The sequence below is a fragment of the Dromiciops gliroides genome, chromosome 5, assembly GCF_019393635.1.
Source record: "Dromiciops gliroides isolate mDroGli1 chromosome 5, mDroGli1.pri, whole genome shotgun sequence".
In the NCBI taxonomy this organism is placed as follows: domain Eukaryota; kingdom Metazoa; phylum Chordata; class Mammalia; order Microbiotheria; family Microbiotheriidae; genus Dromiciops; species Dromiciops gliroides.
The window spans coordinates 283,460,624-283,603,886 of NC_057865.1; the positions used below are offsets into that span (position 1 = coordinate 283,460,624).

At 44.9% G+C, this 143,263-nt stretch overlaps 3 protein-coding genes and 2 non-coding genes across 9 annotated transcripts; 2 read left to right on the top strand and 3 right to left on the bottom strand.

Annotated features, from left to right (window-relative positions):
* The first annotated feature begins 2,320 nt into the window (after positions 1 to 2,320).
* On the top strand, positions 2,321 to 18,000 carry TMEM263 (transmembrane protein 263). 4 transcript variants are annotated; one of them, XM_043966559.1, is made up of 4 exons: positions 2,321 to 2,477; positions 6,566 to 6,736; positions 11,820 to 11,889; positions 15,555 to 18,000. In XM_043966559.1, the coding sequence occupies exons 3-4, from the start codon at positions 11,826 to 11,828 to the stop codon at positions 15,839 to 15,841; spliced, it is 351 nt and encodes a 116-aa protein (XP_043822494.1). In that variant the 5' UTR covers positions 2,321 to 2,477; positions 6,566 to 6,736; positions 11,820 to 11,825; the 3' UTR covers positions 15,842 to 18,000. The 4 variants fall into 4 exon arrangements, with proteins under 4 accessions (XP_043822494.1, XP_043822493.1, XP_043822495.1 ...); XM_043966558.1 differs by lacking the exon at positions 6,566 to 6,736; XM_043966560.1 differs by lacking the exons at positions 2,321 to 2,477; positions 6,566 to 6,736 and adding an exon at positions 7,274 to 7,361.
* Positions 18,001 to 20,859: 2,859 nt separating this feature from the next.
* On the bottom strand, positions 20,860 to 38,751 carry MTERF2 (mitochondrial transcription termination factor 2). The gene is made up of 2 exons (XM_043966557.1): positions 37,888 to 38,751; positions 20,860 to 22,358 (listed from the first exon to the last, which is right to left on the bottom strand). Exon 2 carries the CDS (start codon positions 22,330 to 22,332, stop codon positions 21,142 to 21,144), a length of 1,191 nt encoding a protein of 396 aa, XP_043822492.1. The 5' UTR covers positions 22,333 to 22,358; positions 37,888 to 38,751; the 3' UTR covers positions 20,860 to 21,141.
* LOC122730181 lies at positions 30,883 to 30,989 on the top strand. Its single transcript, XR_006353395.1, has one exon. It is a non-coding gene; the product is annotated as a U6 spliceosomal RNA (small nuclear RNA).
* Positions 38,752 to 43,304: 4,553 nt separating the features above from the next.
* Positions 43,305 to 91,950, bottom strand: CRY1 (cryptochrome circadian regulator 1). Of its 2 annotated transcripts, XM_043967971.1 has the most exons (13): positions 91,527 to 91,950; positions 60,683 to 60,791; positions 55,594 to 55,736; positions 53,847 to 54,031; positions 52,591 to 52,679; positions 51,633 to 51,773; positions 51,229 to 51,540; positions 48,238 to 48,389; positions 47,877 to 48,079; positions 47,674 to 47,772; positions 46,887 to 46,976; positions 44,998 to 45,069; positions 43,305 to 44,923 (listed from the first exon to the last, which is right to left on the bottom strand). In XM_043967971.1, the coding sequence occupies exons 1-13, from the start codon at positions 91,682 to 91,684 to the stop codon at positions 44,832 to 44,834; spliced, it is 1,845 nt and encodes a 614-aa protein (XP_043823906.1). In that variant the 5' UTR covers positions 91,685 to 91,950; the 3' UTR covers positions 43,305 to 44,831. The 2 variants fall into 2 exon arrangements, with proteins under 2 accessions (XP_043823906.1, XP_043823907.1); XM_043967972.1 differs by lacking the exon at positions 44,998 to 45,069.
* A 49,037-nt stretch (positions 91,951 to 140,987) lies between these two features.
* On the bottom strand, positions 140,988 to 141,094 carry LOC122730303. Its single transcript, XR_006353488.1, has one exon. It is a non-coding gene; the product is annotated as a U6 spliceosomal RNA (small nuclear RNA).
* Positions 141,095 to 143,263: the final 2,169 nt, after the last annotated feature.

Genomic DNA, 143,263 nt, shown 5'->3' on the forward strand with positions numbered 1-143,263 from the left:
TACATATAGAAAAACATGAGAACAGGAAATGAAAATGACGAATATGCATGATGAATCCCTCACACACACAATAAAACAAGGCCACTCCCCCCCCCCACCGTGAGGACTGTAAATGAGCCTGCATCTTTCCTTCATTCGTCCATAAACTATTTAGAAACTGCTCTTGGTTCTATTCTCCTTTCTAGCCATATTTCACATGGGGTTTGTGGTCCAAACAAATGTGATTGTTTTGATTCTCCCTTTTTGGTTCTTGTCTCTCTGAGCCGAGGTTTGGCATCTTGGATAGGGAGCCAGCAGGAGAGCAAGGAAGGCTCTTAATTCTAGTCTGCCCATTTATCTCATTTTTATCTTGTTTGTGCATAATTTTTTGCATGTTGTTTTCCCCTTTAGACTGAGAGATCTCTGAAAGCAGGGATCATCTTTCTACTAGGCACATAGTAGGTGCTTAATAAATGCTTGTTGACTTGACTTCAGACCTGGGTTTAAGTTTGTTGTTGTTGTTGATTTTTGTGGGACAATGAGGGTTAAGTGACTTGCCCAAGGTCACACAGCTAGTAAGTGTCAAATGTCTAAGGCCAGATTTGAACTCAGGTCCTTCTGAATTCAGGGTCGGTGCTTTATCCACTGCGCCACCTAGCTGCCCCTTGGGCTTAAGTTTAGCTTCTGATTCTGCAGGCTGTGTGACCCTGGTCAGGTCAGGCCCACCTCTCAGTGTTCTAGGTAACTCTCTGGGATTCTAACTTTGGAGAAAAGGCACAGACCTCTGCATCAGTAAAGGGACTTACCTCATTTGGGAGTTCTCTATCTCAGTGAAATACCACGTCCATCTGATTCCTATTCCCTCTGCCTGTTTCTTCAGCGTCTCAAGGACCTGTGGCTTTGTGGGGTATGGCTAATTCCCTCACCTGACGAGGATCACAGGTGGTTCCTAATTTAGTCATTGGTCCTTGCCTACTACAGAGGCTGAAAAATTCCTCACTTTAAAAATATGTTGCAGTAATTCGCTAGTTATCTCATGTGGATCTCTGGTTGTGTGACAACCAATGGTCCTGCAGCCCCTGGGTCCCTCACCAGCTCCTCAGTTTGGGCTCAGTGGTGATGCAAAGGACAAGAGTTTGTAATGGGACGCAGGAGGCGGAGGACCTGCATCTGCACCCTCTCCTACGATGAAGGAATCTTTGATTTAGGCACCAACCGGTCCAGACCCTTTGTTTTCTGTTTTGGTCTTTAAATACAGGTTACTGAGGCCTTCTGAAACCCCTTAGTTTATCAGATGAGGAAAGTGAGATCCAACAGCTTGGAAGTGACAGGGAGCTGATCCAGGAAAAGGGGGGACGGACCCCAGGGTGAGAGGAGGGGGCCTCCTGACATCTTAGGGAGCCATGGATTTAAAGCTGGCCTCAGTTTCCTCACAGGTTCCTTCTGCATCAGCCGATATTTGTTTGTTGCTTCATCTGTAAAACGGGCACCATCACGACACATCTTGCAGAGGTTTGGGTGCAATGATGTCTGTGGAGCAGTTTGCAAACATTAAGCGGCTATGGAAGGATGATTTGTGAAAGAAATGTTTACATATGCACACGTGCACATATGCAACATGCATATTCATTAATATATGCAAACAGTTTGAATAAAAGCTCTCTCTCTCTCTATATATATAGATAGATAGATAGATATATGTATATATGTGATTGTCGGTCTAGACCTCAGTTCAGAGGCGTCATCCCACCTGCTTTTCATCCACTCTGGCCAGAGACAGACTGCGGGTATCTGCCAATCTCTTCCATTTTACAAATGAGGAAACTGAGGCTCGCACCTGTTAATGGACTCGCCCGGGATTCGAACCCGAGGCTCTGATTCCTCGAGAGCTTTAAGTCCGCCCCGCCCCCTCGCCCACTCCGGGCAGCTGAACAGATCGACCTTTGGTTGATTCAGTGACGGTGACCGTTAGTCGAGCACCTCTGTTGCCTGGCAACGCCGCCCCGCCCCTCCCCGCGGAGCCCCGCCGCGCGCGCTCTAGGGCGGAGCCGGCAAACGGAGGCCGCGCCGCACCAATGGCGGCGCTCCGAGGGGAGGAGGGAAGGGGGAAGCCGAGAGAGGGAGCGCGCGAGAGCGCAGACGGCGGAGGTGGACAAGATGGAAGGAGGGGAAGAGGGGTGACCGCGCGTGCGCGCGCTCGTGTATGCGTGCGCGCAGGCGCGGGGAAAGCCGGCCGGCGCTAGAGAGCGCGCATGCGCCCGCGCGCCCGCCGCAGCTGCCGCGGGAGCGAGCGGCGGCGGCGCTGGGAGGAGTGAGAGGGCCGGGTGGGCGTGGGCCGGGGCGGGGGGGAGGCTGAGCGTGTGTCCGGGAGGAGGGCGGGCCGCGCGGGCGCCACGTCCGCAGCCCGAGCCCCAGAGCCCCCGACGCCGCCGCCGCCCCGGCCCCCAGGCCGACCAGCGAGCGCCAGGAGCGGACGGGCCAGGGCCGCCGGGCCGCCGGTGAGTGGGGACCGGGGCCAGCCACCCCCCCGGGGGTCGGCGTCCTCCCGGGGACCCCGGCTTCTCCCCATCCTCCCCGGGGATCCCCATCTATCCTCGGGGGACCCTGGCTTCTCCCCATCCTTCTCCTCATCCTGGGGGGGCCGTCCTCCTCTCCCCGGGGGTCCCCATCTATCCTGGGGGCCCCGGCTTCCCCCGGTTTCTCCCCATCCTCGGAGGGGCCCGTCCTCCTCTCCCGGGGGTCCCCATCTCTCCCAGGGTCCCCATTCTTCTCCCCATTCATCCCAGGGGACCCCTGTCCTCCCCTTAGGTCCCCGTGCCCTGCCCTGGGGGGTCCCTATTTCTCTCTCAGGGTCCCCATCCCTCCCGGGGGACCCGTATCTTCCCAGGGGGTCCCCATCCCGGCCCCGGGGTCCCCCTGCTTCCCTTCCCCGGGGTCCTCCCCTTCTCCATCTAACTCCCCTTTTCTCTCTGTCTCTCCCTCCTTCTCTCTGTGCGTACTTCATCTTTCTCCCCGGGCCCCCCTTTATCCGTCCATTTTCCCTTGGCAGGCCCCCCCATTTCCCCTCTCCTTGGGTCCCTTCTTTCTCTCCCTCGCCCGCTCTGGGCGCTCCTTTCCCCCTCTATTGGTCCCCCATTGCCCTCCTGCCTGGGTGCCTCCTCTCTTCCCCCTCCGTGGGTCCCTTGTTTCCTCCCCTTTGGGCCCCCTTTTTCCGGGCGCCCCTTTCTGTGTCCCCCTTTTCCTCCTCAAGCCCGGGGCCCCTTCCTCCCCTTATCTCCTCTACTTGCTTTGCAGACTGGGAGGGGGAGGGGGGGACTGGCGTGGTTCACACACCTGAGAACGATGGGGCTTGGGACGGGGCGCGGGGAGGGGGCTCCGGCAGGGCCCCTTCCCCCTCCAAAACGCCTCCCCCAGTGGCTTCTGGTCCCCCGGGCTGGTGGGAGAAAGCCGGCCCCCCCATCCCTCCTCCAGCTCCGAGGCCCCCATCCTTGTGCCTCCTGGAGGCACCCCCTGTGTGAGGGGAGGCAACGTGGAGCAGGAGGAGGTGCCGCGGGCGGCCTCCGGTCATTTTCTGCCCCTCCTGCCACGTCATTCCCTTTCCCCAAGAAGAAGAAAAAGCTTGTCCAGGTCTCAGGGAGAGGGGGAGGCCCGAGGATCCCCAGGATTCTAGAGTGAGCCACCCCGATTTCATTTGTTACCACGTAGAAACTGGTGGGTTAGTCACCAATGGAAATAATGTGAGCGTTGCTGTGGGTGAAATAGCTACTGATGTTGGACCTTGGCAATTTCCATGGAAAAGGAAGAAGGTGTGTGGGACACCACCTGACAAGCTGATGTGCCCAGGTACCGACCTTTAGAAAGAAGGAGAAGTGCCCTGCAAAGAACCCCCAGGCATCCTGTGAAATGGCTTTTGCATTTTCCTCTTCTTTAGTCCATGTTGTGACAGGTACACTTTCTTTTTTTTTTTTTTTAGTGTGGCAATTGGGGTTAAGTGACTTGCCCAGGGTCACACAGCTAGTAAGTGTTAAGTGTCTGAGGCCGGATTTGAACTCAGGTGCTCCTGACTCCAGGGCCGGTGCTCTATCCACTGCGCCACCTAGCTGCCCCAGGTACACTTTCAAAAGAAAAAAAAAAAAAACAAAACACAAAAACCCCCACACGCCCTCAAACCACAATCCAAATTGATTTAAAATACAGGTTGACACGTTTTTTTGTAAGAACCACCACAGGTGAGGTCCCAGGGATAGAGCCTCGGACTAGATAATCCCCTTTTCTGTTTTCATCTTGAGCTGCTGATTGTTAGAAATGAGGAAGTCCTTATCTTTCCTTGTCTCAGTTATCATTTGGATGCAACTTCATACTTAAGAAGATGCCTGGAGCATTTCAGAGCCTTGCATTTTGTTCAATAAATGATTAAATATATACTTAAAGAGGACATTTAAAAAAAATTTTATTGTCAGCCTGGTGATTGTCTATGCATTTAGTTCACTCTGGAGAAAATGATGTCCATTTGCCTTCTTACCCCTCACTCCCTTTTCTTATCTCCAGGCTTGGTACTTTTTAGGACCAGACTATTTTAAGACAGCCGGCTCACCCACTGTTTGCTGCTGTTGAATTAGTGGGCAGGGACACCTCTGAAAACAATCTATAGCCAACTAGAGATGCCTTAGGGAACAAACTGGGTGCTTTCAAATATGCTTTTGGAAGGTGTGGATTGCACAAGCTCTGTAGAAATGTTTTGGGAAAGAAAGCTCTTCAGTTATTTGGTGAAATAGGCGCAGACGCTTTGAGTGAAGGTGAGGCAGTGCCTATAAATGAAGTACTGACAATTCTGTTTATATTTTCTTAAACAGGAAAACTGGCAGTCCCTGTTTCATAGGCCCTTTGGGGTTGATACAAATTTTTAATCGTATCTGCTGTAAATAAGCTGTTGCATTTGCTAGCTAATACTTGTTTTTCTGAAGAGAAGTGATACCAGTAGGGAAATTCCTTTGATTCATTATGCTTTTATCATATATAAGTATTTTTCTAAAGTATAGTTTCTTTTTTTCTCATATATATATATATATATTCTTTTCTGATAAGAATTTGGTAGATGAAGTTTGTTACAGAAAATCAAAACAATATTGACTTAATTGTTATTTACCAACATCCTTTTCTCTATGAAAAAAAAATTCCTAACTAAAAGGACAGTCCCCAAGAAGCCCTTGTTTACCTCTTCCTATTAGTGGAATACATTGCCCCCCCAGGGCATGGTGGTGTTCTTTCTGGCTCACTAGATTTGCCAGATGCTTTTCTGTTCTGTCTGGCAAACATTCCCATCAAACATCCACAGCAATATTTCCAATGACATCTAGGTGGGTAGTCAGTCAGTCAGTGTCTCTCTCTCTCTCTCTCATGCTCTTCACCACCCGTTTGTGTCTTCTCTTTCTGCTGGGTTTTTATCCTTGGCCTTTCATAGATCCTGCTCATTTCTTCTTATGTTTAGAGGGTACTAGTGTTACAATTAGGTTGAGCCCACCTTTTCTGCTAAGTGTTTTGCGTATCTCTTAACCTCTGAGTGCCTGAGTTACCTCCTAAAAGACTAGACATCTCTACCACATGGGTAAGAGTTCTTGAGCTCACTTGTCCTTTTTTTTTTTTTTAAAGCAGATGAAGTTATAGTAGTTTGTCCATATTTCAAGACCTAAGGTTGGAACTGATCATACCACAGGGGGAAAAGTTTTACACATTAGTTATACTTATAATTGTATTCCCAAGACTGATTGTAAGTGAGACCTTCCATGAGCCCTGAGTAAGTTAAAGTGGTTTTGCATTTCCTACCAGAGGCCTGGCTCTGAGTCTCCGACAGAGGCAGCAGACTAGCTTAAGTAAGAGCCCTGAGCACTGAATGTGGCTCCTGGGAGGCAGAGTAGTGAGGGCTATTCCTCTTCCGTGCTGAAATGATATTCCAGGAAAGGGGGCAGGCGAAATCTCACCCAAAAGCCCATGTCTGTGTTGGAAAGAAGTTCAGGGGCACGGTTTAGGCCTAGGAGAAAATGGAAATTTTATAACCGATTCATATTTAGGTTCTTTGAAAGTATGATTCTGAGGCGAGGGCTGGCCTCTTTTGTAGTTCAGTTTGGAAAAGAAAAGTGTCCCAATGGTCTGTTGCCTATCTACCCAGGAGCAGTTTGTACAAAGTGAACTTGGATCAGGGGCTCTTAACAGTGGGTTTGAAATACTGTCCTCTCTAGTGGTGCTTATAATTGTGTGTAGGATATAAGAAAGAGGGAAAATGGACAGAAACCACTCTACTGTTGGGCTAGAGAAGAGAGTTTGGAGATGGTTACTATAAATTTCTCATGGCCCAAACTCAATGGTTTAGAAAAATGATATTGTCAAAAATTTTGAAGTCAATTGCTTGAGTATCATAAACTGAGTCATTTCTAGTTGCATCTTCAGTATGGGTGTGTGTGGCCTTGGGATGCAGCTCCACTTCTGCCCCTTAGGGCTGTAGGGCCTGTGAGTCGTGTTCTTTAGGTCTCAGTTTCCTCATGTATCAAATGGGGCGATACTTCTTGTTAACCTTTTTATTTCCTTCCAGTTTTTAAGGTCCTGTGTTCTTTGTAATGAGTGACCTGCTGCTAAAGACACAGAAGCCTTTATTTGGAAGAGGCCAAGCAGCAGAAAGAAGAAAGCAAAGTCAGAATCCACCTGGCTTCGTGTCCAGACTGTTGGGCTCAGTTTGTGACTTTGGACAAGTCACTTGACCTCTGTGAGCTCAGTTTCTTTCTACCTCCGTCGTTATTAGTCTGCATTGGTCACACTTCTGAGTATGATGGAGTAGAAAGAGCTAGACAGGGGCAGAGGGTGGACCGACCTATATTACAGCTCATACTGTTTAACTAACTAGCTGTGTGACCTTGGACAAGTCCCTTGTTAACTCACCTGTAGTGAAGGCTTGGTAGCAGATAGAGGATCCCCAGGTATACTCCTTACTCTCAGACTTGCATAGGATTTAACAGCACACACATTATAGATGGTGAATGGTGAAATGGGCTGAAGATGCCAACTGATTTCAGTCCCCTCGGCTGAAGAAATAGCTGTTGATAAATACTTTAAACATCAGACCCTTGCAGATGCCTCTCCCAGGCCCACTTCTTGCGCTGCCCTTTTCTCATGAGCTCGCAGTCAAATACCTTCTTTTTGAAATTGGATGAACTTGTGAATATTTTTTATTAGCCTGGTGTCTGTTTTCCTTTAAGGCCCAGACACACCCCTCAGGCCTTCATTGAGGCGCTAATTTATTGGTTTCCCTAACTTGGAACCTGCTGGACTTGGAGTGGCCAGAACAAAGGAGGCCCTTTCTTTGGTTCTGTCGCCCAAAGGAAACTTTCTGGATGAGGATTTGGGATGGAGGCAGTAGAGTTAGTGAGAAAATGGGTTGATTATGGAAAGCACATGTGATCAGGGGAGGGCTGATAAAGGGATGGCAGCTGGATTTGTCTGTGTTGCAGAGACCCAGGTGGTTTGGCACAGCCGAGCTTGGGGAGGGCATCACTGTGTAAACTACTCTTTCCTTAGGCCAGGGTGGCAGTATTTAGCATGGGCATAGTCATTTGTTCACTTTTATGGTCTCTGCTGGACCTTTTGCAGAGGTCACAGAGGTTAAGTGAGTCACCAAGGATTTCACTGAGCTGAGAGTGGAGTTCGGACTTGGTTTTTCTGTGGGTCATTCGTTCACTTTACTGTGGAGAAATATTCCGTCCCATAGCTACAGACCACACTCATCATCTGCCATTCCCCATCCTAAGTTTAACAAGGGCCCAGACAAGAGAGTTCAGATCAGAACCCAATGCTCAGGGTCCCTATCTCACTGGTGGCCTCCTCTTCCTTCGTGAATGAACCATCTCTTCCCTGTGGGTACCATTTCGATTGTCACAAGTTGTAATTTCTCTGTCCCTGGGCTCAGTGGCATCAAACTCAAATACAGACAGATGAAAGACCATAAATGAACATTATCTATATTGAATTTTTATTTATTCTGTTAAATATTTCCCAATTACATTTTTTTTAAGTGAGGCAATTGGGGTTAAGTGACTTGCCCAGGGTCACACAGCTAGTAAGTGTTAAGTGTCTGAGGCCGGATTTGAACTCAGGTACTCCTGACTCCAGGGCCGGTGCTCTATCCACTGTGCCACCTAGCTGCCCCCCCAATTACATTTTTTTTTTCGGCGGGGCAATGGGGGTTAAGTGACTTGCCCAGGGTCACACAGCTAGCAAGTGTCAAGTGTCTGAGGCCGGATTTGAACTCAGGTACTCCTGAATCCAGGGCTGGTGCTTTATCCACTTCGCCATCTAGCTGCCCCCCCAATTACATTTTGATATGGTTCTGCCACCTTTGGGAGTTTTGTGGCCAGTGGGTCCCACGTTCCACCCCTCTCCCTCTGACAATCTTCATGAGTTGTGGGGACTGAAAAAAAAAAATTCATTACCTGAGGAGCTTTTCTGAACTTAGCTAGACTTCTGTGTCAGTTAGAGCCAGCCATTGATAAAGCATTCACTGTGTCTCAGGCACTGTGCTGGTAAGTGCTAGAGACACAAAACAAGGCCAGGACATCGGTCCCTGCCCTCAGTGAGCCTCCATTCGGATGGGAGAGATGCGGGCAGGATCACTGGGGGAGTGTCAGAGGGAAGCTGCCGGGATTGGGGGGGACAGGGAGAGGCTTCTCACAGAAGGTGGGGTTTTAGCTGAGACTTGAAGGGGGCCAGGGAAGGAGGTGAAGAGGGAGAGCGGTCCAGGTGTGAAAGGTAGCTGGTGAAAATGCCCTGAGTGGGAGCTGGAACATCTGGTGTGAGCACAGCCAAGGAGGCTTGTTTGCTGGCTCTCAGACCGGTGGGCAGTGAGAGGGCTGGCAAGACTGGAAAGATGTAGGACACGGCCAGGGTATCAAGGGCTTTAAGAGCCCAGCAAAGGATTTTCTATTTGATGCTGGAGGTAATAGGATTTATTGGATGGGGGTGGGGAGGTGGCCCGGGCAGTCCAGTGCTTCAGTGCAGCTGCTCTGAAGGCTGGGAGGAGAGAGCCTGCAGCCTGAGGGGAGGGTGGGGGCTCTGTCAGAGGGGAGAAGGGGCAGATACTGAGAAAGGCTGCAGAGGTAGAGTCGCCGGACAGTTCAAACAGATGTAGATGGGGAGGTGAGGGAGAATGAGGAGTCAAGGATGGCAGCAGCCAGGCTGTGGGCTGGCTGCCTGGGAGGGTGGTGGGGCCCTCCACAGCAAGAGGAAGTGTAGAGGGCAGGGTTTGGAGGAAAGATGATGAGTCCGTCTTCAGACATAGTGAGTTTAAGGGCAGCTAGGTGGGCAGTGGATAAAGCACCAGCCCTGGGTTCAGGAGGGCCTGAGTTCAAATTTGAACTCAGACACTTGATACTTACTAGCTGTGTGACCTTGGGCAAGTTACCTCACCCTCAATGCCCTGGAAAAAAAAAAACCACCAAAAAACAAAACATAGCGACAACAACAACAACAACAAAGACATAGTGAGTTTAGAATGTCTCTGGGACTTTGGGTTTGAGATGTTCAGTAGGCAGTTGGAGATGTAAGACTGGTGGTCAGCAGATGGATTCAAGCTGGAAAATAGCCCTATGAATCTTTTGAATAGAGATAATTGAATCCAAGGATGTGGATGAGATCGCCGTGGGAAATGGTATTTCGGGAGAGGAGAAAATAGCTCGGGCAGAACCTTGGGGGTGACCCACAGTTAGTGCTTGTGTTTTGGGTGGAGATCCGGCAAAGGAGGCTGAGGAGTCCTGCAGGAGGATCTGGAGAGAAGATCATATAAGAAACCATGAGCCTTGAGGTGAAGAGCGTGATTGACAGTGTCAGGGGCTGCAGAGGATCAAGTTGGATGGGAAGTGAGAAAAGGGCATTCAATTTACTTTGTCAAATGAGATACTAGACTTCTTTTCTTTCTTTCTTTCTTTCTTTCTTTCTTTCTTTCTTTCTTTCTTTCTTTCTTTCTTTCTTTCTTTCTTTCTTTCTTTCTTTCTTTCTTTCTTCTTTCTTCCTTCCTTCCTTCCTTCCTTCCTTCCTTCCTTCCTTCCTTCCTTCCTTCCTTCCTTCCTTCCTTCCTTCCTTCCTTCCTTCCTTCCTTCCTTCCTTCCTTCCTTCCTTCCTTCCTTCCTTCTTTGGTAGGGCACTGAGGGTTAAGTGACTTGCCCAGGGTCACACAGCTAGTAAGTGTCAAATGTCTGAGGCTGGATTTGAACTCAGGTCCTCCTGAATCCAGGGCCGGTGCTCTATCCACTGTGCCACCTAGCTGCCCCCTTTAGACTTATTTTTATTGGAGTTGTGGCAGATGGTCTTTGGAGGCTGTTTTGAAAACGTGTTGGTCAAAGGGGAATGATCGGCCTCGTTAGATAAGGCACCACAGTTTTCACCAACCAGCTTGTCTTTTCACTCTGAGAAGTACTAATTTCCTATTTAAATTAAAATAGTGATTCGCTTGCCATTTATTTGTCCTGCTTTGTGTAAGACGCTCTTCTTGATGCCTTGGACAGAAAAGGATGAATGAAAAAGCATGACGTGGGGGCAGCTAGGTGGTACAGTGGATAAAGCACCCGCCCTGGATTCAGGAGGACCTGAGTTCAAGTCTGACCTCTGACACTTGACACTTTACTACCTGTGTGACCCTGGGCAAGTCACTTAACCCCTATTGCCCTGCCAAAAAAAGAAAAGAAAAGAAAAAAAAAGCATGACGTGCCATGGAAAGTGTCATGCCTAGCACTGGGCCTACCCATAGAAAATGGGCATGTCTGTGCCCTTCAGGAGCTCCCATTCTACATACACATGTTCAGAGCATCCCAGAAGTCTTAGTGGCAGTTTGAAGCTGTCAGACCTTAGAACACCCAGGAATCTGAGGAGGAAAAAGAGACCTAGCAACTGGAGGGATCAGAAAAGACCTCCCGGGGGAGGAGACAGTCACAGAAGGAGCCAAGGAAGTCGTGCCTGGCTGTTCTAGGCAAGGTGGATGGCTTGGGTCACTGCAGGGCGCTGGGAGCGGGGATGACAGCCCTGGGGAACAGTGGAGAGTCAGGAGTGATGGTGGAGAGAGGCTGCTATCCAGGCTGGGGCCACAGCCTTTCATTGTTCACCGAGTATAATCATTGGGAAAAAAATCAGTAAGACTGATGAGCCCATTGAAAAAACTTGATATCAGATAGCCACTTGCCCCTCTGTGGACTGGCTGCCTACCAGTGAGCTGGGGAGGGATGTTCTCATATCTCTTCTTTGGGGCTGCTGGCCTCGAGGTGCTGGTTAAAGTACAAGAGAAAGCTGTTGACAAATGTAAGGTTTCCCTAGCCCTGCTCATCTGTCTGTAATCAGCACGATCATCGTTTTCTCATGTGTCTCGGCTCATGCAACTGTTCCTTGGTCAGTGGGCTGCTACTTTGTCTGCAGTGATTTGCCTTTACAAAAAGTGCCTTTTTTACACCTTTAGTGTAGGAGGAGCCTTTGTGTTGTCAGTCACCTCCCACAGCATAGACACTGTAACCATTTTATTTGCATAATTTCACATTGCTTTCCACAATGATCATATGATTTCACAACTCCACCAATAATGCATTGGTATTCCTGTTTCTGCATGAGTCCTCCAGCACTGACTATTCCATTGGGTATAATAGAACACATTTCACAGTCACTAAAATTGAAGGCAGGAAAGAGAGGGGTGAATTTTAGTCTGGTCGGTGGCTTAAAGTGTTGTTTCATCAATAGATAGAGTTGATTGGTTCTGAAGTGTACTTCCCATACCAACTGTTTTCACAATGCAATAATGCCTGTTGTATCTCTTTTAGGAGACCATGAATCAGACGGACAAAAACCAACAAGAAATTCCTTCATACCTTATTGATGAGCCACCAGAAGGTAATTATTACTTCAGAACCTCCAGGAGAGAAGATCTCCATGGTTTTAGTGCTTTTTCAGGTCACTTGTACCTTAGTTGACTCGGTGGGTTTCCAGTAACTCGTCCCCAGCTGGCCAGCCTTTGAATGGAGCCGAGCTGGTTCTATGACAATAGACACAGTTGGTCACTGGACCTTGCTTACAGACTGACACCTTGACACCTTCCTTAAGCATGGAAACGCTTTCCTAGTTGGTGTTTGGTCTTTTGAATGTTAAAGTATCTTAACTAGCTGCTTCATCCCAGGGTAACCAAAGATGTGTCTGACCTTGTAATAAGAAGGAAAATGTGCTTCGTGACAGGCTTGTGCCTCTATAGTGTCTTGTTACGGTACATCCTCCAGGGTCTCTGATTTCTTTGGCACCAAAGTTCAGTAGGGAGGGTCATTGAAGAGTATTTTAGTTTTCAGTGTCCACCCAAAAGACAGCTGGCAAGCAGAATTACAGAGGTTTTATGGAAATGCCCCTTGGGTCTTCTTGAGTTCTTTCATTCACGGAGCCGCCACAGTTAGTTGCTGTGTCTATGGCATCGTTTGCTCCATTGGGCTCTGCTTATGCTCCATTTTCAACACCATCACTTTTGACTATGTAAAAATGCACATCATGGAGCATTTGCTTTTATTGTAACCAGAAAGTAGCTAATAGACTAATTCTTACCTTCAGTCCCTAGAATAAATAAACATATAAATTCTGTGCATGAGTTGCCTTTGCTATACCCAGAAAAGGTGTCAACTCTTGTACTTTTTTCCCTTAATGGAAGGAAGCAATAATAGGGATAATGCTAAATGTTGGATAATCTCTTAGCCCAAGAGTCTTCATTTCTGGAAAAGGAATCAGAGAGGGAAAGAGAAAAGAGAGAGTGTGTGGTCTCCTACGATTCATTTATAGGGCTTCTCCGTATCCACTCCTTAAACTTTTCAATTCTTCATCTTGCAGTAAGGAGCAAAAATGAGATTGTTGGGAAGACAAAGGTTTTTTAAAACAGGGTAGGGTGGGGATAAGGACAGGACCTGTGATTTCCTAGAGGAAACTCCCTGTATTAAAGTGAGTTGGCCCCTTCTAAGGGGCCTCAGTCGCCATTCCTCGGCACTATGAAATGGCCGGCTTGCCTTGGGTTGCACGTGTCCAAGGCAGGACCTGAAATCAGGCTTTCTGCTTCTGAGGCCAGCTTCGTATCCACCGTGACATGCTGCCTCTTTTAGGTTACCCACCTTGGTTGCTTTTGCTTACCATTAATAATGGCTGCCACCTAGATAGCACTTCAAGGTTTATAAAGTGCTTTCGGTATGTATCTCAAGCTTCTCAACAGTACTGTGAGGTAGGTCCTAGTACTTTCTAGGTTCAGAGAGCAACAGAGCCTTGTTATACTGCTAGTAGGCCTCAGAGGTAGGATTTGAATCCTGTGCCACCTCACCTTCCACTTGCTTGTGAGGGAAAAGATGGATAAATCATTGCCTCAGCTTCTGCCTTCCCTTCTTCGGCCTTTTAAACATTAGATTTGGACAAATGGTGGTCCGTGAACAGCCATGCAGGGAAGGATAGGGTTTGCAGAGGGATTTCCTCTGAAAAAAACTGGCAGACTTTGTGAATGAATGCAAAGGGAAGAAAGAAGTGATGATGAAAGCTTTGGCCAAGAGCCCGTGCTGGGCAAGAAAGGAAGCAGGGATCGTGTGCAGTGGTAATTCATGTATAAATGGGGGAGACTTGTTTATGATTCACTGCGTCGAGGTCATCGGTGTTGACCTGGTTTGATTAGGAAAAGATATTTCAGTCTCTTGCACCTCCTAATACTCCTCAGTCCGTGTTTGGAATTCTCAGTGGAGAGGAAATCCCAAGTGACAAGACCTGTTTCATCCAGAGAGCTCAGCTATGACTCTTCTCCTAACACCAGCTGCCCTTTTGAGTTATAAGATTCTCTCCCTCATTAACTTATTCCCGTGCTGAGTAATGGAGGGCAAACACCCTGGAGCTAGTAAAATAGGTGTTCTCTCTTCTTGCATAGGCTGGACTCCAAGCAAGTGTTTGAAAATATGTGCTGGTTTGGATTAAGATTTTCTGTCCATAACAATGAGGGAAGTTCTTTTATAAAAGATGGGGAGGGACTTCAGGATGAATTGGTTCTTACTGTACATCTCAAAAGAAGTATTTTCAGAACGTTTCTCTTTTTCTCTATTGAATGGTATCAATTTCCCAAGAAATTTTCCCACCTTTTTTTCTTTTCTATTAATTTCAACCTGTTAAGGTAGTAACTTGTACAGAATTCACCTTTCTTTGTGCTTTTGAGCATATACTCTTGTTTTAGATCAATCTATGTGAAAAATGTTGGCAGACCCTTTAAATATCCTCCTGTTGGCTCTGTGTGTGTGTGTGTGTGTGTGTGTGTGTGTGTGTGTGGTCTAACAGAAGTCAAGTATACATTTATATGAGCCTTTAAAAATATAAAGGAGATAGTGAAGAGAAGTAGTTAGTTAATTTCTTTAAGACTTAGATTTCAAAAAAAAATAGACTTAGATTCAGGCCCTTATTTATGGGTAGGGCACAGGCTAATTTTGACCATATTAGAGGAAGAGGAAGAGCAAGGATTGTGGTATGTCTGAGGCACAAAACCTTAAGAGTGACTCGGGCTTTCATCCAACCCGTTTTTTGTTTATTTGTTAAGAGTTTAGTTCAACCTGTTTATTTGTTTAAGTGAAGAAACATACTCAGGTCGGGGTAGTTGGGGGGCAGAGTCACAGTGAATGTTACTCAGGTATCATAGAGCTAATTAGTAGCCTTTTTATATCAATGTGGCACGGTTTTTGTTTTGTTTTGTTTTTTGGTCCTTTGGCTTCCTTTAACCTGGATGCCAAGAGCCTTAGAGCAAAGTTTGTCCTCTTATATGTTCATCAAACGAGTGCAGCAGAAACTAGAGCATTAACCCAAGAGAGTTTAGCTCTAGACCTGATTAAGATGGTTCTGGGAAACTCCTCTCACTTCAGTCATGTAAAATGCGATTGTTTCCTTCTGCATTGTTAACCCTTCCCCAGCTATTCACACTGGACAGTTGAAGCTTGAGTGCTCACATCTGTGTATAATGAAGCCAAATGGCAGCCCCCAGGATGGGGCTTTGCCATCAACACCACAAAAATATTTGTTGACTGGAATTGCTCAGGCGCAGGCTGCTTGTGACAAGTTTCTCTTTTATAAGTGTGGGGACTCAGGGAAAAGAAGATGCGGTCCCTCTATTACCTGATGCAGCCTAGATTTTAGAGACAATATATTACCAGAGTGCCAGAGCATTTTAGTTGTGGTACCCCAAGGGAAGCAATACCTCTCGGGCCTGGTCCTAATGACAGCAGGCCTTGTGGTTGACTGGTATTTGGTTTGTTTGGTTTTGGGGGTTTTTTTTGGTTTGGTTTTGTTTTTGCAGGGCAATTGGGGTTAAGTGACTTGCCCAGGGTCACACAGCTAGTAAGTGTTAAGTGTCTGAGGCCGGATTTGAACTCAGGTCCTCCTGAATCCAGGGCCGGTGCTCTATCCACTGCACCACCTAGCTGCCCCTTGACTGGTGTTTCAGACTGACCTATTGGTTGTGTACAGTTCCCTCTAAAGACACTGACTTGAGCGCTATGCACATTTTCTCTTGTTAGGTTCAATGAAAGACCATCCACAGCAGCAGCCTGGCATGTTGTCCCGGGTAACTGGTGGCATCTTCAATGTAACAAAGGGAGCCGTTGGCGCCACCATTGGTGGCGTGGCTTGGATTGGAGGGAAGAGTCTGGAGGTGACCAAAACGGCTGTTACCACAGTGCCTTCCATGGGCCTTGGGTTGGTCAAAGGAGGGGTGTCGGCCGTGGCTGGTGGTGTCACAGCTGTCGGGTCCGCTGTTGTAAACAAAGTGCCCTTAACCGGAAAAAAGAAAGATAAGTCTGACTGAGAGAGCGAGAAAGACGGAGATGACCCTTGCTCTCCGCAGCACCATGAGGCCAGTGGCTTTGAACCATCAACATGGGGACTAGCAGAGAGCCACCTCTTTGGGATGTTTCTCTTCTCCCGTGCTGTGTTGGAAGTCTTGAGGACTTACTTTCATCTGAAAAGAGAAGATGCCAAGACTGTGACAGTTTGTGAAGGAGTCATCAAACTTTGATTCCAGATTTTTAACTGGTGAAATGTTACACTCGTTCAGTAGTAACTGAAGGTATAGTATGTTTCAATATTTACTGTAGGTCTTTCAGTTCAGTTAAAAATGTGAACATTCTATTTAGTGGATAATCTGCCGTTCCATCCATCTGATAATGTGCCAGGGCACTCGGGGCCCTTGAGAGCTGTAAACTCTATAAACTCTACCTTTGATGTGCCTACTAGTTTGGGATGTCTCTTAGTTTTTAAAAAATGTATTTTATGTAAGCTAAGAGGCATATTTTGCTCATTTAAGCTGGTAAGATAGGAATTGGAAATGTTAAAAAGTAAACTTTTATGTGCTAATCTCTGAGCGCTAACTATCCTTTGTTAAATATGCATTATGTTCATTTAATCATTGATGCCTTACAAGAGGACATGTTTTCTGATGCCCTAGATATCATTGCAGTTCCTAGCTTTTGACTCTTTCAGCCCCTAGGTGAAATTAAGACTTTTTCATTTGAGAAAAGAATCTCAGGAGTATTTAAGAAAAGGCACTTCTTGTTGCCAGCGGATAAGAAGAATCCACTCTTTATTAACTGTCTGCCACTTACCAAAAAAATCAAAAGGGTAGGCAAATGAATATTGAAGCCCATGTTCCATAATCTCTGGAGTAAAGTATACCTTGTAGTGCCTCACAATACATTTCTTAGCTGTTCACTTAGAAAGTCATGTTGGATGAGTTTCTTATTAAGAGGTGTGATATGTGTGATGAATAACTTTTATAGTTCTTTAAGAATTAGCTGCAACAACCAAGATAGATAGAGAATTCTTCACTCCTATTAAAATAATCTGTAAGACTGGCTTAAATCACAGTAGTACTGCCACCGATTCTTAAGGACATTTTAAAAGCAACGGTTTTTGAGAACTGCTTTTCGACACTCCAGGTGAGCCTGAGGCATGAAATGGGTATAAATGCTTCTTTTTGGAAGATTTATACATACAGAAAACAAGAGAGATTCCAGGCCTTCTAGACAGAGAGAGGCTTTCCACCATTTTTCCTCCATTTTTTTTTCTTTTTTCTTTTCAGCCAGTGAATGATTTTCTTGCTCATGATATGTTGGTTTCACATATCATACGGTCTAGTCATTGTGCTTTTGTCTCCCAAGAATGAAGGACTTTTAACATTCACTGTTCTTACTAATAAATTCATGAAAATAATCAAACCGTGTAAACTATCTATTAGGTGTTTTCCAAGAAGGTGATCATCTAGATAGGTTTTAACAGTTATCTTTACACTTGAATCTGATGTTCTGTCTCTAATCTTTGTGCTTTGGTCATATGTGTCCAAATTATACTCCTCAGCCACGCTTTGGGCTTACTTGTGGAGGTCATGTAGTGTGTTAAAGTGACGTCCAAGAGGACTCGAGCCAAACCACTTCAAGATCTGGAGTTAAATGTTTGTTTACAGTGAAGTAGTTTACCTTAGTGTGTGTCTACACAGAGTCTTGTGTTCCTTAATACTTAAACCTTTTTTTTTCTTTTTAAGCTTTCATCAGCACCATTACAGTTTAAGGGAAATTTAGTATGTTCCATGAAAACTCTATATTAGACACTTAAGACTGAATAGAGAATTTAGCCCAGTCTTTCAGGAGTTAAATGATAACTTGCTTTGTGGTTACAACTTTTTTTGCAAGCACCGTACTTTGAAAAGCAATTAGATGAGACATGAACACTATTGGATTGGCTAAAGAAAACCGATATTGGAGAACTTGTTTACTGCTGTTTGGGAAATTCTTTTCTGCTTACCCAGTAGTTTATTTTATTCCTAATTTATCTTCTGTAATCATAATCTTCAATGCTTTGTACCTAAATTTCTTTTACATGTAGAATTTTAGGATTCGTTTGCATATTTATTTTCAATTGTGCTTGTCTCTAATATTTTCTTGCAGTAAAAAGTGTTGAAATTTCCTTTTATGGATGTCACCCACCTGTCTTCTGTACTCTATTGTAAAGCTTGGCTCATGTTCTGACCTTCAATGTGTTAAAGTCATTTCCATATATTTTGGGGAAGGACTTCCAGCAAACAGTGCAAGGGTGTGGTTAGGGTAGATGTGTCGGCATGAACTTGCCAGTTGATGATGTGTACAACTGCATACTTGATGTTTGATTCCAATTTATTTACATAGATGAGCAATTTGACCCTTTAAACAGGAGGAGCTCATTTCGAGAAACTAAGGACATTCTCCCTGGAGGCATCTGTCGTTTGTGATTGGATGGCTCGAATAACCCAGCCTAGCATGTGGGCATGGGAAGAATGAAGAATTGTGTGCCCATGTGAATGACTGAGACAATCATGTTCAGTGGTGTGCCCTCACTGTTGACATCATAGATCTGGTATTGAGGGACTTGGTAACTGCTAACCGAATGAAGATTTCCTACAAAAAGCGATGGGAAAGAGAACTCAAATGAATAGATGAGGAAAGCACTCTGACCTGCAAAAGATGAAATGTTTCATAAAGAAGACAAAAAAATAAAGAGAATTTCAAAAAAGCTTTTTAAGGAAGACTCTTTTCCTCCGCCTTGGGCTTTTGTCAGCGTGTAGTGTCCAATATTGTCTTGTTAAACCTCGAGTCATTAAGCAGTGCAGATTTGGGGATGATGTGCTTTACATTAGTGTAAATGAACATTTTAAGGAGATGGTGTCCTTATTCTCCTGATAACTCGTTTGAAGGTAAAGCTTTGTAAGAAAACAGTGATATTTTGGTCCCTTAGACTTCCGTTAAGGAAGAGTCGGCCCCTTCATACCAAGGAAGGCCTAGAGTAAACTCAAGGAGGGAAGGTCCTTCCCACACTCACCAGCTTCTCACTTAGTTTCTTTCGGAAGGTCTGGATTGTCGAATCAGATCATAGATTTGGAATGGAAAGGAGCCCAAGAGGGCATCTCTTCCAACTCCCTCCTTTAACAGATGAGGAAACTGATAAAGAGTGGGATGCTGTTCAATTAACCAATCATTCACCTGTTGGTGTTGACAGTGGGTTGCTCAGGGCGTTGAGCGACCTGAAAATTTTCCGCTTGCTTCCATTTATTGTGGCAGTTAATTACATTTGACTACAGAAATGAAGTCTAGTTACTTAAAGGAAGTGTATGGTGAAATGATTCCTTGTTTTTGTTTTTGAAGGAGCTATTTCTCTTTCAGTTGGTCATATCTGATACTTTATGAAATGGAAAATGAGTGGGAAAGTATTTATATTAAGGGCTTATTTCATGCCAAGCAACCACTGTGCACAGCACTGAACTATACACAGAAATTCAAGGTCATCCTTGTTCTCAAGGAGCTCCCATTCTCATTGGGTATGACCACATATAACAGTTTCCATGGGGTGACTGAATGGAAGGGCCAGGTGGCATTACTTTTCTTTCTGCTGTAAGAGTTTTTAAAAACAATTATCTGAGTTTCCAAACTTCTTTAATAATATGTAATAATCTAGAATGTGTCAGGAATAGTAGAAAGAAGAGTCAATGAAAGTTCCTTCCAAAGGACAGATGCCGTGCAGCACTGTTCCGTTATCTATGAATCTGCAGATGTCTTTCCTCACAATCTTTCAGTCAGAGACATTAACCGAGGGATCATTCTTCCTTTTTGGACCATAATAAGCTCCTTGAGATTGAGAAATATCATGCCTTTTCCAGTTTTTGTCACGTGTCAAGACACAAGACCCTTCTGGGTAAGCACATACCCAGCAGGGTCTCGTTTTCAAAGGAAGGAAACCTCCATTTACTAGATTTTGAGTTGGCAAGGCCGCACCATTTGCCCCCCCCCCATTATGTGATTATAATACCGGGTTTAAGGAAGAAAATTCAGACACACTTTGTGGGCTAAACATTCTCTGAAGGACTTTTTTTGGGGGGTGGGGCAATGAGGGCTAAGTGACTTGCCCAGGGTCACACAGCTAGAAAGCGTTAAGTGTCTGAGGCTGGATTTGAACTCAGGTCCTCCTGAATCCAGGGCCGGTGCTTTATCTACTGTGCTACCTAGCTGCCCCTAAATTTTTTTGGAAAGACTTTTGATATATTAATATTTACAGGTTCTCATAAGACTTTCTTTATAGGTGAATATCTGTAAATAACGTGTTTTCTGATTCTACTGTACAACTTAATATAAGCAGGACTAGAAATGGGGAGAAAAAAGGATTATATATAGATACAGGATCCACATCTCCTGGTACGCAAATCACAAAATATATAGGTAGCTTCTTGCTTTGCATAATAGGCTTATCAAATTTCAATTTTGCAAGTGGAGTGATTTAAATCCAAGGGTTTCTATTTTAGGGACCCATGTGACATGACCTCTTTTAAGAGGAAATGTTCTTCCTAAAAATAGTTGTATACAGTTGGATTTTTTTGGTATATTGGGTTTCTTTAAAGTGGGTCGTATTTACAATGTAATATAATTTACAAGTATTAGTTGGGATTCTCAAATTAAGTACAATCAAAACATCATTGAATTTAAAAGCAAGGCATCCAGGCTAAAAAAAGACTTGGAATTAGTTGGTTTCAGTTAATCCGGTATTTTAACCAAAGAAAATAGGGCATCTATTTGGCTGAGTAGCTTCAAATTACATGCAATTTTGAATAGTCATATCAGATTACTAACATTTTACATTAATTTCTTCCCTGATTGTAACAGCACCGAACCACACAAATACAGAGATATATTTAAACTTGAAATCACTGGGAGATTGTTGTCAAGTTTCTCTGAAAGGATTCCCTCATAACTTAATTAGATTAATTGCTATCCAAGGTAAACAACAAAAAACAAACATGCTACAGGATGAATATTATATTAACTTTTATTGAAATATGGCTTAAAAGGTTTTATCCATATATTTACATTTTATGATTATGCATTTCATCACAAAAGCATGATTTATCACAAAGTTGAGAACGTAGCAAATGAAGTGGCTGAGAGCCTAGTTACCACAGTAAGCACTCACGACTCAGATGATCATCCAGGACCACAAAGTGTGTGTTGAGAGGAAACAGCGTTCCCAGCTGTTCCCATTGCTGGCCATGTTTAATGTATACTGGTACAGTGGCACCCTAATTACCTCATGTTAATCTTCCACATTTAAGGGTGCTACAGGATTAAATAATGGCCTTTCTTTCTTTGCTTGTATTTTACCAAAGTTGGACTCAAACTCTTTTTTGGTACCATTTAAGTTTTCTAGATTTCCATTCCTTATGCTATATCCCAAAGAATTTAGTTTTCTAATTCTGTACTGTACAATTTGTGGTGTCAACTCAAGTACCATGGGTGTTTCTCTTATTTGAGATAAAGAAATACCTTCTTTGAACAGACCTTGCATTCGCTCTTCTAGAACGGGGACAGTATAGTACAGAAGGGCAGGGCATTTTAAAATCAGTTCCTTCAGGTCCTGATCTGTGCATTTAAAAGCATTCCTGGTGAAAAAGATGCTTTCTTGTACCCTAGGAGGGGAGAGCTGAAAAAGAAATCCTTTGAGTTTGGACAGAAGTTGGAGAATTTCCAAGTCCATGAAGCCTTGCTTCTGGAGAAATTCCAGCGTTTCCTTTACAGGAGTGGAAGAATTTAACAAAATATATGGGTCTTGACTCAATAGTTTAAGTAGCCAAACTTTCATATTGGCTTGGGAGCCCCCTAAATTCAAGTAACTTTCCTGTAGCATCTTGATCATTTGTTTATTCTTTTCTACAGAATTACAAAAAATACTGGGTGCGGTTGTCAAGACCCTACTAATAATCACATTCTTGAGCCCCAATTCTTGAAAAAATTCAACATTAAGCTTCTGATTCTCCTGGTCTTTAACAATAAAGAACGATTCTGGAAACTGTTCTATTAATGCCGCCAACTCCTCCTTGTTCCGGCAGACAGACCGCCACAGGTCTATCTGGGCATTAACTGCTGCTGGACTACAAAGGATAGCTTCTGGACAGCGTTCCAAGATGCTGGCTAGTGCTGTTTCCTTAGTGCCTATTTTCTGCAGAATACTGGCAATTTCTTCAACATAAGTTTCCTCCTTGGAAAGCACCCATCCCTTTACTCTTCGAATTTTCCTGATGTCAACTGATAACCTGCAGAGGTTTCCCACAGTCACGTTATTCTCATCCTTGGGCTGTTGTCTGTCATTTGTAGAAGTGAAGTACTTTAAGAAAGGCTCGTACTTCCGTGCTTCAGCCTTTTTATAAGACCACAGTGGGCACGGCTGGGATCTCATCAGTAACATCCTAAACATGCCTGTAATCCCTTGCCCAATGCCCCTCACCATCGTGGAGCTTGGAGTGTCTTTAGAAGCTGGAAGAAAGCAAAAGCATAAGGTTAGTGATGCCACATATTTTCCAATTTGAGGTGCCTCTAGGTGCCCACTGAATTCATGAGGAAATTTTTGGAAGACTCAGGTTAATCCAGTTTCCTACTAAAAGTTATTTAATAATTCACATTTCTGCCCTGCTTCCTGTATAAAATCTATTTCCTCAAAACAGCCCTGAGAGGTAGACACTGTTAACATTATCATCCTCTGGTTAGAGACAGAGTCCTCCAGGGAAGGCAAGCAACCTTGCCCAAGAGCACCTTGCTGCTAAGTGGAGGAACCAGTTGGGAACCCCTGGCAGCTATGACCTCTGAGACAGTACAGCTCTGTGAAGGCTGCTTCTTTTTCTTTTTTTTTTTTGCAGGACAATGAAGGTTAAGTGACTTGCCCAGGGTCACACAGCTAGTAAGTCAAGCGTTTGAGGCCGAATTTGAACTCAGGTCTTCTCCTGAATCCAGGGCTGGTCCTTTATCCACTACTCCCCCAAAGCTTCATTTTTAGAAAATGGGCACAATACTTATAAAGCAGCAGATTATTTGCATGGCTAATAAGGTTAACTCAAATGAAGTCATGCAAAAACATATACTTTTAAAGTCATTTAGGTACATGAATCCTGATTCAGCAGATCAGTGGGAGATTTTTTGGAACATTTTCACCATCCCTTAGTAAGGAAAACAGCTACTATTACCTGAGTATAAAATTTCAGTTCAATCATTTCTGGAAAATATCCAATAAGATGTATAATTAAAACATGCATTTCTAATTTAAAAAAAAATTTAAGACTGGTTAAAATGAGAATGTTGAATCAACAGAATTATACAGGAAGGGAATGTAGCCTTGCTAACAGATGCCAATTTCCCCTTTATTTCCTTAGGAATTAAGAAAATTTTCCTTTTACAAATAGAATTGTCCCTTTATAAACACGACCAGCAAGGGCCAACCTTCAAGAATCTGTACGTTTCCTCCCAGGCACTTGGCTTGAGATTAGGGAGCGTTGCCCCCAATTAATTAGTGGTGGTGCCCTGGTTTATGGTCTAGAATGCATGGTTTTCCTGCTGGTGTAGCCAACTGTGAAAGGAAGGCTGCTGTGTTTTTCACAGATTGTTGGATTTCAAAGGTATCAAGATAATTTTTTTTTTTTTTTTTGGTGAGGCAACTGGGGTTAAGTGACTTGCTCAGGGTCACACAGCTAGTGTCAAGTGTCTGAGGCTGAATTTGAACTCAGGTCCTCCTGAATCCAGGGCCGGTGCTCTATCCACTGTGCCACCTAGCTGCCCTGGCTGCTGTGTTGTTAAATGTAATCACTGATTAAAAGAGCCAACTACAGACATTAAAGGATAAAGTGAATTTAAAGATCTATTAAAAGCAGAGGCAGGCTTTTAATCGAAAGATCATTGGGGGGCAGCTAGGTGGCGCAGTGGATAGAGCACCGGCCCTGGATTCAGGAGGACCTGAGTTCAAATCCAGCCTCAGACACTTGACACTTACTAGCTGTGTGACCCTGGGCAAGTCACTTAACCCCAGTTGCCTCACCAAAAAAAAGAAAGAGAAAGAAAGAAAAAGAAAGATCATTGGACCAAGAGGCAGGAAGCTTGGATTTTAGTCCCACACTGTGTGTGATGGGTCCCTTCTCTGGGCCTCCCCACCAGTAAGGCTGAGCTAGGTAGGTGCCTCAGGAAACATAACTTAATGGTCAGCAATCGACGGTTTTCTGCTAGTTTAAAAGAATCAATTCCACAAGCCGCTATGGGACTTGTTGTAAGTCATGTCATCCCCCACTTTGTGCCTGTTTCCTCATCTGTGCAGTCTAATGCCCTTCCTGCTTCTGGCTGACATTGAGCAGGCTTCTTTCCTCACCCGTGGGGAAGGTAAGGATCAAACACCCGGCTCCAGCCCTTCCTTTCCCCACCTTCTCTTTTCCCCAATCTCTGACTCGTCCAGTGCCTTTTCATCTTAGACCATAGCAGACTGGGTGATTTTACCCTTCTTGTTCTTCCTTTGTACCCTGCTTTCTCGCCCTTCCCTTCACTGGCAGAAGCGGAGAGAGGCTGTGTCTAATAGAAGGTCTCTGTTAGATGGTTTTTCTTTGCTATTTCCAGTAACAACTTCCTCTTAACGACAGGATTTAGCCATTTGGTGTTGGTAGAATGTGCTGGCAATCTTGAATCTGGTTTTTAAAATTCAGTTTTATTTTCCATTTCAAGGTCTCTCCCTTCCATCACCCCTTCCTCCACCCCATGAGAAGGCGTGAAATACAATATCTATCATACAAATGAAGCCATGCAAAGCCCTTCCGCATCAGTCGTGTTCTGAAAAAAGATCTGCTTCCATCTGCACCAAGCCCATCAGTGTTCTATCTCTGGGGAGGTGGACAGCAGTTTTGAGTCCTTTGGTATGTCTTAGATCACTGTTTTGCTAAGAATAGCCAAATCTTTCACAGTTGATCATCCTTAAAATATTACTATCACAATGCTACTGTGTACAATGCTCTCCTGGTTCTGCTCACTTCACTTTGCATCAGTTCATCTAACTCTTCTAGGGTTTTCCTGAAACCATCCCTCTCATCCTTTGTTACAACACAATAATATTCTATCACATTCATAGGCCATATCTTATTCAGCCATTCCCCAGTTGTTGGGAATGCCCTCAGTTTCCAATTCTTTGCCACCCAGAAAGAGCTGCTATAAATATTTTGTACCCTATAGGTTCTTTTTCTTTGATCTCTTTGGGATATAGACCTAGTAGTGGTATTACTAGGTCAAAGGCTATGCACAGTCCCATAGCCCTTTGGGCATAGTTCCAAATTGCTCTTTGGTATAGCTGGATCAGTTCACAACTCCACCAAACAGTGCATTCGTGTCCCAGTCCTTTTAAAATGATCTTTTGCTGCTTTTTCGTCAGATTTGCTTCCACTTCTATATTTTTGTTTATTCTCCTTAATTGTATAATACTTGTTCATTGTGCTATGGCCTCTCATTTTTCCTTCTGTGTTTATGAATCTATTGATTTACCTACCTGGGAACCAGGTTTAACTCCAGCTTTCTCCCTGGGCCTCTGGCCCTTCAGACTTCCTTTTATGTTCCCAGGCACTTGTCTGTCCTCCCCCTCCTCATGTTGGTCCCCACTCAGACTGGTCCCCACTGTAGGGAGTACAGGAATAGCACCTTCTGATTTTCTAGTTTCATTCCCCTTGGGATGGTCTGTGCTGTGCTCTACATCTCCTTGCCCTCCGGCTAGCCCCACGTTCTCTTTCATTGCCTGCTGCCTCTTGTGAGGTAGAGGGAGAATGAACATTCACCCTGGATCTGCCACTGCTATGAAATGACAGCGAGTCAGACTCTGAATATTCATACTGGGGACCTGGGCCCAACTGGTGGAGAGGGCTGGGGGCAGGGAGCTCAGTGCGTGTCCTCCACCCTCACTGCTGAAGGGGTGGAATGTATGAAAATTCTGTTTCATAGGGAATTCAGGACCCTGCCTGAAGCCTTTGTGAATGGGGAGAATAGCAAGCCTCACTGACTGGAGATCCCTCCATGTCACAGCTTGCACGGACAGTTTTAGGAACGGTGTGAATCCCCCCTCTACTATCAGGGGTCCAGAGAGGGGAGGGTAAGTTCTTACAAGATAGCCCTTGACTTGTGCTCCTTCCCATCCCACGGGGGACTGAGATGGCTCTTAGAGCATCACTTGGCCTTGTTTGGGTTGGGAGCTTCCTCGGGTGACTGATGAAAAGGGCCTCCAATGTTCAAGCCCTTAGAGAAGGGGATGGGATATAGAGTGCTTTATATTGGGCAGTCTATGACATAGATTGCCTGGTTTGACCCCCAAAGTGCTGGAAGACAGGTGCTACAAGTACTTTGGTCCCCATTTTAGAGATGAGGATGTGGGGCTCAGCTGGTGTCAGAAGCAACATTTGGCCCGGGGTCTTCCTGACAAGATCCATCACACCACACACTGCCTCCTAGAATATAAAGGGAGGGGAGGCCCTCACATATACAAATAAGAATGACACAATCTAAAATGTGATTGTGGTCCCTTTGATCTTTTGTCTCCCCCCCCCCCCAAGTCTGAGGAGAGATCATTTTCACCTGCGGGGAAGGGGTGAGGAAATGGGTCTTGAAGGGAGAAAGATGGGCACTGGGGGAGAGGAGTCTGTTTCAGGCCTACAAAAGGCATGAGCAAAGGTGCAGAGACTGGGGTAGGGACAGAAGAGCACAGTCTGATGGCATACCACGGGCATGATGGGGAGTGGTCTGAGAGAAGCCTGGACAGACATCCTCAGAAGGGTGGGCTCAGGAGCCAGTATGATCTGGCAGGTACTGGGGAGCCAGTGAAGACGTCTGAGCAGAGGATGGAGGTGGGAAAGTCTGCATGGCTGCAGTAGGAGTGGAGATGAGGGAAGAGTCTAGAGCCTGGGAGCCAGGAGGATGTGGCATTACCTGTTTAAGGTTCTCATGGTGGAGAGTGATATCAAACATAGGGCCTGAAAGTACAGTCCTGGGAATCTGGGGAAGAGGGCAGTATCTATAGAGAGGGGGCTTCTGTGCATCCATGGGGGTGGATGACCTCACCAAAGGACAGTATATTATAGAGAAGAGAAGCTAGGACTGACCCTTGAGAAACCATGCCTAAGAGGAGCACTGCTATCCTACCCCCCCCCCCCCAGATCGAGGGAAAAGACCCACGTGTACAAAAACATCTGTAGCAGCTCTTTATGCTCTAGCAGAAAATCAAAGTACAAGCTGGATCCCCCATCAAGTGGGGCCTGGCTGAACAAACTATGGCAAATGAATACAATGGGATATTAGTGTACTGTAAGAAATGATAAGAGGCTTCAGAGAAACCTGGGAAAACCCACACCAACTGACACACGTGAACAGGACCAGAGGAAGAGGGTCTAGGGCAGTGGCACCACATTGCTGTTCTCCTGGAAGAGAAAGGGGAGGACTCAGAGCAGAACGGGGCACACTATTGGACATGGGTGGTTATTATCTGTTTGGCTTGCCATGTGTACTTGTTAGGAGGATTTTGTTTTTCTTTTTTTAAAACATTTTTGGGAACGGAGATTAGAAGGTGACGAGATTAGGGTGTTAAGGAGGGGTAGTGTTAAGGTAGCCATAAAAAAAGAAAACAGAAGGCAAGTCAGAAGGAAATACAGACAAGCTGGACAGCTTTGAAAGTTCTATACTGAATCTGTTATGTTCTGGGTGTAATAGATTCAGCTTCATGTCTGATCCTCCCGGGTTTTCCTTTGTATATGGAAAGGCTCATTTTATTTGGTGTTTGTTAAGTTAAAAAAAACCAAAAAACTCAGAAGAGGAAGAGAAGGAGCAAGGAAAAAGCCCCATTGGTTGTTCTGAATGAAGGATGTGTGTCACTTTGGCTAAGAGGCAAAATCTGGTGCCTGAAATATTACAATGCTATTATCACTTTAAATGGTACTTTTGCACTGAAAGAGAAAGATGAAGGCTTAATGATCCTTTGGGGATTCTGGGTCTTGGGTTCTGGATTTGTCTTTTGAGTTCTGCAGCATCCTTCTTCCTGGAGTGTAGCCATTTTGCATTATGGAAGGGATTTCCAGCCAGTCAGCAATGCTTCCTGAGCTCTCTGCCAAATGCAGAGTGCATGTAAAGAGTTATAAAGGAAGCCAAGGGTTCTCAATTTTTCTGAGAAATGAGCTGCTTTTTCAAAAATAAGCCAGGGTCCTTCCTTAACTGTGACATGGTTAGTGTCTGGAGACTAAGAAAATATGAGGAAGAGTGACTCTGACCTCAGTGCTGGGGCTTAAACGGATCGAAGCGTAACTGAAAAACAGTCCCATTTGGGGTAGGTGTTGGGCAGAGAAGGCATGCTTGTCTCCTGTGCTGAGGTGCCCTGCTCTGGAAACACCAGCGATTGTCATCACCAGCTTTACTCTAGAACTACCAAGACCGCATCCAGAGCTATCCTTGGAATAATCCCAATCATTCTCTTGCTCAAATGGGTTTGATTCCTTCTCTTCAGTCCTGTGCTGACCCCTCTGCAGCCAGCCCCATGCCCTCCAGGCCCCCACTCTGCTCAGGTGCCTTGGCTATGCCCTGGCCTCTGCTTCCCTGAGCAGCCCGGCCCCTTCTGATGCCATCCCCTGCACCTCACTCCATCAGGCTCCCTCTTCCCTGCTCCTCCACTCCGCACATGGTAACAGCTTGCACGGCCAGAGCCCTCTACAATTCACAAAACGCTTTCGCTGAAACAATTCCACATGTCCTCCCGTCTGCCTGATATTTACAAGCTGGGGGACCGAGCTCATCTTTGGACAAAGGGAATTTTGGATGTCTCTGGGGCGTGCAGTTTGAGATCTTTGGGAGGCAGTTAGAGACGGAAGACGAGATCAGAAGGGAGACTAGGGCTGCCAGCAATAACTAATGTTTACATATTGCTTACTACGTTGTGCTGAGCACTTTACAATGATTTCCTTATGTGTTCCTCATACCATCCCTGGAAGGGAGGTGCCATTATTATTATCTCATTTTACAGATGAGGAAACTGACACAAATAGAGGTTACTTGAGACTTGGCCAGGGTCACATAGCTAGTAATTATAAGGCCACATTTGAACTGGGGTCTTCCTAACTCCACCCTGGTGCTCTAGTCCCTAAATCCAAGAAGCCAAACAGTATTAAGGGCGAAGAAGGCCCAGGAGTGAGCCTTTTGAGACGTCCGTGGTTAGCAGGACCTGGGTGAAGGTCTGGAGAGGTAGGAGGATGGTGGGAACTTGGGAGAAAAGAGACTATTAGAGAAGAGGGTGCTGGGCCCTGTCAAAGGCTGTAGTGAGGCCATGAAGAATGAGGACCAAGAAAAGGCCATTAGATTTAGCAATTAAAAGACCCCTGGTAACTGGATAGAGCTGTTCTGGTTGAATGATGAGGTCAGAAGTCAGACCAATTGTAGAAGGCCTCCTTATCTTTAGTCTCAAAAGGGAGGAGAGATGCTAGATGGCCAAAGTAGGGAAGGATGGGAGGGATGGCGGAGACAAGAGTGTCTTTGCAGACAGTAGGGAAGCACAAGATAGAGAGATGGAAAAGAAGTGAGGTGGGGATGATAAAGGCAAAAGAATATGGAGTAGAATGGAATCAGAGGCTTACTTTACTGTCAGAAAGAGACAGGTTTATTTGGCAAGAAGAAAAGTCACCTTCACCTGAGGTGGGTGGGGGAGGAGAAAGGGGGAAAAGATGAAATAACTAAGGAATAGGAGTATTGGCAGAAGCAATCTGAACCAAGAGGCCACTGCCACAAAAATGAGAAGAGGAGGAAATGTCAAGAAGTGTGGGCAGGTGAACTCAGGCTAGGCTAGTGGTCAAGGTGGAAGCTTAGCTGACAAGCACCTCGAAGGGTATCCAACCCAACCTGTTCTTGGTCACAAATCCCATAACTACCTTAGGCAAACCATCTGCCAGACTTTACCTGAAAACCCACCACTCCCTAATCGAGCCCTTTCCACTTTTTCCTTAGCTTGAGACAAAAACCTGTCTTCCTCTTATTTCCTCTCATTGTTTCAATTCAATAATGAAAGCATATGTAATCTTAGCTTCATGGATCCCAATTAAGCCAAGAGCTCAGAGACCTGTGATTTTGTTAGGTATCTGAACTCCCTCCCCCAAAGAATCTCCCACCTGTAGCCGAATAAGTCTTAGGCCACTGCACGAGGCTCAGAAAGTTCAATGATAGCTCTGCCCACTGACACATGGCTGATCCCAAGTCCAATCCTAGATTCATTAATGAATCATGCTACCTATTATCCCAAATTAGGAAATAAAACTGATTTGGATCACTAAGAAACAGAACAATTCTTCTATGTGCAAGATTGATAAAGACAGGGATGGAAACATCCAAAGCCAGGTCTTCAGCTGACCCCTCCCCCCTTTAAAAATTCTCCTTGTTGCCAGGAGAACTAGACTGTGATGAGTAAAATCTAATGCGTGGTCGCCGTATTCCTGTCCCGAGTGTAGGGAAAATTAGCTAGGGTTACTTATAAATTAAAAGCTTTAGCACCAGTTTTGGTCATTAAGCATTTATTAAAGCATACCAAGTGTTAGTAGAAAGAGAACACTTGGCTCAGAAAGAAAAGGCTTATCTAGCCTAGAGTTCCAGCCTCCTCGCCTGGTTCTTCTTCCAGTCCTCCTCCACCAGCCTGTTCGAGAGCTGAACTGACTGTGGAAGCTGCTCCTCCGTCCCTAGAAGAGGCGGCCCTTACACACTGCTTCAAACTAATTGGCCGGCACCACCCAAATCCATTGGTTCACTGGACTTGAGGGTGCTCTTGTGCTGAGGTCAGAGTCCACAGCCTCTGAGAACACACCCTCTTGAGTCAGGCAGGTGTGGTTTCAATCAAGTCAACGTCAAGTGAGTCAATCAGTCAGTCAGTCAATCTAATCAATCCAATCAATTTCCTCAAGCTGAGCCTTTGGGCGTTCCAAAACCCATGATTTTCTCACAAACCCACCTGTGCTTCGTTAAGAAAACAGTTTCCATGCTCACTTCGGCAGCACATATACAAAAAGTGGAAGGATACAGAGAAGATTAGCATGGCCCCTGCGCAAGGATGACACGCAAATTCGTGAAGTGTTCCATAAAAAAAAAAAAAGGAAACCATTTCCTTAGATGATACTTAAGACTAACAATGTAAAGGGAATGAAAAGAGAGAAAAGAAAATGAACGATGCATTGACAAAAACTAAAGGGGGCAGTCCCCTTGGTAGGTGGACATTACAGATAGTGTGTGCAAAGGGAAAAGGAAAACAGGACAATGTCCCTGTAAGTCTTTGGAAGCCTTCCTCAGATGATTCTCGGGCTCTCAGCTGGGTGTAGTTGTAGAGTTAAAGCTTTTCAGGTGTGGACGCTGATGATCAGCTAGAAAATTTCCTACAAGACTGATCTTAACACAACTTTAAATAGCTTTGCCAATAACCAAGTCAAACAATGATAGTTCTCAAAAACATATGTCTGAGGAGATTCAGAATCTTTTTAGAGATTTTAGAATTATGTATTGTCCAGTTATTACATATAAAACATATAATAAAGACAAAAATTGAAACTTTAAAAAAACTTAGTATTACTGTAACCCCCCTGTGGAGAATAAATTGAGAGGACGTAATATAAAAGTTGTCAGATTAATTTCAGTTATAATAACTTCTAACAAGTTACTTGCAAGAGAGTCCATAAATTATGCTGGCATACCCTTCTTTAATACAGGGCTAAGACAATTGTGATAGTAATTAAGAAAAGAATTTTTATCTTTGTTTCATCACTCATTGTATCATCTGCTTAATTATCCTTATGCCATTATGAGAAATTAAAGAATCTAATGTAACTGGTAACAGATGCCAAGGCCAAATTCAACATCGTGTTTATCATGACATCTGAGATATATAGGGTTACCATAAAGGAACAGAGAATTAAGAGAAATAAGCACTGCCAAACTTCATGGCTCTGCAGACAGCCAGTGCAGTATGTTGAAGGGAAACTGAGTCAGGCTTAATAAGATGCATGGGATTGAGATGTCCATGGCATCAGGCATATAGGAGGGGGAATCAAAGCCAGGTGTAGAATGAGATGGCATAGCCCAGCCATCTGGTGCAATGGGGGGGTGGGGTGGGGTGGTGGTGGTAGAATTAAGCCAAGAAAATCCAACCTCAGCTCTTGCCAATGGCTGTTCTCTTAACCTTTTCCAAAGCAGTGTACTACCTGTACTTTGTGCATGTCACCTGTCCTGTGACAGTTCAGAAACCTTTCTTGTATGTATTTCCCTCATGAATGGCTGGCATCTTGGCTGTTCTGATCTGATAACTCAGAATAAAGGCAATTAATGTCTCAAATGGTAAGTTCCCATAATCCAAGGCTCACATGGATTTAACAACTGAGGATAATGATGACAGCAAAAAAAAAAATGAATTAGCTTTCTGACTCGGGATATAATATGCATTATTACTCATTATTACATAATTTCCATCAATGCATTACTCGTCAAGTGCTGGTACTGGTTTTACATGGGAGCAATGATCCAAGACTCCTTTTTTCCCAATTTTGATGGCAGTTGTCAGCAATACCTGGAAAGGACCTCCCCAAACTGGCTGAGTCCCATTAGTCTGCTGAAAAGTTTTGATATATATACTGTCTCCTGGGTTCAAATCATGTAAGAAGTCCAAGGGGCCAGCCTGTACTGCTGCTCCTGCCTTGTAACTCCTGTATATAGGAAACAACAATGACGTATATACTGGGGAAAGGTTCTGCTTGGATGGGGGGCAGCCAAAAAGCATCTCAAAAGGCGATATATGTAGTTCTCCTCTTGGCCTGCTGCGCAGATAGAACAGTACCAAGAGTAGAACATTGGGCCACTTCCAATGAGTTTCAGGGCACAATTTACCAATCATGTTCTTATGCTCTTTACTCATAGGCTCCACCTGGCCTGAGCTTTGTGGGTGGTCAGGTGTATGGAACTGTGGAGTTACTCCCAGGAAAGAGTAGATTTGGGATAGAACAGAATCAGTGAAATGTTCACCTTTGTCAAAATCAATGCAGGCAGAACCATCAGCATTTCTATACATGACCAACAAAGTCCAGCAGCAAGAGATAGAAATCCCATTTAAAGTAACTGTAGACAGTATAAAATACTTGGGAGTCTACTTGCCAAGACAAACCCAGGAACTCTATGAACACAATTACAAATCACTTTTCACACAAATCAAATCAGATCTAAATAATTGGAAAAATATCAATTGCTCATGGATAGGCTGAGCTAATGTAATAAAAATGACAATTCTACCTAAATTAATTTACTTATTCCATGCCATACCAATCAGACTACCTAAAATTTATTTTATAGAGCTAGAAAAAATAATAACAAAATTCATCTGGAAAAACAAAAGGTCAAGAATATCAAGGGAACTAATGAAAAAAAAATACACAGGAAAGTGGGCTAGCTGTACCAAATCTGAAGCTTTACTATAAAGCGGCAGTCAGCAAAACTATTTGGTACCGGCTAAGAAATAGAGTGGTGGATCAATAGGCAGGGGAGACACAGTAGTAAATGACTTTATGGAAAGGAGAACAGTTTATAACCAAACTAGAAATAGAGAATATTATGAAATGCAAAATGGATGATTTTGATTACATTAAATGAAAAAGGTTCTGTACAAACAGAAGCAATGCATCCAAAATTAGAAGGGAGGCAGAAAGCTGGGAAACAATTTTTATAGCCAGTACTTCTGATAAAGGCCTTGTTTCTAAAATATATCAGGAACTAAATCAAATTTATAAAAATCCAAGTTATTCCTCAATTGAGAAATGGTCAAAGGATATGAACAGGCTGTTTTCTGATGAAGAAATCAAAGCTACCTATTGCCATATGAAAAAATGCTCTAAATCACTGTTGATTAGAAAAATGCAAATTAAAACAACTGACACCTAACACCTATCAGATTGGCTAATGACAAAAAAGAAAAATGACAAATGTTGGAGAAGCTGTGGGAAAATTGGAACACTAATGCATTGTTTGTAGAATTGTGATCCAACCATTCTGGAGAGCAATTTGGAACTATGCCCAAAGGGCTATAAAGCTATGCATATCCTTTGACCCAGCAATACCACTATTAGGTCTTTTTCCCAAAGAGATCATAAAAAGGGGAAAAGGACCCACATGTACAAAAATATTTACAGCTGCTCTTTTTGTGGTGGCAAGGAATTGGAAATTATGGGGATACCCATCAGTTGGGGAATGGCTGAACAAGTTCTGGTATATGAATGTAATGGAATACTATTGTGCTGTAAGAAACGAAGAGCAGGCAGATTTCAGAGTAACCTGGAAGGACTTACATGAACTAATACTGAGTGAGATGAGCAGAACCAGGAGAACATTGTACACAGTATCAACAACAGTGTGTGTTGATTGACTGTGATAGACTTGACTCTTCTCAGCAATACAGTGGTCCAAGATAGTTCCAAAGGACTCATGATGGAAAATGCTCTCCAAATTCAGAAAAAAAAAAAACCAACTATGGAATCTAGATGCAGATTGAACCATACTATTTCTTTTCTTTCTTTCTTTTTTTTTTTTGCTTTGCTTTTTTGAGTCTCAATGGGTAACACGCACAGCAGATTTAAGGAGACCTGCATCAGAAGAGGAAGAAGCCCACAGGGACTCAGGAATATCAGAAGAGATTTCAAATGTATCTCTCATGTTTTCTGAGTGTCTGAGATCAAAATTAGCAGCAAGTGGACAGTGTCCTCTGGCAATTCCACAGAGATGCCACCATCTGGAGAACAAGATATGGTTGCTCTAAGTTTACAAAGGAGGTTACAACCTAATAGATTTGCAGGAGAGTCGGGCATAAGAAGTGAATGTTCTACTATTAATGGGCCCATAGATGCCATGTGAGGGGTTAATTTTGCAACTGTTTGAGTTTTCCCTGAGACCCTGACTACATGTAGAGATCTAATAGATGTACATTCAGGGTCAGGTTTGCTCACTAGGACTGATCTTGAGGTTCCTGTATCTAATAAACAATCATAATAAGTGTCCCCAACTCTAAGGGTTACATGGGGTTCATTATTCTGGGGTGGTGAATGGACTGGCACAAGAGGGCTAAAGATCTTGGGGTCTGGAAAGGTAAAGTCTTCAGATTCCACTGTCCTTTCCCCTCCCCTACACCATCAGTCCTCTGTTTCTCTCTGAAAGGATCCATAAGTAGTTTGGTTCTCCTCCTCTGTGCCCCTTTGAGGAGGCCTATAACTTTTCATTCTGCCTCTCTGTACCCCTCTGAAAAGATCTATAACGATTCTGATTTCATTCCCTTTGCATAATCCTACAGTACTGCATTATGTGCCCCGTCTGTTGCAGTAATAGCAAAATCTAGGCGGTTGATAGTAATCCAGGGATTGATAGTGATTCTCAACTGCCTGACCTCACTGTCTTGTGCTTTCCTGTACTGGAGCTAAAATGCCCTGTCTGTTCCTTTCTTCCCTCTTCTTTCCTTCATAAATATACGTTGCTATTTCTTTAATTCTGTTAGCACTCAGGGCATTCCAACCTGGACACTGCGTTTCAAAATATTTCCATATTTCTGGCAAGGATTGGTGAACAAAATGATTAGAAATAAAATGTGCATCTTTAGAATGTAATGGGTCTAATCTAGTATATTGTTTGGCACTCTTACACAATCTATCATAGAATCTATTAGGTCTTTCATTAGGTTCCTGAACGGTATCTATAAATTTTTGCCAGTTATCAGTCTTGCTAACACACAGGATTTCATTGCCTTCAACAAAGTTTCCCTTGCTTCCTGCAACTTATCAAAATGCTCAGGAATATTGGGGTCCCAGTTAGGGTCTTCTAACTATTATAGCTATTACATATAGCTAACTATTCTAGCTATTATATCAGCTCTTTCACCTGGGGATAATAATAATAATAATGAGATCAGTAACATCACCCCAAATGGATTGATATCCTCTAAAAAGGAGGAGCTTCCATGGTCAGTTCAGCTCTCTAACAGGCTGGTGGAGGAGGACCAGAGGAAGAACCAGGGCTTGCATGACTGCACCTCCCTAGTTGACATAGCCTCGTGAATGATCTTTTTTGACACACCCTTAGAGAACCCCGATTTTATTTTCTATACTGATGGATCCTCTTTTATATATTTACCCCTAGGGCACTTTTGTATCCATCTGGTCTCCTGCTGAGGTCAGAATCCACAGCCTCTGAGAACACACCCTCTTGAGAGTCAGTCAATCCAATCAATCCAATCAATTCCCTCAAGCTGGGGCTTTTGGGCATTCCAAAACAGATTATTTTCTCACAAGACAGCAGTGTGGCAGAAAGATGGGGACAAGATCTCACACAGCACATCACAAACAGAAGGCTGCAAATGGATGCAAAAGTGCCCTAGGGGAAAATACCACAGAGAATATAAACAAATTAGAGAAGGAAACAGGATGATCTCTCCTAACACACTTACAGGAAAAATCTTGCCCATACAAGGATAAGGATAAGCATGAAGGATAAAATGGCCACGTTTGATTACATCCAATTGATAAGCTTTTGGATGAACATGATGTAGCTAGAATTAGGGAGAAAGTACATCTGGCCTGTCTGAAAAGTAGCACACTACTAAAATGCAAAATAACCACTGTAGAAAGAATGACTATCCATCGGTTTTATTTTACTCTTTGCCACCCAAGCAGTGCCAGCTTTGGTGAATACAAAACTTGCTCCTGATATGCAGGGAAATCCTAAGATTAAGAGGGGTCTTTAGAGGTCAATCTAGTTGAATCTCTTCATTTTATAGAAGATGAGACAGGGCTGGGGTGACATGTTTTGCCTGAGGTCACTCAGCTATCAGGTTGCAGTCCTTAAAATCCAGCCCATCTTACTCCAAATCCAGGGGAGATATCTTCATATCATGTTATTAAGTCCAACAGTATTTAAGACATGCAGAGGCTAAACTTAGGAGAAACAAGATTTCTGTAATTGACAAACACACAGAATTCAGAATGGGAAAAGGGCCTTTAAGCCATCCATGGAGGTGGGGAGGCGTATGGTGCTGAGGGACAGCTCTCTGCCAGGACCTGGCAGCTGGTCACTTGGAAGACTTTTCTCCTTGGCCCCACAGAGGGCAGTTTCAGGAGCAGGGGCCGGAGATTAATCATCTATGTTTCTAAAGCACAAATTTGGGCATATAGGAGGTTTATGGGGTCGCTTCCCACCCCAACTTACTGCGACCTGGAAGCAAAGGATGGAAACTGCAGAGCAGATGTCCAGGAAAACGGATTCCTAACAGACCAGAAGTAGAAGGGGGGAGCGGGGGGGGGGGGGGCAGTGGAGGTCCTTCACCCAGGACTGGATGATCCTCTTGTCAGAGGATAAGGATGACACGGAACACTGATATAACCGACTACTATGTGTCAATTGGGAAATGTTTAAAAAATACAATACAACACAGATAATGTTGGCTTGTAGTTTTCTAAGTCAATGGGCTGCCGGAAGGGGTCATTTCTATTGGATTGCTCATCTAGCCCAAACCCTTTTTTTTTACAGATAAGGAAAACGGAGGCCCACGGAGGTGAATGACTTGCTCAAGGTCTCCCAGAGTACGTGGTCAAGCTTCGGTCACGGACTTGGGGCTGGAAGTGACCATGGCCCAGAGAAGTTGAGTGGCTTGCCCAGGACGATCCTGGAGTAAGCGGCAGAGGCAGGACCTGCACCCGGCTCCCCGCTCTGCGCTGCCTCCCTGCCGGCTCTGGGAGTCTCGCCCACAGACCCTGGTTTTACAGGATGGGGGCGGGGCTGAAGTCCAAAACGCGTCCCCCCAAATGCCAGGTACGGCTCGGAGGGGCCAAAGCCGCCGGGGGCTCGGCCCGCGGCCTCCCCTCCCCACCCCGGGCGAGCCGGAGCAGGCAGTCGCTGAGGAAGAGCCAGCGCTCCTCGAGATCCTGGAGCGTGCCTCCCCGTACCCCACCCCAACCCCTCTCCCGCACCTCACCTGCCCCTGCCGCAGCTGCAGAAAGCCGCGCAGTACTGAGTCCCAGTCAGCGGAGACTGGCCACTCTCTTCCGGGAAGCTGACCCTACCTCCACATAGGTCCCGCTCGAGCCTATCACGACTCGGCGTGGCCTCGCTCCAGCCTATCACAGCTCAGTCATTATTGCTTTCTTAGACTCAGCCTATCGTAACTCAGACTAATTCCTCCCAGCCTATTACAGCTTAGAATTGCTGCCCTATCACAACTCAGTATAGCCTCCTTAGCCCAGCCTATCACTCTGCTGAACATTGGCTGGCCTAAACCTATCATAGCTAAGTATGATCTCTCTTTAGCCTATCATAGCCTTGCTTCAGCATTTCGGGGCGGGAAACAGGATGCGTTCTTCTTGTACTGTTCCAAATGCTTCTCAAAGCAGGGGAGGGCTCGAGAAAAGAGACTGGACTGTACCAATTACATCTAATCAAATCCATAAACTAAGTGGATGCTAAGATCAGTAGACGGCCGAAAAGGATGGATCCGCAGTCAGAGAGCAGAGGGTTCAAGTTCTGGCTCTGACACTTATTGGCACCGTGACCCAGGTCGAGTCATTTAAACTGTCAGTCCCTGGACAACTCAGTCCTAAGATTGTAAATTTCAGAAGAGTTGATCTCCATTGGTTGCTGGGGAAAGATACAAAAAATCACAGATCTGTTTCCTGCTCTCTGTCTAGGAAGGGGTTGGGGCACCATGTAGCGGGCTGTCCCCCCGCTATTCTCGTGTGGCCTTGGAGTGTCTTTGTGTGAGTAGAGAGCTCTCAGAGGATCCTCCTCTCCCTCCACCCACCTCCAAGGTTGGCCATTCTACTCCCTTAGCCTCAGAGATGCTGCACTTACAGCTGTCTGCTTTCTCCAGGGGCAGACAAGGAGAGGGGGCTTCTCCAAAGTGTGACCATGCGCCTCCCTGAATGATATTCCTATTAATAAGGCCACATTCATTTCTGAGGTTGAGCCATGTGACAGTAGCCAATAAGGATCTGGGTGCCAGGAACTCACGTTCTGGGTCTTAGGTAGCCCTGAGTCCCAGGAGACACATGTATTTTGGGTTATTTCTGTGGGCAGGGGGAGCGTGTCTCACTGCGGTAGTACAGGTGTCAAAGGAGGGCTAATTACTGAGCTCACCATAGCTGACACTCCAGTGTTAAGAACTGCAGTTCTGAGTCCCTGAAACACAACTTACTTCATAATGCTCATGGTAGTTTGTGATTTCGTTATCCATATGTGACCTACGTAAGGGCAGGGATCCTGTCTTGCCACAGGAGGAGCTTAATGTTTTGAATTTTAAATAAAATCATACTCCAGGCAGATTTACTAGGCAGCCCAGTCATGCACTGGAGAGCTGGGCCTAGAGTATAGAAGACCCAAATCCAAATCCAGCCTCAGTCACTTACGACCTGTGTGACCCTGGGCAAGTCACTTAACCTGTTTGCCTCAGTTTCCCCAACTGTAAAATGGGGATAATAATAGCACCTGCCTCTAAGGATTGCTTTGAGGATCTAATGAGATATATTTGTGAACAGTACTTAGCACAGTGCCTGGGCACCTGGTAGGTGCTATAGAAATGTTAGCTACTATTAACTATTACAGGGATCTTTCAAATAGGCAAGACCCCTGTTCCCTAAATTTTTGCTTATGGGTCATTAATAATTTGACAGAAACAGAAAGGTCAGAGATAGGGTAAAGCCAAGTTAAACAGCAGGAACTGCTGCCAAGTCATGATCAGTCAGAACTCTGACCTCATCTCAGATTTTTTCCCCCAATTTTTCAACCTTTTTATTTAAAGTTTTGTGTTCCAAATTCTATCCCTCCCTCCCTCTTGCCTGAAAAAGTAAGCAATCAGGTATAGGTTATACATATGCAATTATGTAAGACATTTTTATAGTAGTCATTTTGCACAAGAAGATTCAAATAAAAGAAAAAGAAAGTGAAAATAGCATGCTTTAGGCTGCATTCAATCAATATCAGTTCTTTGGAGGTGGATAGTATGCTTCATCATTAGTCCTTTGGGATTGTCTTGGGTCATTGTATTACTGAGAATAGTTAAGTCATTCACAGTTCATCCAACAATATTGCTGTCACCATGCACAAGGTTCTCCTGGTTCTCCTCATTTCACTATGCATCAATTCATATAAGTCTTTCCAGGCCTTTCCAAAATCATCTTGTCATTTCTTATAGCACAATAACATTTCATTATAATCATACACCACAGCTTGGTTTTTTTTTTTTTGGTTGTGTGTGTGTGTGTGTGTGTGTGTGGCAATTGGGGTTAAGTGACTTGCCCAGGATCACACAGCTAGTAAGTGTCTGAGGCCGGATTTGAACTCAGGTACTCCTGAATCCAGGGCCGGTGCTTATCCACTGCACCATCTAGCTGCCCCGCCACAGCTTGTTTAGCCATTACCCAATTGATGGGCATTCCTTAGATTTCCAATTCTTAGCCATTGTAAAAAGAGCTGCTATAAATATTTTTGTACAAAATATTTTTGTGATGTCTTTGGGATATAGACCTAGCAGTGGTATTGCTGGATCAAAGGGTATGTGCAGTTTGATAGCCCTTTGGGCATAGTTCCAAATCGCTCATCTCAGATTTTTAAACCATAAAATGCTTTTTTCTAAATTAATTTCCCATTAATTCTTTAGGAACTCAACTACTGGGTAAAGGGAAGAACAACTATATTTTTTCAAGTCTAGCAAATTACAAACTAAGGAAAATAGAATAGCTGGTATTTATTCATAGCTTTAAGGTTTGCTGAGTGTTATTTGTTGTCTCATATGATCTTCACAACCACCTTAGAAGCAGGTGCTATCATTACCTCCATTATAGATGATGAAACGGAGACCAAGAAGTTAAATTGACTTGTCTAAAGGCACACAACTAAGCAAATGTCTGATGCAGGATTTGAACACAGGTTTTTCTGACTCCCAAGTCTCAAATTTTACTGCCTTTGAAATGACTTTGATGTTTCATCATGATGAAATACATACGTGACTGCGTCCACGTGCTAAATCAATATATCCACTTGGTGGGAAGGAGCAGACTTCCATTTATTTCCGGTCTTTGAGTGCTTGCCACCCAAATGTTCTAGTTCCTTTCCTAATACTTCCTATTCATCTTCCTAACTCTGCAAACTGCATCTCCTGTGGCTCATTAGTATCTTCCAAGGCTCTTTCAAGGTGACTGGAGAGGGCGTCATATGGAAACACATAGAGCAAAGCCAAGTTTGGTCACTATCGCATTTCTCCAATAGCTATGATTTGGAGCAAAAAAGGACATTTTAAAAAATTACCAGTTGGCATTTCTGCTTAGTAAAAATAATACGATTGAAGGCAGATTTGTATAGTAGGGTTCTGGTGTCCAAATGCAGATTACAGTTTTAATTCAAAATTCCTTTACCATATTTAAATTTACCAAACTTTTTAATGACCAAGTCTATATACTCCAGAAATCTTCAAAGAACTAGGCTCAACAAGGGGCCTAGATCAGATTCTCTATGTAGCAAATATTTATAGATGTTATACTCAAGAGTTGGAAGGGAATCACAGGATTATCTAGCCATCTTTCTATCTTTCCACTGATCCATCCATCCATCCATCTACTGACAGAGGACAGACAAAGAGGGGGAGGGACAGAGAGAGTTTTTATCTCTTACCTGAATCATGAACCTCATTGATGACATCTTCTAGGAAGCCATCCAGATGCCACCTGAAGACTTCCCTTGATGAGGAAACTCCCCATAATAAATAACATTCCTTTTGGGGGCAGTTTTGTTATGAAAGTTTTTTCTGTGTCCCCCCCACCCTATTCCATCCTGTGTAGCTCTTTGGGGGTTTCAGTTTTTTCAGTCAAGCTATTAGCTTGTGCCCACCCGAGTTTTTTTGTCATGTGATAATGTCCCACGTGTATCTGCCATGTCTTCATTGGTCAGGATTTGAACACAGGTTTTTCTGACTCCCAGCATTGGCTGAATGGGACCAAAGGATTATGCTTTCTCTCCTGGGGTCATGTGGATCATTTTGAATGCACCTTTCTTTACTATTCATCACATCTCCCCATCTTGTTGACAAGGAGTTTCTGAGAGAATTTGTTAAATACCTCACTGAATACCGTACTCACTGCATTTCTCATTGTAACTGGGGGTGCACTGGATTGAACCTGGGGCCTGGAGTCAGGAAGATCTGAGTACAAATTCAGCCTTAGACATTTACTAGCTGTGTCACCCTGGCCAAGTCACTTAGCCTCTGTCTGTTTCAGTTTTCTCATTTGTAAAATGGGGAAAATCGTCATGTACCTCTCAGGGTTGTTGTGAAGGTCAAATGAGACATCTGCTTAGCACAGTGCCTAGCACACAGGAGGTGCTATCTAAATGCTTATTTAACTCTCTCCTTCCTCTTTAAGTCTGTCAAAAAACAAAAAACAACACACAAATCAGACCAAAATGAGTTTAGGTTGGCAGGACTTCTTCTTAATTAACACGTCTGTTTATGGTGAACACTTCCCTCCCTTTCTAAGCGTTCCTAAACTGCCCCTTTAATGAATCATTTTAGAATTTTGCAGGAAATCAAACCTCAATCTCACTGGCAGACATTCTGAAATACCTGCCTTTTCAGACCCTTTAAAAACTGAGTGACATTCAACCTTCTGTCATTCCTTAAAAACCAGAGACTGGTTCAGACCTGCACCTTTTCTGTTTCCTTCAGCACATTGGGACACACTCTGGAAGAGCAGAGCTGGAATGGGTCTTAAAGGCAAACCAGAACATGTCTGCAAACTGCAGGGAAGCATCCAGGAACTCGGGAGAGGGGGAAGTGAGGTGAGGGACAGACTGTGGCAGCAAGCCCCTGAAGGAAGGAGACAGGAAGGAATGGTAGCCAGGGCTCAACAGGCTGGTGGGTGGGCCTTGTCTAGCGAAGAGAAGGGCTCTTGTCATTCTCTGACAAGAGAGCATGTAGAGATGGTGGGTGAAGAGGTTCTGAGGTTTGCAGGAGAGTTAAGGAAGCTCAAGACAGACGGATGTTCTCAATCTTCCAAGGAAGGCAGGCCTTGAGTGTTTGCCGAAAGGGTTGGACAACAGAGGGGGGGGGGGTCTGAAAGGGCCCCCTTGAGGGGGCTCCCAAACTGGAAATAGCCCCTGCTCCCTCTGCCCAGAGACCCAGCTCCCAAACCCAAGCTCTCTACGTCCCCCGGCTTCTGGAGCAAACTGCTGGGGCCACCACCAGTAGACCATGGAGAAGGGGGGATCAGACACTAACTGTGCTCCCAGGTGAAATGCATGATGTGCTCGCCAGGTTGTGTAGCCAGTGTCCATGGGGCTTTGCTTTGACCCCACTGGTCACCTCTCCCAGACCTTCCAAAACAACAACTCACAAACATGGGTCTTTGTATTTACACTTTATTGACAAGGCCACTTGAGCAGTAAACAAAAAAATAGAGATATGAGGAAAAGGGGACATATAAATGATGCTTTGCACAACTGTGGACACACACACCGGAGCCCACAAAGTTTTCAAACAGACACGGCTATGTTTGGGAGTGCTCTACCCAACAGGTACAGATACATACATTTTCTAAACTTTATGTTATCAAAGTTTGCAAAATACTGGATCATCCAATGAGGTCAAGAAAACCGTGCCTCAAAATGTTAACATCTTTTCAGAAAGTCAGAACAACCTCCACGTTTCTCCCATGTCTGCTGGAAACTCTCCTTAGTTACCACCTGTACTTTTTCCCTATGTGAAAAATTATCAAAAATATATTGAGAAGTCTATCACTAATCATGAATATTTCTATTTACATTAAACAAATTCATTACTGAGTCCTTTATATACAAATTACCATTTGTTCCTTTGTGAAATTCAATAAAAAGTTAAAAACCATAAAAATGCCATTAGAAAGAACACATCTCAAAAATGTAACTGGTTTCCATCAATGAGGAACATTTTGAAAGAATTTATTAAAAGATTCCAATTTCAACTACCAACAGCATTTCTTCCTGAACAGAGGGGGAAAACCCCACAAAGCCAAAGTTTTGCTTACGAGAAATCCAGCACAGATACTGCTATTTCCTGCTCACCTATATTCCCACCTGGATGCTCTCCTGGTGAGGCCCCACAGATGCTCCAAGCCTGAGCAATTTCCTCCTCCCTCAAAGGGGTTTAGAAATGCAGTTGGATCAAGAAGCCACCAATGCAAGGGAAAAGCTCAACTAGATCAGAAAGACTCGAGGAACCGCTCGACACCAAATAAAAGGGAGGAGATCAGTTGATGAAGTGAGCAGTCAGTCACCGTCATGGAGCCAGGAGAAAGGAAAGAAGGCTTTTTGTTTTAGAGACTGAGTTCAAGTGAAAGGGTCGTCACACACTTCTGAAGCTAACCTCGATCTATAATGAAGCCCACGGCTCTGGATTCGAGTCACCTCAACCCCCCTGGGAGCCTCGAAGGAGAAAGGGCATGGGGGAAGGCAGCCTTGGGATGAGGTGTGCAGGTAACCGTCTCAGCTGCTTCAGAGAAAGGCCAGTCCTCCCCCCCTTCCCCACCCCCAATCATTTCCAAACTCGAAAAGGATCTCTGTTTCTAAAATGGCAGAATGAATGGAGGACTCTAGAAACAAGGAAGGGAAGGGAAGAGCTTCTAGAAGGAGCCCCATGATAACCACCTACAGCTAGCAGCACTGCCCCAGTTTGACTCGGTCACACAGTCAGGGAAACAGGATGGTTGGAGAACGATGTCTACACATTTATTTTTGCCAGAAAGCTGGGACCTGTAAGTTCGCTGTTTCATCCACTAAGAATTGATGCTGTTTCCTCTAGCCCTTGATGATGCTCTGGGGGACTCTGCCCTTTCTCGGATGAGCCGGTCTTTGTTTGCACTTTTCTTTCTCCCGCTGGGAGGAGAGATGTGGCACAGATGCCTAGTTTGTACTCTGTCGCTGTACTTTGGGGCCGGCGCTCTGGGGGTCCTCCTCTTGCCGGGGCCGCTTGTTGCCGCTGAGAGTGCTTCTTCCTATACATTTAGAGATGTGCGTTTAGGACAGAAAGAGCAAAGAGAACATTACACTCATGCTGCTTGCTTCTTACCTTGCTTTAACATGTAAGCCTGCTGACTGTCTTCATGTGAATAATGTGAAATCCCAGTCCCCTGAGAGTAACCTACACAGTTGGTGTTTGAAAAACAAGAGACATTACTTGAACTAAAGGACTCACTTTACTCCCCAGATACCAGGTTCCTTAAGAGGCAGAGTTAAAATCCAAATGAACAAAAAGGTATTTATCCAAATGCTGAAAACATTCAAATTCAGCCCATGATTAATGATTCAATCAGAGAAGCATTCAGGACAGATCTTCTCATCTGATGAAGATTTAAATGATGAATAAAAGAGAAGAGAAACACATATGCATGGGAGGAAGTAAGGCAGCAGTTTTCATTCACTTATGGGTGTCATAGATTGTGACAGGCGTGCAATCACCTCATCACTCTCTCCATTTAGCCCAACTTTCTTCTGTAGTCCTAGAAAATGCCCATTTGATTTCAGTAAAAATTTTGGAAGTTTTCTTGATGTATTAAGTTTCTTTAGATAAGCAATATATAAGGATTATTCATACTGCTCTCTCTATAAAAGTTTTAGTTATTTGTTGGAAAAAGCAATTGATTTTTCTTAGTTTTTTTTCTTAGTCTGGCACATGCAGGCAAATAGCCTCTTCTGATAAACACGAACAATAAACATTTTCTACACATACTTCACCTATAAAAAAGTTCTGAGCTAAAAGGTTCATTAAGCCCATGATGGTTTGGCACAAACTATATCCAATATAGTGGATATTCCTCCTCTAAAATCAGGAAAAAACAAGAATGCATAGTAATAAAACATCTGCAAACTGTACAAATTTAATGCACAGGATGAAGGATGGAAATTATGCACAGCCAATTAAAATCTAAGAAGAAAAAAATGAAGAGAATCTTTCTGAGATCTGCCTGGTAGGAAAATTTATCATCAAACAAGGGACAGAAGAGAACACAAGAAACAGAACATGTAATTTTGATTATATCAAATTAAAAAGGTTATGCATAAGCAAACTCAGTGTAAGTATCAGCTGGGGGAAAAATCTCAGCAAATGTCTGATATCAAAGATACACAGTGAACTAACATATCTCTCTGTGGCCCAGAGCTATTAGCTAATAGAGAAGTTAAGGGAATATAAAAAATTTTCAAAAGAAATTCAACTACTATAAGCTGTATGAAAAATGCTACAGATGGTGAATAGAAGAGAAATGCAAATTAAAACAACTGAGGTTCCAACTCACAACCTCTCAGACTGGCAGAGGTGACAAAAGACAAAGGTAGGGTTGGAGAAATGGGAAAGCTAGGCGCTGAGGGCTGAGCTGCAAATGTTCTAGAAAGAACCAGAAAAGAGACTAAATGGGGACAGCCTCAGGGGCCACCACGCTCATTTAGTGTGTGTGGACTTGAAGGAGGGCAAAGGTGGATGAAAAGGTCTCATTTCTACCTTGAGATTTGCTGCAGTTCTTTTTGTTGTAGCAAAAACCTAGAAATGCATCCGTGGGGGAGCAGCTGAACAATGGTGAGAAATGCTGAAATGAGGAATTCAGAGAAATCTGGCCAGACCTTAATGACTGAAGTGATGAAGAAAGGGAGCAGACGTGATGTCAGAACACAGTGACCACAATAATGTAAGTGAAACAACGTGAGAAAGAATCACCTATGGCCTTTGAGTCAATAGAAGACCAGAGATGGCCTCCGGCAGATGGACAGCCCTGCCCTTGGCTGCTGCTCTGTCCTCCCTCCTTCTGACAAAGGAGGGTCCCGTGGAAGACCCCTCACTGATAAGCATCTTGGTGCCTTTGGTCCTGCTCTTTGCCCTCCCTAGAGATGTCCTTCTCCCCACTCGCCGATCAGCCCTCCCCGTGCTCAGGACATTCTGAAGCAGTTAGAAGGCATTTGATATACCTTGTTGTTGAGTGCCACTGGCTCCTGTGGTGGGCTCTGGGGGCACGCAGCCCTTAAGAGTCTGCCCATCGTTGGCAGTCGCGGGAACAGCTAGGGACAGAAATGCCAAATTCTGTTAAGAACAGTTAAGAGTTTAAGGAGCACCTACCATTCTACAGTCAGAGCATGTGAATGTCTGGAAAACAAAAGAAATGCTGTGCTTACTCTCTGTTCTCAGAGTTGGTTCACAAAGACTGTTGTTTGTGTTCCCTATAGACAACAACACTGAACATTCTAACTTTTCAAAATGAGCGTCCCTTAAAGGTAGTCCCGCTCTTCAAAGCTCCACTCAAACAGGAGGTCACGAGCTGTTGTTTGTTGGGCGGTGGGGACATTTTCCAGATGTTAACAACCCCTCATTCATGGCGGGGGCATCCAAACGCAGATGTGCTTTTCACCTTGTATAGTCAGTATGAAATGCTGCTATCTTACATCCTGGAAATGCTTTCCAACCTCACTCTGCAGTAGCATCTCATCCAACCTGGGCTAAGCTACATGAGGCTGTTTCTGTGAATCTGATCCATGACCCCCCACGGTTCCTGCCTACCTCCCACAGCTACCAAGCCTTGTGTGTGTCTCTTCTAAGAGTCGAGGGCCCTGTCATGGTCCCTGTGGGAGGAAGGCTGTTTTTAGGCCTTAGACTCCTCCTTTCAAGGCAGTTTTTCAACACAGACATGGGCCCAGTGACCCCCCGGGGCTGCCCCGTGGCCCGCCCTCCACAAGGTGGGGTTTCCTGAGCCGCACATACCTCCGCTGCTGCTGCTACCAGCAGAAATGTTTTCTCCAGGTGTGTAGCCCATGAGACCACCGTTGACATTCGGGTTGGAGGGCACAGAAGCAAGAAGGCCTGCAGGGGGTGGGAGAAGGAAAGGGGAGCCTGTTAAAACACATCTGAGGTGTGAGTCAGGGACAAACAGACATGTGGCTGCTTCCAGACCCTTCTAGACATACCCAGTCCTCTGTATCGTGATAGCTGCTGGTAGATCTGCTTCATCCGTTCAATGTTCAGGCGGCTAGCCTCGGCATGGTTGACCATGGGTTTGGGGTAGTTCACACCTATCACGCACTTTGCCACCTTCTGGATGCCTTCTGGTGCGTTCCAGGGGTCATAGATGTACTTTGCGGGGAAGCCTCGAAGAACGGGCAGGTAGCGTCTTGGGGAGGACAAAGGAGAGAAGAGCTGTCGGCCAGGGTCCAGGGGCTGAATCCCAGCCAATCCGCTCTTTTCCCAGAGGGGCCGGAGCCACCCCTCTGCGGCCCTTATGCAGGCTGGCCAGCCTTTCTCAGGACGGAAGCCGGCACAGCGGATTACCTGATATAGTCTCCATTGGGATCGGTTCTCCTGCCAAAACCGACGGGACAGTAGCAATGGAAAAACTGCTGGAAAAAGGAGCTGCAGGACAGCCACATCCAGCTCCCTGCATTGATACTCCAGTCGGCGTCAAGCAGCAGCTCTTCAAAGACCTTCAGAAACAACAGCAGCCATTAAGCGAGGAGCGGAGGGACGCTCTAAACACAAGTGAGCCTTTTTGCTCCTGGGGCACTGAGGGTGGCTTTGAAATGGTTTAACAAGTGCTTTACAAAAGCAGTCAGGGACCCTCTGACCCCCCAGCCCAGGAATGACACCTCCTCGCTCTTGCCCATGCCTCCCGAGCCTGTAGGCTCTTCTCCTCTGCTTGCCCCCTCTCCCCAGAAGAGGCTGATCTACGGGGGCTGCCGTCACCATGTCAGTACGGACAGCCAGAAGCAGCAGAGCTGGCTCTCGGGCAAGAGGACGACGTCCACTCATGGGACATACAGGAGTCCTGTCCTCTTCAGATACACAGAAAAGAACAGGATCCTCCTTTGGTTCTTCCCTCTGTGTCCAGTCCCCTTCTCCCCACCACACATACCACCCCATACACACCCCCCTTACATACCCATGCACTTACCCACACCACACCATACACACACACACACACACACACACACACACACACACACACACACACACACACACACACCCTCTTTATAGCAGCAGGATCTATAAGTATAGTCCCTAATGAAGTTTCTTGTTCTTGCTGATGTTTGTCAGGCCCAACAGGAGGCACTCAAAATTTGCTGAAGTTTTGCCAAACTAATCTGACTTCCTTTGGGGGCAGGAGTGCTAATGTGGCTGATGGGGAGGCATGGGGCAGTTTCCTGGGATGTCTCTAGGAACCAGAGGAAGCGTGTGGACTGATAGGACCTGACCACAGTGGGAAGAGGCCAGGGCTTGGGGGGGGAGGAGACCCCTCCTTGCTGTGGGGGAACAAGTCGCTTCCCTTTTTTGAGCCTCAGTCTCCTTATCTGTAAAATGAGGATAAATAGACCTATGTCACCCGCCTCCCAGAGTTGGGGTCAAGAAGGAACGTTGCTGATGTTGCGGTTCTAGATTTGTGAATTGCCATTATTACACATAAGCAGGACTGGCTGAGAAGAATCCCAGCAGCGAGTGTTTAGAGGCAGCCTCCCCTGGGCCAGGCACCAAGCCCAGTGCTGGACAAGGATCATCTCATGAGGAGAAGCACGATGTCAGCCTAGACTGTGTGGTCCAGACCCCCACCCCAGACCCTGCTGAGCTAAACGCTTCTGTCACTGACTGGGCCGGAGAAGCTGAAGCTCTGTGCTAAACACTGACAGGAACAACTCATACAGGAGACAGGCTGCAGTCGGCATTTCTGGAGATCACAGGAGGTTTGGACAAGGCTCTAAAACAAACAGTACACGTCTGACCCAATTTGACTTCAAAGTCTTAGGGCTGAAAACAATGTGAATGTTACTGCACAGGTACACAAGGGGACGCCTGGCTCACGGGGTTCATATGAAAAACACTTGGGGTTTTATAGCCCCGTCAGTCTAATGAGGAGCCATGTCATGCTAAATCTGGGGGTGGTAGAGTGCTAAGGAAGAAAACACTTGGGATGTTAGAGGGGCAGCTCATTCATCTTTAAATGCCCCAGAAGATATCATGTGTAAGAATGATTACAAGTAAGAAGGGGGCAGATTCTGACACAGAAGAACCTAACGATTTGGGTTGTCCCAAAGGGGGATGGATGTCACTGAGGCTGCACAAAGCTTCTAGATTTCTAGGACTGAGCCTCCCTGAACAAACCAGACCACGAGCTGAGGTCTATGCTCGGAGGTTGTCCTTGGGAGAGGGGGCGGAGAAGACCACCCTTGCCCGATGTATTTGGCCAATTCCTTGCGATCTCCGGCCGGGTTTGGGACCCATAGCTTCTGAAAGGAAGCTTTCTGGATTGGCAGACTGGACTGAAAGAACTGGAGACGTGGAGAAGTCTGAGGTGGGAGGGGACACACTAACTTTCAAGGAGCTGAAATACTGTACAAAGGGCAGCAATGGAGTCTACAGGCAGAGGCTGAACGCTTTTCATTCTCAAAGGTGATGTTCCTCTTCCAGAGATGCCGTCATTACTGAGAGATCTGTCCTGAGACACTCTCTTTCTACGTGTTGTATAGTCTTTGATCATCTTGTGGACACAGCGGGCTTTCACTCTGGACTCAAATGACAGAGTCCTCACTCCTGCTCACATGCCAATCCATCCCCAAGGCCTTTCCCCTTCTCTCATCTGACTCTGCCCTCAGCCTCGTCCGGGCCTCCTCACTTCACCCGGGACCATTACGATGGCCACTAGGGAGTCTGCACAGCCTCCTCCAGCCCAGCCTCCGATGATCGATGATCGGGAACCTGATCTCTCTAAAATCCAGGTCTAACCCCCTCCCCCACTTACAGACTTCCTCTGGATCAGCTTCCCCAGCCCGTGAGCTCGCTCCTCCCCGCAGCACGGCTGCCCCTCTCCCCGTCTCCTGGCACACGTGCTCCCAAGCTCTCCCTGCTCATCCCCCCCCCCATGGCTTCTCTGGCTTCCTTCAGGCCCCCTCCTACAGAAAGCCCTCCTGACTGTCCCTTTCCTGGAAGCCCTTTGTGGGCACTGGGAGCTCTCTGAGGGCAGGGATGGGTTTGTGCCACTCTCTGCACCCCAGTGCTGAGCACAGGGCCTGGCACACAGTAGGTGCTTAATCAGTGCTTGGCGAGTTGACTCCCAGTTCCCGAGTTTGTGTGACGAGGAATCATCTTAGATTCGTGGCATCTCAGCACAGCAGGGCCCTTAGGCTCACCTCACCCACCCTCCTATGTTACGGGCTCAGAGAGGGAAGTTACCCCTCCAAGGTCATACGGTCTGCTGGGGAGAGAACGTTAGAATGGGGCCCGGTTCACCAGGGTGGCGATTTCAATGGGAAGCTCACTAAGTACACGGCCCACCTTCATGCCTTCCTCCCAGCTGATCCACAAGTCCCCTCGGGTCAGGAAGCAGGCAACTGCGTGTCTGGCCAAATGGTGAATCCAGCCCTCCTGGCGCAGCTGGGTCATGATGGCATCAATCCAGGGGAAGCCCGTCCTGCCTTCGGCCCACTTCGCCAGCGCCTCGGGGTTTTTGTCCCAGGGGATCTGAACACAGATGGGGTTCCCTTCCATTTTATCGAAGCGCGGGTTGTTTGTGGCTGCCGTGTAGAAGAATTCACGCCACAAGAGCTGCCCGTAAAGAGAAAGGGGCGGCGAGCTGTTCTTCTTTACCTGACAGGGAGGAAACAGAGCATTAGGAGGAGTGTCCGCACGGTCAGCAGCGGCTGACAGCTAAGTCTGGGCACCCAAAACAAGCATCCTACCTTCTTGTACAGGTCGGTCAGCTTGAAGTAAAACAGGCGACAGGACAAGCAGCCGAAGCGCAGATAAGGGCTGAGTCCCGTCGGGCTTGCAAGAAGGGAATTAGCGTTCATTCGAGGTCTCTCAAAGTTTGCCACCCACGCCTAGAGCCACAAAGAATTCCAGTGAGGTTTTTCCTCAGATTCACTGTTTTACACGGCTGTTCTTGGTGGATAAAACTTATTGCTTGTAACAATGGTCTAGGCCAAGACTTCTTTAACTTTCCCACTCGCCACCCCTTTGTGCCTGAGACATTTTGACAAGACCCCAGGTATATATAAAATAGGTATATGTGACCTTTTACTGTTGCCAAATTTTCCTCGACCCCCATATTCAGTTCTGTGACCCCATATGGACTTGTGAGCCACAGTTTAAGAAGTGGGGGTCTAGCCGTGCTTTGACAAAGTGTTAGGAAGAATGACAGCTGGCAAGGGGGTCTCCTCTGCTCTGGCTCACAGCCGCTTCCATGGGTCTGAGCCTTCCTTAATTTGTCTCAGAGACATTCTCATGTCTGACAAGGTCATGGTTAGGAAACAAGAAAGGTGACGCGCCTCCCTCTGGTGAGAGGGCATTTCAGACATCCAGGCCCTGGCTAGCCCCTCCCGCCATCAGGCACAAGGTCCCAAAGAGACGGCAATGGGTCAGAAAGGAGCTATCCTTTCAGGAAGGGGATGGCAGATGGACGAGGGCACCCTCCCATGGATAACCACAGTTCAGGGAAGGGGATGGACCCTCTACACAGGAGAGGTCAAAGCAGCCCAAACCCGTGTCATTCGAGCAAGTTCTAATTGTTCCCTGCTCCAATTACAGGGACCGGGCATCCAGTTCCCGCAATGCCCCTGCCTCCTTTTTTTTACAGAACAAAGGGTGAGACACCATTTCTAAGATGCCAGGTTAGGAGCAGGGCAGAGGTCATCGTACTTTTCTTTCCAAATGCCTCTCCAGGCGTGTGAGGGCTTCCGTCTCCCCGCCAGGCCACACTGCAGAAGGTAAGCCGTCTGTATCAAAACCTAGGAAAACAGAGGACAGCTCTGAAAGTCTGGGAGATGGCCAGAGACTACAGCAGAGCAAGCTGCCTGGCACATCCCGGGTGAGTAACAAATGTTAAGTCACTGACTGCTGTAACTTGGCAATTACATGACTATAAAGTAATGACTTTTGTCAAGGACTTTAATGTGTGGAGAAGGCTTTGCACACATATCATGTGACTCACAACCACCACGTAACAGAAAGTTGATAGCTATCATTGTCTCTAGTGACAACTGGGGAAACTGAGGCAAAATTGGCTTAAGTGCCTGTGGTTAGGTGGTTACTGTCAGAGGTGGGATCTGGGTTCAGGTTTTCCTGATTCTGCCGCTTGCACTCAATGTGTGAAAAGAGGTTGCAGAACAATGCTGAAGATTCCTTTCTTCTCTTCTCCCTCTGCATTGTTTCACTTGTGACTTCAAGAGCTCCCACAGACTCAATGATCATTTCTAGGCTGGTGTTTCTCCAATCTACTGAGCCAGCTCTGTGACTTGTAGTTTAGCTCTCACAGGCCAGTTAGAACCGTGTTTTTTAGTATTTGATTCTGAATTTAACGACTGCCTGATAAAATGGGCATTTCCACACAGGAAGTAGAAAACAAAGGCTACAGCTCTCTGTTCTGCATAGTGCTTAGACAATGCCTGGCACATAGTAGGAGCTTACGTACTGATCGATTGTGACTGGCTTTTCCTTTAAGTTCCCAAGTGTCTGCTTGTCTGGGTTTTATTCTGTTCTCTGAGTTTTTTGTTTTTTTTGTTTTGTTTTGTTTTGTTTTTTTGCGGGGCAATTGGGGTTAAGTGACTTGCCCAGGGTCACACAGCTAGTAAGTGTTAAGTGTCTGAGGCCAGATTTGAACTCAGGTACTCCTGACTCCAGGGCCGGTGCTCTATCCACTGCACCACCTAGCTGCCCCTGTTCTCTGAGTTTTTAAAAGATGACTTAATGATCCTTCTTTTTTTCATCTTTTGCCACTCCATCCCTTCTCACCTCCTCTACCCACCCCTTGTCAGAAAAAAGAAAAGGAAACAAAATGTTTGTAACCAATACACACAGTCAAACAAAATCAATGCCCACACTGGCCTCGCCCAATTACGAAGGCCTCATCCTGACCCACAGTCTTCGCCTCTGAGTTAGAAATTGCTTCAACCCACCTAGTTCTTCCAGTGACGGCACGCCGTACTTTTCGTCATGATCATCTGAGAGAGGAGTCACACACTTATTCATCATTTCAGGGGTTAGTGTCTCTACTGGTGTTGCTAACGGTTCCATTTTGCTGATCAGAGTTTGGAATCTTTTATATGTCAGGGGTGGCTGTCCACCATTCAATTCTATGATCCTGTTGGATAAGGGGACACAATGGCTGGTATTAGTATAAAAAAGGAATAAATATATTTTATGATGAATTTTTAAAAGCCCTTAAGACAAAATGAAATGAATCCCCAATTAACTTCCAGGACATATCCAGCCAGGAAGAGGAAAATAAAAGTCATTTATAGTAGTTAATAAGAATCCTTCTAATGATACCTAAAGGGGATACTATGTCTCTGTCTCTGTCTCTCTCTCACACACACACACACACACACACACACACACACACACACACATACACCCCTACATACCCACATACTGTTCTCTCCCACACATACTCTTTTTCTCTCACACACACACTCTCTCTTGCATACTCTCTCATACACATTCTATCTCTCACACACTCATACTCACAGTGTCTTCTCACATATACTTTCTCACAAACTTTCTCTCTCATACACACACACACACACACACACACACACACACACACACACATACACACACTCTCTCTCTCTCTCTCTCATATTTGAAACAGGAATAAGGAATAGGTGCTTCTGGCCACAGATGCCTATGTGGGTTGGGTGAGGAAAGGAAATCCTCCCTTCTAATTCTGTCCTTCTTCCCCTAACTTTTCCCCCAAACATAAACAAATGTGTCTTTCCCTTTGTAATCTATTGCAATGAGAACAAAACATGGTTTAATAATGCTCAGGACATTTCCTAGCTTTCTGCTGGCATGAAAGAGTTAAAACCAAAGAGTAAAATCTTGCTCCTAGGAAGCAAATCTAAAGTTCATTATCAAAGGTAATCTGAATTCTACATGAAAATGAAGACATCTGGGAGGTGAAGAACATAATTATTATCTGCTATAATTATTTTTGCAGAGACATGGAATAAATTACTTTGGTATAAAATATACCAACTGAGGACTGGTAAGGCAAAGGATCTGTTGTACTAATTTGTGAAAATGGGTATCTAACTAATGGAAAGCCAATTCATCTCTAAAGACCTCTAGGAATTATAAGATTTCTGTACCATGTTATGTTATTTTGTACTTATTAATTCAAAAATTATTGATTGACTTAGTACTCTCAACCATGAATTGCACCAAGTCCAGTAAGGGGATACGGATATATGCTATGACCCAAGGTACTTGTGAGTACCTCAATGGACACTTGTGTTTATTAGGGCAATGTAACACAAGTGTCCAATGAGGTAGAGACAAGTACTACTACTGGACAGGAAGGAAGGATCACTATGAGTCAGAAAGCAGTGGCCAAGTACCGCTCTGTGACTATGGCTGGCAGGCAGGGCAAAGAAGCCCACCATGGAAGGCCGGCCTTACGTGCAACAGCCAGTTATCTCCTTTTGGCCCAGCAGACAGACAGTGGGGTCTCTGATTTAGCTGCTTGATGGGAAATTCCCAGAGTGGACCTTGCATTCCTGACAACACTGACTTTTTCTGGATGGGAAGGAGATTGACGGACAGAGAGGAGTTGGCATGTGGTGAGTGCTTGCTAAACGCTTGCTCATTCATTCACATATTGTGTGTGAAGTCACACTTTCAGGATCCTGACACAGAACTTACTTGTCAAGGTCATACAGAGTGTGGGAAATCCGCACGATGACTTCCACCCCAGCCTCGCTGGCCAATTTCTTAATGGCTGCATCTCGTTCCTTCCCAAAGGGCTCAGAATCATATTCGAAGGAAAGCTTGGCAATGTCCCATTCCTAAAATAAAAGAGCGCAGAGGAGGCACACATTACAATCGAGTCTTTCCCTGTCAAAGTAGTAAAAGAAAGACAATCAGGAAAGATCTTTCTACACACATATTTTGAACACCACAGGTGTGTACGAATTCATTCCCTTTACTCTGCGGTCTCTAAGAACTGCTGTCAGAGATGCCCAAAGATGGATCAGCTGCCAGGAAGTGGTGGGTGCTACATCACCAGAAGTCTCCAAGAGAAGGTGGGCAACCACATGTTGGAGTAAGGATTCCTTCTCTAAGAACTGCTGCAGCCTTACAGACATCTCAGGACAGTAACAAGGAGGAGCGTTCTCTGTGATGACATCCACAGGGGCAACGTTATCTCTCCCAGGGAGGTGGGCGGGCAGGCCTAAAGGGAGTCTGACTCTCCCCAGGTTGCCTCCCCAGACACCCTCAAGAGGCAGGAGAAGCCCGAAGCCCTGCCTCAGCACAGACAAGAGATTACACGTCCCATTCCAGAACTTCTTCTAGGAAGCTGAACACACATACTGACCCTTTAATTTGGAGAACTATACCACAAGGAAATACAAGGCCTTTATCTCAAGAAGGAAATGAAGATTTTATGTGTTGAAAGGATTAGTGTGTGCACTCTTCATACACATGTCCAGAATCCAAGAAGCCTAAGAGCTGAAGGCACATCCGAGCTCGTCTGGTCCCATTACAAGACCCCTGACAAGAGCTTGTGCAGTCTCTTATCAAAATTTCCGGTGACAGAGGCTCAGTTCTTCTTCCCACCCCAGTGTTGTCCTTATCTTTAGGGCCATCGTATAGATGCGAACTCTGGCTTCCGAGTTCATCAACCACCTTAGATGCTGTGACTTGCATCTTCGTTCTGCCTCAGGGAAGGCCGTGGCTTAGATTTCACCAACAACGGTGTCACCTCCATGATCACCGACTCTGAAATGCCTCTTTCTGATCAAAATTCCATCTCTCCCTTTATCTTGGATTTCCTAAATCTATTATTTGTCAAACAAGCAAGCAACAAACATTTATTAGGGTCCTACTGCCACCAGGGAGCTTCCAGTCTCAGGAGACAGACTGGTTTGTAACAGCACAGAGGCAGGCCGGTGTGCTATCTGGCATGGGGCTCTGTGTTTTCCCCATTGCTATGGATTCTAGAGACTCCCTCCTGCCAGTCAGGGTGATGTATAGCCCACCCTCTACCCTTCCTTATAGTCCTATCACAGTCATACCTGCGTTTGCATCGTTTTGTAAGCACCAAACTGTATAAAGAGCTACTCTGGGGCAGCTAGGTGGCGCAGTGGATAGAGCACCGGCCCTGGATTCAGGAGGACCTGAGTTCAAATTGGGCCTCAGACACTTGACACTTACTAGCTGTGTGACCCTGGGCAAGTCACTTAACCCTCATTGCCTGGCTAAAAACCAAAACAAAACAAAAGAGCTGCTCTGATTGTGCGGTGTGTCTCTGGTCACTGAGGGGCCTCTATTATGAGCAAATGTTAGCTTTCGTAATAAACAGATCATCTGTGACAGATTCTCTTTATCACAGATTTCTACTGTGACAATCACAAGCAGCACCTGCTGACCTACTGCCACCAAAAGGCCAGCAGGGACAAGAGTCCTGGGAGTGGCAGCCCTCACTGCCCTTGACCACTGGTCTGCTTCCAGCCTGGCTCTCACAGCCAGCATTTGGGAAAGCAATGCCTGTGGGCCAGCCCCCTCCCCCAGCCGCCACCCCGCCCAATACCAGCTAGCTACTTTCTTCCTGCTCCACAGGGAAGACCAGCCAGCTGAGCTGAAGCATTATGGCGCCCCGAGCGGGAGAAAGGAGACAGCAGGTACCACCATCTCCCCTCAAACCCAAGTGGGTCCTGAGCCTGAGAGCCACAGGAAGAGCCATGCTTCCTGTCCGGTGCTCGCAGCCAATATCCTGGGAAGCAGCTCTGGGGAGACGCTGTGGCCACAGCGACGGAAGACCCACAAACAAAGTTCTCAGTCCTGTCAAATGGCTCAATATCAGCAAATGATATCATCTTTTCAGTAAAGGTGATTCTGAAGCAGCAGCCTGATCCCCTGCTTTGCTGCCACCCCCAAGGGCCATGGGACCTTCCATCAGACTTGTGGCTGAAACCTTCTCTAGGTCTTGTCTCCCCATTAGAACGTGAGGCCCTGGAAGGCAGGGGCTGGTGGACTTTTCTGTGCTGTATCCCCACAGCTTAGCTGGGCTTGGCACGCAGGGAAGGCTTTTTTCTCCATTCACTTTCACTTCAGATGGGATATGTGTGGTGAGCAGACGTCAGGAGGTGGCATGATCCTTGGGTTGTGAGAGGGAGAGAGATGAATTCTGCTTCAGGGAGAGGCTCAGAACAGGGTGGACACTGTAGAGGCAAACTGAGGTATGATGTACTAAAAGTTCCCAACAGCCAGAGAGGCCCAAATATGGATCAGCTGCCAGGGTGCTACATCATTGGAGGTCTCCAATAGAAGATGGGCAACCACGTGTCGGAGCAGGGATTCCTTCTCTTCAAACTCTGAAATAAAATCTGTATCTATCCGATATCCTTTAAGCTTCTATCTTTTACTTCACTCTGTGCTTCTTCCCAGTTTCATCACTGCCACGGGTTCAAATGAGATAATATATATGAAGTAACGATTACCCAATTGGCACTCTGTGTAGATGACTGCCAAATCTATTCTTTTTCACCTGGATGCCCCCTGGCGTGTCTAAATCAACACGTCCAAAATGGACTCGTCATTTCTTCCCCATCATCACTCCCTCCCATGGTCCTGGTACTGTTAGTTCTGAGGCTGTGGAGTCCCAAATGTTGTTGGTCCAGTATCAAGGAAAACAGGAAGTACTCCCAATAGCCCCCTGGCAGAGCTGTTCCTCTTCCCGTCTACTTGTTGTTTTCTACCCAGTTTCACCTACAAATGCTTTCAGGCCAATAGGCTTAGCTGAGCCAAATGTCCAGCTCTCATTTATTTGATCACTCTCCTGTGTCATGGGTAAGGTGCTTATGTTCTGCATGGTGCCTGCTAGGGTTCAATAGTCTCCCCTCACCAAAGAGGGTGCTTATGCTCACTGAAGCAGGACCCACAGACCCTCAGCCTCCTCACCACTGCCTTGCTTCACATTGGCTATGCTAATGTTGGTAAAAGTCACTGTCTTTCTTTTTGTTCAGTTCCAGCTTTGAAAATTCAGAAGTCATTTAAAGTGCTTTGGCTGGAGGTGTCATGATCATCTGGGGTACGATCATCCTTTCTTTCATTTTGATACTGGTTTTGATGATCCAGTTGATGAACTACTTGAGTACACAGTATTAAAAAAGACAACAGGAGAATTTAAACCTGGGGGAAAACACAGCCCATTTTATAGATGGGGTGTTGATAAGATCAGATGCAAAATGAGGCTCGGTGCAGAGAGACAGGTCCTCTAGAGCAAGATGCTGCTGTGTAGGAACCTGGTGAACACCTGCAGCTTCCAGAACATAGTCAATGGTCCTAGACTGGAAATGCTGACTTCTTGCTACTTAAGCAACACAGAGACCACTAAGAACAACAGCTTTTGTTACTGGGTGTTTCACTTCAGTAATAAACTGGCAAAGGACAGTCAAATAACAGTATTACCAAACCACAGAAATCAGAGATTAAAAGCATCATGGGCCCCCAAATCAATGATGACACATTTGTTTATTTTTGTTAGTGTGTCATCAGCCAAGAATTGCTTCTACTATTCAGAAAGAATACACCACACTTCTTTTTAGGGAATCTAATACAAAGATTGTGTGTGTGTGTGTGTGTGTGTGTGTGTGCAGATTGATAGTTGGGGGGAGAGAAAGATAGGAGTGAGAAAGAAAGGGAGGAAAAAGCCATCTTAGCATCTTGAGGAAAAAGTAGAGAGAAATAACTAGGGATGTACATGTGTGTGCACATAAGCAGAAAGTAACCCAATTTACAAATAGGATCTGCCTAACTGGACAAAACACTTAATTCTTTAAAACAATTAAATGTATCATAATTTTGAAAACCATCGAATTCAAAAATGTTCCAATTAAAAGACTTGTTTGAGTTCAAATGAAAGTCTTTTTGGCCCTAATTCTACTGCACACGCTGGCCCATGTGTACACATACAAACACGGGTATGCACACACAACTGTTTTGGACTTGCTTTCTAAATATAACTTCAATGGAACCGAGAGGAAACAGGTCTCATAAATAGATGCACTCATGGTCAGGCTTTAACAAGGCCAGAATTCTTTTGTGAAGGTCGTGTAAGGAGGTCGAGGTGAGGCAGGATAGTGGGAGGGGAAGAAAAAGGACTTTCAATTTAGATCACATCTTCAAGTCTACTAAGCAAGCAACAGGGAAGCCCTTCTGGTCCTACTTAACACATGATAATGACTGTCACCAGTGAGAGAAGTTATTCCTCTCGCACTCCCACATTAGGAACAGAAAACCAAACTGGGTCGCTGATCAGGAGGGTAGGGTAAATAGTTATAAGAAGATTAAGAGAAGCAGAGGTATATGCCGGAGAAGCTGTGTAGCCTGTTTCATCATATTTGTACAATGTTTATCTCACAGAATTTTGTGAGGAAAGTGTTTCATAAGCCATAAAGCACTACGCAAACGTGACTTATCGTTATTGGGACAATATGAAAGGGAAGGGGTCAAACAGAGAGAGCCAGTCAGGACACTTGGGTTCTAGCCCTAATTCTTATAGTAACGACCTGTGTGAATGTGAACACAGTTCACCACTTCTCTGGGGCTTTTCTTGTGAGCAAAGTAAAGCAAGTGCATTGGCTGACCTAAAATCCTTTGAGTTAAGATTCGCCAACACAATTACTACTTCCTAAACTTTTTTCTTGGCTAAAACTTACACACCAAATGTAACATCTTCATAGTCCAGAGTAAAGGGTATTAACGTTTTGTCCAAAATTTGAAAACGTACCTTAAAAAGTCTAGGAAACACATCAGCTGGTTGGCCACGAATTACAAACAGACGAGAGTTTAATTTTCTTAGGTTGGCATCAAGATCTTCAAGACATTGTAGTAGAAATCTAGAAAGGAGGAGTTATTCATTGAAAAAAGTTATGCTGCATTGCACGACATCTAGAAATGCAAACTATACAAGATGCTCACGTTTTCCCCAAGATTAAATTCACTTAAATATCAGAAAATCAAAGGCCAATAATGTTACTGGCCTTGGAGTCAGGAAGATGTGAATTCAAATATGACCTCAAACACTTACTAGCTCTACGACTGGGCAAGTCACTTAATTTCTCTCTGCCTCAAGTTTCCTCATCTATAAGGTGGGAGATTATAGCCTCTTCCTAGGGTTGTCATAAGAGTCAAGTGAGATATCTGTAAAGTGCTTTGCAAACTCTGAAGCCCTACACTTGAGTTAGTAGTATTATTTTAAAAATGACAGGAAAACACTCTTGGAATTCTAATAGATTTCTAAAACTTTATGTAAGTGGGAAGGCAGGGATCAAAAGTCCTCAATACAGCATTTAAAGAATGATCACAAATGTTTCATCTGTCGGTATATAACTTCAGTAAAACAAAATCCTGAAGATCAGAATGAACCCTAGAATTCTGGAGAATAAAACCAGTTTAGATCCACAAGGATAGCATCTGTCATGAAAAGTCTAGCATTTCTTTTACTGGAAAAGACATGTAGCAAAGGGTTCATGGCAAAGCATCCCATATATTTGTCTAGGAAAATTACTAATTACAAGATCTATCAACTGATGCAATACTTATCCAGTAAGTATTTGATGGCTACTCTGTGTGATAGGAGATGCCAAAGCATAAAACAATCCCTGCCCTTAGATGGGGTTTATAATCTAAGATAAGCTAACACTTATACCCTGTTCTGTGCCAGGTAATATGCTGATAAACACTCTACAAAAATGATCTCATTTTTTTCCATTTATTTAGAATTTTCCCCCAATCACATGTAAAAACAAGTTTAATGTCCATTTTTAAAACTTTGTGCTCCAAATTCTCTTCCTTCTTCCCTCCCTCCTCAAGAGTGCAAGCTATAGGGCCAGCTAGGTGGCACAGTTGATAGAGCACTGGCCTTAGATTCAGGAGGACCTGAGTTCAAATCTGGCCTCAGACACTTGACACTAGTTGTGTGACCCTGAGCAAGTCACTTAGCCCCATTGCCCCACCAAAAAAAAAAAAAAAAAGAGTGCAAGCTATTCATTATAAGTTACATATGTGTAGTCATGCAAACATGTCCACATTAGTCAGGTTGTGAAAGAAAGCAGACAAAAAAAAAACCGAAAAAAAATAAACTAAAAAAAATTATGTTTCAATTACTGTATTCAGACACCATCAGTTCTTTCTCTGGAGATGGAGAGCAGTTTTCATTGTAAGGCCTTCAGAGTTGTCTTGGAGTTGCTGAGAATAGCTAAGTCATTCAATATTGCTGTTACTCTGTATATAGTACATTTCACTTTGTATCAGCTCATGTAAGTCTTCCCAGGTTTTTCTATTTTTTTAAATTTAATTTTAAATTTTTTTTGAGGGGCAATGAGGATTCAGTGACTTGCCCAGGGTCACACAGATAGTAAGTCTCAAGTGTCTGAGGCCAGATTTGAACTCAGATCCTCCTGAATCCAGAGCTGGTGCTTTATCTACTGTGCCACTTAGCTGCCCCACCCCCAGGTTTTTCTAAGAGCATCCTGCTCATCATTTCTTACAGCACAATAGTGTTCCATCATAATCTTATCCAACAATTTGTTCAGCTATTCACCACTTGATGGGCATCTCCTCAATTTCAAATTCTTCGCACCAGAAAAGGGCTGTCATAAATATTTTTTGTACATCTCGGTCCTTTAACTTTTAGGTTTTTTTATCTCTTTTTGGATACCGACCTAGTAGTAGCCCTTATATGTGATATTCTCTCTAAAACCAAAAGCTAGCATTAACTACAGTGGAAAAAATGCTCTAGAGTTTTTTCCAGCAAGGCTGTCCAGAGTCACCACTAGCATTTCCTGGATAGATCAGATAGATAGATAGACAGACAGACAGATAGGTAGATAGAGTGATCATATTTGTGAACTCATGGATATATGGAATTTCCAAAAGAGGAAACTCCTTCTAACAACCCACTTCTATCAGTGCACCCTGGGATCTAGTCCCTCAATTTCAATGATTTTATTTCCTTTGTTGTGTCTGTCCTTGATCTGAAGGCTCTTAGAAAACTGTTCTCTCCAGTCCCCTCTGAAATCAATTCCCTAACCCTCTTAGCCCTTCATAAATACGGGCCTGGGGATATATGTTTCCTTATCCTGATTTGGAAGCTGGCTCAGAGGGCTCAGCAGTCCTGCAGAAAATATGGGTGGAATGAAAGGTTACAACAGATGTGCTTTCACAGCTTTGGAATTCTCCGTGCTTGGTCTCACTCAACGCACCAGGAGTGAGAGCAGCCAGAGTGTGGTGTCCATCTGGAAGGAAAGCCCAGAGGTGGAAGCAGTACCAAGGACCACACATTAAAGAGATCTGCCTTGGAGGGAACCAAAGGCAGGCCAGCTATCACTGAGCATGTGTCTGCATCATGGGGCAGGGGTGGACCACAGGGACGAATCTTAGTGCAGGAACCGAAAGGTCGGGAGCCCACAGTAATCTCCCTGCCTATTATCAAACACACTCCTGTCTTCGATCTTGCATCTTCAATTTCATTACAGCAAATAATGAAGCCTCAAGCCCCATTTCTCCTTGTTCTGAACCTTTTCTTAAGCCATGACCTTTGACACAGAATCACAATGAAGGATATCTTCCTTTTGACAAAAATTATTCCATCAAGCAGTTGGAGATGTGAAGCTGGGCATCAGTGGTGAGATTAGGTCTGAGTATAGAAGCTTAGAAGCCATTTGCACAAACACGGAAGCAGGTAAGATCACCGGCAAAGGCAGATGTGGGCTAAAGCGGGCCAGGGTGGGTTCCTGGAGATGCCCACGTTTAGGGAGAAGAAGTCCCAGCAGCAAAAGACGGAAAGAGAAATGGAGTGGTCCGAAAGGTAAGGAGAGAACCAGCAGGGGAAAGGGTGGGGTGAATGATGCAGGCAGAAAGGTCAGGAGGATGAGAACAGAGAAGAGACCTGGGAAAGAGGCTATTAAGAAGCCAGTCATGGGGAGGCAGCGTGGTTTAAGGACACAGAGTGGGAGCCAGGCAAACTCAGGCACCGATCCACGCTGGCAGAGAGAGGTTCCTCATTCCAAGGTCTTTATACCAGTGAAATCACAGGTCTGGATTGACAAAACCACACACGTCAGTCACTGGTTACCTTAAAGACAGACGGGAGTGGCGGGCCAGACAAAGCCTGAGTACACAGAGGTCTGGCCCGGATGCATGGCCAGGAAGTGCAGGGAGGAGGCAGTCTCCGGAGGAGAGACTGGGAGCAGCACTCAAGGGCAGGACCATCCTGAGGGAAAGCTGAGCCTTGGGGAAGAGCTCCTTCCATCTTCCAGCAGGCACGGACCTGGCTGCCCTCATGCCCAGCCTTGCTGGTGACCCTTTCTGATCCTCTCTGATCGGCGGGGAGGGGGCGTTTGGAATACTCCTTCCCCTCATGGCCTCTTCTAGGTTCTCCCCCTCCTTGGAGGAGGGCCATACAATCCTCCGGCCTCCGGCCCCCAGCCCCCCATCGAAATCTTGGAAGCCACGGTCTACAGAACTTCGGGATCCTCCCCTTCCTTCCTTCCTTCCTCCCTCCCTCCCTCCCCAAGCTCAGTATCTGGCTCTTGATCTTTCCTCCCCAGTGCCTGCCCTCATTCTGGGGGGACTGAGCACATGCAGGGACATCCCCTCATACGCCCTACTCATTCCTCACGATCTACCCTTCCTACCTCAGCTACAAAGATGGTCACCAATCGTACGCATGAACCACCCATAATTGCACCAACTCTGTTCAGAAACTCTGAAATCCCCTTGTCTGGCCGGGCCTCCATCTCCCTTTAGCCAACCCTACTTTTTGTCACTCTTTTGGGCAGCTAGGGGGCGCCATAGTGCACAGAGCAGCATGTGGGGCCTGAGACGCTTATTAGCTATGTGGCCTTGGGCAAGTCACTTCATCTTGTTTGCCTCAGTTCCTTCATCTGTAAAATGGACTGGGGAAGGAAACTGGGGTCACAGAGAGTTGGACACAGCTGACAAACCAAACGACTCTGTCTACATGGTGACCTCCACTTCCTTAACTTTCAGTTTTCTCCCAGGTCATCATCCCTGCTCTTGCTACTACTCTCTCTTCTTTTCCCCATCTTGACCCTTTGGTGAACCAGCTCAGCCTTCACTGCCTTCTCTTGAGTCTCTGGCTCCCTTATCATATCGTCAAACGTGCCCGGCCTGGTGTCAGTCTGGGGTCACCCCCATCACCCACCACGTGTGGCTGAAAGAAGGTGTTGAACATCCCACAACCATTGTGACTGGGCCCACTACACGTTTATGTTGTACCACCTCAGCTGGGCCCTCACTGCTGCCCGGCAGTCTTACTAGACCTCCCTCATCACTTCAACACCCCACCCTTCACAGCATCCATCCTTAACCCTTCCCTCTCCCTCACTGCCTCGTCTTTTACAGAAAAACTGTAATGTGTGCTTCCTCCTCTCGCATCAGATCCCTTCTGCTACTTTCCCCTCCGTCACCCCGGTCTCACATAACCAGGTGGCCTGATTCAACCAGTGATCCCACCGTTCCATCCCATCTCCTCTCACTTATCTTCCAGCTCTCCCTGTCTGCTGGCTACAAACATGCCCGTGTTTCCACACTCTCAAAGCCCCACTCTGTGACCCGTCTATCCCCGCTAACCATCCTCCCGTGTCTCCTCTTCCCTTTGTGGTTACACTCCTTGGGAAGGCCGTCTGCGGGAGGAGCCCCCACTTCTTCTCTCCTTCTCTTCTTCACCTGTCCTGTAATCTGGATTCTGACCTCAGACACCAGTAGCCCCAGACTGCCCAGTCCGGCGGCCTCTTCTCAGTCCTCTCTGTAGCCTCTGACACTTTGGGTCAGGCTCTTCTCCTTGATATTCTCTTCTCTCCTGGTTTTCCTCCCACCTATGAGGCCATTCCTTCCTGAGTCAGGCCATGCCTCACAAATCCATGGGGCTCGGACCTGGGCTCAATACTACTTCACTTGGTGATCTCACTGATTGAATGACCCCATCTATTCTGATGGTTCTCACGTCTCTGCTGACCTCCAGTCTCACATCTCCAACAGACTTTCAGACATCTCTAACTGCATGTCCAGTAGACGATGTAAACTCAACATGTCCACAACAGAGCTCATTATCTTTTCTCTTAGCTAATCCTCCTCTCTTCCGAACTTCCCTGTCTCTGTCAAGGCACCACTTTCTCCCAATTTCCTGCGTTTGTGGTCTCAGTATTATCCTTAACTACTCTCTCCCTTTCCCAACGTATGAAATCAGTAGCCAAATCTTGTTCTTTCTACCTCTACAACATCTGCTGCACTGATTCCTTCTCCATACTCACAGAGCTGGTACCTTAGTTCCAGGCCCCAAACTTCTGTCCCCCAAAGATTATTGGAACAGCTTTCTAACCAGTCTCCCTGCCTCTAATCTCTCCCCCACTTAATTCTACCCTTCACACTTATGCCAAAGGGATTTTTCCATAAACACACATCTGTCCAGGTAACTTTCTCTACTCAAACCAGCTCCAGTGGCTTTTCATATTGCTGCTAGGATCAAATATACCACCCCCACCCAGCCCATTTAGCATTCAAAGCCTCCCTGGACACTGAGCCCTCTCCCACACTTGTCTTTCCAGTCAAACTGGCGTCTTCCTATCGCTCACACAGGACACTCCACTTTTCACTCCCTTCTCACTTCTGGGCTCCCTCTCTGGAGACTCATTCAGCAGACAGTGTAAGCACCACCCCAAGAAGCTTGTCCTGATCCCCCCCCCCAATACTAAGGACTCTCCTCCCAAATCCTTCTACCCCCAGCACCCAATACAATGCCTGGTCTATAGGAGGCACTTCATCAATCCTGCTGATGGATTCTCCTTATGTTACATTACACACGCTATCTCTCTCATCAGAACATAAGCTCCCGCAGAGCAGGGATTCTTTGTATTTGTACACCCACCACTGCCTAATGCACATAAGACTTAAATGCTGGATTGAATTACCCTTCCCAGATAGATGACACAGGTACCATACCCAGCCTCTCTGCTCACAGAAAAGATGACCCTGGGCTGGATTTTCCAGGGACAAATTATATAACGATCACATTATGATACCATGTAAGCCAATACATCCAAGGGGAAGGAATAGAATAGAATAGAATGATTTCACTGGTGTTCCTTCTTTAGGTAGTTTGGGAAGTGCCAACATGGATGAAGGAGGACAAGGCTGCTCTCCTGTCCTGCTCAGATAGACAGACATTCTGATGTATCTCAACAAGCTTTATTAACTACTACACCAGGCCAAGTACTGGAAACAGAAAGATGGTTAAGAAAACAGCCGTGGCCTCCCAGGAGCTTCTTTATGGGGGGGGAGGGGGTGGGGATAGGGCCGTGCACACCCAGAGGGAGAAAGTAACTGTCTTTATGGAAGGACTTGGAGGAAGGATTCGATTTATTCTGTTTCGCTCCTCAGGACAGACCCAGGAGAAGTGGAGGAGAGGTGCAAAGAAGCCAAGTTGGTCTTGATGTGTAGAGGGAAGGAATGAGCATTTCTATAGTGCCCGCTGTGTGCTCAGCACTGTACTAAGCACTTTTTACAAATATTACCTCTTTTCATCCTCATAACAAAACTGAGAGACAACAACACTGTTATTACCCTCATTTTATGGTTGAGGAAACTGAGGCAAACAAGTTAAATGACTTGCCCAGATCACACAGCTAGTAAGCGGCTGAGGTTGGATCTGAACTCAGATGTTATAGATCAATAGACACCGAGAGGTGCTAAGTTCCTCCCCCTTGGTGGCCTTCTAGTAGAACACTAGATGGATGTTGCAGTGGGGAGACCTTTCTTGTAGGGCTGCTAAAGTCTCTCCCAACTCTCAAATTCTATTTGGGGGGGGAGGAAGTGTGAACACTCTAAAGGCAATGGCTCAAACCTGGGTGCTTGGAAGTAAGGTAGTGTCCTCAATAGTGACACCAAGGGAGTAAGGGTGGGGGAGACAGTGTTCCCTTTTTGACCTACTAAGGGTGAGATGCCTATGTGACACTTGGTTCACTGGGACAGATGAGCAGCAATTCATACATCATATATGAATTTTGAGTCTGTGGGTAGAAGTTTTACTAGAATGAAGATTTTCATTAGTTTTCTATCTTAATTTTTAAGTGAAATAAATTAGATCCCCATAATTTAAATTGAGAACTTCTTGATACTTAAGTTTAGTTGATTCACCAATGTAGCAACATTATAGCAAGGATTGATTTGATATTATGGCACCATTCTTAGATTCTTGTTCCTAACTTTCTCAGGGTCTCTGAACTAAGGTTCAAAATTTATTCTATAGAGAATTTTTTTCTCCCAATAGTCATATCACAAGTGAATTTTCATAAAATCTCAACCCTAAACTCCCAAAGCTTACAACATTTCCAAAGTCAACCAGAGTACCAATCAAATAGTGATAGAAATGAGGTCTTTCTAACACTAGTTAGTTACAACACACCAGCAAAAACCCAAGCATTAATGGAGCTGAGCTCTTCCATCTTTTCTCTCAAACTGAAGGGGAGAGGGGCTCTGGTTTGTTAACCTCTCAGAAATTATGACTTATGGATAATTTAATGTGTGCCAAATATAACCCTGATCAAATATATACTTAAATAAATGCATACACTTAGACATTCTCCAATTTGGCTTAGACATCACATCTTCCCCAAAGGTTTGTTAGGTGGTTGTCCTCATGTGCAACAGGGCTGATTTTTAAATAGGCCACTTGGTAATACACACTACAATATATCCCCTGACATAACAGCCCTATTTCTGTGGAAGCACAATTCTCATACTATTTAATTATATTGTGTGATTACACCAACTTTAGAGCAGTTTGATGAGCTTTGGAGGGGAAAACTGATCTATCTCCTTCAAATACCTCAAACGTTCCCGAGTCTCTTCCCTCTGCGCCCCCCCCCACTCTCGGAACCTCAGCATCAATATTGCTATTAGGAAACAACTACACAAGGTTAGCTTCCTTATACAATTTCCAAAAGAACATTTCAACATGAATCAACAGAAATAGTTTCTCAAAGTAGGTCGTTGCTCTAGCAACCAGTGGGAGGCTTGGTTGATTCGCCGTCACAATGACCTACTTTCTCCCTTGTGCTAGAACAGCTTTATGTAACTAGAATTTTTAGTTCTGGCTATAAAAGTCAAAAAAAGATAATGGCAAGTTACAACCTGATCCCATCACTGCTGAAAACAAGGCATTAAGAAGCATGTATTGGACCAGAATCAAGCCATATGGCCCCATACTTTAGTTTATCATTAATTCACTAAGAAAACTATACTTGGGTTATCTAAACCAAAACACAATTACTGGTGACCTGGAGAGAGCTACATGGGAAAAGGCTCCCACAAAATGTTTCTTCCCTCATCTTCTCTGAAGCGAAGGATGACAAATTATTCTCCATGTGGGAAATCTTTTTTTAAAAAAAAATACACAAAAGGAAGGGGGCTTAGAGAAAAGTCTCCATTCACAGCATAAGCGTTGGAACTGAAATGTAGGAACCTGAAAATACTCAGTGACAGTCAGCAATTACACTCTTTGAGGATGTAAAATTTCACTTGGTCACTTCTATATGCCTGTCAGTCTGCATCTCCTCCTGTGGACAATCATTGATGGGAGTTACCAGGCTCTCTGTGGGGCAACTCTTTCATGACGGTATCCAAACAAAGACACATAACACGTGTTTGTTCAGAGAAGGCCTGCCTGGGTCTAACAGTTCTGTGCTTTTCTTGCACTACCGAGTCTCCGATTTTCAAAATATTCATAATCAATACTTAGGACATGTCTATCATGTGCTTAGGCCAGAGTTCTTTCTCTTGACAAGCTGATGATCTCGTGGGCACAAAAGCAAGTGTTCAAATACAACACCATGGCTCCAATGAAGCACCAAGGGAAATGGAAGTGAGATGAAACTGGAGGGAGGCAGAGGGTACTCAACAGGGGCTCAACAGGGCCTAGGAGGTGGCCATCCCAGGGAGAGCAAACAACTGGAGCAAGGCAGGTTGATGGGGACATGCCAGCGGGTCTTAGGAAATGACTGGGAAACATGAGGGAAGTGGGGTGCACTAAGGCTAGAAAGGTGGCTCCTGGAGAGCTCAGGAAAGGAGTGCCATCCTCCAAAACGTAGAATATTAAGATCTGGCGACCACAGAATGTAGACTCGAGGCAGGGAGCTAATGGGTATTGTGAAGGGTCAGAAAATGGCTGGAGTCTCCTAGGAAAGAGGTTAACGGCTTGGAAGTAGAGTGGTTGGCAATGGGAGTGCAGAGAAGAGACCTGGCAGAGCCTGGATATGGAAGTGAAGAGAGGCTTTCAAGTTTCCAGACAGAGGTTAGGAGGACCTTGGGGTCATTAACAGAAACAAGAGAATCAGGAGGGGGCAAAAGTTTGGGGAAGATAGTGAGTTTGCTTTGGGCATGTGGGGAAGATGGATCCAACCCCAACATGAAATTGATCAGCTCAACTATTTTTATTTTCTATTTTTGTTTTCCTCTTAATTTTTTTGTGTGTGGAGCAATGAGGGTTAAGTGACTTGCTCAGGGTCACACAGCTAGTAAGTATCAAATGTCTGAGACTGGATTTGAACTCAGGTCCTTCCTCTTAATTTTTTAATGATTTTCTGCTTTGTGTTTGCCTTTCAATTTGCCAATTAAAATAAGCATTTGTTATGTGGCAAGGCACTAAGCTATCCTCTGACATAAAAAAAAAAGTTCCTGTCCTCGAGAAGTTTATATTATCCAGTGGCATAGAGATAACATGTACAAAAATAAGTAAATATGGGGTAGTTTGAGGGGTCAGCGGCTGTCAGGAAAGTCTTCCCTAAGTAGGCAGGTAGACATCTGAACGAAGTCTGGAAGAAAGAAAAAATTCTGAAAGGCACAGATATGGAAGGACTGGTGAGTTTGGCTGGAACACAGGGGGCATGAAGGGAAGTAATATGAAATAACAATGGAACTGCAGGTTGTAGTCAGATGGCAGAGGGCTTTAAATTCTAGGCTCAGTTTGTACTTTCTCTTGGAGGCAATAGGGAGCACCTGAAGCTTCTTGAGGAAGTGACTGTCAGACTTGTGCCTTAGGAAGATGATTTTATTCACTATGAAGATGGACTGAAATGGAGAATGACTGGAAGCAGGTGGAAACATTTGGAGGCAAGGTCACTTCTCATTTTGCTAACTTGGCTTTCACCTCATTCCAGTCCAGTAAGTACTCATCACATACCTAGTATATGTGGCCAATAGGAAAGACAGCCCCTGCCTTCAAGATGTTATTCAAGATGCTCCAAAATGGGGCAGAAGGGGCTATAAAATGTGCACAGCTAAGTACAGAATCTACCATTGCTTCGATCATTTATTCTTTAATTCAGGCATTATTCAGAAAGTCTTTTTTAGTCTCTGTATAGACTCTAAATGTTGCAATATTTTCTTTACAGATTATTATTTATTCTATTATGATTTGTAAATATAATGTTTAAATTTTTTTTGTTTTTTGTTTTGTTTTGTGTTTCTGGGCAGGGCAATGGGGGTCAAGTGACTTGCCCAGGGTCACACAGCTAGTAAATGGCAAGTGTCTGAGGCCGGATTTGAACTCAGGTCCTCCTGAATCCAGGGCTGGTGCTTTATCCACTGTACCACCTAGCTGCCCCTGTAGTGTTTAAAATTTGTCAATTTATTTATAATTTCTTTGGATTCTAGAATGTAACAAATTTCCATGACCCATTTGTATTTGGTTGGGGAAAAACCCTTAATATTCCTGTGTAATCATCAAATCCCATTTTTTTAAAAAATGGGGGCGGGGTCAAATCCCATTTCTTCAGCACTATATTAAAGTCTGCAATATCTTATTTATTCTGTTAGTGGGGCTGTTGCAAACTTCTACCATTACTGATTTTCTATCAATTCTTTTTAGCAATTCAGTTCATTTTTACTTTAAAAATTGAATTTCTACAATAAGCAACATTGTACAATAATCATCTGTGAATGACTTAACTATTCTCAGCAATTTTGAAGGACTTAGGATGAAAAATGGCATCCACCTCCAGAGAGGGTGCTGATGGGAGTCTGAATGCACACTGAAGCAGCCTTTTTTCCTTTCTTTATTTTTCTTGTTTTTTTGGGGGGAGGTCTGTTTTCTTTTGCAACATGGCTAATACAGGAATATGTTTTGCATGATTGTACATGTACAATCTATAGCAAAGTGCTTGCCTTCTCAAAGAGAGAGGAGGGAAAGAAAAGATATGGAACTAACAATTTTACAAAATGAATAATTGTTTTCATGTGTAATTGAAAAAAAATTAAAGTTTTAAAAAATGAGTTTCTGGGCCATTAGGTAGGTAGATATTATAGTCCATCTCATCATCTTAAAACTAGGTACATATTTTGGTATTAAATGTGTTTCCACTGTGCTACTGGATTGTATTTTTCAATCCATTCATTAACCACTTTTCTTTACATAAGAAAATGAAAACCATTCCCAATCAAGTCTCTTAAGCATGTTTTGACTTACCCTCTCCTATTTATGGTTGTTGCTAATTTTGTCAGGAAGGGATACAATTTTTTTCATCTCATGAATACTAATCCATTCCCAAGTCACACACAAAGCTCCCATTAATTTTTACACTATCAACCTTTGTAGAAACTCCAAATTGTTAAGGACCTCAGAGGCCATCTCATCCTGGGGAGTGGAATCTGGCGTCTGCAAACTTGGCTGTTGTTTTTTTCAATCTTTCTGACTGTAACTGTATTTCAATATAAGCGTTTTCCCTGGTAATCCCTTGTATTTCATTGCGAGCAATTAGCAACACCATAAGCGTCCCCAGGCTGCCTGCCAAGGGGGCCAGGCCATACAGAGAGTCCTGCTGCCCCCACGTCCTCTCTGGAATGGGAGCCTGTCACTCCAAGGCTCCTCTTCCAGATAGCTCTAATTCTGGACAATTTCTCCTTCTAAGTGTAAACATGCTTTCCAGCCATTTCTCCTCATTGCTCCATGCTGTGCTCTGGAACCAAGGCAGGACACACACAAGAGCCAGCCACTGAAGTTCCTTCCCCTTGCTCCCATCCCATCTTTTCCTGAATCCTGGACACCATATCTACCTCCTTCCTTCCATGTGGCACCTGGGGCTGAATGTGGGGCTCCAGATGGGGGCTAACCAGGGCACGGGACAGAGGAACTTCGACCTCCCTCATCCTAGATGCTGGGTCTTTTGTACATACTGTAATTCCTGGCTTCCCTCATCACCCAGGGGACTGGCTCATAGTGAGCTCCAAGTCACAGCTCACTAAAACAGATCTTTTTTAGCAACTATCTAGCCATGTTTCCCACCACAGATTCAAAAAGGCTGAATTCCTAAGCACGAGAATAAAAGGAAGTTTATGAGCAAAGACTGTCCCCCTCCTTCTAGGTCATGAGGGGCCTCCAACAGGATAAGTGGCCCCAGATCTGGCCTGCACCTTTTAGGAGGGGCTCTGAGCACTGCTTTGGGGGGGGGGTCAGGAGACTTGGTTTCACATCCCAATCCCAATTAGGCACCTCATTTAGGCCTCTGAGTTCTGATACCTCCAAGGGTTGTGGTGAGGAGAGCACTTTACCACATTAAAGCACTTCAAATGTGGGCCTAGTAATTATGAAGTTACAACCCAACAGATTTCAGTTCAGTATAAAACTTTCTAAGAAGAAGCAAGAGCTGTCCAGCCCTGGGAGGGGCTGTCTGGAGTCCTGAAGGAACTGATGCATCAGAGGGCACATGGGGCATTGCTTTGCTCACACCACACACACACACACACACACACACACACACACACACACACACACCCCTGCCCCCACCCCCCAGGTGATCTGACAGGAGCTGGAAGAGGTCCTCTGGTCAAAAATTAACTTCTCAACAAAATGATTACCACCTCTTAGGAACACTAAGCACACATGTGGGCCCTTCCCTGGGGCCTGGCTCACCTCCTCTCCTTTCTCTTGCTGTCACCCATTCTGTCAGAGCAGGTCCTCTCCCCTTGCCCAGCACCACACACAACTTAGTGTAAGGCACCTGTTACTACCAGTAACATCGGAGGGGTGGGAAAAGCTCCCGCGAGGCTTGGAAAGAGTCCCCCTATTTCTCCTGTCCTTTCCTCAAGTGCACTCCTATACTGGATCCCTATGAAAATCAGCAACACCAAAACAGCAATTTCTGCTCTAAAGAATGTTTTAATAACTTCAGAAATTCTGTTGAATGCCCTTCTGCGAGACCACATGAAGTATTTTTAAATCTTCATCCCCTTGTGCAAGTGCCAGATTCACCAACTGTGTGGCCACAGCTCGACACACCTGACCTTTACCAGCATATCAGGTAACCACCGAAGCTGCCTTAGAGGCGAATTCTGTGTAACTTAGGCCTCCTGATTCCAATAGTACACAAAGGTATTTTCTAATCTCTCCTCCTTACCAGTCCCTATTTTCAGAGCATCCTGTACTATGACACCAGCAGGCTACAATCAAATCAAACATCTACCTCTGGGCCTCAACCAGGCCAGGCTAACCCATGCCCAGCCACGTGCTGTACTCCAAGTCCCAGAGCCTCTGGCGTGACTCATGGAGGTCCTGGAGAGAGCTCCTTTGGGTCTTCCAGACAACAGCCTTCCTCTCACAAAAGCTCTGCAGCAGCAGTCTGGTCTCACTTCTTGGGCCAGGACAAAAGCATCTCTGACTAAAGATGGTCAGTGGCTTGCATGGGGGAAGTCTTTGCTTGCCAACACCAAAAAGATCCAGTGCAATCCCATCCAGTCCCCCCCACGCTCCCAATGTGCCCCAGTCGGGAAGCTCATTCCTGCCTTCATGTGCGTGCTCCCCATAATCCTCCTCTGTTCTCATCAGGCTCCCTCTACAGGCAGAGGTCTCATCCCTGCTGACATCACTGTCTTTGCACCACCAGAGTTGTCTTTTTAAAGCTGTTTGTTCTCAGGATTCTTTGGCAGCCGAAGGTGCCCTTGGCGTTAGCTCTCCTGACACCCTCCACTTCCAAATCTGTGCCCATCACCTGTATGGACAGGTCTTCAGCCAGGCATCCGTGCTGGTAACAACAGATGGTTATTTTAAGTGCTTTGCATATATTATCTCACGTGATCATCACGACCACCCTGGGAGAGAGATGCTACTATTTTATCCCCATTTTACAGATGAGGAAATGGAGGCAGACAGAGGTGAAGTGACTTGCCCAGGGTCACCAAGTTAGTAAGCATCTAAGCCTGGATTTGAACTCAGATCTTCTTGACTCTCTATCCACTGTGTCCCTGGGCCGTCCTATTGGCCTCTAAATAGCTCCTCCCCCTTTTTCCTAACTGGAATGGCTTATTGGTGTTTCCAAAACTGTATTAAGTTTCCCACCACTCCTGGACTGACTTCCTTTGTAAAATTTAGGCCACAGCACCTCACCTGTTCTTTCTCCAAACTTTCTGAATGTACTCTCCCCTCCCATTCTGGGTGCAGGAGATTGTGGTTGCCCCAGCATGCCAACTTCCTCTTGTGTGTACCAGTGTATTCACGGGCTTCTTCCCCGAGTTTTACTGTAAGAGGCCATCGAGCCCCAGGTCCTTGGCTGGCCCACACTGCTCCTCAATGTAAGCCCCTCGGGACCACCTCGTTCAATGTCCCCATTAGTGGATTTCCCACAAGGTTGGAGTTCCCTCCTCTCAGGCCTAAACTACACTGCCACCCCACTTCCCCACACCTGCTTTTGCCCCAGCTGGAAATATTCTTGGTTATGGGGATGAGCCATGGACTTTATGTGTTTGCCTGGCTCTCTGACAGGTGACATTTTTAATCAGTGACTTATGTGAGTCCACAGAGAGCACACTGACCAGGTTTACAGGGGAATATCTCAGGGCCTGTGTGAGTCCACCTGACCTCCCTCTCCTCTGACCAAATGCTCAGACACAGTTGCGTGTCTTCCTGTTGGTGACAATCAGACCCACAACAGAAGCCCCCCTTGTTTCTAAGACAATCAGCTCTGCTGCTTTGAGCCAAGAGAGCTTCAGCAGAAGTTGAGCTAACTTTGACCCCCCCCCCCATCATCACTGTCTTTCTTCCAATCTTGTGATCAGATTAGCAAACTCATTTAATTCCTCCTTCTGTCCAGGAGGTCTGTTGTCCAACCCCCAGTATCACCTCGGGTTCTTCCTTGACTGATCTTGTCACAGATGCTCTCAACCCTTCCTCACAGTCTCAGAATTCTTCTCAAAAACATGGCTTCCTGCCCCTTCACCAAGTCCCAGTGATAACTCTGAGGTCCAATTTGCCTCCAGAGTCAGGGTCTCCATTTCACCCTGAGCATTCATATACATAGAGACAAGAGGTTAAGGGCATTTTAACTTTTTTCTTGGATTCTGCCATCTATAAATTAGGTAGCTCGACTGCTTTTTTATACTGTGCCTACTTGAGGTTTCTAATTTAGTTTATTTAGGCGAACAGCTTCCTTGGCAAGGCCATTTTCATTTATTTATTTGTTTGTTTGTTTATTTATTTGCCCATTTATTTAGTTATTTAGTTATTTTGGTGAGACAATTGGGGTTAAGTGACTTGCCCAAGGTCATACAGCTAGTAAGTGTTAAGTGTCTGAGGCCAGATTTGAACTCAGGACCTCCTGACTCCAGGGCCGGTGCTCTATCCACCGTGCCATCTAGCTGTCCCCCATTTTCATTTTAAATCCCTTCTGATTAGATCCGAAGGTCTTCAAGCAGATGGATTTGTTACCAGCCTTCCTTGTGTGTGTGTGTCAGACCTCACCCTTAGATCTGAAGTGGTGGTCCGGAAATTCAAATTCCCTCCTTAGAGGTCCCAAATCCACCCTGCTTCTGAATCCTCTGACTTTATGCATTGACGGTAATGGCGACATCACCCAGATCTCATGATCCCTAGCAAAGCTTTTAAAATTCCTTATGGCAGTGTCATTTGTCCTCACATGAATCTCTCCAAGTGGATTGTGGCCATCAGGTCTGACAAGTCTTGGAAAGTTCTCAGCCACACGCAGAGATGCACCACCAGGAAGGCAGCAGAGGCAGCTGGGTTCAAGTGTAGGTTTCTCTGAGCCTAAGGCTACCATTCTTTCCATTCCACTCTACTCACTGCCTGAGTCATTCTGTCTCAGGTCTCCCTGGGTCCTGAGCCAGGAGGTCTAAGTGTTTAGGGAACTCTGAAATCTAAAGTACTTTCCTATATTATAAAGAGAAAAGAATCAAAACAGACCCTGAACAATTAATAGACAACAATCACAATATTCATTGTGCAGGGAGTGTGAATGAATAATAGCTACTCTATCTAAGACAATAAAATTGCAGCTCAATCAACATGGAAAACACTCTGGAACACTAGGGAAGGAAAATTTCCAAGTAACGATTATATTTGTATTTTTTAAAATGCTTAATAAGCATGAGAACAAACAGTTCTCTATTAATAGCAGGGATGCAGAAGCCCATGGAAGAGAGAAAGAGTAGAGAGCATCTGAATAAGAAAAACAGTCGCAAGAAAAATGATACCGCTACATGAGGATAACACAGCCTAGCTTTGCCAGATGAGGACAGAGGGTGCTTTCCTAATAAAGATGGCAGGGGTGAGGGGAGCAACTGCAATTCTGAGCCTAATTCTAGAAAATGAGTAAGAAAAAAAGCACAGGACTGAGAGTTAGAAGCCCCAGGTTCTAGGATCTAGAAACCAAGTCACACGAAGAATTTTGGATGACCATCCTGGAGAAGAGAAGACTGTGTATATCATGTGATTTGGGAATTATTAACTACAAGAGCTTCTGCTACATACTTCTCTGTTGGGAGAAAATGAGTCGTGACAGGGTCTGAACGCAGCAAAGTGTGCAAAGCTAAGAGCACCCCTGGGCTAAGTGTCAACTAGCAATTGGACCCGACTGGGGTCCATCTGGCCCAGCCTTGCAAATGGGGAATTGGTCAGAAGGGCACCGACTTGGAAGTGCCAAGAAAGCAGAGTTGGCTAGGAGCCTGGGATGACAGAAATGGACCAAGTCTTCTCCTGCTGCTAGGCAGTGGCTGGCTGGATGGCGGGGTCAGGTCCAAACAGCAGGTCAATGGAAGAGGCCAGACTCTCATATTCCCTAAGTGTTTCCTTCTGCCTTATTCCCCTTGGTTGCTAAGGAAGTTCCTAGGAAAAAGAACCCAACCTGTTTCCACAACACTGAAGGGAACAAAAGGAAGCTTGGGCACAAAGGCTGGGCGGGGCTGGTGGCTGCCAGGGTGACAACACTGGGGTGCGGCCCAGTTAAGAGGGAGCCTGTAAAGGGGCAGTGGGTGGGCTGGGCTCACAACCTTCCTCCAGTCATCTCCTCCCTTAGGATCCAGGGAGGGAGGAATGGGGACCCCAAGGGGAGCAAGCTGCTCAACCAGGAAATGTATAAATTCAACAGGAGGTGAGCTTCCTGTCAATCAAGAGGCTGAAACATGCCCTATGTCAGGACGGGTGTTGTAGTCAAGGGTCCCTAATGGAAAAAGACACAGCACATCATCTTTTAAAAAATGAAATCACACCAACAAATGTCTCAGAGCAAATATAAAGTATTCAAAAAACTCCCAGGCTCAGGCCCCCTTCTTGAGGAGAGAAGGGCAGTCACTTGTAAGCTACCTGATAATCTCTCTCTCAGGTGAAATTTCCGGAAATGCTTCATCATGTCTCTGTGGGGCCTACAGAAGGTGCGTATTTTAGGGCCCTGCTCAAACTCCCTTGTGCATATACGCACACAGCCAGTGTGTTAGTCACACCAAGTGGTCAAATTCTCCTGAACAAGATCAAGGAAACGTCATGGGACCATACCAAGAAGGGTTCCCTCTGCCTGACCTCAACTAGGTCTTACAATGCTGCTTGTTCCACAACAGGGGGCGTACTCCAGACACACAGACAGCTCACAGCCCTATCGAGATTCAGACACTTCACAACAAGTAGGCAACGTGGTGTCATGGAGATAGTTCAGGAGTCAGAGGTCATGAGTTTGAATCCTGCCTCCATTATTTACAGGCTGAGACTCTGGCCACTTCGTTTCATTTCACTGAGCCGCTACACTGGAATGAATGTTAACCATTTTTGTTTACATGTAACTGAGAAAAAAATCAAATTTAAATTAAATTGTTTTAAAAGGTGGTGAGGGGGGGGGGGGGAGCTAGGTGGCGCAGTGGATAGAGCACCGGCCCTGGAGTCAGGAGTACCTGGGTTCAAATCTGACCTCAGACACTTAATACTTACTAGCTGTGTAACCCTGGGCAAGTCACTTAACCCCAATTGCCTCACTTAAAAAAAAAAAAAAGGGTGGTGAGCTTCCTGTCACTGGAAGTATTCTAAGCTGTAAGGTGTGGAACTCCAGCGTCAAATGGCCAAGAATGGATCTGAAACACTGAGGGAGATGAGAGGTCTGGCTGTTCTAAGACTCGAGATTAGTTAGAGGCACCAGCACCTATAAAATCAGACAGTAAAATGCAGGACATACCATCAACGATCTCTTTTCAAAGCATGACCAAGAACAAGTTCAAAAGAGAGCCACAGGTTTAACTTCCTCTAATTAGTTACTACTTATTAGTTATAGGAGCCAGCAAGGTAGCACAGTAGGTTGAGCCTGGAGTCAGGAAGACCTGAGTTCAAATATGGCCTCAGATACTTACTAGCTGTGTGACCCTGGCCAAGTCATTTAACCTCTGTTTGCCTCCCTTTCCTCAACTGTAAAATGAGGATAATAACAGTACCTCCTCCCTCCCAGGTATTCTGAGGAGCCAATGAGAGAGTATTTGTAAAATGTTTAGCACAGAGCCTAGCATATAATAGCACCTCCATAAATGCTTATTCCCTTCCCTTCCCCTAATTAATAATACTATTTATATCTTTAAAAAGGGGCACTTAAGTATAATCTAGATACAAAGCTGCTGGTCAAATATGGTAAAGCACTTTTGAGAGATGCACTTTTTGGTGATGCAATCAGGGTTAAGTGACTTGCCCAGGGTCACACAGCTAGTAAGTGTCAAGTGTCAAGTGTATGAAGCCATGTTTGAACTAAATTCCTCCTGACTCCAGGGCCGGTGCTCTATCCACTGCGCCACCTAGGATGCCCCCTTTCATCTGATTTTCTTTATTAGTTTTTTTTTCCACTCCACAGGTCAGTCTTTCTCTTTTTAAAACCACCCATTTAAAATTTTTTTTACATTAGGCATTTATTTAATCACTCAATATATCCTTGGTAATTATGATTATTCCTCTTTCTTGTGGTTGTTATCTGAGGTATTTGGTGATCAAATATCCTACACATGCCTTTTTTTTTTCCCCCCTTTTTGGTGGGGCCAGTCAAAAGGGAAAAGCAAGACCACCATTTTGGGTTGCATCTCGTTTTCCTTTGCTTTTTGGAATATATTATTTTATTCCCTTTAACAGCTTCTAGTGACTGCAAAATAATCCAGTATTATTCAAATTCCTATTCCTTTATATTTGAGAATTACTCTCCTGATCGGTTGTAGAATTAGTTGTTGGCTAATGGAATTATTCAATTTAACTACTATATGTCTTGGGATTTGGAGCATGGTTTGTTTTTTTTTTTTTCTGTAGACAACATGTGGATTCTTTTGATTGGTGCCTTGGTTTTGGTATTCAGAGGTTCTGGGCCATTTTCTGGAAATCTTTCCTGGTGTCCAGGATTTTAATTTGTCTGGTTCTCCTGGGATGCCCAGGGTTCCTACATTGTCTCTGCACATCCTGCCTTCGAGATATATGACTGCTCTGTGTTCTCTTGGTGGTGTTACCTTTTAACTTTCTTCTGCCAAAATTTCTTCCACTTCACTTGCCTGCATTCCAACTCAGTTAATTTCCCTTTTGATTCTTTAGAGGAGGTTTCCACTAAGGACACAATTTTTTTTTCTAATCTGCTAAATTCTGACCTTGTTCCTTCCTAATTTCTTTCCTTTTGGATTTCATTTCTCTTTTGGGCCACATTATAGGATGTCTTGCTCTTACATGCTGCTCTCTTGGTATTTCTTAGTGTTTTGTTTTATTTGGCATTTGCTCACTATCCTTTACCTTGAAATAGTTAAGAAGATATTGTATTACTTTTTGAGGATGTAATATTTATTTTTCCTTCTAGTTTTAGGATCCTGTTGATTTTCCCACTGATTTTTTTTCAATCTTTCTTTAATTTCCCCTCAATAACTTTCTGACCTCCCTTTTTGATTGGGGATAAACCCCTGGCCTCAGCTTCCCTCCTGTGGTGGGGAATTCACTTCCCTAAGTAGCATTAAAGGCGTGGAAGGTGGAATGACATAACTGGCTTCAGCTGAGCTTCAGTGCCCTTTCCTTCAGGCTCAGTGAAGCAGTTTACCTTTGTCCCTCTGCCCTAGTTCCTTCCTTGGACCTCATCCTTTACTTATCTGGCTAGTAGGAATCAGCACCTGCCATTATTTACAGGACTGGGAGGATGGTCTAGATGGAGTCTTTGTAGTCCTGGGGAGAGGTCTCTAATGTCCAGGATATTCCTAGCAGATTGCACAAAAATAATTTTTCTCTGCCTTTCTGATCACCCCCCTGCCCCCACCCCTTTCTCAGTTCAGAATGAGTATCAAGTGAGTGGGGGCTCAGACGCATTTGGTTCTGCAGGAGGATGGGTCACGGTAGGTCCTAGTCGAGAAGCCTAGGATTGGCTTGTGTTCATTTGTGCATCTCTGCCAGGTATGTGGGAGCTAGTGGAGGAGGGGTGTTGAGTGAACACTTTAAGTTATAGTGTTCTCCAGGGTTAATTCAAATTCTCTCTCTTTTGTCATGTGGATTCCATTGTAATTGTTCTATACATGAAGCAAAAATCCTTTCTGTTGAGAAGGACTGAAGGAAAAGGTCTAACCTGTCATCTTGTTAGTCATATGACCCGACATCTAATTTTTATCAAAGTTGAAACAAAATGTTCATACACAAAAAATTGTATAACAGAAGAAAATGGGGAAAATATGCTGATTGACACACAATCTGTCCAGTGAGAAAAGTACAGTCTGCTCCCTTTTGTACATCCTCATTCCCTCCCTCCCCCACCATCCCAAACAACTTGCTGGAGAGAGTGACTCAATTATCCAGAGCAATGCTTAGCTAATTTAGAAAGTATTCATGCTTCTCATTCTGCCTGATTTCTCAACTATTTCGCTGCTTCTTAGCAACACTACAGGGAAGGCACCGTAGCAGATGGTTTTCTTCCTTATTGGCATTTAACAAATTTGGCCAAGGGAGAAGTAAGTTGCTAAAATGAGGTTTCTACTTCGTTTAGCACCTATCATTTCACTGGTCCATTCAGATCCATTGATGCCTGATACACCCAGGTTTGCCGGAAGCCAGAATCTATCACCTTGTATTTGTCATTGTACTTCTTTCTCAGCCGCTCTTTCACTGGCATGTCACAAGGGCCTAATTGGCTATTTGTGGTCCATCACTCCTGGCACGACTCACTCATGGACCTGCCTAATAAAACTGCCTCCAGAAGAGAGTCATCCCTGACCCTCTTTCTGCAGAGCGCTTCATTCTCAGGAAGTGTCTGCACATGGTTCTTCCCAGAGTCAGAGAGGTGACCACAATCTCCAGCTCTTTACCAACATTTCAATTTGTAAACTGCTGTGGGCAGAATAGCTGGGCTGAACATTTCTGGCCTCATCATTGGCTACATTAAAATTTTTTAGCTGTGACATAATTTGATGCAGATTTTAAAATGCAATCTGGCAGGGAGAAATTCAGCAGGAGAAAACCATAGACTTTGTTTGGGAGGTATTACTAAACTTCATAAAGTCTAGCACATAAAAGGAATATTTAAAAGGCATTTTAAGTGATTCAGAACACTAATACTAGATCTTCATGATGCAGTGAAGATTTAAAACATAAAATTTATTTAATCTATTTTTCTCTGAAATCTGTTCTTTATTAAGATAATTATTTTATAGACTCTAAGGAACAATATAACCAGAAACACTCATGTGCATGGAGGGTTAAAGTTGTTGATTTGTCAAGAAGCTGTTACACTATCCATGAAAGACCAACAGAGATAGAGTTTATAATCAACTTATTACTTAGTAGAGGAATTTTAAGAGTTGTCTGATGTACATATGGACATAAGTCCACATACAACTACTAAAGGCTTTTAAATATTGGAATAAGTTACAAAAGTAACACAATTTCCTTCTCTGTGTATATATTTAAAAATGGGTTTTTTTGGTAGGGTATTCTTGCTTGCAAGCCTCTATCTTTTGCTTTTTTGGCATACTGTATTCCAAGACCTACTCTCATTTACCATATAAGCTGCTAAGTCTTGAATAAGCTTTCACTGATGTATGCTAACTCCTTTATGAATGTTTGCAGTACTTTTTCCTTTGATGTGGAAGTTCCGGTTTGGACAGTGACATTCTTGGGACTTTCCCTTTTGGGGGATGGTGGGGAGTGATTGCTAGATTCTTTTTCTATCTTCAACTGTGCACTGGATCTAATAGACCTGGGCAGTTTTTCACTTAGGATTTCTTGAAATGGTAGCCTTTTTATCACTATTTTTAGGGAATTTGATGATTCTTAAATTATCTTTCTCTGAATTTGTTTCCAGGGAGATTGTTTTTTATATCAGCTATATTATATTGTCTTCTAGTTCTAAATCTTTTCATTTTGCTCAATAAATTTTACTTTATTATGGAGGCACTAATCTCTACTAGGTTCGTTCTAGTTTTCAGGGAGTCCATTACTTGGGCAGGATATACTATTTTCTCTTCTAAGTTACTTATTCTCCTTCCAGTTCTTTCCTCCATAGTTTTGATTTGATTTCTATTTCTTCATTTCTTCCAGGTACGTATATAGCATTCTTGTAGAAAATGCATTTTTCTTTTGTCTACTTGCATGGGTGGAGTTATCACTTCTTCTAGAGTAGTTTTCTGGGCATTCTGGATATGTAGTTTTCATGCTAGACAGTGATTTTGATTTACTCATCTTTCCAATTTTAGTCTGGAGGAGTTGCGCTAGGTTTTGTCCCTAGCTGTGCTTTTGAGTGGTATCAGTTGGCCCTGCTTGGTTTTGCCCTAGACTCCAGACTTCCTGCCCTGCCCTCTAACCTCTTTGCTCTCTGAGGTTCAAAAAGCTGGGTCTTAGAGCCCTCTCTAGTGTCTAAGAACAGAATGCTAAGGTGCTTAGAGATCCTGGGCACATGGGCTCTCCTGGGGTGACTACAAGTATACTTCATTTTATTTCACTTTGCAGATAGTATGTTTTTTTTTTTTAATTGAAAGTTTGTGGCAACTTTGCACTGAGCAAGTCTATCAGCACCATTTTCCTAACAGCAAATGCTCACGTTGTGTGTCTGTCTCACATTTTGGTAATTCTCACAATATTTCCAACTTTTTCATTATTAGCATATCTGTGATGGTGATCTGTGGTCAGTGATCCTGATGCTACTATTGTCATTGTTTTGGGGTGTCCATAACTAACACCCATTTAAGATGTGGAACTTAAGTGATGAATGTTGTGTGTTCTGACTGCCCCACTGACTGGCTATTCTCCCATCCTCTCCCTTCTCCTCGGGCCTCCCTATTCCCTGAGACACAACAATATTTTATAATAATATATACACTTAGCTGATAAAGCGGCGACAGGGTTTGAGAGAACTGACTCCAATTCTGAAAGAAGTTCTGCCGTAGGTAAAATGCTATAAAAAAGCATTGCATGCTACAGAGAAATTTTTCACGAAAGGAAGAGCCCACCGAGACAGCAAACTTCATTGCTGTCTTAGTTTAAGAAATTGCACTATCAACATCGAGGCAAGATCTTCCACCAGCAAAATGATTATGACTCAATAAAGGCTCAGATGATAGTAAGTATTTTTTAAAATGAAAGTATGTTCATTTTTTTAGACATAATACTACTGCACACTTAAGACTCCAGTACAGTGTGAACACCACTTCTGCTTGCGCTGGCTTTATTGCAACAGTCCCTTTACTGTGGTGGTTTGGGACTGACCCCTGGACATCTCAAAGGCACACCTCTAGGTAGGACTGCCTTATGACACTGGCTGCCTTTGCTCCTGGTGGCTTTTCAGATCCCGACTGCAGCTTTTCAAACACCCTTGAGTGGGGCTTTCTCAGAGGAATCCTTCACTCTTGTTGTCTTTAGAAACAATGCCTGATGCCTGGAAGCACCGGGTTTCCCTGGTTAGTCCCCAGCTGTGCTGGGATACTGGCTTGTTTGCCTGCAGCTTTGCTAAAGGCCTCCTTTCCAATTGCCTGTATTCTTCTGGCTGACTTTTGGGGACATTCTAAGGGAGAATCAATCACGCACTATAGTGTATCATTGGATTTTTAAATCATTACTCAGCCAGCTCTAGTGTTAAATTTCAGCTTTTTGCTGATGGACACTTTGCCTCCCATTCAAGCAGCCTCCATGGCTGGAAATTCAACTTTACTGAATGTTGAGCCCAAGTTACTACCAGCTGAGGTGCAGCCTACCACATCTTCCAGCGCCTCATATTTAAACTTCTACAAAAATGATACCAAGGGGAAGCTAGATGGCGCAAAGGATAGAGCACCGGCCCTGGAGTCAGAAGTACCTGAGTTCAAATCCGGCCTCAGACACTTAACACTTACTAGCTGTGTGACCCTGGGCAAGTCACTTAACCCCAACTGCCTCGCTAAAAAAAAAAAAAAAAAGGATATCAAGATATTCCATTGCAATACATTTTTAAAAGTTTTTTTTAACTCTGTTAGCTCATATCCCTTAAAGATACAAAACTATACAAGTGGATTTAATGAACATGTATTTTGTAAGGGAAATGTTATTTATTTTGTGGAAGGAAGGGAATGAACAGATGATAATAAGTTGCTTAGGAATACAGCTTAAACAGAACCACTATTCACCTTAAAACCTTTTCCTGTTTCTGTACAAAAGAAACACTTCCCATTCATTATAATCAATAATTTGCTCATTTGTTATAATAAATATTCTTAAAAACTTGTTTAACTATGCTTTGAAAATCTGAATCATGTTTAAAGTTGTACCCACAAACTGCCATGCAAGTAGCACTCAAATCCCATTAAGTGCAGAAAAGTATTTTCAATAGCACAAATGGCTCAAGAAAAATAGTCAAATGCAAAGCAAATGACCCCGAATGGCTACTAGGAATTTCTCCTTCCTAGCTTTATAATATTTACAGTCATTTTCGCCTAGGCAGGTATTAGTCACATCTTCCCATAACCATCAACTTGCTGCTACACTAGGCCTTAAAAAAAGATATTTTCTCAAACTCAAATCTACATTAACAACACTTCAAGCTTCATCAAGTGGTCAGCTCCAGAGGATTTAGTGTGACTAGTTCCTAATGTGCTGGCTATAGAGGGAAGGCTTCTGCAGCCCTACCAATAAAATGGATCAGAGCCACCACAGTTGTTTTTAGAGATAGTTGGGATCTAAAAGGTGGGAAATGGAATCAAAGGCCATCCTGATGAGTGCTTTAATCGGCAGCCCGTTTTCATTCATTCCAGTTGCTTGGTGTCCCACAGTGCTAATATTTCAAAGATGACTTTGGAACATGTTGAAGTAATAAATCCAGTCTAAATCCAGTCAATTGTGTGCCCTCTCTTCCCTCAAAAAGCAAAACAAAAACACAGACTAATCTGCTATAGACAAATGTTTTAAAGCAAGAATGCAGTCCCTGGATTACTTCTTCAGGCTATAAGAACTCTGTTTTGAAGGCTACTAAAAACACAGTTTCCAGGATGAATATTTTGAACTAATATATAAGTTTGTGTTTTGATCTATTCACTGAATGTCAAGATTCCTAAATAAAGGGAGACTTTTTCTACCTTAAACTTCTCTTTCATAAATCATAAACTTTTAAAATATCCAGCAGCTCCCAATCAGAATATTTCTGCCCACCTTCGTTATGGTACTTTTGTAAGGAAAACACTGCTTCTCCACATAACAGGCACCTTCCAATTTATTAGATCTGCTGAGGCAACTCCTGTTCTCAGTATAATAAAGAGGCTAAGCTAACTTTTGGCCTGTTTAGAATATCCCCCTCCCCACTCCTCCAAAAAAAGCAAAAGCAAAACCAACCTCCTGCACCAGTATTTCTAATTAAGGATCTTGAAAGTGAAATCACAGACATGTGCAGAGAACCTACTAGGTGCAGGGACACTATGATGGGCAATCAGAGCAAAGTTGCCCAGATCCCAGCTCAGCCTCTTTCTCCACCCAGGCCATTTCCCTCTCTCCTCATCCAGGCAGGGCCAAGGAGTGTTCACTGAGCAGAGGGCACTTGGGCTGAACAAGATTTAAATTTGATTAGAGTTGTATGAAATATAGACTGTGTGCAGCACCATAAGCCATGTGCTGGGGGAATGAAAAGTTCTGATAGGACACAGCTTGTGCCTCAAGAAGCTTCCAGTCTAGTAGGGGGCTAACACAACAGAACAAGCCATAAGGGCTGGATGGTGATTCCAAATGCCGAAGGGGTGGGGTGTGAAATCAAATTCATTACCTGGGGGACGTCGGAGTAAGGAAGAGCTGAGCTTTCAAGGACAGATGGGAATTCACCAAGCAGAGGGCTTGGCCTAAGGAACAATGTGAAGCAGGGCACAGAGAGGAGACAGCCCATTGCTTATATGGGGCAGTTCCAGCTACAGGAATAAGCCTGGCAAGGTGAGATAGTACCAATCAGTGGAAGGCTGTGATGGTCAAGCTGAGGGGTCTGAAGTTTCCTTAATATGTCACTGATGTGGTTACTCAGTATGACAGGATTTGGGGCAGCCCAGAGCCGTGGAGAAGATGGGTCTGGCTGTGATATGGATGAGGCTGGGGGAAGGGGATGGGGGGCACAGGATGGAGAAGATCTCTTAGGAAGCTGCTGAAATATAGTCCAGACTGGTGGCAGCAGGAATAGAAGGGACAGAATCAAATTCCCTGAAGAAAGAATCTATAGGACTGGAGAATGAAATCTATTTGAGTAATAGGGCAAAAGTGAAGCGACTACCCCAAGGTATATAAGCAAGGGAGGCTGAATGAATGCTGGTGTTACCAAGAGAATGAACTGGACCAGGAAGTAAGTGGAAGAGGGCTTGAAATGCAGATGAGCTTGGGAGGAGAGAAGACCTGCAGTAAGTAAGTAAGTAAGTAAGTAAGTAAGTAAGTAAGTAAGTAAGTAAGTAAGTAAGTAAGTCAGTCAGTCAGTCCTGCAGTGTCATGGGAAGAAGCACGCCAGCCTGGTGAGGGTACAGGGTTCACAGGGAGAGAGTGTAAGAAATGGCATGGGGAAGCTGGCTCGTGGAGAGAACGTGAAGAGCCTTGAATAGCAGTTTGGACCCAATTCTGCAGGCTCAGGAGATCTACTGAGGTTAATCATTAGCTGAGTAAAGTACTTTAGTCTCTTCCCTTTGGGCTCAGAACTGTTCCATCCTTACAATCAGCTGTAGTTAACAACATAGCCCTTGAAGGTTTCTACCTTAAAGCTTGTCTTCCCTTTAAACCCTATGCCACTGCCTGGCACCACCATCATTCAGACGTCCACGAGTCTCTTACTGGATGATAATAAAAATACTTCTACACCAAGGACCTATGAATGCAGCTGTGGGTACTCCCTCTACCCACAGAGGTGCAATTTTAGCAGGTCTAAAGCGACTAGTCTTTGGACACCTTATACTCAAAGGACCTTCGAGAGTTTATGTCCTGTTGGCACAGCCTTCAGGAACTCAGGGTTACCCCCCAAGCCATGGTGAGGCATCAGAAAAGGGTTTTAGTGGAGCCAGGTAATAAATAAATCCAGCAGGTGAAGGTTTACAAAGCTATGGCCTCAAAACTCTGTGAGGCAAATATTTCCAGTCTTGTGATCCTCATTTGACAGATGGGGAAACCAAGGATTAGAAATATTAGGCAAACCCAAGGTCAAATCACAAAGCAAATTCAACATACATTTATATAATACCCACTGTATGCAAAACCCATTTCTGTACCCAGGGAGGTGAAAGTGGCCTCCAGCTGTTAAGAAGCAGAGTCAGAATTTGAACTCAGGTCTTGGGATTCTAAATCTGGTGTTCTTTCCGCTCATTCACAGTCACCTCCTCCCCTGTACAAGGAGGCTGTTAAGATTCTTCAGAGGAGAATTCTATAGTTAGGGGCGTGGCCATTTTTCAGGGAGTTTCTTTTTACCAGCTGAACAAGCGCCCTTGCTGTACTGTTTTGATGACATTAATAGTTACTTACAATGACACCGGTAGTAAGAAGGTGAGCATTCCCTCTGAATCTACTCTTCCAAGGGGTCCTACTTCCATTCATTATTACTAACCTGGGAACTGGGGGAAAATATTTTAGAGAAGGTTTGACCTTTGAAGGTTTCCCCAATGGAGAGAGGGGTTGGGCTAGAATCCGTAATTTGAGGGGGGGGAGGTGGGGAGGAAGGGGGAGCACCCTCTCCTATGGTTTCTCCATAGTGATGGTCCCGGAGGATTTTTCTGTGCCTAGAAAGTCAAAGTGTGCTGGGTCTCACCAGCCACAAGGCGGAGTAAGGAAGAGCTGAGCATCAAGCCAACTCTGCTGTTTCCCTTGCTGCTCTGACAACAGCCTAAAGGTGGAAAAGAGACCAAGTGCGTGTTGTCTCGGCTGTGGCATTTCTGCCCTGGCATCAAAACAAAGAGTACACAGAGACGCTATGCCGTGGGCCAGGGCCGTGCCCGGGGACTGCAGGAAGCCACAAGCCTGGGGTGGGCTGGGGAGATTGGGGGAAAACCTCTGGTTACCTCAAAGACAGAGAAAGGGGCAAGGGTGCCTGGGAGGCCAAGCAAACTCTGACCATTTTCTTGTGATTCTAAAGTAACAGTCCTCCTTCCTTGAGCATTATAAACAAGGGAAGTTTTTGCTCTCAGATGCAGACTTCTTTGGAAAACCCAGGACTGCTGTGTGTGCCTGAGAGAGCCCACAGGAAAGCCTATGGAAGGAGGGATGAGCAGTGGGGTGTCCAGGCTGGAATCCCAGCTCTGGCCCTTCCTGGCCCAGTGACCCTGAGCAAGGCATAGGACATCTCTTTGCTTCAAGCTCCTCAGGTACCAAAAGGGGCTAAAGAGGGATCGAATCCGGGGTCAGATGGCAAACTTTAACGGTCCCAGTTTCTGGGCATGGGAAGCAGATAGAGGATTCATCTTAGAGTCAGGTCCTGCCTCTGATTTAGATTAACTCCATGAGCCTGAGTCAGTGCCAACCCCCCAGTGACCAGAGGGGCATCGAGGTCCTATGGAGAAGGGATGGGACATCCCATCTTGGTTCTGCTACTTGGGGGCCTTTGGTGTCCTTATCTATAAAAAGAGAAGGGGGGTGGTCTCTAGGGTCCCTGATCCTAAGCCCAGAGGAGTCGCCATCTGCCTGGGCAGCTCCCTGCTCTTCTATCTCTAGTTTCTCCACCAGGACTACAGACACAAACCACACTACAATCAGATGTCCAGCTGGAAGGGCATTCTGAGGACACTGAGGGTCCAACACCCTCATTTTTAAGGGAAGCCCAGGGAGGTTAATCAGTGTCACAAGTGGGATTTGAATTCAAGTTTTGTAACTCCAGAGCCAGGGCTTTTGCTTACACCAGTGACATCACAAATCTCCCCTCCACCAAAATGTACTGACTTATGGGTGGGACATACTACTTACCCCCAACCCCAGCAGGAAGTAAGCCCCTGGAGGGCAGGGACTTGCTCTGGAGCCAGAAGACCTCTGACTCTCACTACTTCAGTCACTTATCGCCCCCCCCCCCTTTCCTATCTGTAAAATGAGGGGGTTGGCCTAGGTGTGACCCCCCCCAACCCTTCTAAACTGTCTCCCTCCACCAAGGCCCATGGACAAACTGTGTCCAGGACTAAGGCCTCCCCCACTTTGGCCACTTAAGGACCACCACGATCATGGGGGCATTTATACAGGGCTGAAAAGTCTGCAAAAGGCTGCCCATGCATCATCACCCCATTAGATTCCTCATCTACTGTTTGGTCATTGCGGGATCACAGAATTACATATTCAGAATTCCAAAGAACCTCCAAACGGAGAAACTGAGGCTCAGAGAATGAGCTCCAGACACAGAAGGGTCCTTGCAGCCCACCACCCAGAGCCACCACTGAGGCTGAGATTCTGACTCACATGTGGATCTCAGGGTGGCTGGGACCCCCAAACTTAATAAACAAAGAAACTGAAGCTTAGAGAAAATTATAATATCCTGTATTGGCAGATTGACCGATTTGTGGCTCTAAGAGCCGGTGGGGGCCTGGGAACCCGACCCTCCCCTCTGGCAGAGGAAGAAACAGATCGGGCATTATAACGTCACCTAGTCATTGACTGACGTATGGCTCTAGGGCCGGTGGGGGCCTGGGAGCCCGACCCTCCCCTCTGACAGAGGGAGAAACTGAGGCTCGGACATAATAACGTCACCTATTAAAGGACTGACTGACTTTCGGCTCTAGGGCCGGTGGGGACCCGGGAGCGCGACCCTCCCCTCTGACAGAGGAAGCCATTGAGGCTCGGACCTGCGGCTCTAGGACCGGCGGGAACCCCCCTCCCCGGCACCCCTTCCCTCCTCCGTCCAGCCCGCACTCACCGCCACCTGTTGATGCCCACGTTGGAAGAGCCCGCGAACCAGGGGTCCAGGATGTAGACGCAGCGCACGGTGTCGGCGCCCTCGATGCATTCTTTGAGCGCGGGGTTGTCGTGGAGCCGAAGCCCCTTCCGGAACCAATGCACGGCGTTCACTCCCATCGTGCGGCCGGCCCGTCTCTCCGCGGGGCCCGAGAAGGATGGGCTCTAGGACCCGGCGAGGCCCGCGGCTGCCCGGCGGGGCCACATCTTGTCTCGGCGGACCCGGTGGGGGGAACCTCTCGTCGACGCCCGGGAGGCTACGCGGCCGAACCGGCCCGGGTGGGAGGGCTGGGCGAGAGGGAGAGGGAGAGGGAGGGGAGGTTGGGGTTGGGGTCCGAGTCGGGGAGCCGCGCTCACCCGCCTGCTTCTGGGCTTTCTGAGGCGGAGGCAGCTACGGCTCGGACTCGGAGTCCTCGCGCTAGGGCGGACGCGTCAGCGGCCCACACCCCGCCCCCGGCCTCCCATTGGCTGGTGCCCGTGCCACGTGATAGTCGGCTCGTCACGTTTCTGAAGTGTGTTTACTACACCCGGCAACCGGCGGCAGGGAGGAGCCGGGTCGCTATGGGCGGTGCCTCGCGTTCCCGCAGCGGCCGCTCGGCCCCTAGTCGCCGCCGCCGCCTTTGTAGGTGTTAGTCGTAGCTGGCGGCGTTCTCCGTCCGTCCCCGCTCCCCCGGGTATCCACGGGGTCCTAGGCTTCTCCTACCCCCAAGGAATCGGTGGCGGCCTCTCCCCGTACCGCGTGAGCGATCACTCAAACCACGCCCCCGAGGGCCGCGATTGGCCGCTGACAGGCCGGGGGCCGGTGGAGCCCCGGATGAGCACGGGGCAGCAAGGAGCTCAGCGGCGGCGGCGCGCGCGCACCAACCGCTGCCCTGTACGCGCCAGGCGCGAGCCCAAGGCCCGCAATGAGCCTGCGCGGCCCCTCCAGCCCTTGTCCCTGCCTCGTGGGCGGCGGCGGCGGCGGCCCGGGAAGAAGGGCGCTGGTCCGATGGGTTACATAAGGCCGAGCATGACCCGCCCTTTTCGTGCCTCCCTGACTCCTCGGGGAGCCCCCAAAGTAGTCTCGGAATTGACGGAGCCGAGTTCAGGATCCCCGACTGGCTGTGTGATTCTGGGCAAGGCCTTTAACCTCTGCCTCGGTTTCCTCACCTGTAAATAGAGATGATAGTACCCACCCCCCGGGGTCGTTCGAGAATCGAGATCATATTTGTAAAAAAGCACTTAACACGGGGTCTGGCACGTAGTAGGCTTTTTATAAACGCTGGGTACCATCCGAGACCCCCCTTCTCCTTATAGACACCCCAAGTGACCCTCCATTCGCAGGGGCGACCTCTCACCCCATCACTGACTGAGTGACGTCTCCTTCCTCTTTTGGGGCGACCCCAGAGACTCCCCTTCTCATACACATTCCTGGTGACCCCCCCTTCACAGACGTCCACTGCCGGCACCCCCTTTGCCCAGCCCAGACTATTTCCAGTTGGGGGGTGTCCGACTCTGGGTGACCAGCATCCTTTTGAAGGGGACCCGAAGGGCTTTCTCTGCATCTCCAGGGAGGGGGAGACTGGCCGATTTTTCTTTTGATCATGAAAAACCTGAGAGCTCTTTTCAAAGTCCCCAGCAGGAGGGGAGGAGGGTCCTTCTCACCCCCCCCCCCGCTGTTCCCCCTGTGCTGATGGTTTTGGGGCCCCCCAACACTCCCATGGGATCCACTCCATCCCTCTGACTCTTCTGGTCTCGAGCCTCTGGTAGTGTCTCAAGAAGCTCCGTGTCCAGCACACAGACTCCCTCTGCCTCAGAGTTGAATTTGAGCATAAATGTTCCCCCTCCTCTAGATTCCCATGATGGACATCACCGGCCGCCCCTGCAGGCCAAGCCCTGCTACCTTGAAATCTGATCTTGGGATCTGAAATCAGTTTCCCCTCTTCCAACGTCCTCCTCCTAATGTCTCGCTCCTAAACACGGTCTTCCAGCTCACAAGCAGCCTCTGATTCCCTCGGGCCTTTCCTCTCTCTTTCCCCAGGGTGATACCCCAGGTCTTCCTCAATTTCTCGCCTTCATTGTCTGGTCCCTCTAGTTAATCAGTTCAAGGAGGCTCTGTCACATACCCGAGGCCCCTTGTTCTCCTCTTATTTATGCTAAAAGGCCTCTCCATCCTGAGTCATTCCTAGTGTCTTTTCTCCTGCCATGCCTCAGAATGCCTAGGAGGGGAAGCCACACACCCGTGCCCCCTGGCTCTGCTGCAGATTCGTGTTCTCTACCCTCAGTTGAATCCTCAATTGGATCCATTCCAGAGCTTCACTCTGATGCTCATCATAGGACCCATGGTGGTTGTTCCAAACCTCACTGCTCTCAACACCCCCATGTCACCCTAACTTCTCTCCTAATTTACCCAGAAAACCTTAGCCATCATCAATTCCCCTTTCTCCCCAAATCTGTACCTCGTCACCCATTTCCATTTGTACTGATCTCCCTCCTTTACTTGTGTCTCCAAAGAGGCCCAACTTGCCCAAGTAAATTCCTTTTTCTGTGCCCTGGATTTTATGCCTTCTCATACTTCCAGGAACTTGTGCTTCCCACCATTTTCCTTCATTAATCTTCAAGCCATCATCCCGTGGCCTCCCCTCATTTTCACTTCCCTCTGCCATTCGACTGACGCACCCAGATATAACCCAGACATAACAGGTCACCTTACTGTGAAGCCCATTGGCATTTTCAGTATCTCACTTCCCATCTGAATTGACTCTTGGATCCTGGCAATCCAGAGAACTGGAGACTGGGAGGCATAACAGATTCATCTCCCCTTCCCCTCCCAAGCACCCACTCCTACCATTCTGTTCTTTGTTTGGAACCAGGACATTGTAGTGGCAACCTAGTGGGCCTGGGTCCAGTGAGGGGACACTCTGACCATGAGAAGTAATATGGTTGACCAACTTGCTGGGGTCAGTTAGAGGGTACTCTTCCCTTGGAAAAGCAGAATGGTTAATTGGAAAAGCAGTTAATGAACCAGATAGCAGTTAGTCAAACAGATAAAGAAGCAGATGTGTCATGGGTACCCAGAAAGTTGGGTACCTTGAAATTCAAAACAGGAGTCTAATTGGAACCCAGATGTTCTTGTTATGTGACTAGGACCACGTAGTGATGATAACCTTGCAGCCCCCAATTGTTTCAAGCACCCCCACTCCCCAACAATGGTAACTTCAGTTTCAAGTCTCCCCCAATCCCCCTATAAAAGCATTGTCTTTACTCTGGCTGATGGAGGAACATGCCATAAATCTGCTGTTCCCCAGGAGTTGAAGTTTAGACTTCTCCCCACCATACCTCTGTGTGCCAAATCATAAAAACTTTTACTTAAACTTTGATTGGGATATTTCAGATCCAGTTTCAAGGTGTCAACATGGATGTATGCCACCAAGGGGTAGTTTGGGTCTCAGAGGTGGGTAGCTCCATGAGCATCAATGGGGAAGGCACGTGCCACCTGTTCCCACTTCCCAGTATTTCCCCACAAAACCGTTATGAGTGGGGTATGCCCACACATAGTGCTAGAAGTTTCCAGTCCTTCCCGTGAAGAATAGAAGCCCTGAATGGGGAGTGAAAGTCATAGAGAGCTTCCTGGTTTGCACAACCCACCGACTCCCCAGAAGTGGGAGTCCCGGGGCAGTTTTTCCAGCCATGGTGGCCCTGATTGACCATCTCTAGACTAGTTCTGGACAGCCTAGCACTCGAGCCTGGGTTGGTTGTCTTCGCTCTAACCACTTCCTCGCTGATGTCATCTTCCCTAACAGGTTCTGTGACGAGCTCTGTGCAGACTTGGGAATCTTTGACTCCAGCTGTCCCCTGGACGCTGAAGCCAAATGCATTCCTGTGGTTCTCAGCACTTTCCTCCCAACCAACTCCATGCCCCTCTTCCAGATTTCCCTATTCACTCGGTTCACACCTCCAGGCATTCTATTCTCTGCCCCCCTCCCCACCCAATAGACAGTGAGCTCTTTGAGGACAGGGACCATTATTGTTCTTTCTGTACCCATGGCCAGGACGTTACAGGTCCAAGCCCTGATCACCCACTGGCGCAGTCAAGATGGCCCAAGGTAATAATAACAATTAGTATTTATGTGGCCTTTCAGGCATGTGGCGCTTCACATTAACTAGATCATTTTAGCTTCATAACAACCCCAGGAAGTAGGCGCTATTGTTATCCCCACTTTGGAGAAGTTTTGTTAAGTCACTGACCCACGGTCAGACCACTAGTATACATTTTAATTCATTTCATGAAGCATGTATTAAGCACCGATTATATGCAAGGTACCTGGCTAGTTATTGGGGGAAAGAGCCCTTCCTTTAAAGAGCTTATACTGGGGAGGGGTAAAGTACAGGCGCATCCTTTACAGAGATAAGAAAAGAAAATTTGAGATGGGAGAGAAAGAGTGAACAGCTTGCCAGGGCTCTTAACCCGGGGTCCAAGACCTTGTTTTTCACTATCTGTAATTTGTGTCTTTTGTAGCTTATGTGCCTAAAACCATTATTCTGAGAAGACACCCAGAGGCTTCCCTGGAGTGTCCCTGCAGAACCCTGAAAAGTCAAGGAGCTCAAAGGGCTTCCTTGGGAAGATGGGACCTCAGCAGAGCCTTGAAGGTACGTACCTTAGGAAGGGTAACTGCCCCCCTCCCCAATGTTGGGAGGGGCTCCCACATTCAGTCAGCGGGACAAGGGACACAATTGGAGGGTGTGCTCCTCATGGTTTATGGGAAGCCAGATGTATTTTCCCGGGCTTCTCCATCCATTTCCCTGGCCAGGGATCTCCAGGGAAGCTGGGCACAGAGTTTGAGACAGAGAACCCTGCAAAGTCTCCTTGGAAGGTGCTTGGGTCCCTGGACAATTACAGAGAGGGGAGAAAGTGGGAGGGAGGGCGTTAAGGGGTGGGAGTGGGCCAGCAGGTAAGAGGGAAACACAGGAGAGACCCACAGCCAAACCCTTTGTTTGGGGTGGTGCTGGATGCTAGGCCTGCATGGGAGCCCAGGGCATGAGAAGCAGGACTGGCAGCGTGGGACAGGGCCACAGAAACTCTACCTGAGTTTCCCAAAGAGGACTGGGCGCCATCTACTGGGAGCAAGGTGCCTGAGGATGCTAACAAGGGACCAAGGGTAAAGTGCTCTGTGTGTGGCTCCCTCTACTGGCCCCTTCCTCTCTTGCAGGCTTCAGTCACTCCCCTTCATGCCTTCCATGGCTGGCCACGCTGGCCTATGGCCTGCTCTGACTTGCTGGATATCCAGAGATGCTCCATCTCCTGCCTCAGGCCTTTGTCCTGGCTCTCTTGGTTCTGAAATATGTTTCCTTCCTGAGATCTCACTGCCTCTGGCTTTCCCTGACTTCCTTCAACACTCAGCTCAAAGACCCCTTCTTTCTTTTCTTTCTTTTTTTTCTTTAAATTCAGTTTGATTTTATTTTTTTCCGATTACATGTAAAGGTATTCTTTTGAGTTCCAAATTTTTCTCCCACCGTCCCTTCCCTTCCCCCTTCTGAAGCCAGCAAGCAATCTGATATAGGTTATACATTACAATCATATCAAACATATTTCCATATTAGTCGTGTTGTAAGATAAGAATCAGAACAAAAGGGGAAAAAAGCAAGAAAGAACAAACAACAACAACAACAAAAAGCAACAACAAAAGTGAAACTCCTCTGCTTCAATCTGTATTCAGACTCCATAGTTCTTTTTCTGAGTGTGGAGAGCATTTTCCACCAGAAGTCTTTTGGCATTGTCTTGGATCATTGTATTGCTGAGAAGAGTTAAGTCTATCACAGTTGCCCATCACACAATGTAGTTGATACTGTGTACAGTGTTCTCTTGGTTCTGTTCATGTCACTCAGCATCAATTCATATAAGTCTTTCCAGGTTTTTCTGAAATCCATCTGCTTATCATTTCTTACAGCACAATAGTATTCTATTATATTCATATAACACAACTTGTTTCGCCATTCTCCAGTTAGTGGGCATCCCCTCAGTTTACAATTCTTTGCCAAGACCCCTTCTTTTGGTGGAAGGCCTTTCCCCAACCTTCTCCCTTTCCCCAACCCCTTCCTCTGAAAGTGATCTCCTCTCTTTGTCGTGGACGGTCAAACCCAGCTGTTTATGCGGTATTCCACCCCCCACCCCAACCCTGCTCTGTTGGACTAGGAACTCCCTGAAGGCACGGCTTGTTTGGGCCTCTACATGTAAAAAGCCCGTCATTTATCTGCTTGTTGCTGGACAATTAATTTCAAATAAGCCTGGGAGACAGCCCAAGCCTTGCCAACTGGTGCTATAATTGGGATTCACTGACAGCTGAGAGGCCAAGCCCAGATAAGAATGGTACATAGGAGGTGGAGGAAAGGAAGGGGAAAGGAGAGGGGAAGGGGAAGGGGAAAGAGGAGGGAGAGGGGAAGGAGAAAGGAGAGGGGAAGGAGAAAGGAGAGGGAGGGGAAGGGGAAGGGTGGGGGCTATCCATAAAGCCCAGAAGGCAAGAGAGGGCCATGGAAAGGCAGGTGGGAGATGGCAAAGACAGAGCCTGCTAACTTAATTTTGCCAAGAACTCCCCCAGCCCCATCCCTGGTTCAGGCTCTTGCTGCTCCTAGCTGGGCTCCCAGCCTCCAGGCCCTCCCTCTCCAATCCTTGGCCAGGATAATCTCACGAGAGCACGGGTGCAGGCCCTCCCCTTTCCTATTCAAGAAGACCTGGGGGCCAGGGTTCATTTCCCAGTGCCTTCTGGCACAGTGATCTTGGATAAATGTTTATTGAACTGAATTGAACCCGGCTGAAAAGCAGAGGGAGGAAGGGAGGAAGGAAGAAGGTTCCCAGCCGTGGCTCCTGCCTCTGGCTGCTGCCACGGTGTGCCTTCTGAGGGCAGAGAAGTGGGGCTCCAGCTCCTGCTTCCTCCTGGCCACCTTCCCCCTCCCCCACCCAGAATACAGCACTGCCTCATCTTCCGTGAATGTGACTCCCCTCTTGATGCTCTAAACTGGACCCAGCGGGTCTAAGCAAGCTCTGGTTCCCAAATACACACTGTACTTTTTGCTCATACTGTTCCCTGTACCTGTGGTCAAGGTTGCAGGTAGAGTGTTGTCTTAATGAGTGGTAGGAATGAAAAAACATGTATTATGCACTTTCTGTGTACGGAGCACAGTGCTAGGCACTGAGATAATTTGAAAATCATTGGACTACCTGAAAACCATGACCAAAACAAGAGCTTAGACACCAACCTCCAAGAGATTGTGAGGGAAAATTGCCCTGATATTCTAGAAGCAGAAGCTAAAAGTACCCCGTTCCCCATCTCAAGGGGCTCCCATTCTTCTACCCAGGAGGCTTCAGCTACAAGGCAGAAAGGCCTCTGGTCAGGGGGCTGCCACCACAATTCTGCTGTCCGTGCTTCTCTTTCAATCCTGTAATGACTGATTGAGCTTTGCCATCTTTTTATTTAATTAAAAATATTATAAATAATCTCTCCCTCCTATCCTTGCCATACCCCACCCCCCACATACTGAAAGATAGAAAAGAGAAGCCTCAGAGTCCAGCAAAACAACTTCTTTCATTGGGCTTCTCCAAAAACGAATGCTTCATTCTGAGGCTGAGACTGCCCCTTCTCCGGCCGGGGTGGGTAGCAGGCCTCACCTCTGGGCCTCTGAAACGAGGGTTTATCACTGTAATGGGTCTTCCAAACCTCAATGATTTCTGATCGTTAGAAGGAGCCAAGGCCCCTTCTAACCCTGTATCTTCAGTAGTTATGGGCCGAGGCTACAGGGGTGGCAGAACCTGGAGAAGAAGCCCCAGACAGGTAGCCGCTCCACCAGGACCAAATGTTTGGATGGTGGCTGTAGGGGCTGGGCAGGAAGCAGGACCAGTAGTTTGAGGGGCATCACTATTCCTGGGACTCTTGAATTCTGGGTCCTGGGCTACATATGTGTAATATGCATATACACATGTGCATACATTTGTTTTGTCATTCAGTTGTTTTCAGTCATGTCCAACTCTTCGTGACCCCATGTCGGGTTTTCTTGGCATAGATACTAGAGTGGTTCAACACTTCCTTCTCCAGCTCATTTTACAAATGAGGAAACTGAAGCAAGCAGGGTTAAGTTACATGTCCAGGGTCACACAGCTTAGTGTCTGAGGCTAGATTAGTCTTCTTGATTCCAAGCCCAATGGTCACTGTGCCACCTAGTCTACACACACATACACACACACACACACACACACACACACACACACACACACACACCCTTTGAAATTCCTGGAAAGGCAGTTTGACATAATGAATAGAGCAGTAAAATTGAAATAAGAAAGACCAGGTTTCAAATCCCATCCTAGAGACTTACTACCTGACTCTGTGAACCTAGGTAGGCTTCATTTAACCTCTCAATGCCTCAGTTTCCCCACCTGTAAAGTGGGAATTAAAAAATAGCATGTATTTCAGAGTTTTTGTGAGGATCAAATGAGATCATATATGCATACCATAGAAATGTGAACTGTATAAGCTTTTTTTTTTTTTTTAAGGGGCAACTAGGTAGTGCAGTGAATAAAGTGCTGGGCCTGGAGTCAGGAAAACCTTAGGCCAACTCTTGCCCCCTTACTAGCTGTGTGATCCTCAGTTTCCTCCACTGTAAAATGGGGATAAGAGCACCCATCTCTCAAAGTTGTGAGGATCCAGTGAGATAATAATTGTAAAGGGCTTCGCACAGTTCCTGGCGCATAGTAGGTGCTATATAAATCTTTTTTTTTTGCTATATAAATCTTTATCCCCTTCTCCTTTTCCATGTACATCTTCCCATAAGTCACAATTAATTATGTTCATTATGAGAATGTAAGGTCCTTGAGGGCACAGTCCTATTTTCCTGATTTTCTATGCCCAGGACCCAAGTCAGTGTAGGAGATTAACAAATGTTGGAATTAAACACCTCTTTTTAAAACAAAAGGCAGAGAGACCCTTGTTCACTGCTATTCCCCCATCAGAGAATTTGGATAAAAGAATGGATGGTCTCCATTATTATTTTTCCAAAACAACCGGACAAAATCCTGCATCACTGAGCAATGGAGGCAGAAACCTTGATGTGCCAGCGTGTAAACAACAACTTCTTACACGTGACCCCTTGGATCAAAGATGGCCTCCCCATTTTTGGCTCCAGGCAACTTGGAGCAGCGGGACAGCGAGCTGCCAGGGTTATAAATATTTCTGCAGCCTCTTTGAAGAAAGAAAGACAAAGCAGAGCGCATCCTCAAAGAACTCTGGGCCAGAGAAGGCCAGGCAGATCCAGACAGTGCTTTGAAAAAGGCTTTGGGAGCAGGAGGGGAAAAGTTGCCCAAGGGGAGGATGGTGATGTTGGGGAGAGCACCTAAAATGGGCTGCAGGTGAGCTGGGCCACTGTAGATCAGTGGTACGCTTACTCACTCTGAATGTGAAACGGGCTCCCCCCACCCCCAACCCAACAGCACTTAGGAGATATCGTAGTCACTGGATGCACCATCTCCATATTCAGATTCATTTCTGGATATGAAACAGCTCTGTCTTACTTCCTGCTGGGCTGCCTTTGTGTGGACATGCTACAGTTGGGAGGAGGTCTGCTTTAAGCCCCCAACCAGGAGAGAGCCATCCCTGTAAACCATTTGCTGGGGGGCCTTTCTTGCTTTTCCCAATGCCCAAAGGGCATCATTTCTTCCCAACAAAGTCCTAACCATTTCAATGCCTTAGAGAAGGGGCTGAGCAGCATTGAATGGCTTCTAGGAGAAAAGCACCTAGGAGGATGGTGAAAGTGTCTGCAGGCACGCATTCACACCCCTTCTAGCTTACTTCAGGACATAATTCATTCCTTGTTTCTTTATTTCATGTTCCATAAAGTATCACCCTGGTTTCAATAATGAGCAGGGACTGCTCAGACCAAGAAAACTATCAGAAAACCTCTTGTCAAGGTTCTATCTGAATCCAAAATCCACAGGGGGGATAGGAATGGAGACTATTTCATTGGTACAGAGAACTCCAGTGTGAGGAAACTCCCTCTACCAATACAAAACAGCACCTCCTTGGCAATGCCCTTGGAGTAGAGGTTCTTAAACTGGGGTCCAGGAATAGATTTCAGGGGGTCTGTGAACTTGATTGGGAAAAATTCCATCTTTATTTTTGTTAATTTCTAATAAGTTTAGGTTTCATTCAATTATTTAAAGGTATTGTTCTGATAAAGGGCCCATAGGTTTCACCAGACTATAAAAAACCTCAAAAACAACCCACTAAAAACCCCGGATGAAATTACAAGCGCCAGAAAAAGAAAAAAAGAACAGAAAAAACCCTGCCTAGCAGAGAGATTTCTGGTTCAAAGAGGGTGAAGTTTAGTAACTTTTCTTACAGAATTCCAAATTTTTATCCAGATTGTTTGGGCCAACTCATCAACTAACAGCTCCATCAATGGTACATCGACGTCCTGCTTTCCGTACACGTTATTTTGTTTTTTTTTTTTTGGTAGGGCAATGAGGGTTAAGTGACTTGCCCAGGGTCACACAGCTAGTAAGTGTCAAGTGTCTGAGGCCGGATTTGAACTCAGGTACTCCTGAATCCAGGGCGGGCGCTTTACCACTGCGCCATCTAGCTGCCCCGTTTCCGTACACGTTAAACATATGGGACCACAGACCAGTCATCTGGGTCCTTTAAGCACATTTTGTGTCAAGTGGAAAAATGATTTCATGTCGTCAAAAAACTCTCTTTCCCACGGATATGTAACAGGGTATCTCCAATAGTGTGGGAGAAGCTGGGTGTGTGCATATGGGGATGGCAGAGGTGTGGATAAACCAGCCTTTTCCAGGCAAGCAGCTGGTTTTTTGAGGAATTCTGCTTTCAAGAAAGTGAAAGTAAGAGAGGGGTGTGTGTGTGTGTGTGTGTGTGTGCGTGTGTGCATGCTCGAGAGCCGTGTTTAATCAATGGTTATGTGTCAGCAAAAACCAAACCAGGTTCTCTGTTTCTGCTGAAGACAGGTTTTCTTGTTATATGTGATCAGCTTTGGAAGGTGTAGAATACCTATGGAAACGTGTTCCTCCCTGACCTCTTCTGAGGGACAGTTCTGACAACATCCACACAGAAAAAAGGAAGAAAGGATTTTATTAAGTATTTACTAAATGCTAGGCAACTTTGAGACTCATTTACCTGAGTTCATATCTGGCCTCAGACACTAGCTGTGTGACTCTGGGCAAGTTACAAAACTCTTGTTTGCCTCAGTTTCCTCATCTGTAAAATGAGCTGGAGAAGGAAATGGCAAACCATTCCAGTATCGTTGCCAAGAAAACCCCAAATGGGGTCACAAAGAGTCAGATATGACTCAACAACAATAACAATGTACTTTACAAATATTTTCTCATTTGATCCTTGTACCAATCCTAGGAGGGAGAGGCTCTTTTCTTACCACACCATAAAGGTCCACACACCATCCATCTGACTGGTGTGAATAATGACTATCAAACTTAGAGCATGTCTAAAGTGGAAGCACTGGCATGTGGATTAGAAGACATTTCAGATAATGTCCAGGCTGTTTGCATACATTCTTTTTTTTTTTTTTTTTTTTTTTAGTGAGACAACTGGGGTTAAGTGACTTTGCCCAGGGTCACACAGCTAGTAAGTGTTAAGTGTCTGAGGCCGGATTTGAACTCAGGTATTCCTGACTCCAGGGCCGGTGCTCTATCCACTTCGCCATCTAGCTGCCCCTGTTTGCATATATTCTTGTCCACATGAGGAGCTGTGTAAGGTCTCCAGTTCTGGATACCACACTTTAGGAAGAACAGTCACAAGGGAGGAATTGACCAGAGACCAGTAACTAGGATGAGAAAGAGCTTTGGGAAACTGGAAATGGGATGCCGAAGAAGAAAAGACTTGAAGACAGGAAGTATTTTAGATACCTTCAGGCATTTGAGAGCCTTGTTCTGCTTGATTCCCAGAGAGTAGGAATTGGAGCCATGATAGCAGCTGCAGAGAGAAACAAGTTTAGGAACGGGACTCTAGGGAACTAGTGAGTTCCCCTTCAACAGAGGCCTCCAAGCAGAGGATGATTAACCACTTGTTTGGCATTTTGTAGACTGTATTCTTGGTCAGGCACAGATTGGATTCCATGATCTCTGAGGACCCTTCCAATTCTGAGATCGGTGACTGAGGCTGAACAGGGAGGGGATCTACTTCATTCTCTCTCTCCTTATTGCATTGAGGACCCTAACAGTTCATTTCCTCATCTGAAAGACAAGGCAATTGGAATAGAGCCTCTTATGTGTCTCCTGGCTCTAAATCTATGACCCCAAGATCTTTTTGTTTCCTGATGGAAAGGAAGACATGGCTTCTTTGCTTTATTCTCTTCTCTCTCCTCCTTCATGGTGGAAAATAGAGAAGTGTGACTTTCTTTTTCTGGTAGCTAGAGGAACCAGCAGTGTCCTCTGTCCTGTTTTCTCTCCCTGTCCCTCTTTATCTCCCTGTCTCTCTACATCTCCATCTTCCTCTTCTCCATCTTCATCTCCCTTTCTCTCTCCCTCCCCTTCTCTTCTTCACCTCCTTCATCCTCTTTCTCTTTCTCCTTTACCTTGTCCTTTTCTTTCTTCTCCTTTCTTTCTCTCCTTTGTCTTCCCTTTCCCCTTTCTTTTTGTCTCAGAGTTGAGAAGTCTCTGTGGCCTTGTGTCACAGTAAGCCCTGCTGGGTCTAGGAGAGGTCATCAGTTACTGTACCACTCTCAGGAATTATTCTTTGGCTCACATTTCCTTTCCTTTTTTTCTTTTTAAAGTAATAAACAATTTTATTTATAGTTTGGGGTTTCAATTTTTATTCCTCATTCCCTCCCTCCCTCCTCCCTGAGGTGGTAGGCAATCAGATATAGGTTACACATGTACGATTATGTAAGACATTACCACATCAGTCATTTTGTATAAGAAAACCTGAATAAAATGGCTCACATTTTCAGGGCTATTCTTAAAGCTTCTATTCTCTTTGTGGAGGAGCTCAAATTTCTGATGGAGCTCCCTGTTTGTGCTGACCTGAGAACGTGTCTGAGAGTGTGTGTTCTTGGTACTTCCCATTTAATGTGACCCTGTTCTCTCTCGCTTAAGAGGCAAATTGGTGCAAAAGAATGCCTCGTCCAGGTGATATTCAGAAGCAAGCAAAATCAATCAAAAGTAAAAACTCAGACTACTGTAGATAGATTTCAAATGTAGCAAACAGCCTTGTTTTTACTAATGTCCCTCTTTGACCTCTACTGTATCAGCTACATGCTAGGAAGTGAGTGAGTTCCCAGTAAGTCAGCCCGACCTCATCTTTATCATTTCCCGTGGTTCTTTTAACCTATTTGATAATGACTAGTGAGATACACCTATATTGAATACCAGAGGGGAGACTCGAATGGGAGTCTTCCTAGCTCAGAGGCCAACTGTGTCTCTCTCTGTCTCATACTCTCTGTTTTGGTCTCTAAGTCTCTTCTCTTGAATATTGTTGATATGGAATACTGAATACTGCAGATTTTTCATCAGACTATTCTGTGCCAAAACTCTATCAAGAGTCCATGAGAAACCAATGAACCTGCTTCTATTTCGCTTTGCCTATTATTGCTCATTAGCTCAAAGATGTACTTTTTATCTTTTTAAATTTTGAAATCATTCCTGAGATTTTTCCCTTTGCCATTATAAAAAAAATAAGTCCAAGATACCTTGTAAAAAGAAATCTATTATGCTGAACAGCTCCCAAAGTCTGGTGTTTTTATTTTTAGCTTTTGGAGGTCTTGCCTCTTTTCTGTTCACATAGCCTACTCTGAAATGATTCTTTGGTTAAAGGCCCATTAAAGAAAAAAAAAAGTCTTGCCCTCTGGCTGATGCATTGTCAAAAGTAGTTTCCTGGGGGAAATAATTCCCTGGCTCAGCAGACTACCTGCCTTAAAGTAAAGGAGAAAGAGAAAGAGGATGAAGGAGGGGGAGAAGAGAGAAGGGGAGGGAGAGAGAAAGGGAGATGAAGATGGAGATGGAGAGAGAGAGGAAAATAAAGAGGGACAGGGAGAGCAAACAGGAAAGAGGACACTGATGGTTCCTCTAGCTACCAGAAAAAGAAAGCCACACTTCTCTATTTTCCACCATGAAGGAGGAGAGAGAGGAGAATAGAGAAAAGAAGCCCATCCCTCAGACCCCCCACCAGTCAACAAAAACAATGGCATCAAGTGGATCACACACGTGATGGCTAAATTTATCTCTATTCCATGAAGGGCTCGATGCTCAGCTTGACTTAATTACAAGGTCATGTTCCCCCATGTTCCCCCATGTTCCCATGGCTTGTACTCACTGGTATGTTCCAAAGACATAAGCCTTGTTGGTTACAATCAGATCCCTAGAGGATTATCTGTTCATTTGACAAGCAACCACTCACTGACAAAACTCAATACAAGTGGTAGTTGTCCCTCAAGGGAATTTCAGAACTAGACCAGAGGAGATGTATACCCTTCAGCTGGACAGCTCCCAACCTCAAGGCACCCTGGCAGTAGTCATTGGGTTCTTTCCCTTCTCTCATTGCAAGCCATGAAATGAGTCAAAATGGAAAAGAAAGCCTTTGTGTGCAGGAATTGGCTTGCATTTATAACCTACATACATATGTATACAATGCACAACACAGTAAACACAGTGTACATATATGCGCCCTATACACGCATGCATGTGCACACACATACACACACCTGTGATTTAAGTGGGGCACTCTGTACTGAATTTAATAGGGGAAATCTTTACCAATATGCCCTGTGGTCTTAGAGACTTGGCTGAGGCTTATGCATCTGAGGCAGAACTGGAATAGAAGTCTTCCTGACTCTGAGGCCAAAGTCTGTCAGTCTGTCTTTCAGTCAGTCAATCAGTCAGTCTGTCTGTCTCTGTCTCTCTTTCTCTCCTCTGTCTCATAGTCTCTATTTTTCTCTGAAGTCTCTCATCTCTATCTCTCTGTCTCTGGGTCTTGCTCTGTCTCTGACTGCCTCCTCTCTCTATGATGCTGGCTCTTTAACCACCACACCATGCTTCCTCAGAGAAGGAATGACATGAGATAAAGACAAAAAAATGCAAAAAGGTTTGATTGAAGTTTTTTAACCGACAACAATCTGAAGTTATTTTGCAGTTTTAGCAGATTTCTAAGTCAGTGTGTCTTACAGAACTTAATTTTGCAACTGAAAGGAATTAGTTTTTTTTTAAATTGCCTCTTATTAGTTGGTGGAGGATGAAGAGAATATGGGTTCAAGTCCCATTTCTAATGATCACTACCTGTGTGACTTTAGGTTAGTCACTTAGCTTTCCTGGGCCTCAGTTTCTCTATCTGTAAAATCAAAGGGTGGGGCTAGATGGCTTCTGAGATCAATCCCAGTTCTAGGTCTGTGCCTTTTGTATTTTTTAATACACGTCCATGTTGTTCCCTCCTCCACTTACCTCCTCAAAAAGATGTGAACTACTTTGCGGCAGGGGCTGTTTCATTCTGGTTTTGTCTCTCTAGTGCCTAGCACCTTACCTGGCATACATTAAGGGCTTGATAAATGATTATTAGTTGTTAAGTATGGCTCATCCTGTTATAGAATCCAAGTATTCAAGTTAGGAAGGACCTTAGGATGTAAGTTCCGCTTTCCTGTTTTACAGAGGAGGGAGCTGAGGAAGTGACTTGTCCAAGATCACTTGGCTGGCTGGTGACAGGCAGCTCACAGTCCAGGCCTTTTGCCTTCTGGTGCAAACCCATCCTTCAATGGATAAGGAAACTGGACCTTAGAGAGGGCCTGTGAGCAAGGCCCTTGTCTGCTGGGCAGGGCAAGACTGCAGGGCAGGCCTGGCCTTCCTGCTCTTTGCACCACACTGCCCTCCCTTCCCCCACCCCTGTTAAGGAGGCAGACTCTCTGATTTGGAAGGGCCTTGAGAAGCCATGAGGACAACTCACACTTGAGAAGGCATCTCCTCTACCTTCTATCTGCCCTTTGCTTCAAGCCCATCCTCCCGGGCAGCTTCTCCCACGTCAAGCCTGAATTTAGGCCTCTTTCCCACTTCCACCCATTGCTCCCAGCTTTGACCTTTGGGGCCTGAGCAAGACAAGTCTGGTCCTTTTCTTATAGCACTGAAGGTGTGACCCTTCTCTCACACACTGTCCTTTAACAAAGGAGAAGATGCTCTTCTCTCCTGACCCACCCCCACCTACCCTCCACCCCCAGGTGGCTCTCCTGTGGTAGGAGATCGAAGCCCTTCTCCTCCTTGGTCATCCTCACTAAACTGTGAGACACCCAGAAGTTACCCAAGACTGTGGTTAGGGTTTTACCTGTGCATCGGCCGGTGGGACATTCCCCTTCTTATTCCCAGAAGCCATAGCTCTTTTTTTTTTTTTTTTTTTTTTTGCGGGGCAATGGGGATTAAGTGACTTGCCCAGGGTCACACAGCTAGTAAATGTCAAGTGTCTGAGGCCGGATTTGAACTCAGGTCCTCCTGAATCCAGGGCCAGTGCTTTATCCACTGTGCCACCTAGCCGCCCCAAACCATGACTCTTAATGCAACCTAAAATCGAACCCTCTTCCAGAAGCTTATTCAGTGATATGCTAGTATATGTTTAATAACTGACTCCCTGATCCCAAATATATACAGGAGACATTTTTCAGTTTAATATGCAGCATTAACATTTTCCCATCACTTTCTAAAGTCTAGAAAACAATAAATCAATATCAAATCCTTATTGGTAGCTTTTGCCAATTAACAAGGTGTAAATGCCCATGTTAAAAATTTAACAATTGGCTTTCCAGTGTGAGCTGGCTCCAGCACAGCCCTGCATCCAGCAGGTCTGCAGTACACTAACCTCCTCCCCCACTTTGATCTTTTTCTAAGATTTTTCTTGGGGGAGGGGAGAGGCCCATCCCTCTGGTTTTTAGAGTAGTAAACTTTCTCCACAGATGCATATTGTGGCACTTATTCTGTGATTTATGATCTTTGAGAGCTCCCGGGTGTATCGGGGAGTTATATGACTTACCCAGAGTCACCCAGATCTTCTGACAGCACCGGGCAGCTCTCCCCTCGGATCTTGTCTTACTCTTGTAAAGTCGATTCTTCAAACCCAAGTGTAAGACTGTACATTTATCTCTGTTACATTCAGTCGTCATTATCTAGTCTAGTATTCTAGCCCACCAAAATCTTTTTAGATTCAGTACATGTCATGCAAGGCAGCTCCTACATCCCAAGGCCATTGTAAGGAGAAGATGAGATATGTGTAAAGTGCTTTACAAATCTTAAAGGAGTGCAGGCAAGATGATGAAGATGAGAAGCTTCCTAACTTTGTGTCGTCTGCACGTTCGTCAACCCTATCTTCTGCAGAGTCAAAAATCCTTAGAGATCACCTCTCGTTTTACAAATAAGGAAATCACCTCTTTCAGGGCAGCCTCCCACAACTCCTCCGGTGCCCGTGACCTTCCTCCTCAGATCTCACAAAGAACTTTGTTTTAAGACTCACGCACATGTCGTGTGTAATGGCTCCTCTGCTTGTGTCACAAATTCCTTCCTATGAGACTGTAGGAGCCAAGAGGGCAGGGACCATCCTCATTACTTCTCTCTTCCATTTCTTAGCATGTTGTTGTTCACTTGTGTCTAACCCTTCACGACCCCATGAACCACACAGCACGCCAGGCCCTTCTGTCCTCAACTATCGCCCAAAGTCCGTCCAGGCTCACGCTTGTTACCTCCATCTCTCCGTTGTCCCCTCCAATCTTGCCCAACATCAGGGTCTTTTCCAGTGAGTCCTGTCTTCTCATTATGTGGCCAAAGTATGTGACCTTCAGTACTCGACCTGCTAGGGAATAGCCTGAATACATTTCTTTAAGTATTGACTAATCTCATCTCCTTGGTGTCCAAGGGACTCTCAGAAGTCTTCTCCAGCCCCAGAATTCAAATGTGCATATTCTGCCGCAGCTTTCTTTCCTATGCTTTCTCAGCACAGCAGACGTTTCATCCATGTTTGCTGTGTTGTGTTGTGTTAGATGGCACAGTGGAAAATGTTTTGTATGTGGAAGCACTGGGCCCAGCCTTCAAATCCCTCCTGTAACTTACTGTCTCTAGACCTCTGGCAAATGACTTACCTCTGGGCTCCAGGTTCCTTATCTGTAAAATGCCTCACTGGGTAACTGTGAGTGTCCCATGAAAATCTTTAAGCGCTAAATAAATGCTATTATGATTTTTCTTTGGCCTCCTTGTTAAGTAACCCACTCTCACACCCATCCCCCAGATGGAGCCTGATGATAAACTCTGCTGAATAGTAAGGTGATTGACTGGTTTGATTAGACTGAAATACCCACCAGAGGTGTCTGCTGGGTAGGACATATGACAAGCCCAGGATGGATCAGCCGAGGGCACCATGTGAGCCGTCTGGATTGGCTACAAATTCCCGAATGTGAGCACAAGGACCCTGGGCAGCTCACCCAGCACCTCGTAAATAACTCCCCACGCATTCCTCAGAGCCTGTCCATCTCCGGCTCAGAATAGTTGGAGTCTGTGGGTCTGTCTGCAAACATTCCTGCTGTTCACTGGATCAGGTGTGAGTTACAAGCCGTCATTTTTAACTGCTCAGAGCACACAACTCCCTCATTGTAAGGAAGCCCAGGTTGGGGGTGGGCGCAGCTTTACAGTGCTGTGTCCCCAAAGCTGAATTTACAAAGTGAAGGCTTATTCCCTTCATTCTAAGGGGTGCAGAAAGCCCTTCATGCGCTGCCTCTCCTATCTGGTGATGCCTTCCTCCCCCTCACAGGCTCTGGGGGCCAAGCCACGCATCCCCACACTAGACACTCCATCTCCCATTTACTGCCTCTGCACGGAAACATGTCTCCCCCATTCCCAGAACATGCCCCCTCCTCCTGACCCCCTCAGTGTCCCCAGAGCTCAGCTCCAGGGCCACATCCTTGCAGAGGCCTTTCCCGACACCCCCAGGCGTCAGTATCGTCCTCCCTCTCAAACAACCGATTTATGCTGATTTTGTTTGTGTTTAGATGCGTGCAGGTCTTCTCAGAGGGCCTTGAGAACAGAGTTTGGGTCTGGTTTGGTTTTATTTTGTCTTTGTATCTCCTACATGTCTGGCACACAGTAAACACTTAAGGAATGCTTGTTGAGTGATTTACAAATGGCCTCTGTTAGGTACTGAGGACCCCAATAGGATGAAAACATGCTTTTAGTGTTAGAATTTTGATTTGCACACAATTTTTGGGAGCATCCCCACTTTGGGTTCCAAGGGCATGCCTGGGGCTGAAACTGAATGTCCCCCCTCACTGGTGCTACCTAGAGCCTGGCTTTTCTTTACGTGTCCTGGGTGGTCAGCCGGGTTCTCTATCTTCTTCCTTCCTTCCTTCCTTCCTTCCTTCCTTCCTTCCTTCCTTCCTTCCTTCCTTCCTTCCTTCCTTCCTTCCTTCCTTCCTTCCTTCCTTCCTTCCTTCCTTCCTTCCTTCCTTCCTTCCTTCCTTCCTTCCTTTCTTTCTTTCTTTCTTTCTTTCTTTCTTTCTTTCTTTCTTTCTTTCTTTCTTTCTTTCTTTCTTTCTTTCCTTCTTTCTCCTCTTCCCCCCCCCAATGATTCTCAGTGAAGTGCACATGAATTCAGGGAGGCATCTTCTTTTAATTCTAAAATAAAAAAAACCCTACAAGCTATTTCTTTCCCCACCTCCTTCTTTCTTTCTTCCTTCCTTCGTCCCCTCCTTTCCTTCTTCCTTTCCTCCCTCTGCCTCTCTTTCTTTCCTTTTCTCTCTTTCCTTCTCTCCCTCCCTTCCTGTCTTTCTTTTTCTTTCTTTTTTCTTCCCTCCTTCCCTTCCTTCCTTCCTTCCTTCCTTCCTTCCTTCCTTCCTTCCTTCCTTCCTTCCTTCCTTCCTTCCTTCCTTCCTTCCTTCCTTCCTTCCTACCTCCTTTCCCTCCCTCTCTTTCTTCCTCTCTTTATTTCTTCCCTTCTTGCTCCCCTCCCTGCCGTACCTCCCCCCCCCCCCCATCCCCATTCCCCATTCCAAAGCCTAAAGAGTTTTCTAGGCAGGAATGATGAAGCCCAAGAGCTCGTGGTGCTATAATGTACTTGGCCAATAGATGGCGCTCTAAGAACTAGTTTTAGATTCATGAAGGCAGGTTTTTCAGAGCTAAAAAAGCAGGGTTTCGAGGTCCTTTTAGTGCAGTCCTTTTATTTAATTGAAGAGGGATCTGAGACTCAAGAAACCTGGGAGAGACTTGGCCGGGCCATGGGTGGCATCACACATGTAAGCTTGGAAGGGAGAGGGGTTTCATCCTGCCTGGCGCCCTCATTGTACCCACCAGGAAACCGAGGGTCGCCTCTGTTGGCAGGCGCTTCAGAACCTCAAGAAAGGCTGCCGGGAGCTTCTGTGTAAAACAGGGTTCGTCAGGGCTGGAAGGGGCCAGGGAGGTCACCTTGCTCGGCCCATCCCTTTAACAGATGAAGAAAAGCGAGGCACAGAAAGGAGAAGCACCCCCCCCACCCCCAGCTGTCAATCAATACACAACTGGTAAGCACCTACTGCGTGCCAGGCACTAAGGCAGTTCCTCAGTGCTGGAGCTGGGGCTTCGAACCCAGGCCTCCTGCCTCCAGGTCCAGCGCTCGACCAGTAACACCTTGAAAGAATCACTCATAAGGATGGGGAGCCCCCCCACTGGGTGTCAGGAGCCCTAGGTTCTAGTCCTGCCTGTGGGACCTTTGTAAAAGAGAGCACTGGTTTAGAGCAGAGTTCTTCTCCTTACCCCTGTGGCCATCTAGGGAAGCCTAGGGACATTCCCAGAATCCTGTCCTTAAATGCAGAAAGACAAAGGATCACGAGGGAAACCAATGATGTTGACATGAAAATATCCTTTTATTTTCCCATCCAAGTTCATGGACTCCCTGAGCTCTCTGAGTGGCCCTGATTGGGGGCTGCTGGACCCCATGTTAGATATCTCCCCCTAAGGACCTCTAAGGTCATTTTATCATCACCTCTGCTCTGTGGCTGCCGTAGGCACCCGGGGTGGGCCTGCCAGAGACACAGAGGACCCATTCCTTGCCTCCCTCTCCAAACCACCTGCTATTTATTTTGCATATAATCCACACACACACATACATGGACATGCTGCCTCTTCAATAGAATAGAAACCTTTTGAAGAGCGAGGCTTTCTTTGTTTGTCTTTGTATTTCCAGTGGCTAGCAGAATGCTTGTCATATAGAGCAGAGGCTTAATAAATGCTTCTTGAATAATTGAATGATTCTTTCTGCTTCCTCCAGCTCTCTTTGATTCCCTCCGTGTTTCTCTTCTTTCAGTCTCCCTGTTGCTATCTCTCTGTCTCTGTCTTTCTCATATGCACATATACAAAATAAATATAACCCTGTGTTTTTCAGAAACACCTCAAAGGGTAAGATGCCAGACAATCCTATCTTCTTTACCATGGAAAATGAGGGAGAGATTGCCCCTAGGAAAGGAAATGTGTAAAATGCTGCTTTTGGAAATGGAAATGAGGCGTCAAGATGCTACTGTGAGAAGTATTTATTAAGGTGCCTACGTGAATATCTACCAGCTTGGGAGAATGAGAGGAAAAAAAATGACCTAGTAGCAGTCAATATAATAAGAAGACCCATTAACTGATGGCCTGAATCTATGCAACAGATAAATCAAGGAGTGATTATACTGTATCAGATATCAAAAGATTTTTTTTGCCTAACAAAATGATTCCCAGAAAGCTCCCTCAGCTCATTCAAAACAGGATTCAATTTTTAAAAATCAATTTAAACTCAACTTTTCCTATCTGGGTTTTACAATGAAGTACACCTGGATGGGGAAATCTACCTAAGTAGATCTTCCTGTCCCCTGCTCACTGCCTGCCCCCCTCCCCATCACTCACACACACACACACACACACACACACACACACACACTTTCACGGTGCCACAGAAAAGGATGGCTTTGAAAATGTGAATGACTATAGCACAGGGCCTCTGATGATCAACAACTCAACAAAGATTTATTAAGAGTCAACCTTATGCAAGGAATTGGGGATAGATACAAAACCCATTAAGACAAGCCTTTCCTGGCCTCACTCAGCCTAGATTATCCTAGGGAGGGTGACGAGATAAATCAAAATCAATACAAGATCATTTGAAGAAGTGGGACCGGTAACAATTAGGGGAATCAAGGAAGGCTTCATGTAGGAAGTGGCATTTTAGCTGAGCCTTGAAATAAGCAGGACATTCTAAGAGGCAAAAGTGAGGAGGGAATGAATGGGCTCCAGGCAGGGGGATGACTGGGCAAAGGCATGAGGTAGAAAGCTGAATACTAAGAACAGGAAACAGGTAAGATTGTTTGGACACAGAGTGCTAAGGAGGAAGGAACGAAGGAAGGGAGAAAAGGAAGAAAACAAGCATTTTGGGCAGAGTAAGTGCTATAGAATTTTTAAAAAATTAAGTCCCTACTATGTGCCTGATGCTATGCTAAACACTTTACAAATATTATCTCATTTTATCTTCATGACAACCCTAGGAGATAGGTGCTGTTATTATCCCCATTTACAGTAGAAGAAATTGAGATAGACAGAGTTGAAGTGACTTGCCTAATACCACACAGCTAGGAAGTAAGTGTCTGAGGCTGGATTTAAACTCAGGTCTTTCTGGCTCAGTGGATAAAGCACCAGGTCTGGAATCAGGAACATCTGAGTTTGAATCTGGCCTCAGATACTTCCTAGCTGTGTGACCCTGGGCAAGTCACTTCACCCCGTTTGCCTCAGTTTCCTCATCTGTAAAATGAGCTGGAGGAGGAAATGGCAAACCCCTCCTGTACCAAGATACCCTTCCCCCAAAAAGGGGGTCACAAAGAATTGGACACAACTGAAAAATGTCTGACTCCAGGCCCAGTGCTTTATCAGTTAGGTCACTGAGCTAAGGAAAGGGAAGTCATGTGAAATAAATCTGGAAGAGGCTGGAATCAGGTTGTGAAGGGCTTGAAGTTCCAGGCTGAGGAGTTTGTATTTTATCCTCTACCAGCTCCCTATCTCATCACTGCCATCTGGGGGCTCTTGTCACTACCCTCAGTTGTGACATAGAGAATGAGTGATCTGGATCTGGCAGGACTGTCAAGGCCATTGCACCCAATCTCATCATTTTAAGAGAATGCGATGGAGGCCCAGGGAACTTCAAAGTGACTTGGCCAAGATTCCACAGGGAGCCAGTCCCATGGCACAGCCTTGGTCCTAGGAAACCAAGGTCCTCGGATTCCTTGGGCAAATTGCTGAATCTCCCCGGCCTCAGTTTCTTTATCTACAAAATAATAATCACACCTTTACCACATCCTACCTCAAAGGGTTGTTGGGATGAAAACACTTGGTGCATATGCCATGCAGTGCTACGGAAACATCAGGCAGTCAATTTATTATCAGTATCCACACAGTGTCTTTTAGGCCCATGTTGTCCCCTTGAGAAAAAAGCAGTGCATTGCACAGTCCCTGGGTCAGAGGAGGTACTTCATAAATGCCCACTGATTGATTGCTAATCCCAAGGCCACCTTCTTCACACTGCAGAATCGTGTGGTTTGGATACCTTCCATCCAGCGTCTACTCCCCAGTCTTCTGCAGCATCCTCCTTTATTTCCTCTATTGATTTTGTAGCAGTGTGAAATTTTAGTTTTTCCTGTAACCAGAGAGGAAGGAAAATCAGAGATCTGAAGGGAAAGCTTTTTCCTCTCTCAAATCTTCCTCTTAGTCACCTCCCAGAATTTTTTGTTTGTGCTTTAATAGTGATGGCACTTTAAGATATGCAAATACTTTAAGATATGGAAAGCACTCTACATAAATTATCTCATTTGATTCCCCACAACAACCCCTTGAAGTAGATGCTATTGTTATCACCATTTTTCAGATGAAGAAACTGAGGCTGACAGGGTCACAGAAGCAGTAAGTGTCAGAGGCAGGATTCCCTCAGGTCTTTCTGACTCCTGGTCCAGCATGTACAAATGTAAAACTTCAAACAGCTACAAAATCAAGGAGAAAATCCCTCTTTTAGGATGCTGCAGAAGGTTGGGGAATGGAGGCTGATTTAAGAGATTTTAGAAAAAATAAGATGCATTTTTCCTTTAAAATCTGTATGACATTATCAGGTGTGTCTTTGTAGGCAAGCAGATACCACACATGTAAATGTTAATTGTGTATATAGGTCCAGGGGATAGATTCCCTGATTGCTTTTGGGAATCACATCCCTCTAGAAGCCAGCATTTGGGGTTAGCAGCTTCCATAGCACCCATTTTTAAAAGGGTGATGGATATTTCAAGTGAGGAAGCAAGATGTGAGAGAATAACCACATGGAGAAGTGGGGACAAAAGACGTTGAGAGTTTAAGAAGGGAAGCTAGGAGTTTGAGAGGGGCATTTGGGGTGTGGAGAAATAGGGAAGGTGGAGCTGACCTGGTCCTGTGGGTTGGAGCCGTAGTGCCAAAAGAAATGACATAGAATAGCAGCTGCCTGAGACTTGGCGGAAGGTGACTGAGCACTCTTTGCCAATGCTACACTACAGTGCCTTCAGACTTTGCTGAGCGTGTGCTTCTCTTGAATGGTCGGGACATCTGGTTATTTCATGAGATTGTAACTCACTGGTTTGTCTTCTGCGGTTTGGCATGGGGAGGCGGAGCAGTCTTCTGGGTCTAGACACTGAACACATTTAATTCATTTCTTTTTTATTAACCTCGCTTCATGTTTTGATTAAACATCTCATTGGCAGCTGGATAAAACCATAGACTAGGGGTCAGGAAGACTTGAGTTTAGGGGGCAGCTAGGTGGCGCAGTGGATAAAGCACCAGCCTTGGATTCAGGAAGACCTGATTTCAAATATGGCCTCAGACACTTGACACATACTAGCTGTGTGGCCCTGGGCAAGTCATTTAACCCTCATTACCCTGAGCAAAAAAAAAAAAAAAAAAGACTTGAGTTTGGATCCTGCCTCAGGCAGGATTCTGAACAAGTCACTTAAACTCCCTCACTCTCGGTTTCCTCATCTATAAAATGGGAATAATAATATCAACTAAAATACAGAGTTGTGATGAAAATGAAATGAGATAGAATAAATATGTAAAGGGCTCTGCAAACCATAAATCATTATATAGATGTTAGCTAATATTATTTAAGTGTTTTGAAACATATCTGCCATTGGGTGATGGCTCATGAGTTGCACATTCGAATACATGATTACCCACATATAGCACCTCAAATCTTGGAATTAGTAAATGGTTCCAGAAGCATAGGAGACATTGGACTACCCTTATAAATCATCCTGGATGGACAGGCAGTATGTTGGTCCAGTTGCTTAAACCAAATGACCAAAATATCTTTGTTGAGTTAGATGATGCCTGATGTACATTCCATTTTTATTTTTCATAGTTTCATTAAAGTTCCTAGAACCACCCTCCCCCTCCCACACCTTTGGGCAATAAATAACTCACAATCTATACTTTGTTCTTTGTTCCTCACTCCAAATGTGGAAGTATCAGCATTTTGGAAGCCTCCAAAAGCCAAAGACAGCACTAATGAGAAGAATTTGCTTATCAGCTGATCCAGGAGCAGAAGCAGCTCTGGCCCAGGAGTTCAGGAGAATTGGTTTTAGTCCTGGTTTGCCACCAGGTTTAGATTCAGTTGTATAGTTAGATCCTGCCATTAGGTGGTAGGAAATATCATTGCTAGCCACTTTCCTGTGATCTGAGGAGGACTAACACAGAGCTTGTCCAAGCAGGCTTGTTGATGGTGGTTTGTCATGTGGGAAGGGAGCCAGAAAAGCAGAATTGAAGGTGAAAGCAAACATAGGCTGAAATACCTAAACTAGGGAGAACACCAGGCCAGAATAGTTGAGAATGAAAAACAAAAAAAACAGGGGGCAGCTAGGTGGTGCAGTGGATAAAGCACTGGCCCTGGATTCAGCAGGACTTGAGTTCAAATCCAGCCTTAGACACTTGACACTAACTAGCTGTGTGACCCTGAGCAAGTCACTTAACCCTCATTGCCCCGCAAAACCAAACCAAACCAAACCAAACCAAACCAGAATAATTGCAAATGGGACTGTTGGGAGTGTCAGAGAAGGATCAGGCAGGACAGTTAGGAGTGAGGCCAAGGACAAGCAGAGCCCAGAGGATCACAGCTGGAAGGGACCATAGAGGCCGCCTGGTCCCACCCCCTCATTTTACAGAGGGGGAAACTGAGGCCCATAGAGGGGAAACTACTAGTCCAAGGTCACAGGTAGCAAACAGCTGAGCAGGGCTTTGAACTCAAATCTCTGACTCCAGGTTTCAAAATTCTTCAGTTGCAAGAGCTTGGGGCAATACCAAGGAAGTTGCCTCAATTGTAAAATGAGCAATTTGGATTTGGTAACCTTTAGGAGCATGTCCAGGCTGAAATCTAGCAACAATTTTGTTTTTGGTAGAATTGCCCATCCACTAAAAGAGGCTTTGAAAAACCCATTCGAGCACCAAGCTGGGCACTGTTCCGGAAAGTCGTTTTCCCCCCCCTTTTCTTTGGGATGCTTACATTTATCTTTTCTATCCTCCCTTCCCCCCCTTCAAGCTGCCTTTTCTTTCTTTTTTTTAAAAGGAATTCTGCCATTTTAATTTTGCCCCAAGGAGGCAGAGAATTTTATTATTAAATTAACATTTAAAATTAAATTAGATTTGAAAAAAATACAATGCATCTCAAAACAATTCATAAAAATCCCAGTGAATTTTAGGAGTGCTGGTTACAATAAATGTCTTTTCTAGTGGCTGTAGTTTCCTATTTAAGTTGCACATACACACAATTTGTACGAGTGTGTGCCAGCAGACGGCAGCAGGTTTGCAGAGATGATCTGCAAAAGAATTGGTATTAGACCCTTGAGGAAATGTTCAGTCAGCCAAGAAGGTAGGCAGGACCTGGGGCAAAAGGGAAGGAAGGACATATTGGGGGGGGCTCTGCTGCTACCCCTAAAACCACCAAAAGATGACAGAAAGGCCTCTAGTACATTGGGCGAATCCTCTGTGGAAGTTCGGTGGAAAACTAAAACAAGAGTTGCCCAGGAAAAGAAATCAAAGATCAGATTTGATCTAAGACCGAAAAAGGGAATGTCTTTGAAAGGGAATGTCCCTGGCAATGGGAACACAAAGCCCTTAAAATGTTGAAATAATTCATCCAGTTTTCCATAGAGTCATCAAGATCTCCTGACTCCAAGGGGAGGTAGCTAGGTGGCCCAATGGATAGATTATGGGGCTTGGAGTCAGGAAAACTGGAGTTCGAATTCAGCCTCCGATATTTTCTAGCTATGTAACCTTGGGCAAGTCACTTAACCTCTGCCTGCCTCAGTTTCCTCAACTGTAAGATGGGGCATAATAATAACATCTATCTCCCAGGACTTGAACTTCTTTTCCTCTGGGGAGCTGGTTATTAAACATTTACCAGCACACTCCTGCATAGGACAGAGCTAGAAGGGACTTTAAGGTCAGGTAGTTGAACCCTCTCTCCATTTCACAGAGGAGGAAACTGAAGACTGAAGAAGCTGATGCTGAGGTCACATCGTTAGTGGTACAACCCACACTAGAACCAGGTTGGCTCACTCACAGTTCAAGGATCTTTCCAATAGTAGGTTTCTTTTGCTTCACCCTCTCCTGCAAAAACATCTTTCTGCAGCTTCAGGAAAAAGAGGGGCTTCCCCCTCCATTTCCCTTCCAAGCATAATTTGGGATTCCTTCCTTCCTCACCTCCAGGATCCCTTGCCTTCCTTCAAGGCAAGAGCTAAGCCTTCCCTTGACACCCAAGCCCATTTCTGATCCCCCCAGATGTTGGGCTGCCCCACCCCCTCCAAAATGACTTTGCTTACTCTTTATATTTATCTCATGTAGATAGAACCAGGGTGTTAGACCTGATGGAGAACTAGCATCTCAGCCAGGAAGACCTGTGTTCGAGTGCTGCCTGATACCTATTTGGCTGTGTTACCCTGCCCAGGTCACAGCCTCTCAGCATCCCAGACTACTCTCTCTCTCTTCTTTTTTTTTTTGGTGAGGCAATTGGGGTTAAGTGACTTGCCCATAGTCACACAGCTAGTAAGTGTTAAGTGTCTGAGGCTGGATTTGAACTCAGGTCCTACTGAATCCAGGGCTGGTGCTTTATCCACTGCACCACCTAGCTGCCCACCCCAGACTATTCTCTAAGACTGTTGTGGAGAAGGTGCCAGTCTGCAATGGTGGAGGGAGTTTCCTCACCTGGGAGTTCCCTATAGCAATGAAAGCACAGTCCCTTATCCTTATCTGTGCACCCCCAGTAGACTATAAGTCGTGCATGGGTTGGAGAGCTTTGCATACATTGGGCACTTAAAAATCTTGACCAACTTGAACTTTGCTGTTGTGTTGATCCAATTGTCATTCCCCTCCAGGCTGAACTCTTGAGGATTTTTCCTATACTTTCTGAGCCCCTTCCTGTCCCCTTTAGACATATAATAAATGTTAGTTGCTCCAAGGCAGGGACTGTCTTGTATTCCAATATCTTGCTTGTATTCCAAGTCCCAGCATTTAGCTCATTGCCTGGGACACAGAAGTCCTTAAGAAATACTTCTTGTTCTTGACCCTGTACCAGGAAAAGTGGCCAGGTTGCTCAGTGGGTAGAGCATTATACTTCTAATCAGGAAGGCCCAAATTCAAATCCAGCTTCAGACACTTAATAGCTGTATGACCCTGGGCAAGTAACTTAACCTCCATCTGCCTCAGTTCTCTCATCTGTAAAGTGGGGATGCTAATAACACTTACCTCCCCGGGCTATTGTGAGGATCAAATGAGATATGTAAAGTACTTTGCAAACCTTAGAGCTCTATCTCAATTCAAACTTGCTATTATTATTATTATTACATGGGAAATTTGGCATTTTGGGTATTTAGTAAGTATGAGAACTTTTGGGGGGCTTGACTTATTTCTAAGCCCTAGGGCAGTTAGGTGGTGCGATGGATAGAGCACTGGGCCTGGAGTCAGGAAGACCAGAGTTCAGATCTGGCCTCAGACCCTGAGTAAGTCACTTAACCTGGTTTGCCTCAGTTTCCTCATCCGTAACATGAGCTGGAGAAGGAAATGGCAAACCACTCCAGTATCTTTGCCAAGAAAACCCTCAATGGGGTCACAAAGAGTCGGACAGGACTAAAAAAGCACCGAACAACTTCTAAGCCCAAATTTATTTTGACAGATAACCCCATCCCACTCTGCTTCACAAAGTTATTAATACCACAGCCTGCAGAATAAATTAGGGGCCCTGGAAAAAAATGTTGAGCAAGCATTTGTTACGCTTGTTTGCCACTTACTAAGCTCTAGCATTCTGAAGGGCTAATCTCAGGATGCCCACCTTGTGTGAGGCATTGCAGAGAAAACATCTTTCAGGTTTTTCCCTGGCTTTGAAAATAGGCTGTATTCTGCATCCAAATGAGTCTCTGTGGATACAGACAGTGGCCTTGAATTTATGACCGAGAATTAGGATTTCAATGGACCATAAGAGATGTAATGCCAGAGCATATTTAAAATCAGGAAAAACATCAGGTATTTCCCAAGGACTGACATGGATTGCTCACTTGTGGAGTGACATAGCTACTTGCCAGTCATTCATTCATTAATGACACATTCATTAAGTGCCCACTGAATACCATGCCCTATTCCATGTGACAAAGAGTTGAATTAAGACGTCTCCCTCAAGGGAGACTTGAGAGATACTCAAATTGTTATAATGCAAATGAACACTATAATTCACCTCCTCCCCACCAGAACCTTGGGCTCCATCTTTAGAACCACTCTGGGCTCTGAAAGGTGAACTTTCACTTTATCTTACTATGATCCAGGCTTCTATCTCGCTTCCTGGGCATATCTCTAAAATATGCTCCCACACATAAACTCCATTCTTCCTGCTTTTCAGCTCCCCCATATATGTCATCTTCTCCCATTAGGATGTCACTAATGCCTTGAAGTTAGGGGCTGCTTGTCTCCTTATATTTGCATCATCAGTACTTAGCATGGTGTCTTGGCTGGCTGGTTGGTCATTCATTCTCAAAGAGGACCAAAATGACATCACTATGTTAAAATCAAATTACAGTGTGTCAGACCTATATGAGCTCAGAAGTTCCACCACAAATAATCCATGTGAACATTTGGGTTGGATTCTCTAAATTTGCACATCTCGAGTTTCCTGTTTTGGTGCCTTAATAAGCACATACTAAATGCTCTATCCATCTCTCTCTAGCAATATATCTATTCATCTTTCTTAAGCAACACATCTTTCTATTTTTCTATCAATCTATTCTATTGATTTTATTTACTTTTCTGTCAATCATCTATATATCTCTTTTCTATCAACCATCTGGTGGTTCTGTTTATCTTTCCATCATCTATCCATCCAGTTTTCATCCATTTCTCTTTTTTCTTTCTATAATCCATCTATCAGAATGCCATAAGAGTGTTAGGTATGACAAAGATCAGTGAGAAATTTGAAGAAGGGCAGGGGCAGTGTGGAAACAGAAGAAGTGGTCAGAGAGGCAGGAGGAGAATCAATAAGCATTCATTAAATGCCTACAATGTGAGAGGCACTATACCAGTTGCTGGGAATAGAAATACAAAGACTGAAACAATCAATTTATACTTACTCAATAAGAGCCTTCCACCATGGCAGAAGAGCATTTCAAGAGAAAGATGGGCAAATTTCCAAGGTTTCAGGTAGGTCAAGAGTGAAGAATTAAGAAAAATGGACTTGGGGTTTGGCAATTAGAAGGTTGTTGCTATTGACAAGTGTTTCAGTCAAGTGGCAGATATCCCAAGCAGGTAAAGACTTCCCTCGGCAGAATGGGTGAAAGAGAACAGTTTGTTCAATGGCCATGAAGACAGCTGAAGCAGGAGAGCTTAGAGGTTGGTCAAGCATCAGAGATGTCAAGGGCATCCACTACATCCTGGACCGTTCTTGCTACTGGACTTTGATGACTCTGGAATAGAGAGTGAGGCTGATGCTTGCAACTCAGCATCACTCAAATCTAATTCATGAGCAAGTCAAGACCCTATGATGTCAATGGTCCTCTTCAAAAATAAAGGACCAAGGGGCAGCTAGGTGGTGCAGTGGATAGAGCACTGGCCCTGGATTCAGGAGGACCTGAGTTCAAATCCGGCCTCAGACACTTAACACTTACTAGCTGTGTGACCCTGGGCAAGTCACTTAACCCCAATTGCCCCACAAAAAAATAAATAAAGGACCAAGAGCAACAATAACAGAAGAGGAACCAAGTTGTACATGGGTGATGAGGAAGAAGAAGCAGGGGGTGTAGACTACTCTTTCTAGATGTTTACTCAAGAAAAAGATTAGATTTACCTTCTGCCAACTGGTTGTCCTTTGAACTGTGAACTTTTGAAACCTTTTATAAAATATTGAGAAGACAGAGAAATTTGACTGAGAGCTGCACAGAAGAAAAGATAATAGAAGTCTGCTACTTTATGTCACCCTTCATTAATACATGGATTTGAAAAAACACAATAAAAAACAACTGCTAACAACTACCTGGTTTCTGGGGCACAGTTATCATGTACTCATATGCCAGGCTCTAAAAGAAACCAGACACTGGATCTAAAAAGGATATAAGCCAAACCTCCCACCAACCCCCCCAAAACCCAAGTGACTCCAGGTGGATGTACTGTTCAGGGGTAGCCTTGGCCTTGGCAAGTCATTCACCCCTTTGGATCTTGATTTCCTCATCTATAAAACTAGGCAGTTTGATTAGATCAGGAGTTCTTAACCTGGGGTCCATGAACTTAGATGGGAAAAGGAAAAATTGCCTCTTTATTTTCACCAACCTCTAACTGAAATTGAGCATTTCCTTCAATTATGAATATAGGCAGTAATCTCTGTAGCATTAAGTCCCTGTGATTTTTGTCACCCACAGAAATAATACACATTTTTCTATCACATTATAGTTGTTGCAGATATCTCGAAATACTGTTTACATTCATAGCTACTTTGAAATTACTCTAGCTATTAGACCTGCCATTAGATTGCACATGATTAAAGTCTTCCTTTCTACAGGCTGTGCTTCAAAATAATTGGTTTCCTTTGGGATCCTATGAATTTTTGTGGTTCTGAAAATATGATTCTGAGAAGGGGTCTGTAGGCTTTTACCATACCATCAACGGTGTCTGTGATGCAAAAATATGCTAAAAATTTCTGGCCTAGACCACTTCTAAAGTCTCTTCGAGGTCTAAATCGATGATCCCATGGCTCTATCCTCCTACCTCTTCCCTATTTTTCTGGGGACTGAATGCTCTTTGACCAAGGATCAGGCTTTTATTACCAGGTAGAGAGAAATTTAACAATAAAAATATCCTGTAGAGAATTAACACCAGAGCCTTACCTAGGAATTTTGATGCCCAAAATGGCATAAAATGGGCCCATAAATAAACTTTGTAATTCATGACATGAAAACAATACAGATAAATTCCATTGAATGAGAGAGTAGACCTTGGGGTATTAGCCTCCTATAGTGGGGAGGGTCATGCCCTTTGGGGGTGAGTGATGGTGGGGGCATGTGGAGAGGACAGAATCATTAATAAACCATGGGATGTCTGCTGGGGATGTGCCACCTGGGAGGGTGGGATGGGGGAGGGAAGAAGAGGTGTATGGGTTGGGGCTACAAGGGTGAGAGAGTAAACCATCTGGTAGCTTGTTTAACTAATTGTTCCTTCTAAGGAGGTGCTAAGCTCAGTTGTTTTTTATGTTGCTGAAGGAGCATGAAGGTATAGCCAAAAATTCAACAAAATAATAAATTGCAAATAATTATTCTCCACACCCCACTAAATTTTGATGCCTTGAGACAAAGCTCTATTTGAATGTCCTATCCTAGTTATGATAAAGGTAATATGATCGACAAACTTATTTGCACTACAAGGAAAATGACTGATTAAAAAAATTTGAGGACAGAATCTGATGAAGACGATGATAACGAACTCACATTTATATAGTGCTTTAAGGTGTTTGTAAAGTGTTTTACAGATGTTATCTCATTTGGTCCATCCCAACAACCTTGTGAAGTAGGGGCTATTATATCACCATTTTACAGAGGAAGAAACTGAGGCTCGAGCGTTGGTGGCTTGGCCAGGGCTACGTTACTAATAAGCATTTTGAGAGGAGGAAAAAGGATGAAATGAGGTCATGGAATGTCTGATGTGGGTGGCAAGGAGCCAAGGGTGTCTTGGAGCCAGCTGGAGTCCACTCTTGAGATCCAATTGTTAAATTTCAGTGTGCACATTTCTACTTCAGAAATCTGCAAACTTACAGACCAGGGCTTGATTTATTATTTTCTTTATTGTCTAGACTTAAGGAAGTGATGGAGAAAAATGTTAATAATGCAGATTATACATAAAAGTGTGAACTACATACTTTTTCTCCCCCAGAGAGCCTGTTACTGAACATTTACCTGCACACCCCAGCAAATCACTTTAGTGATGATGAAGGGGGTGGTGGTGGAAGAGAATGAATGAATATATGAATGAAAAAAAATTTGTTTTGTGTTTATTTCGTGCCAGTAAGCACATTACAGAGCCTAAACTCTAGTAGTGCATTTCTTTCCTTTTGGGAGGCTGAGGGGAGAGTAGTTTGGACTTGTGATCTCATTAGGGTAGGGAACTTCCAGTAACAAAATTCCCTCCACCGATGCCCTTCAAGTACTATTGGTTTTCTAGCTGCTAATAGAACCACTAAAGCAACAGATTGATAACATAGTAAGGAATTAGAAAAGAACAGCTGAGGACTGCACTCACCCCACCCAAATTTCAAATTGCAATACTTCCAAAAATCCCTGATTGAATTAATATGGGTGATTCCTCCACAAAATAGAGAGCTGGGGTGGGAGAACTAGACTTGCAATCCGAAGACTGCGTTTGACTCCCAGCTCTGTCCCATATTAGCTGCATGAAGTGCCCTGAATAGGACTGTCTTTACCTGTGAGACGGTGATATTAATACTTGCATTGTTTGGAAGGAAGCAATTTGTAAGCCATGAAGTGCTGTGTAATATAAGCATGAGTTATTATTATTATTATTATTATTAGTAGTAGTAGTAGTAGTAGTGAGGCAATTGGGGTTAAGTGACTTGCCCAGGGTCACACAGCTAGTAAGTGTTAAGTGTCTGAGGCCGGATTTGAACTCAGGTACTCCTGACTCCAGGGCTGGTGCTCTATCCACTGCGCCACCTAGCTGCCCCCTACATGAGTTATTATTAACAACCTTTTGATGGGGTTATAGGAGAGTAATAATTATTCCCATTTTATACATGAGGGATCTGAGGCTCAGATGCATCTCAGAGAAATAGGATTTAATAGGTTTTAAGTACAGTGGAGAGTGGGCTGTCCTTTGGGTGACAAGGACCTGGGTTCAAACAGTACTTCTGATGTACTGTCCGTGTGCAGTGGCTTTAGGTAAGTCATTCACCTTCTTCACATTCCAAGCCACTCTGAGACTAAATTGTTGTGGGGCACTTATTAATCTGAGCCATAAGGAAATGGAATTTGGTTACTGAGAGTTCCCTACATCTTTTTCCCAAAGAAATCATGGAAGGGGGAAAGGGACCCACATGTACAAAAATATTTATAGCTGCTCTTTACGTGCTGGCAAGGAATTGGAAGTTGAGGGAGTGCCCATCAATTGGGGAATGGCTGGACAAGTTGTGGTATATGAATACAATGGAATACTATTGTGCTGTAAGAAATGATGAGCAGGAGGAGTTCAGAGAAACCTGGAGGGTCTTGCGTGAGCTGATGATGAGTGAGATGAGCAGAACCAGAAGAACATTGTACACAGTATCATCAACATTGAGTGTTGATCTACTGTGATGGACTATATTCTTCTCACCAATGCAATGGTACAGAAGAGTTCCAGGGAACTCATGATGGAAGAGGATCTCCAAATCCAAGGGAAAAAAAAAAGAACTGCAGAGTATAGATGCTGAATGAACCATACTATTTCTTTTGTTTTTGGTGCTGTTGTTTTTTTCTATTTTGAGGTTTTTCATCAGTGCTCTGATTTTTTTCTCTTATAACATGATTAATGCAGAAATAGGATTAATGTTATTATGTGTCTATATGTATATATATGTCTATATGCATATATATGTATGTGTATGTATGTATGTATGTATGTCTATATGTATGTGTATGTGTTTATATATAAACCTATATCAGATTACCTGCTGTCTAGGGGAGGGGGAAGGGAGGGGAGGGAGGGAGAAAAATCTGAAATTGTAAAGCTTGTATAAACAAAAGATGAGAACTATCTTTACATGTAACGGAAAAAATACTTTATTAATTAAAAAAATAACAAATAAATAACAAATAAAAAAATAGAGTTCCCTACATTGATAAGATGACAGCTCTAGATCCTATCCCCTACTCCTAGCCCCTCCCCCAAAGCAGAGAGAATGACATTGCTAGAGTTTAGGCTCTGTTTATTATGAGCTTATAGGACCTTAAGTCATAGCTTCTCTGAGCCTTAGTTTCCTCAAAAGGAGAAAAATATTTTTCCTATTTATCTCACAGGGGTTGTTGTGAGACTCAGCCTAGTTAATGTAGGTAAGGGGTTATACAAATGTGAGCTATTACTAATTCAATCAATCAATCAACAATCATTTATTAACTACCTACCATATAACAGGTCCTACTCTGGATGCTCAATTAATTAAATTAAGTTTTTTTTTTAAGTTCTGTGGCCTCTAGAAAGTTGCTTTTCACTAGTATGATCAGATTCATTCCTTTCAAAATGGTGACCAAAGGCAGCTTCCATTAAATTCCCCCTCTAGTGCCTCATGGTGGTATAGAGGGAACCCTCTCTTCTCCAAAGCTACATAGGGCAATGCCAACTCTGGCAGATCCTAAATAGTCTAGAAGGACTTGGCATATAGGCTGGTGTCTGTTTTCTGAGGACCATAGAGTTAAAGGACCTTAGAGCTGGAAGGAGTCTCAGATTCTATCTAGTCCAACTTATAGTTGACCAAGAACCAATCCCTCTGTCACATAACATGTCATCAACTCCTAGATCTGGGAAAGTTGTAAACTTGATAAACATGAATCTATGCCTTAATCTAAGCCATTGATTAAAATGTTAAATATCTCAAGACCAAGGATAGATTCCCCATGCATGTTATTATTTCAGTCAGTAGAGAAATCACTGGGCCTGAAGTCAGGAAGACCTGGGTTCAAATCCAGGTGCCATGTGACCTTGGGCAAGTCACTTCACCTCTGCCCCAGTTTCCTCAACTGTAAAATTGGGGTAATAATAGTTTCTATTTTCCAATGTTGTTGTGAGGATCAAATGAGATACTTCCTCTATGGAGACTTATTTCCAGGATGACATTGGCCAATTCATCTTTACTTTATAGTTCAAATACTTCTGAACCCACCTCACTAAGGCATTATCTTTCCATCTTGTTTCCAAGGAGAGGATGAGAGATTTTCTCAAATGCTTTGTAAAATCTAAGTTAACTGTACCTGCAGGTTTTGCTTGACCATGCTTATTTGTTTTGAGGGTCTTTTTCTTTCTCTCTTTCTTCCTTTCTTCCTTCCTTCCTTTCTTTCTTTCTTTCTTTCTTTCTTTCTTTCTTTCTTTCTTTCTTTCTTTCTTTCTTTCTTTCTTTGTTTCTTTCTTTCTTTCTTTCTTTGTTTCTTTCTTTGTTTCTTTCTTTCTTTGTTTCTTTCTTTCTTTGTTTCTTTCTTTCTTTGTTTCTTTCTTTCTTTGTTTCTTTCTTCCTTCCTTCCTTCCTTCCTTCCTTCCTTCCTTCCTTCCTTCCTTCCTTCCTTTCTCTCTCTCTCTCTCTCTCTTTCTTTCTTTCTTTCTTTCTTTCTTTCTTTCTTTCTTTCTTTCTTTCTTTCTTTCTTTCTTTCTTTCTTTCTTTCTTTCTTTCTTTCTTCCTCCCTCCCTCCCTTCCTCCCTTCCTCCCTTCCTTCCTCCCTTCCTTTCTTTCTTTTTGAAAGAAAAAAGTAGAGGGAAGATGGGTTCAGGGTAGCAGTGAATCTGAAAAAAGGCCACTGAAACAGTCCCAGAAGAGAACAGAAGGAACTTCAAAAAGAAGTACAGAGAAGCAGGATAGTTTTGAAAGTAACATGTAAAATTTTATTTTTATTTTTTGCCATTTATTATTTTGTTTTGTTATTTATCATTGTTATTATTACTTTAAAAATAGTAAGAAACAGGGGGCAGGTAGATGGTGCAGTAGATAAAGCACAGGCCCTGGATTCAGGAGGACCTGAGTTCAAATCTGGTCTCAGACACTTAACACTTACTAGCTGTGTGACCCTGGGCAAGTCACTTAACCCTCATTGCCCTGCAAAAAAAAAATTAGTAAGAAACAGAACTAAACTTCTCTTTTGTGAGCCTTTAAGTTTAGAATAAATGTTTGAATTGAAACTCAAAATCCTATAAAAATGAATGTTAAAAACCATCTTTACATGTAATTGGAAAAATAAAATACTATTTAATTTTTTAAAAACCTACTATCTGAAGAATTTGCCCTCCCCTCCAGTCTGATAACCCTGTCAAGAAAGGAGTGAAGTTGGTTTGGCATAATAACCTGTTCTGGATGAAGTCATCCTGTCTCTGTGATCACTGATTCCTTTTATAGCTGTTTTTGCAACTATCTCTTTAACAATACCTTCTAGAAATGTACCAGAAATTGAAGTCAAGTTAAAAAGCCCAGCCTTAGCTTTCAGATAGCATTTTCTTCCCTTTTTTGAAAATTGGGACAACATTTGTCCTTCTCTGGTCTCATGGCACCTTTTTTCTCTTCAGTCTTTTGATAGTCATTGAACAGTAGTAGCTCATAATTCACATCTGCCAGTCTTTTCATGCCCTAGAATGTTCATCCAGAACTGATAATGGGAACTTATCAGGGCACTAGATGCTCTCTTGCTATTTCCTTACTTAGCTTAGGTTTCAACTCCCCATTAACCATTTTGGTTATGTCCTGTCCAGTCCAAAGATCATTCTCTTTGGCAGATAAAACCATGGTAAAATAGGAACTGAGATAGTTCTGCTTTCTTTCTGTCACCCAGCATCATTGGCCCATACATCCTATTTCTTTTTTAATACTGATCCTGCCAAGGTGTCACAAAACACTTTTTTTTCTGGTCATAGCTTCATGTCATCCTGAGCTTTAGTGTTCCCAACACCAGTATTACAGACTCATGCTTTTGTATTCATCCTCCATTATTGGTCATTGCTTACATCTTCATTAAATACTGTACCCTTCAGCCCTCAATAAATGTAAGTGACAAGATACTGTATGATCTGATATCTTTATTGGGTGATAATTATGAATCAATCAGTCACTCACTCAAAGGTGTAAACTAGGCATGAATTTGATTAAAGCCAATGCTATCTCCCTGGAAATGTCTCGTGATTGGTTGAGGAGATTCAATTATGGGGCTTGGATAAAACAGTCAGCCTGTTCAGGGTGCTACATTAGGGACAGCTTTAGCCAAGCTCCTTCCAGGGAATACCTTGGAGAGAAGAATGGTGGGGAAGAGATTCTTTCTCTACTCTCTTCCCCACCCCTCACTAGGTGAGATTGGCCAGGTGAACTTTGAGAGGTCAGAAGATGTGGACTTATCATCAGCACCTGTAGCAGTGTCCCCGGTGCTGAGGGCTAATAGCAACATCTCCATCAGGACCCATCTTAGACACGGCAAGAAAAGGCAACTTCAGGATTTTGCAAGGACCTCTACCCTCAGCACCCAGCAGAGTTACACACCCCTCCGGGGAACTTCATGGAAACTACAGGAAGACAGAAGAGTATGTCTATCCAACCAGGACCGGTGAGTTACCCACAGGAGCCACATGTGCTTCCTAAACTTAAACCCAATTTCCCTTGGATTACTCTGTATTTATTTGTGGGAGGATGTTTTCTAGACTTTTAGGGTGATGCTTTTGTGCTGAGTGTTCATGCTGTACCATGTTGATAAATACCTTCTGCTAAAACCTAGTTAATTCTGCCTGGCTATTTTATAATTAATGGGGAACATACCAGGAGAGGACTCGTACTATTAAAAAACCCCATCTCTAACCTCTTAGGATTAGCCCTAGAACACTAAGGGGAGAAATAATGAGTTATCTCTGGGGACTCAACCTGCCACGGCAGGTTCAGGTGGGAGTACAGAATAGCCCCAGGGGCAGCCAGGTGGTGCAGTGGATAAAGCACCAGCACTGGATTCAGGAGGACCTGAATTCAAATCCAACCTCAGACACTTGACACTAACTAGCTGTGTGACCCTGGGCAAGTCACTTAACCCTCATTGCCTCACAAAAAAATTAATTTGGGGCAGCTAGGTGGTGCAGTGGATAAAGCACCAGCCCTGGATTCAGGAGGACCTGAGTTCAAATGTGGCCTCAGACACTTGACACTGACTAGCTATGTGACCCTGGGCAAGTCACTTAACTCTCATTGCCCTGAAAAAAAAAGAGTAGTTCCATAGGGTGCTCTACACATGTCTTTTAATAAATGGAAGTCAATGGGTTTTCTGTGAATTCACATCAGTTTCTTTAGACTGTTTTTTTCCCCTAATTGTTCTTCATAACTTAATTTTGAGACCTTCCCATCCCTTCTGGGCTAACTTCCCTCATAAAATTTGGGGCCACCGGATCCTGCCCAATTCTTCTCTGAGCGTTTTGAAATCCTCTATGTAAGCAGTGAAGGGGGTTTTCAGCCGATGCTGGGCTTTCTTCTCCTTTGTCACAAATTCCAAGTAGTCATTTGCTCCAAAGGTGCCTATTATTTGTACTCCAGCAATCAGTGCCTCCTGGTTAGTGAAAATCAGGTCCAGAATAGAATAGCTGCTCCTCTCATTTCTTCCTCTAGTTTTTGGAAGATGAGATTAGCATTAAAGCAAGGTGAGAATCTATCAGCCACTCTGCCTTTGACAGAGATAGTGAGGGCTCCCACAGATATCTGTTTAGGGGTGAGGGGGTGCCCCAGTCAGTATAATCAGAGATGACCAAGGAATCTTAATTGCATCAATCAATAACAAAATAAACTGGCATTGAATAAGGTTTTAATCCATTTAAAAGGACCACAGGGGCTTTTGGTCATTGGATGAAAACAGATGCCACTATGCAGGGAATAACTTGTGAATGGCTAAAAGAATCAGACACCCCTGGGTCTTTCCTAGTCTCCTCAAGAGCTAGTGCTGTGGTTCTCATACTTCCTTGCATTTAATGACTAATTATTAATATTTATTTTCTATTTACTACATCTGTCTGTCTATATCCATCCATGTAGCTAGTTAGCTAGCTAGCAAAAAATCAAATATACAAAGTTACATATGTCCTTGTTGGCTCTTTTCTTACAATGTAAGTTCTTTATGATAAGGATTGTGGAAGGAATATCCAAATGACTAGTGATAGATCTTTTTTTTTTTTTTTTTTTTTTTTTTTTTTTTTTTTTTTTAGTGAGGCAATTGGGGTTAAGTGACTTGCCTAGGGTCACACAGCTAGTAAGTGTTAAGTGTCTGAGGCCAGATTTGAACTCAGGTACTCCTGACTCCAGGGCCGGTGCTCTATCCACTGTGCCATCTAGCTGCCCCTGTGATAGATCTTTAAAGAGCTCAGGTAAGAGCCTGTCTCTTTGTCTCTGTTTCTGTCTCTGCCTTTGTGTCTTTGTCTCCTTCTCTTCCTCTCTGTCTCTCTCTGTTTCTTTGTGTCTGTCTGTCTCTGCCTCTCTATTTCTCTGTCTATCCTGTCTGTTCTCTGTCTCTGTCTTTGGGTTTCTGCCTCTCTGTCCCTGTCTCTGTCTCTGTCTCTGTCTCTGTCCTGTCTCTCTCTCTCTGTCCCTGTCCTTGTTTCTCTCTATCTCTGTCTCTTTGTCTGCCTCTCTTTCTCTTGTCTTTTTGTCTCTGGCTCTCCTCTATTTCTCTGTGTCTTTCTGTTTCTCTCTGTCTTTATCTTTCTCTGTCTCTTTCTCTCTGTGTCTGTGTCTGTCTGTCTGTCTGTCTTTCTCTCTGGCCTGCTGACAAAGTTGGGAGGGAGGACAGGATCTTGCTATTAACACCATGTTACAAATGATGAAGCCCAGAAGGTTAAATGACTTGTTTGGATAGTCCCAGAAAATGAATCCATGATGGAGCTGGAGACATTCTGTGGTTACAAGCTCCGACATCTACAGCTGGGAGAGAGCTCTGAGGCCCCTGAGTACAATCTCCTCATTTTATAGGTCAGGAAAGTGGAACCTAGATTTAGAGCTGAAAGGGATCTTAAAGGCCCTTTGACAGGTGAGGAAACTGAGGCCCAAAGAGGGAAATTGACTCAGCCCCAAATCTCACAGCTCCTAAGAGTCTGAGGTGGGATCTGAGCCCAAGTCTTCCCAAGTCTCTGTCAGAGCCGAGGAGGAGGGGAGGGCAACGGTCTGCCCTTTAGAATTCTGAGTCAGACGGATTTTTGAGGCCTCAGACACAGAGATGAGAATGTGATTTTTTCCCCCTCTTTAAAGTAAGCATTTTTTTTTCCTCCAGAGGAATTCAGGCCTTGCAGCTGATCTCTTGAGAACAATGCTCTGAGTGTTACCGGCTCGAAGACACAAGTCTGGGAGCTGCCGGGGCCTAACAGGAGCATCATGAATCATTGTGACATTTGAAAAAGTTCCCTGGACGGAGGAGCCAGGCTGGAAGAGCATCATGTCCCCTCTTGACCTGCTAGCCCAGCGGCAGCCTCAGGTCCCTTCTCCTCCCACCCCGTGGTTTGCAGGTAAACGGATGATGTGAGATCAGTCCAGGGCTGGGGCTTCCATGGAAGTCGGGCACCAGAGTGTGCCCCAGGGAGGGAGCCAGGGTTTGATGAGTGAATGCATTCTCAGTTTCTCTCGGGCCAGGGGGCCCATTGAATGATCCCCAGTCTTTCAAGCTGGAGGATTTTCACAATGAGAGGACACTCTGAGGTGGGGTTTGGGAACATTTAGTTGTAGATATCCTTGCTAATTAAAGTCCTTACAGGGAGCCATCTTTGGCTGCTTATAGCTAGCTGTACATCACAGGGTCAAAGGATCCTGTATCCAAAGCTGTAGAATCCCACCCCCTCGTTTTGTTGTTGTTGTTGTTGTTGTTTGTTTGATTTTTGCGGGGCAATGGGGGTTAAGTGACTTGCCCAGGGTCACACAGCTAGTAAGTGTCAAGTGTCTGAGGCTGGACTGGAACTCAGGTTCTCCTGAATCCAGGGCTGGTGCTTTATCCACTGTGCCACCTAGCTGCCCTCCCCCTCATTTTACAGATGTGGAAACTGAGGCCCAGAGAGGTCATAGCATCATTGTTAGGGCCCTTAGAGGTCACAGAATCCAATCTGTTTGTTTTTACAGATGAGGAAATTGAGGCCCAGACAGGTTAAATGAGTTGCCCAGGATCACAGAGTTAGGAAGCATCTGAATCAGGATTTGAACTCAGGTCCTCTTGACTCCAGACCCAGAGCTCTGTCTGCTATAGCATGCTGAGAACTACTGGACAACATAAATGTTCTTTGCTTTTTTTGGGGGGGGAATTCCCAGGACTTAGCACAGTGACTGCTACATGGCAGGTGTTTGCTAAGTGAATGATTGATTGATGTGATTTGAGGAGAATCTTGGCTGAGAGCTATCTAGTCATAGGGGAAGACTCTAGACTTGGAGTCAGTAAAGTCGTAAGTTCTAATCCTGCCTTGACACTGGCTGTGACTATGGCAAGTCAGGTGACTTCCTCGAGATGATTTTTTTTTCTCTCACAATCAGTATAATCATACCTGTAGGGCTGACATCATGGGCTTGTTGTGAAGATCAAACGATATAATTTATTTTAAAAAATTTTCTTACTTTTATATCCCCTTCATTTCCAAATCTACCTCTCCCCTTCCCCTACTTAGCAAACCAGATCTTGTAAAAAAAAAAAAAACTAAAAATAAGTCCATCACAAATAGCAACATATTACCTGAGTCTGACCCAATAGAATATGCAGTAGTTTACACCTTTGGGACCTTCACCTTGGGAAAGAAGGGTGGGAGATGCCAAATAATCTAATCTCTGTAAAGAACTTTATAAACTTTAACATGACAGTTAAATATCAGACTTTTTCAATTCTAGACCTATATAGGTACATGTCATCTCCCCCACAGGAGTGTCATCCCCTTGAGGCCAGGGGGTGTTTTTACCTTTCTTTGAGTCCTCATTGCTTAACACAGGTCCGGGCAAACAATAAGTGTCTGATAAATGCTTATTGACTGACTGGAAACTTCCTTCACTAATACTGATCAATAACTCACAGCCCTACAGATTTTCCTGGCTTCCTGAGAAAGGAAATATCTCACTTATGGTTGATCCGTGTGTACGAGTCCAAGGTAAGACTTGAACCGGGGTCTTCTGATGCTAAGGTCAGTTCTCGATCCACTACTGCTTCATGTTCTGTCACATTGGAGCAAGGATGGTTTCCACACTTCTGGATAAAGATGAACTTGCCTCCATTCTCCCCGGTTTAAAATCACGCAGGGTTCTATGGGCACCCCTGTCTCGGCCTGGGAGGTGAGCTCACATTCAGCTCGGCCTCACTAGGATGGACCTGACCACAGCTTTCATGATCTCTTACTCCTCCAGCCCTGATGCCCACCCTGTGGTGGGGGGGCGGAGTCTGGAACAGCAGCACCTCTGCCCATCTGGACCAACTTACTCTCACCAGATGTTCTCAGGATCCCATAGGGACCAGCCCCGATCTCATCTTCTGGCTTTTCTGAGTACCCAGGTATAGGAACAGCTGCCAGTCACTTCAGCACCTCGGAGCAGAACTAGCAAGGTGGGAACATCCTTGCTGGAAATTTCTGCAGGGCATTCAGCCCCATTTGTACCCTCTTCTGCCTCTTCATCTCACCCTGTCTCCCCAATACTAACAAAGTCCTTCCTCACTGACTGCACGGATTCTTCTGGGGTCACTTCAGAGGATACGTGAGCTTGAGTGAGAAAAACAAACACGACATCTTCCTTTTCACTAATCTCTAATTGAAATATAGCATTTCCTTCTGATTCTGAGGAGGGCTCCATCCAATTCCCCTTGGTCTGTGTAGAATGACTTCATCCACCTGGGAGCTGTCCAGGGTAGGTGTTAACCCAGCCTGGGAGTTCCATGGGGACGGGCATACGCCCCTAGACAGAGACCATCCACCTTGTGTTCACACAGCGCATTCTGGTTTACAAAGACCTTTTATGAATGCCATTTCATCGGATCCCTGGATGGGGGCCGGGCAGTTGTTCCCATTTGGCATGCGAATCACATTTGCAAATGGTGCAAAGCTGGGAAAGAGAGCCAGCATTGTCATCTAAGCACAACTGGGATCCCAAAGAATCTTTTTTAGCGCTCAAATAATGGGTTGAATCTAATAAGAAGGAATTTAAAGGGAGAATGTAAAACCCTCCACTTAGGTCACGGTCTGTTCTGGCCATTATGAGACTCAAAGGAGGTTTTACAAAAGACTCAGACGGGCTGATGATAATTGAAGCAGGAGGCTTCTATTCCACCACGTTTTAAACTAGGGTGAGGGGAGAATTCAGGCCTAAGTGGAGACAGGTGGGGGCTGGGGCAGGAAAAGATGAAGGCCAGGGAAGAGGAAGTCAGTCTTTGCTGCTCTCCCTTGGGACAGCAACGTCTGCCTTGAGGAGAGCAGGAGAAGACCAGGGGCTGGTCACTTGCTCCCTTATTCACTTCTCTCTTAGAGGGATATCAGGCTGGAATTCTATTTCTCTGCCTCCTCAATTATCTCTGGTATCAGAGTATGAATTTTTCTTGTGGGGCAATAAGGGTTAAGTGACTTGCCCAGGGTCACACAGCTAGTAAGTGTCAAGTGTCTGAGGCCAGGTTTGAACTCAGGTCCTCCTGAATCCAGGGCCCGTGCTTTATCCACTGCACCACCTAGCTGCCTCCAATGATTTTTAGGTGTTTGAAACAAAAACTGCTTCCCTGTTCATTCTTATGGGGGAGGGAAAGCTTCAGCTTACGTGTAGCCCCTTCAGCAAACTGGTTACACAAAAGACCTTCACCAACAGTAATAGTGAGTAAACCCATTTAAAGGAGCATCAATAATAAACAGAAATCAGAGAGATTCTACAGATATGCCAGAAAGTACATGAAAATGACTGAGTTCTTTGACAGAAATAAGATTAAATCTCAGCTCAGATCCAGAGAGAAGCCCCAACTTCACCCAAGGGGAATGTATCAAACACTTCCAGGGAGGCTAGCAGAAGGGATGCATTGAGAAGCTGGCTTCCCCTCCATTAGAGCAGCATCTAGTCTTTTAGCACTTTTCTCTCCCCAAGAATGTGTCAGACCCCACGTAGCCCTCTCCCCATGAGCTCAGGTACCAATTCTACCCCTTAGATGAGAGCATCAATGCTCAGTGTCCTCTCCTCTTTGCAACTTACAAGATGCTCCAGGCCTGGTTACACAAGAACTGGTTGAAGAAACTGAGATTAGAGAAGACTTAGGAAGAACATGGTAGTTGGGTGGTAGAGAGAATAGACTTGTACTGTTGGGTCCCAGAGGACACAATTAAGAGCAATCATCAGAAAGGGACAGAAAGGAGGATTTTAGCTTGATATAAGTGGGCAGGTAGGGGGTGCCATAGTGCATAGAGTGCTGGACTTGAAGTTAACAAGACTTATCTTCATGAATAAAAATCTCAACGCAGACACTCACTAACTGTGTGACCCTGGGCAAGTCACTTAACCCTGTTTGCTTCAGTTTTCTCATCAGTAAGATGAGCTGGAGAAGCCAATAGCAAACCACTCCAGTGTCTCTGCCAAGAAAACCCCAAATAGGGTCACAGAGAGTTCCACACAACTGATAACAACGAAGAAAACTGAGGCTTAGAATCCAAGAGAGAAAGTGACTTGCTCAAGTTTCCTCAGGGAATGAATGTCAGACCCAGGATTTGTGCCATCCTCTGCCTTTAGCATCAATGTTCTTTCCCCTGTCCTCCACTGCCTTCATGGGATTATGAGGCAACACCACCCCTCCCTCCACTCTCTTCCTGAAAAGAGGCCTCTACAAAACAAAATGTGGCAATGGTATTAAGTGTTGGATAAATCATACTAGGAGATTTAAATGAGCAGTGAGGCTAGAGTCAGGTCCATTACAGGGAAGCCCACAAATCTGAGTACCTTCGAGAAATAACTGCATCTGAGGAAGGAAGGATTCAGGGCGGGATGCCCAGGGAAATACAGAAAACCATGAAAGAGAGAGAGAGAGCATATGAGATAGATAAATCAAAAGAATAATTTGACACAAGAGGTGGTGCATAATTAAAGGACCTGAGAAATTGATAACCAAAGGCAAGATGGAAGATGGCTAAGGAAATGAGAAGCAGAGAGGTAGAGTCAAGTCTCAGGCATTAATCCGCTTGGTGAATCCCATGGTTTACTTTCACTCCCAGCCTGGTTTGGTCCTCCCCACCAAAGTCAATTCTCCCACTCTTTCCCAACCTCCTTCTCTCTCCTCCTCCAGCCATTAAGTGCACAGAGGATGCAAATGAATTCAAATATTATCTTAAGGAAAACATAATTAGGAAGCCAAGTCTATAGCAGATACAGAATCTGGAATATAACAGAGTCAGAGTTTTGAAAAATTCTAGGGAAAAGAGCCTTGGACTTGAGAACAGTGGACCTGGGCTTGAGTTCCACCCATGGGCACTCACTAAATCTGTGACCTTCAGCCAATCATTTAACGTCTCTAGGCTTCTGTTTCCTCTTCGACTAAAGCAGGGCTGCTTAAATTTTTTCCACTCATTATCCATTTTCACCTGAGAAATTTTTATAGGTATATAACAAAGTTTCTTAATTTTTTACTGTTGCCAAACTTTTCACGACCCCCACATTCAGTTACAAAACCCCACCACAACCCAGAGTTTAAGAGGCTTTGTACTAAAAGATAGGAACTGGACCCTTGATTCACTGGTATAGAGGACTCCCATGTGAGGAAAACCTCTTCACCAGAGCAGGGAGAAGTTAAGGACTTACCCAGGGTCACTCAGCTAATAGGTAGGACTTGACACCAAGTCTTCCTGGCTTCAAGATCACTTCTCCCATGGGATTTTTAGGAAGAAGAAAGAAGTAGCACGTGGATGGAAGTGCTTTGCAAGCCACAAATATAAGCTATGGTGATACACACCAAATTTTCCTACTGATTTTATCTCTCTCTCCCACCACTCTGCCATAGGACAGCCTGACAGAATCTGTTCTTTACAGACCCAGACTGATGACTGCTTAGCACTTTAGACTCTTTCAAACATCTGTAAATTGGTGGTTGGATGATTGGGTCGGTAATTTTACCAGAAAGCAATGTGCACAGAAGCAGAGAATCTAACTGCAAGGAGGGTTCTCAGCAGCTGTCTAATTATATCAGATCATAGACCTCAGGCTAGGAGAGGCCACTGAGTCTAAACCCTCACTTTACAGAGAGGGAAACTGAGGCTCAGACTCACTCATGGTCACCTAGGAAATCAATGATAGAGCTGGGACTTAGACCTGGGTTCTCTTGAGTTCCCATCTAGGTGTTCTTCTCTTTGCCTTTCCAAAATGTGGCTCCTGTGCAGAACCCATGGCCTGAGCAGGGCAGAGCACAGTGGGCACTATTGCTTCCCTTATTCTGGACACCAGGAGCAGTGTGGTATAGTGGGTAGTGTCAGCCTGGGACCCAGGAAGACACAAGTTCAAACTAGCTGTATGGCTCGGCACAAGCCAAGTGTCCTCTCAGAGATCTGGGCAAGGTTTAAAGGCTGGGATGTGCTTGTAATATTTAACAACCAGGTCTGTAAGACACACTTTTAAGTTTAATCTGCATTATTAACATTTTCTTCATTGTTTCCTTAAGTCTATAAATCAAGCCCTGATTTGTAGCATTTGCTGATTTTTGAGGCATCAGTGTTAACGCTGAAATTTTCTTTTTGTGGGGCAGTGAGGGTTAAGTGACTTTCCCAGGGTCACACAGCTAGTGTCAAGTGTCTGAGGTCGGATTTGAACTCAGGTCCTCCTGAATCCAGGGCCAGTGCTCTATCGACTGTGCCACCTAGCTGCCCCCTAATGCTGAAAATTGATTTGAGCTGGCATGCTCCCACAGAAGAAGGTGCTAACCTGCGTTGAAGGAGATTGTTTCCCTGCCTGGGAGCTCCCAGATGAGTGAAATCATGAGTCCAGTCCCTATTCTATTCTTGACATTATGTGTGCTACATTCCACATTATGTCAGCATCTTTTTTTTCTTTTTCTTTTTTGGAACTATCTCTTAAGCCTAGATATTGCATTTTTCTTTTAAAATGTTTTATTGATACTCTTTTTTTTGAGGCAATCAGGGTTAAGTGACTTGCCCAGAGTCAGACAGCTAGAAGTTTCTGAGGCCAGATTTGAACTCAAGTATAGGTTGATTGATTTCCCCCTGCCTCTTTCCCTAGTCCAGACAGAGTAGATTCTTTGGCCTAGCTCCCATGACCATAGCTTCATAGATTCAGAGCTAGGAAGAACTCCAGAGATCATTTTGTCCAACCTCTTTATCTTATAGATGAGGAAATGAGACCCAGAAAGAACTGTGTTGCCCAAGGACGCATAGATGGTCAAGAGAAGTGTAGAGATTCACATCGAGATTCAAACCCCAGGCTCTAATCCCAATATTACCTGTGTGACCTGGGACAAATCAATTTACCTCTTTGAACCTCAGTCTACTCATCTGGAAAATGGAGATGTCAGGACTCTTTATCTCACAGACTGTTGTGAGCATCCAGTGAGATGACATACATAAGGCAGTAAATAGGTAGAAGAGTATACCTGTCCAGCTGCTGCTTAGAGTCAGCCACAGCCAGGGAGAATTAGGGAGCCAGTCACTGAAGGTCATTTATGTGAAGCTGGATGGCCTTTACACCTACTGGTGCTTCAAGGGTACCCGAGCATAGAGAATTAATGAGGAGACGTGATCAAGCTCAGAGCTTGGTCACTTATCAGGCTGCTGAACAGCTTTGGCCAAGCTTGGATTTCACCTCTTACTAACCAGCTATTGCAAGCATTCTTCACCTTCTTTGTGTCCTGCACCCCCCCCCTCCAGCCATCAGAATGGTAAAGCCCATGGGTCTGTCCTCAGTCATGGTTTTAAATGCATAAAATAAAATGCAGAGGGTTGCAAAGTAAGCCAAAGGTTAGTGAAAATAAAGATGTATGGTTGCTGGTTTTTTTCCCTATTTCAAGTTCACAGGAAATCTATCCGCAGCACACACCCGGCGAAGAACGCTCAGATTGAGGACTTTGTGGTGGGCTTTGCCATAATCTGGCTTCTGTCTTAGACTCTGTTTAACGGGAACAACAGCTGACATTGAAATGGCTTTCAAGGGTTACAAACTGCCTTAAGGCTCATTTGAACCTTACAAAACCCCTGTGAGGCAGGCATTATTATTTCTATTTTATAGAATGCTTCACGAATTTGCGTGTCATCCTTGCGCAGGGGCCATGCTAATCTTCTCTGTATCCTTCCAATTTTAGTATATGTGCTGCTGAAGCAAGCACTATTATTTCTATTTTATAGCCAAAGAAATTGAGACTCAGAGATGTGCCACTACTTGTTCATGATCACACCGTTAGTAAATTCAGGATTTGAACCCAGGTTAGAGGTCGCACTTGACCTCCTGCTTCAAAGGCCAGAACTCCTCCCACTCTACTAAACTACACCTTCGTACTTTCCTGCCTTTCGTCCTTGAACTCCCCAGACACTTGCTTGTTCATATGATAATTCTGCTGCCTTCTGCAAAGGAGGTAGTTTGCAAAATTGTCTCTGGAGTCAAACCCAACTTCTGATGCATACTGTCTATATAATAGTAAGAGTTAACATTTATATAGAGCCTACTATGTGCCAGGCACTATGCTAAGCCCTTTACAATTATCTCATTTGATCCTCATAATGACTGTGGGAGGCAAGTGCTGTTATTATTCCCATTACATAGGTGGGTAAACTAAGGCAAAGAGTAATTAAATTTCTTGCCCAGGGTTGCATAGCTAATGAGTGTCTGAAGCGGGATTTGAACTTCCTGACTCTGGGCCTTGCACTTTGTGCACTGTGGTACCCCCTGGTGGGACAAGTTATTTCATCTCTATGGTCCTCATCTGTAAAATAAGGGGATTGGGTTAGATGGTCCCTGAGGTCCTTTTGAACTCCAGACTTATGCCCACTCTCCATACCAGTAGGATATTAGGAGATCCACTCAGCCACAGCCTATAATGAACCCCACACAGGGGCAGGGACATGAGGAAATAATCAGTCCACCCCAGCAGGGCTAGAGATAGGCCATGGGGAGTCTGCAAGGCTTTGTATCTGGAGGTAGTAAGAGTGGAGGGCTCCCCTGGGAAGCCTTTGGTATGAAGCAGAGGTGCAGCGTTGTGTGGAGAAGCATCCTTTTGTATATGCCTGTGTGTATGGAAATGACCCTTTTTGACGTTGAAGTTCAAAATTTCTAAAATGAAAGAATGAAATGAAGGAAGGATGGAAGAAAGGAAGCAGAAGGAAGAGAAAGGGGGAAGTATGGAAGAATAAAAGAAGGAAGGAAGGAAGGAAGAAAGAAAGGAAGGAAGGAAGGAAGGAAGGAAGAAAGAAAGAAAGAAAGAAAGAAAGAAAGAAAGAAAGAAAGAAAGAAAGAAAGAAAGAAAGAAAGAAAGAAAGAAAGGAAGGAAGGAAGAAAGGAAAAAAGAAAGGAAGAAAGAAAGAAAGAAAAAGAAAGAAAGAAAGTATGGGTGTGATAAAGGGAGGAATGTAGATGGAGAGCTAGCTTCTAAGGCCCAAGTGGTTGAGTCTGGGCTTGCAGTGAGAGAACAGTGTTTTTTGTTTGTTTCTTTTGTTTTTGTTTGGTTTTTTGTGAGGCAATTGGGGCTAAGTGACTTGCCCAGGGTCACACAGCTAGTGTCAAGTGTCTGAGGCCGAATTTGAACTCAGGTCCTCCTGACTCCAAGGTAGAGCACCACCTAGCTGCCCCGAGAGAACAGTGTTGAGGAGAAAGTCCATTCAAAGCAAGAGAGATTGATTACTTGTGTGTAAGGGACAGAATAACAAGAACTTGGAAAGGGTGAAGGAAAGAGATAGAGAATGAGGGACAAAGACAGACAGACAAAGAGACAGAGACAGGAACAGACAGACAGAGATAGAGAGATTTTCACTGTGTACATGGGAGAGAAAGAGAGTGAGTAAATGGTCTAGAGCTTGGAACTAGCCAGCATCTAGCTTAACATGGAGCCCTGATTGGAGAGAGATCATGGGCCAGAAGTTGCTCTCTCTCTCTCTCTCTCTCTCTCTCATGCACACACATACACGTATGCATGCACACACAGGAAGAACTCTGATAAGAAGCTATTAAACAGATTTAGTTCCTCGCCACTTAGAATCAGACATGTTTTCTGTGATCTCCTACTTTCTTATCTGAAGAACTATGCTGTGGATGAGAGGACCAGGAGACCTAGTGCACTGGGCATGTGTGATGGTAGAAGACAGTTTGTGTGACACTGGTCTCCTCAACTGAGTTGACTTTTTTTGCAAAGGGATATACACACATTCCCAGTGATATACATGTTGTCCTCCTTATTAGAATGAGGGCAGGCTCCTTGAGGACCAGGAGTCTATTTTTGTCCTACTTTGTGTCCACAGTGCTTAGCACATAGTAGGTGCTTCATCCATGCATGTTGACTTAATAA

Bases quoted from the DNA above. Each gene is read 5' to 3' on its own strand.
- MTERF2 (XM_043966557.1), bottom strand. From the start codon at position 22,332: ATGGTGAGGGGCATTGGGCAAGGGATTACAGGCATGTTTAGGATGTTA.
- TMEM263 (XM_043966559.1), top strand. From the start codon at position 11,826: ATGAATCAGACGGACAAAAACCAACAAGAAATTCCTTCATACCTTATT. The intron at 11,890-15,554 runs GTAATTATTACT...TTCTCTTGTTAG, and splicing joins TATTGATGAGCCACCAGAAG to GTTCAATGAAAGACCATCCA.
- CRY1 (XM_043967971.1), bottom strand. From the start codon at position 91,684: ATGGGAGTGAACGCCGTGCATTGGTTCCGGAAGGGGCTTCGGCTCCAC. The intron at 51,541-51,632 runs GTAGGATGCTTG...CCTCCCTGTCAG, and splicing joins TGACCGACCTGTACAAGAAG to GTAAAGAAGAACAGCTCGCC. The intron at 45,070-46,886 runs GTATATCAAATG...CCAACTGTGTAG, and splicing joins CAGTGGCACTCAACAACAAG to GTTACTCTCAGGGGACTGGG.